This window comes from Myxocyprinus asiaticus, chromosome 15 (assembly GCF_019703515.2).
Source record: "Myxocyprinus asiaticus isolate MX2 ecotype Aquarium Trade chromosome 15, UBuf_Myxa_2, whole genome shotgun sequence".
NCBI lineage: Eukaryota > Metazoa > Chordata > Actinopteri > Cypriniformes > Catostomidae > Myxocyprinus > Myxocyprinus asiaticus.
The window spans coordinates 26,520,225-26,642,394 of NC_059358.1; the positions used below are offsets into that span (position 1 = coordinate 26,520,225).

Genomic DNA, 122,170 nt, shown 5'->3' on the forward strand with positions numbered 1-122,170 from the left:
TTAGATTCCAGTATCCAGACCAGGCGATCATTGACCATCCTCTCCATTGTTTTGCATAAACAACTGGTTAAAGCTATAGGGCAGTAGTTTATGGGGTCGTTATGGTCTTTTCCTGGCTTTGGAATAGGTATTATTTCTGCTTCATGCCAGGCAGATGGGATTTTTCCCGATATCCAGATGGAGTTAAACGTTCTAAGGAGCATTTTCAGGGAAAGGTGGGGTAGATTCTTTAAAAATTGACAGTGGATTTTATCCAGTCCACTTGTGTCTGTGAAATTCCGAATTAAATGAATGTGCACCTATTTGTACAGAGACATTTGTGAATACAAATGTTCCCTTTTGTATAAATGAAACACAATTTACATGTTTAACTAAATGAAGACATTCCAAATTAAACACAAAATGGCCTTGTGAAGCATTGAATGTGCATTTGTGGATCGAGTGACACGCATGCAAGCATTGACATGTTTTGTGTCTATTCTGTTTTATTTCTTTGAATTTTGAGACTTTTGTTTCGCTGTTTTCACCATTCACAAGGTCACTCGGCATGCACAGTTTACAAGGGCCACTTCAAGACAAACAGTGTCTGAGATCAGCAGGAAAAATCATGTAACTACTTAAGTTACAATGCTTTTGGGAAACAGCCTGTAATTCTAAAATGATTCAAATGGTCATTTCTATGATCTACTTAAGCTTACGATGCTTTTGGGAAACAAGGCCTAGGGCCATTTTTAGCTATAAGCTGTATAATAGGCCGCTTAGGGCCCCCCGAGCCACTAGGGGGTCCCACAAAGCAAGGTAGTTTTTTTTTTTTATAGGCTACTAAAAGCTACTTGTAAGACTCAGACAGCTGTTATGGTTCAATAAGACAGTAATGGGGGCCCCCTTGTGGCCTGAGAGAGGAAAGAGAACGTAACTGCATGGAGAAAGTTGTAGTTAAATGTGAAAGGCACACGCACACTCAAAGGGTTTTTCGTCCTCATGAAGTGCTACTACAAGTTGGGAGCTGAAAAAAAGGTTAAATAAGGAGAGATGTGTCACGCCTCCATCAGGCTCTCCACCTCCTTCCACGCTCCATTCACTCTCCCCTGACTTCTGATCAGCCACACCTGCAAACAATCACACAGTTAATCAAGGACTGCATATATACTCACTTCTCTCTCACATTCATTGTAAAATCTCACCAAGGACTATTCCTGACCGTGCTGCCTTCCCGCAATGTTCCTTCATCCTCCTTTCATGAGTTTATACTTACAGAACATCTTCCTGGATATTTCCATTCCAAGCCTCTTCTTCAGTGGTAACTTACCTGTTTATTGCTCATCCTGCTGCATCCTCTGCCCAGTGTCTCCTCATCAGCTGTGCTATTTATTATCCACCTGCTCTGTTGTTACTCACCTGTTGTCTGCCTCTAACCACAATAAAGATCCCTGCATCTGGGTTCAACCAACTCATCCGTGTGTTAACTGCCTGACAAAATGAATGTAAGCCAGCTACCCAGTTAGATGGTGTTCATTTGTCATGTATTAAATTTCAATAACATAGTAATACAAGGGATTCCTTGGACTCAAGATGGCGCCGAGTATGGCTGCTGCGTTGCGAGCTCTGACACAACATAGCAATGGTTTGTTTGTTTTGTTTACAATTCTTATGTTTTTTGTCTTGGATGTTGTCTGCCTTATTGTCTACGACAGACAAACACTTTTGGACATTGGTTCAGCGATCTCACACCGAAAACCGGACTTCACATTCCTCAATGCCGACCCGCTGTTTACAAACATGCAAGCAGAGCCCTTTGTCTGGGCAGCACGGCCGCGGAAACGCAGGAGGGAAAGGGGAAACAGAGCAGGCGTTCTCATCAGAGTAAGACGCCGCGCAAATCGACCCCCGCTACCCACTATTCTACTGGCAAATGTTCAGTCTCTGGATAACAAGCTCTGCGAGCTGAAAGCGCGGATCTCTTTCCAACGAGAGACGAGGGACTGCTGCATTATCTGCCTTACGGAAACTTGGATGTCTGCGGAGATTCCAGACTCAGCCATTGAACCCGTGGGGTTCTCCATGCTCCGAGCGGACAGAGCGAAAGACCTCTCAGGTAAAACTAGAGGAGGTGGTGTATGTTTTATGATCAACAAATCCTGGGGTGATCAGAGGAACGTACATTCCATCAAGTCTTTCTGTTCTCCTGATCTGGAATTTCTTATGCTTCTGTGTCGACCATTCTGGCTACCGAGGGAATTCACAGCGGTCATTATCACAGCTGTGTACATCCCGCCACAAGCCGACACAGACCGGGCACTCAAGGAACTGTATGGGAGTATAAGTGAGCAGGAAACCGCGCACCCTGAGGCCGCGTTCATTGTGACCGGGGACTTTAATAAAGCCAGTTTAAAATCAGTCGCACCAAAATATCACCAGCACATTAGTTTCAACACACAAGGGGACCGGGTTTTGGACCATTGCTACTCTCCGTTCCGGGATGGCTACAAATCCCTCCCCCGCCCACCATTTGGCAAATCGGACCACTCTTCCATTCTGCTTCTGCCCGCTTACAGGCAGAAATTGAAACAGGAAGCACCCACCCTCAGAACGATCCAGTGCTGGTCGGACCAATCAGACTCTACGCTACAAGACTGTTTTGATCGCACGGACTGGGAGATGTTCCGGTCCGCCTCTGATGACGACATCGAGCTTTACGCTGATAGCGTAATGTGTTTCATCAGAACGTGTGTAGAGGAAGTGATTCCGACCAGAACTGTGCGAATCTATCCGAATCAGAAGCCGTGGATCAATAGCGATGTTCGCGTGGCCCTTAATGTGCGGACCTCCGCTTTTAATTCCGGGAACGCGGAGGAGCATAAACAAGCCAGTTATGCCCTCCGAAAACTATCAAAACAGCAAAACGCCAGTACAGGAGCAAGATTGAAGGACAGTTTAACACCACCAACTCTAGAAGCATGTGGCAGGGAATTAACATCATCACGGACTTTAAAGGGAATAAAAACTCCACCATGAACACCGCTGCCTCTCTACCGGATGAGCTAAATACTTTTTATGCTCGTTTCGAGGGAAATAACACCGCCCTCGCGGAGAGAGCTCTCGCAGCTGAAGCTACAGAGGTTAGTTCACTCTCCGTCTCTGTAGCGGATGTAACCCGATCCTTCCGACGGGTGAATATCCGCAAAGCCGCGGGTCCAGACGGCATTCCGGGCCGCGTCATCAGAGCGTGCGCGAACCAGCTGGCTGGTGTTTTTACGGACATTTTCAACCTTTCCCTCTCTTTGTCTGTAGTCCCCACATGCTTTAAAACATCCACCATTGTGCCTGTTCCAAAACAATCAAAAATAACGTGTTTAAATGACTGGCGTCCTGTTGCTCTGACCCCCATCATCAGCAAATGTTTTGAGAGACTAATCAGAGATTACATCTGCTCTGTATTACCACTCAATCTTGACCCGCTGCAGTTTGCATACCGCAACAACCGCTCCACTGATGATGCCATTGCATCTACAATACACACTGCTCTCTCCCACCTGGAAAAAAAGAACACTTATGTGAGAATGCTGTTTGTAGACTACAGCTCAGCATTCAACACCATAGTGCCCTCCAAGCTAGATGAGAAACTCCGGGCTCTGGGCTTAAACAGCTCGCTGTGCAGCTGGATCCTGGACTTCCTGTCAAGCAGACGCCAGGTGGTTAGAATAGGCAGCAACATCTCCTCATCACTGACCCTCAACACTGGAGCCCCACAGGGCTGTGTTCTCAGCCCACTACTGTATTCCCTGTACACACATGACTGTGTGGCAACACATAACTCCAATGCCATCATTAAGTTTGCTGATGACACGACGGTGGTAGGTCTGATCACTGACAATGATGAAACAGCCTACAGAGAGGAGGTGCACACTCTGACACACTGGTGTCAGGAGCACAACCTCTCCCTCAACGTCAGTAAGACAAAGGAGCTTGTGGTGGACTTCAGAAGAAAAGACAGAGAACACAGTCCAATCACCATCAATGGAGCACCAGTGGAGAGAGTCAGCAGCTTCAAGTTCCTGGGTGTCCACATCACTGAGGAACTCACATGGTCCGTCCACACTGAAGTCGTTGTGAAGAAGGCTCATCAGCGCCTCTTCTTCCTGAGACGGCTGAGGAAGTTTGGAATGAACCGCCACATCCTCACACGGTTCTACACCTGCACTGTGGAGAGCATCCTGACTGGCTGTATCTCCGCCTGGTACGGCAATAGCACCGCCCACAACCGCAAAGCACTGCAAAGGGTGGTGCGAACTGCCAAACACATCATCGGAGGTGAGCTTCCCTCCCTCCAGGAAATATATACAAGGCAGTGTGTGAAAAAAGCTCGCAGGATCATCAGAGACTCCAGCCACCCGAGCCATGGGCTGTTCTCACTGCTACCATCAGGTAGGCGGTATCGCAGCATCAGGACCCGCACCAGCCGACTCCATGACAGCTTCTTCCCCCAAGCAATCAGACTTCTGAACTCTTGATCTCCCACGATCAAAATACATCAGCCCTGCACTTTATTACTCTTTTATCTCACACCGGACTGTCATAAATTATATTACTGTTATTATATTATGTCTCTCTTAACAACTGACTATCAACCGACAGCCTGAATGTCAATACAGTACAATACTGTACATTCTATATATATATATATATATATATATATATATATATATATATATATATATATATATATATATATATACTCTTTTTATATATATTTTAATTTTTAATTTTTATTGAATAATGTGTATCTATATAGTATCTATATAGTAAAAAACAAAAAAAAAAACTAAAACAGCATATTGTATACTGTACAGTGTATGTTATTATTTGTATATTGTTGAGTGTAATTATGTGTATAACAGATGTTTAAATTGTGTTGTGTTAATTTGATGTTTTAAGTTGTGTAATTATGTATAACAGATGTTTAAATTGTGTTGTGTTAATTTGATGTTTTAAGTTGAGTGTAATTATGTGTATAACAGATGCTTAAATTGTGTTGTGTTAATGTGATGTTTTAAGTTGAGTGTAATTATGTATAACAGATGTTTAAATTGTGTTGTGTTAATTTGATGTTATTGTAAATTGGTATATGTCTCATCACTGTCACGACTGCTATGTTGATCGGAACTGCACCCAAGAATTTCACACACCATTGCACTTGTGTATATGGCTGTGTGACAATAAATGTGATTTGATTTGATTTGATTTGATTAGTAAGAAAAAGTTACATGTTTTGCAGATTTTCAAAGGTAGGCCTACAGTATGTTTTCAGACATTTCTCCTTGCTATATAACTAAAGTGAAGACAATACATAGTGTAGCTAGCCAAGATTAGCTCACAGACTTGATATCTTCATTTCAGTATACAGCATTTGCAGCACTAGAGATGATTCAATCACCCAAATTTGTCTTGCCTGCATTATTTTCAGGTGCCATATTGAAATATTTCCGGTACACAAATTCCTTGTGCAAAATGGCCATTTACAGTATGTAATCATCAGTCAATTAGGCCTATACGTATCGTCATTCATTTTTAATTTATATAGTTATTTATTGCTAATTTATAATTTTTTTTGTTAGTTTATTGTTAGTTTTTTACATGACTTTTCTACATTTATGTACTATATAATTACAACAGCTACAGTAATTACTAGGTACTAACCCTAACCCATATTAAGTACGTGATGTAGTTACCTTATATTACTCTGTAAAGCTGGCTCTACACTAGCTGATTTTTCCAATGATTTTCTGGTGTTAGCTTAACAGAATCACTGGCCAGGCAGAGGGAGACAGAGCGCCCATTAGCACCTCTCAGCAGGAGGTGTTAATCACTTGACTGTCTGGACTCCCAGCTGAGTTAATGTCTCAATACACATCCGGTTTGCTTGAAACAATCACTGGCTGTGGGTGGGGCGGGAGCATGCCACCAAGGCAGTGACCAAAAGTTTTTTTGCCGGAGGACGGAAGCGTTTATTTTTTTATTTTTTTTACATAAAAGCATGAAAAAGCATCTTATTTTATTTTGCTTTTTTTACACACTTGTTAGGCCTTGCTCAAATGCTTGATCTGAGAAGACAAAAAGTGTAAAAAAAAAAACAAAAAACAAACATAAATAACAGTAACTGTCATACAAGTTGGTAACAGATTAAGGGGACAAGGTTTTTTTTTTTTTATTATTATTATTTATTTATTTATTTTTATAATTGTCAAATTTAAATATATATTTTAAAAAAAATTGTTTAAAAATATAGAGCCAACCCATTTAATTTTAATCAACAAAAGGTTAGGTTATATAATGATGCCTTTTAAATGGGCTTTTGACTATCTGAAATCTTTTTCGTGATTGAAAAGTAAAGGGACATGTTTGTCACCATATTTTGATAATCACCTGTCTATTTAATCAGTTATTCCATATAGATGTGCAACAAGTTAACAGTTGTTAGCAGACATTATCACAAAATTAACCCGTCCAAGGTGACAATACATTGCCTACGTCTATTAATATCGATATAAAAACATTCACAAGTATAAATAAAAGTGACTGTTATGGCCGCGTTCTTATCTCCAATTCCCGCTGAAGAACTGCCCAAGCCATATTGTCTGCGGTCACGAAAGTGTGGTCAGAGTCTTTCTAGAAATTTAGTCCACTGTCGGCCATTTTTGCAACATTCTTTAGAGGCTATTTCCAGTCATGCCAGTGCAACCGTTTTTGAGATTTTGGTCTGTAAAGATCAGTGTTGGGGGTAATGCAATAAAAGTAATGCATGTTACATAATCAGATACTTTTTTGAGTAACGAGTAAAGTAATGCAATATTTTTTTTATTTTAGACCATAATATCGGAGTTATTTTTTAAATAAAGCAACATGTTGCTTTTGTACACCTCTACTGACCCTGCCAAAAATCAGTAGTACAATTGTGCAAACTTGGAGGAGGAGACATTGTGAGGCCAGAGACTATTTAGCAGAGACAGCTCACTTCTATTTAAATGAATGGGAAACATTGGAATGCCCAACCAAGAAGCTCTAGCAAAAAAAAAAAAAAAAGAAAAAAAAAAGAAGAAGCTCTAGTACCCAGCAGTCACTGGCTGTGTCTCGTTTGGAAGGATGCGTCCTCAGGAAGTCACATTTCTCGGCCGCATACGTCATCGAGGCTGTCTTCTTTCAGAAAAGCGAGTAAGACACTCTGAATGCAGCCTTCGAATGCGACCTTCTTTCACAGGAATTCAGAGGATGCATGAGGTGTATCCTTCGTGGGCACTCACAACCCACAATTACTTGCTTCAACGGAAATGTCTAAAAAAAATAAAAATTAAAAAAATATTAAAAAAATAAATAAAAAAAATGATGCCAAGTTGCCCGTAAATATGATGTTCAAAGGCAAGGAATGTTAATTCCCAAGTTGAAGTACCTCAGCAGATGGGTGCAGAGTATATAATATGTATAATTATATTAATATATAATTAAAATAAAGTATTAGACTAAAAGTACACCTGTAAAATCTATTTTCTTTTCTCTTTACATCATTATAACTCTCCTAAAATGTACCTCATACATTCCCTTCTAAAGGGACTTTGTTCCCATCTCACTCAAAGCTCTCACGCTTGTTAAAGAGTGGCGTGCTGTCATAGCAACCATGATATATTTCGTTTGTCCTACGAAGGCCGTCTCGTTTAAACGAGATTTGTTTAACCAGTTTAAAACCCATTTCATTGACCTCGTAGTTAATAAAAATGCATTTTATACCTGTAAATAAATAAACTGCCTCAGGACTCCCCCATAGTGCAATAATGTAAATACATATCTCATGTATCTATGTAAATTCACATATTTAATTAAATAACTTTGCATACCCCTACCTTGCACATTGTAACGGTGGTGGCCGCCCTAACACAAATTATTTTAAAGAAATCTTCGGGCGCCAGACAGGATTAATCCTTTCAAAATTTAAATTAACCCAGGATAGCAAGAAAAAGAAACCACCTGTTACACAATAAATCACACTGCACTGCCATAACATACATTACCACTTGCACATGTACATATGCCATTCTATGTTATATGTCCTATTATTTGTATGTCTATTTATACTCTTAATTTTTCTTATATTCTGTGTCTCACTGTAATGTTCTGTGCACTTGTTTCTCCTATCACCAAAAAAAAAAAAAAAATATATATATATATATATATATATATATATAAATTCCTTGTGTACGTGAGAACACTTGGCAAAAAAGCTAATTCTGATTCTTCTGATTCTGATTCTTCTGATTCTGATTCTTCTAATGACAGACAGGCTGTGATGAGTCTGCACCGCTAAGGAAAAGTGGAGTAGCCTATAAAGAGCATGCTTTGCCAGAGTTATTATTAAGGTTGTTTAACAATCTTATAAATGTTACCTCCTTTATTAAAAAGTAGGCTAGCTCATCTCCAGAAAGACGTCTTGTCAGAGAAGTACGACAACATAAACCTGAGGTTATGATGATGGATCTATACCGGTGGCAGTGACCCAACTCAGTCTTCCAAATTCTCTAACTTCCATTATTGCTAAACTGATACATTTCGTAACGTGATATCAGAACAGACCATTTCACACATGCGGAAGTAAACGTTTACAGGGTAAACTTCGACAAGAGTGAATGGGAGATCACGGAAAATATTATTTTCACTTATCCATTTGCTCCAAGAGCAAAAGAAAAAGTCCACTATTACATTTGAATAACTTTCCAGAAGAAAAAAAATAGAGAGCGATGGATTAAGACAGTCGCTGCTAAATAAGGCGGAAAAGCGTCATCACAGTCTGTGGAAAGGTCTATGACAAACGTTGACATCGTTGTCGTTCCGTGGTCAGAGCGTTTTAGAAGAGCTTTTGAGTGTTCCCATTTTGAATCATTAAATTGTATCATTTACAAAGAGCGGTTCGATCAAAGTAGGAATGCAGCTACTACAAGCCATGTGTTAAAAAAAATTCAACTGTTAATATAAGTAGGCTAATGCATTCAGAGGTTAAAATAAACCCTGCTGCATTACAATTTGTGCATTTTAAACGTGCAGGCCTATTGGGTGCCTGTTGTTACTCCAAAGTACGTTTAAAGCTGGAATGATGATAGGTTTAATTAAAATTACAGTTTTTGGTAATTAAAATGTAGGCCTAACCCCATTTTGCAATATTCAGTTATATTAAATATGGTCTGGAATATGTAGTTAACATTTTTTACTTCATCGGTGCAGCATGTGTTGGAATTCAACTTGGAGACAAGACGACAAATGTGATGCAGAGTGGACCGTGGATGTAAATATTAAAATGTGTTCATCTTAACTTTAATCGTAATTTCCTTGATTTTTATCCTTAATTTGAGCTATTGATTTTAATATGTTATCAGTTTAAATTGATAGCTTGTCTTAACTGATAAGGGAAACTTCACCACTTATTATAGATGTGCTTTGAGTATTTTGCTGTCCTCAGAAATGTGTAGCCTATTGGTAGCTGGCTGGCCATGCAAAAAATAATAAAAATAAATAAAAAAATAAAATAAAAAAATAAAAGTAAAATATAGCAAAAAATTCCAATATCTAATCTTCAATGTTTTACAATTGTCCTTCAGCAATTTTACCCAGCAATAACATTACACTCTATCTGACATCAAATTCTGTGTTAAATAGGTAACAAAACCACCAATGAAGATCCAGTTTCTAGCACATCCCTGCCACCTATAGGTCAATCAACATTGAATCATGCTGCAATGTAATCTCGCTACTCTGTTTAAAATGTTTACAGGTTATGCCACTTCCTGGAAATGACCACATCACTCTGTTCTCTCTGTCTCTGTTTCTCGATACACTCTAAATATATAACTGGGTTAAACATGACCCAACAGGCTCAATCCAGAAATAACCAATCGTGATTTAGAGTGTACAGTAAATGTAGGCTACTTGCTGTAAATGTAAATCACTTTGGTCAAGAATGAATCTGATAAATCCAGAAGATGGCGGTGGTGATACTGTACTGCAGGTGAAAATGTAACTGGGACCTTATGTAAAATCAAGTGCAGACATTTACCTTTTATCCTTAATTTTAATGGTTAGCCCAAACATGGACATGTGTGCATTACTACTAGTTACAAAGATACAAATTAGGTTGCAATGTCCTTGCCAAATTCCCCCCATTGGCACTTATCAATCATGGCTTCCTAATAATCCCCATCCATTAATTGGCTGTATCACTCCACTCTCTCCTCTCTGTTACCTCCATTTACTATCATTACAAAATTGTTTATAAACCAAAATTAAATGGTGATGCACAACACATTTAATGAAAAATTAAGTAAATCGTTTACAAACACACTGTTTCTTACCAGACTCCACTGTCTTTGATATAGTTGCAGCTTAGACATTCCACACATGGCAAATAAAACAAGTAGTAGTAAAAATGATTGCATTAATGATATACTGTTGGTTTAGGTCATTGAATGCCATAATACAAAAATAATGCATGTTCTCTCTAGAATTGCTGGAGCTTCTGCGTACTTAGCAGTTCCTGTTATGCAGGTTTTCAGAGAAATCAAAGACAATTTTTTTGTTTTTCATTTTATTTTTTTATTTTTTTTGATCATGTGCACAGCTCACACAGAGCTCACTGGACGTCGAAATGCTTATGACAGGGCATAGTTTTTACAGTACAGACAATTATTCACACAAACTAAAGCACAGAGTGTGGAAATAGACTGAGTATGTAAATGCATAGGTACATAACAACGAAGTAAATATATAAGTAAAGTGAATATAAAATATACATGTACAGTATGCATAAAGCATAGGATGTGGAATCTTTTATATATATATATATATATATATATATGTGTGTGTGTGTGTGTGTGTGTGTGTGTAAAAAAGAGCAGTATTCAGTTAGGGGCACTGAGGTAGAATAAAAACTGAAAAGGAATTGCGTTGCTTTAAATAGTTTCTTTAATGCAATATCCAATATCCAAAATATAAATCCAAAGATCAATTTCAGTGTCAAAATCCATAGAGCAATCAGAGATAGCAAACAAATCCAACACATAATCCATAACAATTATAACTGCTATATTAACAACTATAATGGGGTTTGCAAGTTATCATGTCACAGAGACCTCATGTAAAATCAAGTCCTCCACTGCCATCACTGCTGGTTTGTCAGTGAGAGAACACTGTAAATATCAAGTCTATAAAACATCTGACCTGATGAAAGGGTATTAAATCCTTAACTTTAGTGAGCATTTTTGTTGTTGTTTTTATTAACTGTTGTCAACATTAATTGTTGTTAACATTAATTATTTATAAATTGTTCAATATCAATTGTTCGGATCAAGTTTAGGTCTGATCTTCCTTTAACTGAATGTTGGATAGACAAAATGACACAATGTAAAGTGAAAATTTGTCTGATTATATATTTTCTTAGACTGCTTTTCACAGTTTTAAAATATTGTTTATTAATGCTTCTGAACAAAACCAACGTGTATCAGTTATTTTAGTTTAATCACCCAAAGGCATCTGCGATTGCACAAGGAAAACATTTTATTATCACAGACGTGGAGTCATATGAATGTATTGTATTATATATTATATTATATTATTGCACTGTGAGTGATTTAAACAAGGTTTCCAATGGAGTTTCACCATTCTATCTATTCCAGTTTTACAATATAAGGAAATGTGACTTCTAAGCAAGTTTGAATAATAATAAGAATAATAACTAGATTATAAAAATAAGAAAATGAAAAAATGTGAGTGTTGCTTGCCGTGACAATACTCATCACCACAATGTCTCACAAAATACTTTATAATAATAATCATCATAATAATAATCTAGTGTGTGATATAAAATGTATCAAAACTAAAAGTAGTTTTTCCTTCCAGTATCGATTATCAGATGCCCATACAAAATGTATAGTTTTGCTCAGTATGTTTTAGGAACTTAGATTACACTCATCACGTTGTGAATAAATGATTTTCTTACACAAAGCAAGATGGCATGAAGAAAATTGGGCTTCATTAGGGAAGTGTCGCCTCTTCGCCTGATCACAAGATTTCACTGTCTGCACACCTGTGTACACTGTTACATGTTACCGTTTGCTCATCTGTAAAGTGATCATTTGTTTGCTCATTGCATTTGTAAGGTCTTTTTAGTTGCTCTGTGCAGTTCTGGATCTTTTTGACGTTTTGTATTTCTGTGTTTTAGTTCTATTCCTCCTATTTACTTGTGACGTCTTGGGTTACTCTGCAATTTTGTAATTAAATGTAGCAAATTCCTCTTGATCAAGTGTCTGAATCTTTTGTGTCCCATCAGGTAAAAACATAATGCAATGTCAATACTTGCATTCGTGTTCGTGAGTGTGAAACAGAGATTCTTTTAAAATGCTAGTGTTCGTGTTAAAAGAGGCTATAGCTACATCTTTTAAGCGTCTCAGTTAAAGGAATATTCTAGGTACAACAGTTAAGCTCAATTGACAGCATTTGTAGCATAATATTGATTTCCAAAAAAAATGAAAAAAAAAAAAATAAAAAAATAAAAACAAATTATAATAATACAAATTACTTAGGCCTACAATGGAAGTGAATGGGGCCAACCTTAAAATACTCACTTTTTCAAAAGTATAGCTACAAGATGTAACTAATATGCGCGTTAACATGATTTTAGTGTGATAAAATCGCTTACTAATGTTTTTTGTTTAAAGTTATATTAAATTGTATAACTTTTCATAACAACGTAACGCCTAAATTATGCAATCCCACAAAAACGACAATTTAAACAACTACACACCTCAAATAACAGGCCCTACACGAGTTTTAACAGCAGACCTTCACTGTAACCGATTTTTTTTATTTGTTTATATATTTTTATTATTATTATTATTATTATTATTATTATTATTATTATTTATTTTCGTTTTTTAAAGAAAAGTAGGGACGAAACGAAATTAATTTTTCGATTATTAACATTTCGATATATGCATGTATTATTGAAGACGGAATATTCCTTTAAGAGATGCCTGAATAATGCCTTCAGGAAATCTGTGTTGTTTAGCAACAGTTCGTGACGCACGTCAACATCAGGTGCTTGGAGACAGTACACAGGTTATGGCGGAGAAACTGGATTTCGGCGCTTTAAGCCCCGATCAGCTGGAAAAACTGCATCAGTTCAAGGTATAATGTTTTGCAGCTGTATGTTATCTGAATCTGTAATTTCTATTCGTGCAGGCTACATTTCTATCCGCCTACCTCTCAATTCTAAACAAGCTTGTCCCTCAGTATCCACAGTTTTCCTGAGCAACCACTGAGCGACATGATGATTCTAAGCGAGCAATGAAAAAAACTACCAAAACGAGTGATTCATATTTAGAGAGAAAAAATAAATTAAAAAAAATTATATATATATATATATATATATATATATATATATATATATATATATATATATATATATATAATTTTTTATTTATTTTTTTTAGAAAAAAATAATTTCAGGCTTAAGTTGTGCAGTTATTGTCTGTCATAACAACTAACATAAGTAGTTAATGATATCAACGTAACTAACCTCGGACATCATTTCATGTCATCTACACACTCAGGTGAGGCACTGAAAATACGGTCATCTCGACTCTGTGAAGTATCTGCACTATAGAGCAACTATAAAGCAGTTTTTACAAATGTAATACTTCATCACATAACATCACGTAAACATTACATTACCCGCTATGAATATACACCGATGCGAGCGAAAAAACTGGAGACCGGATATTGAAAACAGTCGAATCGTGGAACACTTCCGCGTTCAAGAAAAAGGTGGATAGGCTACTTTAATAAATCAATTGAATAGAAAATTTTGAATCACAAATTGCGTGTGTTTTCACTTTGTTTTACTCTAGATCAAGACGAGGATAGCTAATGAAAAATATTTAAGATCTCATCCAGAGGTTGAAATGTTATTGAGTGACTTTTTAAGGTGAGTCTTTCTGCTTTGTTTACATAATAAAGATCACACAGCCTTTTAAGAAAAACTATTTTGCTACCTCTCTCTCTCTCTCTCTCTCTCTCTCTCTCTCTCTCTCTCTCTCTCTCTCTCTCTCTCACACACACCTCTTGACCTTTCTACCAGGGATGTGTTTCTGAAAAGGCCTACAAATATTCGTGAATTTGCAGCAGGTAAGTTTTGGTTTTAAGGCAAACTTGATTTTAGGCTTCACAACATAGCAACCTGTCCCATGTTTTAATTGCAGGTAACATGTTTACTGTCTGCTTACACAAACACGTATGAACTTTCTGAAAAAAAAGTCCTGCCAAGAATATAAATGTAAATATAGTCACAGTGACTCCCTGCTAAATAATTAACCAAAGCAATGGAGTCTGAAAGGAGCTCAAAGAGAAAACATCACTTGAAACTGAGACTGACTGTCATCAGATTAATCTATTATTTTTCCATTTTTAGTTGAGCTGATATTTAGCATAAATACAAATTTCTCCACCAGTAAATTGCTCTTTTAAAGACATTGTAATACATCTTAATAGTCTACAAAATAGACTATTGGATATACATTTGTACTATTATACTGTATAATTAGCTTATTACTATTTTCTACATTTTAAAAGTAGTAAAGTCATCACTACGTCAAACAATGAAATAAAACAAATGTTAGTATTGTAATTATATATAGGGAGCAAAAGATGTTAAACAAATCAAAACTATGTTTCTTTTTCTTTTTTCTTATTTTTGATCTTAGATATATTCCTTTAAATTAGTTTCTCTTGCCTAAATTGCATCTCTGTATCTTGGCATTCTCTCAGACAACTTCATGAGGTGTGAAACTTAGATGCTTTTTAAACCATATTGAAGGAGTGCTGAGAACTTGTTGGCTGGTTTTCCTGCTCCTGTGAAAAAAAGAATTTAGATTAACAATTTGCACATTTTAATTCCATAACAAAATTCCATCAAATTTAATTGAGTAATCTTTCATTTTTTATATATATATATATATATATATATATATATATATATATATATATATATATATATATATATATATATATATAAACTAAGTATTTAATTTTAATTTTGTGTAGCATTTCACAATTTAATTTGATAATTTTATGAAACTAATGCATAAATCTTAAAAATAGGCTAAATTATTTTTTTAGTGTGTAAAATCCAGTCCAACTCATCTATTTGATAAAAATGATAAGTAATGTTAGGCATTTGAGCACAAGCCTTTAGATTAAAAGGTTTCTAAGAACACCAAAAACAAAGATTCAGCCGAGTCTGTCCAAACTTTTGACAGGTGGTGTGTATGTTAACATTTTATATTCTTAAATTAATTTAAACATCTCTGTTTTATTTTTAGGTTATTTCTGCAATCCAGGACTGTCAAAGGAAATTAAAGCCCAAGTGAAAATCAATGATATGTGAAAATACCAAATTGTGGATGCTTACATTTCTCTTTTAATAAAAGAGAAAAAAATCAGAAATGTGTGTAGGTCACAATCCTTCCAACTGTATTTTGAAGTATCTTTACTGTACCTCTTTATTATCAGGAATAATTAGTGCATTGAATGTCAGGGGAGAGGGCAGTTCAGGCTTGTTTGTACAATAATTCCACAGGGATAAAAGATGAAATGAACTAAATTGATCAGGTCTTGCTGTTTTTAATGTACACTGGAAAAAATGTATTTTGTGGTGAAGTAAATATAGCAGAAAAGATTAAATACTTTTTACATTGAATATGTTAAAGCGCAAACTAAATTAAATAAAACTGAAGTAAATTAAAATGGTCTAGCATAAGTAGGGTACAACGGGGCTAAAGGCTCCCCTGGGTATACGGCTCCTTTGATTTAATGTTCTCCCAAATGCTAAACAGCAAAAACTACCACATGACTTTCCTAAACACCTGTTTGTCACACTATACATGGTCATTTGATCTAATATTTAATTATTTAAAATGTTTTGTAAATTTATATAGCTCATTAAAATCCCTGAAATTATCACTTTTCTTTGAGACAAAATACTAATTTTCAATTTTTTTCAAGGTGATTATATAAAAACTATTTAATAACTGTCCAGTAGGTGAAAGGATAGTATCTCTTGGTTCTTCTAGTAGCTCTTCCCGAGTCTGCACAACATAACAGGCCATTAGCTGGAAATCGAGCGAGCTCACAGAGTCCCGGCTCGGAGATCTGCTAAGGGAGACAGGCCCCGATCAATTCTGGCCAAATATCTGAGATCATCCGATAAAGATCTTGTGTTACAAGAGGCGAGGAGTAAAGGAAGGCTTTCTTTGAAGAACTATAGCATTTTCTTGTTCCCAGACTTTGCAAATTCGACAAGAGAGAAACGTGATCGATTCAAGGAATGCAAGAAACTCTTACATCAGGTTGCTTTTGCACTGATGTTCCTGGCAAAAAATCTGGGAAGATATGGGTTGGACATGTTTTCTTTAGTGCTGGCTCAAGTAAGAGCAGAGGAGTCATCACACTGATAAGTAAGCATCTACAATTCAAATGTCTCAAACAGATTAAAGGTAAATTAGGAAGAGTCATTGTTGTTATAGCAGAAATTTAAGGGCAAAGGTTGAGGTTGATTTCGCTGATGATCAGGGCTTTTTTATAGATCTTGAAAAGATGTTTCAAGCCGCTGGCACCCCTCATGATATAATATTTAGAGGAGACTTTAATCTTTTGATGGCTCAGTCCTTGATCATAGTGAAGCAAAAGTGTGTAAGCCCCCTAGAGCAACATTGACACTTCACAGGATGTATAAATCTTGGTCTTACAGATATTTGGAGACTTTTGAACCCATCTGGTAGGGACTATACATTTTTTTCATCAGTCCATAAGATTTATTCTAGAATAGATTTTTTTTTATTATATCTAAGTCCCTCATTTCATCTGTTATTGATTGCTCAATTGGAAACATCTTAGTCTCAGATAACGCCCTGGTGAGTTTAGAGATGTTGCCACATACGGAGAAAAAGAAATCATATAGTTGGTGCTTTAATGTATCCCTTTTGCAAAATCCTGAATTCCAACAAATGTTAAAGGCTGAAATCAATGTTTATATGGAGACCCACTGGTCCTCAGTATCCTCTGTGGGCATGGCTTGGGAGGCACTTAAGGCAGTTCTTAGGGGCCGGATCATACAGTATGCCTCATTCACCAAAAAATTCAAAGCACGAGAACTCGTTGAGTTGGAAGGGAATATTAAAAGTGCCGAGGCAGAGCTGAAGTGCCAAATGTCATCTGATGGCATCAGAGAACTGACCCGATCGAAATACAGATATAATACTATTTTGTCAAGGAAGATGGAGTTTTGGCTATTCAGGGCAAACAGTCATACTTTGAGACGGGAGACGAAGCAGGGAAGCTTTTGGCTAGATATATAAAGCAGAGAGAGTCTTTTTCTACTATTCCCTCAGTGAAATCTGCTGGTGGTAAAATATTTACCTCAGCCATTGATATTAATAATGCTTTTAAAGAATTCTATCTTGATCTCTATAGTTCCACATCTTCGTCTACTGATGAAGATATTAGAAACTTTGTGGAACCATTATAACTCCCTAAACTGACGACTGAGCAAAAAAATTCTCTTGATTCTGAGATAGCCTTGGAGGAGCTTGGCGAGGTAATTAAGGTCTTGCCTACAGGCAAGGCTCTGGGGCCAGACGGCTTTGCTGCTGAATTTTTTAGATCTTATGCTACAGAACTGGCTCCACTTTTGTTAGAAGTTTATATGGAATCATTAAAGAATGGAAAGCTTCCGCCAATCATGACACAAGCCCAGATCAGTCTGATTCTTAAAAAGGACAAAGATCCAAGCGAGTGTAAGAGTCACCGTCCAATTTCCCTGATCCAGCTAGACATAAAAATACTGACAAAAATTCTGGCTAACAGATTAAATAAAGTTATGACATCTCTTATACATATAGATCAGGAGGGGTTTATTCGGGGCTGCAGCTCTTCTGATAACATTAGGCATTTCATCAATATCATGTGGTCAGTGGCGAATGATCAGGCTCTGGTCACTGCCATCTCACTTGATGCCATAAAGGTGTTTGATATTGTAAAATGGGATTATCTTTTTAAGAGTTTGGGAATACTTTTAATGGATGGATTAAGTTACTTTAGAGACACCTGGTAGCGGCGGTACAAACAAATGGATTAATTTTAGATTATTTTACTCTGGATAGGGGCACCCGGCAGGGTTGCCCTCTTTCCCCATTATTGTACTGTCTTGACCTGGAACCATTAGCAACTGCGGTAAGAAAGGAAGATGATTTTCCAGGGGTGGTGGTGGGAGGTATGGTGCATAAGCTTTTGCTTTATGCAGATGATAATTTATTATTCGTCTCCGACCCTACTAGATCTATGCCTTGCCTCCAATGAATTATTAATTCCTTTTCTAAGTTCTCAGGATACAGAGTTAATTGGTCTAAATCCAAAGCTTTGGCTCTGACAGCGTACTGCCCAGTGATGGCTTTTCAGCTGGGCATCTTCCAGTGGCCCAAACAGGGCATTAAGTATTTTATTCCCAGCAAATTTGTGTGATTTAGTTAGTTAAAAGGTTTTCGAACGATGTGGGCAGGTGGGCTTCATTACATTTATCTATGATTGGGAAGGTTAATGTTATTAAAATAAATTGTATTCCAAAATTCAACTACCTGCTACAATCTCTCCCTGTAGATGTCCCCCTCTCTTATTTCAAGCAATTTGAAACATAGCGAAGTCCTTCATTTGGAATAGTAACTGTCCCAGATTACATTTCAATAAGTTACATAGGTCGACTGGCAAAGGTGGGCTAGGCCTACCCAAGATTTTGTTTTATTATTATGCATTTGGTGTCAGACACTTAGCTCATTGGTCGCTTCCACCTGAGAGAGCCCCTCGCTGGAGGTACTCTCTCCATTTTCATTATTTTTGTTGAATGTTGAAAGTAAATGAAATTTGAGATTTCAAGTGACCAGCACCTCTAAAATGTTTGTTTTCAACATGCATTTTTACCGAAGAATGTCTAATTATGGACAAAACTAAACGTGCCTAAAGCTGTTTTTACCCTCTTTAACATCCAGTCTGACTTAAGCAGATGACTCAGTATACTCAGATAAATTCACTCCACAGCTGTATCTTCCAGCATATCCAGCATTCAGCTCTTTAAAGAACACCATCAAGATTCCTCCACTGTTGTCATCATATAAAGAAACATCTCCATTTCCCACCCATTTATTCTCAGCTCCTGGATACTACTTGCTCAGAACATCCATCTGGATCATTTAAAACACTGCTACTCATATTTTTAATAGAACATCAAAACAAACTATTACAAATAAAAATTCAATTGTACATATTTCAGGCTCTTTTACTATTTAGGAGCATTATCAGTAAATTATGTGCTAGCCATTGCCGTTGGCTGATTTACAATATAATAAAAATGTAATAATGTTATTAATAAAAAGTAACTGTAATCTGATAATGCACATTTTAAAATACAATGTAATTTAATTACAAATACTTTATTTTATAATCTGATTATGTAATCTAGATTACATGTAATCCATTGCTACCCAACACTGTCTATTCATTTGGACCATACAACCATCATTGACATAGACATGTCCCCTTCCCACACCCCAATATTAAAATCAGTGTTTGATCTATATCGTTTTTTCAATGTCATATTCTTAAACTTTTATATTACAGCCATGATATTCATTGCAATAAGATTAATTCATCGCAATTTACTAATCCATATTGTACCTCTGTAGAGCGTCTTTTGGAGAGTGTGCAACATTATGTCTTTATACAGCAGGATTTTGATCCTGTCACTTCTAGCCCACTGGGCTACAGGTAAAAAAGACAACATTGCTTAAAAATCCTGCCAAAAAACTATTGATACACAGGTCTGATGGTATTGCACTAGATTTCACCATTTCACATTTTACAACTTCGATAAAAAGGTTTTGTCAGTTTGTGGGAGTAATAACAAAAATCTTAATAACAACTAATAACAAAAATCTTAACTAAACTTCAGGTGCACTTATTTCATTATAAATGTTCTGTATGTACTGTGTTCTTATCTTTTACAGCAATGGGTATGATGGCAACAGAGGTGCCAGACTGTAACCAGTCAACAATAAGCTTCCCGAGACTGCCGCCAGATTTCAAGGACATGGCCAGGAAACTGGTAACTTAACACCAATTGTTGGTTAAACCTTCTACTGACATTTTTTATGACGTACAATAAGAATCACGGATGAGTATGATGTAAATTCAAGAAAACAGCTATCACTACTGTATTTATTTATGTTTTATAATTCTATAATGCTTTACATTGAAGTTCTATTAGTTAACATTAGTAAATGCATTATAGGTGTCATGAACCAACAATGAAAAATATATTTTTTGCAGCATTTATTAATCTTAGTTAATGATAATTTCTAAATTTGCAATTGTTCATTGTAATTCATGTCACTTCAAAATGCATTAACTAATGTAACTTTTATTTAAAAAAAAAAAATTTTTTTTTTGTTTATGTTGTAATTAACATTAACCAAGATTAATAAGTGCTGAAAAAGTATTAATTATTGTTCTTTCATGTAAACTAATGAATTTAACTAATGACAGTGAATACAACCTTATTGTAAAGTGTTACTAATAATTCTAGTATATGAATGAACTCCTTGCTAACTAGTTGATTTTAACGTTGTTCACAAGTCATAAATCAACCATGTGTGTGTGTGTGTGTCAGCCGGCTAGGGCTTCGGGTCAACTGGGAAAAGAGCAAGCTCTCCCCGATTCAGAGCATCTCTTTTCTCGACATGGAGTTAGACTCAGTCTTGATGATAGCGCGCCTCACAAGCGAGCGCGTGCAGTCGGTGCTGAACTGCCTGAAGTCGTTCAAGCAGAAAACAGTGGTTCCACTGAAACACTTTCAGAGGCTCCTGGGGCATATGGCATCCTCGGCGCCGGTCACGCCACTAGGGTTGATGCATATGAGACCGCTCCAGCACTGGCTTCAGACTCGAGTCCCGAGATTGGCATGGTGCCACGGCACACGTCTCGGTGCTCACTTCCCCCCAGTGAGCCTACTTGTACAGACCCTGTGCAAGGTCAGGGAGGACGAGGAGCAGGTCACCCTCGTGGCGTATTGGCCCACCCAGACTTGGTTCTCAGACCTCAAGCTCCTCATGACAGCCCCTCCCTGGCGAATTCCCCTGAGGAAGGACCTTCTTTCTCAGGGACGGGGCACCATCTGGCACCCGCTCCCAGACCTCTGGAACCTCCACATCTGGCCCTTGGATGGGATGTGGAAGACCTAAGTGGCCTACCACCAGCAGTGGTAGACACGATCACTCAGGCCAGAGCTCCCTACACGAGGCAGCTTTATACCCTGAAGTGGCTTCAGTTCACGAATTGGTGTTCTTCCCGAGCTGAAGACCCTCAGAGATGTGCAGTCGGGTCAGTGCTTTCCTTCCTGCAGGAGAGGCTGGAGGAACGGCTGTCCCCCTCCACCTTGAAGGTGTATGTGGCTGCCATAGCGGCACACCACGATACAGTGGATGGTAAGTCCTTAGGGAAGCACGACCGTATCATCAGGTTCCTGAGAGGAGCCCAGAGGCTGAATCCTTCTAGGCCACGCCTGTTCCCCTCATGGGATCTTCATGGAGCTCCCTTTGAGTCGCTAGAGTCAGTCGAGTTCAAAGCCCTCTCCTTGAAGACAGCCCTCCTGATTGCGCTCAACTCCATCAAGAGGGTTGGGGACCTTCAAGCGTTCTCTGTCAGCGATACCTGCCTGGAGTTCGGTCCAGGTGACTCTCACATAATCCTGAGACCCCAGCCGGGCTATGTGCCCAAGGTTCCCACAACTCCCTTCAGGGATCAGGTGGTGAACCTGCAAGCACTACCCCAGGAGGAGGTAGACCCAACCCTGTTGTTACTGTGTCCGGTGCATACTTTGCGCATCTACTTGGATTGCACACAGAGCTTTAGACACTCTGAGCAGATCTTTGTCTGCATTGGCGGACAGCGGAAAGGGAATGCTGTCTCCAAACAGAGGCTTGCTCACTGGATCGTGAATGCCATCACTATGGCTGGATGACACCCAATACCTTCGCGAGATTTTACAATCTCGGGGTTGAGTCGGTTTCGTCCCGTGTTCTGTCAGGTACGAACAGGTAAGTTCGGGAATACGGACAGTTGGTCGGGTGTATCGCTTGCGTATAGCGCCTTTCCCCTCCAAAGAGGCGAAGATGTGCACTTCTTTTCCCATGCAAGTTCACGAACCCTTGAACCCTGGATGTCCTTCCTCCCTAGCCCTGTGGCTCGCGAATTCAGTGGAGGAATTCACAGCCGGAACCAGTATGTGTGCTAATATGCTTTAGATGCTCTGAGCAGCTCTTTGTCTGCTTTGGCGGACAGGGAACACTGTCTCCAAACAGAGGCTTGCTCACTGGATCGTGGATGCCATCACTATGGCATACCAGGCCCAGGCCGTGCCCGCCCCTTCGGGAATACGAACACACTCCACAAGGAGTCCGGCATCCTCGTGGGCACTGGCCCATGGCACCTCTCTAGCAGGCATCTGCAGGGGCAGCGGGCTGGACGACACCCAATACCTTCAAGATTTTACAATCTCGGGTTTGAGCCAGTTTCGTCCCGTGTTCTGTCAGGTATGAACAGGTAAGTTCGGGAACACGGACAGCTGGTCGGGTGTATCACTTGCGTATAGTGCCTTTCCCTTCCAAAGAGGTGAAGATGTGCACTTCTTTTCCCATGCAAGTTCACAAACCCGTGAACCCTGGATGTCCTTCCTCCCTAGCCCTGTGGCTCGTGAATTCAGCGGAGGAATTCACAGCCAGAACCAGTATGTGTGCTAATATGCCCTTACTGAGGTAGGTGCTCCACAGATGCCGGTTACTCCGGTAACCCCCTGTGATGTATTTCCCGCAGTACAGTCTCCCTGTTGGCAGACCTGCGTCTTCCTGCGACAGAGCCTCTGTCCCGGTCACCTTGTTTGTAGAGCTCCTCCCCTTTCAGGCAGGACCTACCATGTGCCTCTTCCATGTGCGGCTCTGAGCCCACATGACGTGCCTGCCACGTTACCTCCCCTCCGGGCAGGATGTGGTCTCCGTGGGGCCTTTTCCCCTTGAAAGAATAGGATAGGAAAAGAACACCTTCACTGGCATATATATTGAGCGTTAAAATGGCTCCAGCCAAATAAATGAATACTCTGTGGAGAGAAAACATAGAAAGAAAAGGCCGCAGCTGGTGCGGCCTGCTCCCATACTAGATACATCTCTTCCCCCCTAGGGATTGTGGGGAACTATACGACGTTTTTTGGGGCGTTGGGGGAGACTACGTGCAGACTGGTGCACCTGCTACTATGCACGCAGCAGCTTTCTTGCACCTGCACTGGCAGTCCACGTAACACGGTTCAGCTAGTTGTGGCATTTCGTATAGGGACCCCTAGTGTCACTACATCGACACAATGTCGAGTGAGTGACAGAAGGGGAAAGTCTCGGTTGCTGTCGTAACCTCCATTCCCTGATGGAGGGAACGAGACGTTGTTTCCCCCCTGCCACAACGCTGTACTACATGCTGAAATGGCCGGGACCCTGTCTCGGTTCCTCAGCACAAAACCTGAATGAGTGGTTGCGAACCAGCTCCTTTTATACCCGTATGTCCGGGGTAGTGGCATGCAAATTCCACTCGCCAATTCTCACTGGCCTTTTCTCAAAGATCTGAGGTGTTTGGGGCTCCCAAGGGCGACCCCTAGTGTCACTACATCGACACAACGTCTCGTTCCCTCCATTAGGGAACGGAGGTTACGACAGTAACCGAGACGTTCTCAGCCATGTATGGTGTATTTTGTTGAGCGATGTGGTCGTATTGTTTCAGGTTACCAAGTGCCTGTTGTAATGGAAAATTCACTGAACAGGTAGAGCGCAATTGTACTAATGTTATTAAAGCAACTATATGCCAGGTATATTTTTGAACATTAATCACATTTCTTTATATGGAACATTTTTTTTCTCTCTCTTTTGATCCCCCAGCTCTTATATGATGGAGAACCCTATCTCTGTTTTTCCCGAGCTTCTCTCTTCAATCTCCCAGCCCTTTCTCTCTCGATCCATCCTGCAATCCAATGAAACAGCAGATGAACAGGACCCAATTTGGGTAACTCTCGCTCTCTCTCTTTCATTGATTTCTATTGCTTTTATATTGACCCACCAATATTTCTAAAAGCCTAATCCTAACCCTACAATATAAATGTAATAAATAGTGTGAAAGAAGTGAATAAACACATGGTATAGTAAGAAGTGTTTAAACACATGGTATAGGCCCTTTATAAACTATAAAATTTTACCTCCCCATTGTAGAACATCCACAAAAGAAGGTATTTTCCCCCCTTCTTCAGCAAATGCATATGTACAACAGTGATACAAAAGAAGATGGGCACAGAACTCCCAAATATCCTAATCCATTTTCTACTTTTCTTTTATGTTCTTCTTCTGATGGGAAATCTACAACAAATTCAGAATATTACAGAGAAGATGTGGAACTGCACCAACATGGGCCATTTGATAGAGCTCACAAAGAATATTTCGGTTAGTATCGGGCTACTAGTTAAAAAATTATGATAATTATTATTTATTTAATTTTTTTACCTGAATTGAATGTTCAGAGTTAGGTAACCCTTATTTAGTGCTCAATGCCTCATGTAAACCCAAACATTTTTAATGGAAGGTTAATAGTATGTTCGTACAGTTTGTGCAAAGGTTCATAGAAATGCAGTTGTTTACAGTTCATGAACATAAACTGCTCTCTGTCTGTCTCTTTCTGTTTGTCTTACTCCTTTTCTTTTTACATGCAAACACTATCAGGACAGCCATCGTTGTTTCATGAGGGCATTCGTGGCTCCTCTCTCCTGGATAGCTATCATGCAAAGTGGCACAGACATCAGTAAGGGCAACAAAGCTGTTATGGGCAGCTAAACCCTTTCTAGAAACAATGCCTTCATCTAAATTCACATTGCCACCGATATCCCAGAGCTCTCACCTGGCTGAAATGTGAGTTTAATGTTTACTCAATTGTTTACTTCACACAATTTTTCCATATTTCAAATGACTTTTTCCATATTCTTTATTTTCAAGTAAATGTTTGTTTGTTTCTGATGTCCTTACTCCATCATTGTGTTCCAGGATGAAGATGTTTAGTGAGGTGTTCAGTGTCCTGTCTGAGGAACAGAGGAATGCGATTATTGGGTGGGTCAAAGAGAGAGTTGCAGAGAATGAATTTGCCTGCCTTCTTAAACCACCTGTTTCCAGCACCCAGCCTCCTAAATCACAGAGTGGCAATCCCACTGTCCGTATAAGTTTTTAGCAGCCAATATGCTTTTATCATCAAAACAGATCTGAATCAGGTTTGAATGTTGTGTCCTTCTAATATAATATAATATAATACAATATAATATAATATAATAAATTATAAATATTATACATATATATGATATACATATATGATATACATATATATATATATATATATACCTGTATATTATAATATATGATATCACACCACATCATCACATCATTAAAAATCTTCTGAGGGGGCATCTAAAAATTATTTCATTGGAGTATTTTTATTCACTGTATTTATTTTTTTGACTGACTAATGAAATCTTTCTCCACCTAATTTTTTTTTTTTTTAATGTATCTGACGTAAGAGATTCAAGATCTTTTTGGTGTTTATTTTGCAGTAATGACTGGGCTACTGCACATTATTCCTTATTGATTAGCTTATTGTTTGCATTACTATGTTATTTATTTATTTATTTATGCCAATTATTTTTCATGATGCCCTGGCCAATTTACGTGATTTTGGATACATTCAAATCTTGTTACGTATGCTATCATAAACCTTTTATAGTGTTTTAACATGTTTTATTACTCTTTGTTTTTACACCCTTTTCACACACTGCCATAAAGTAAGTTAGTATGATGTAATTACAAAGTCTCTTACTGTGAAAAACCATGTGCACATTACATGCACAAATTCTGTACCTCCGTTGCATGTGTAATTAACCTGCCTTCCTTATTTATGTTGGAATGACAAAGCCAACATATTGACATTGAATTTTAATTTAATATTATTCCAATAATATTATTATTAAACTGTAACTCCTCTTAGAGCAGGGGTTTTCAAACATTGGGATTGCCAAGGACCTGAAATATAAAAATATGAAGGCAGCTGCAGTATAAAATGAGGCTTTTATATTGTCATTTTAATTAAGCCCAAAAAAGATGAAAATACAGGTGCATCTCAAAAAATTAGAATGTCGTGGAAAAGTTCATTTATTTCAGTAATTCAACTCAAATTGTGAAACTCGTGTATTAAATAAATTCAATGCACACAGACTGAAGTAGTTTAAGTCTTTGGTTCTTTTAATTGTGATGATTTTGGCTCACATTTAACAAAAACCCACCAATTCACTATCTCAACAAATTAGAATACATCATAAGACCAATAAAAAAAACATTTTTAGTGAATTGTTGGCCTTCTGGAAAGTATGTTCATTTACTGTATATGTACTCAATACTTGGTAGGGGCTCCTTTTGCTTTAATTACTGCCTCAATTCGACGTGGCATGGAGGTGATCAGTTTGTGGCACTGCTGAGGTGGTATGGAAGCCCAGGTTTCTTTGACAGTGGCCTTCAGCTCATCTGCATTTTTTGGTCTCTTGTTTCTCATTTTCCTCTTGACAATACCCCATAGATTCTCTATGGGGTTCAGGTCTGGTGAGTTTGCTGGCCAGTCAAGCACACCAACACCATGGTCATTTAACCAACTTTTGGTGCTTTTTGGCAGTGTGGGCAGGTGCCAAATCCTGCTGGAAAATGAAATCAGCATTTTTAAAAAGCTGGTCAGCAGAAGGAAGCATGAAGTGCTCCAAAATTTCTTGGTAAACGGGTGCAGTGACTTTGGTTTTCAAAAAACACAATGGACCAACACCAGCAGATGACACTGCACCCCAAATCATCACAGACTGTGGAAACTTAACACTGGACTTCAAGCAACTTGGGCTATGAGCTTCTCCACCCTTCCTCCAGACTCTAGGACCTTGGTTTCCAAATGAAATACAAAACTTGCTCTTATCTGAAAAGAGGACTTTGGAACACTGGGCAACAGTCCAGTTCTTCTTCTCCTTAGCCCAGGTAAGACGCCTCTGACGTTGTCTGTGGTTCAAGAGTGGCTTAACAAGAGGAATATGACAACTGTAGCCAAATTCCTTGACATGTCTGTGTGTGGTGGCTCTTGATGCCTTGACCCCAGCCTCAGTCCATTCCTTGTGAAGTTCACCCAAATTCTTGAATCGATTTTGCTTGACAATCCTCATAAGGCTGCGGTTCTCTCGGTTGGTTGTGCATCTTTTTCTGCCACACTTTTTCCTTCCACTCAACTTTCTGTTAACATGCTTGGATACAGCACTCTGTGAACAGCCAGCTTCTTTGGCAATGAATGTTTGTGGCTTACCCTCCTTGTGAAGGGTGTCAATGATTGTCTTCTGGACAACTGTCAGATCAGCAGTCTTCCCCATGATTGTGTAGCCTAGTGAACCAAACTGAGAGACCATTTTGAAGGCTCAGGAAACCTTTGCAGGTGTTTTGAGTTGATTAGCTGATTGGCCTGTCACCATATTCTAATTTTTTGAGATAGTGAATTGGTGGGTTTTTGTTAAATGTGAGCCAAAATCATCACAATTAAAAGAACAAAAGACTTAGACTACTTCAGTCTGTGTGCATTGAATTTATTTAATACACGAGTTTCACAATTTGAGTTGAATTACTGAAATAAATGAACTTTTCCACGACATTCTAATTTATTGAGATGCACCTGTATATTTACTTTGTATGAAGTTGTCAGTGTATCTTTTTACATGTATAAACCTGCAGAAAAACATTTTTAATTCATATAAAATATATTTGTTGTCTTTAGAAAGCAGAATGAAACAATAATGTCAAATGTGGTAATTGTTTACTTTTTTAAATTTTTTTACATATTCTTTCCTCTTAAATTTTCTGCTGACTCTCTAGCAGCCCCTCAGGGTTCCTGGACCACAGTTTGGAAACCCTCTTTTAGAGAGCTTTTAAGTTATATCCCCCAAACTCTGCTGAATAGAAGTATTCAACCTACATACGGCCTGCAATAATATTTTACAGAAGGCTTTGTCAAGTAAACATCCAAAGTTTGTCTGTACAAGCTTTGATTCTCTAGTTCTACATTCTATCTATTTTTAGCTTCAGTACCTTTCAAAATATGTCCTCCCAGTATACCTTGGCTGAAGGCTAAGACGTTAACAATGATGGGACCTTTCTTGTCTCAGTTGCCTTTAGAGGATGTTAAGACCATCCCTAAAGAAGAGGTCAGTTTCTGTGACATGAAATGCAAACTAATAGCCTACCTTGACACTGATGTGTTGTGTTCCTAGGCCTTTGTGTCTCAGAACCACTCCAAACCATTCCATTCTAACATTTTCCAAATATTACCTAATGCTACAATTCTATCACTAATCTCGCTCGCTCTCTCTCTCTCTCTCTCTCTCTCTCTCTCTCTCTCTCTCTCTCTCTCTCTCTCTCTCTCTCAGCTGTGTGAGTTTTTTAGTTCCCAAGATTTCGCTCCATCATTTCGTGATGTTGGTGGAATGCAGCCCGCCCTGGGCCGAACACTTTTTCAATGCTTGAGACAAGAGTGTTCCAGTGGAGACAATTTCATCCAAAACATGGACAGGTTTAGATCACCATGATTAATGTGTTTTGGGCATGCATCTATGTGTTTGCATGTTAATGTCTTTCAAATATCATTTTCAATTTAACATCCGATGATGAAGGCTGATCTTCCTTAATTCAACCTTCACATCTCTCAGAAATTTTACAAGACTTGTTCACTCCTGTTTTATAAACTTCTTTGTTTACTCAGGCTGGGATATCTGGTCTGTTTCTATGATGGTGCCCAGTCTTTGAATGTTACTCTCAGTAAAAAACAACTGTCTCAGCTTGATACCTGTGACAACTCTGAAATAGACAAGGTCAGAATTGCCTCTTATAGAGATTGTTCACCCAAAAATAAAAATTCTGTCAACATATACTCACTCTCATGTTGTTCCAAACCTGTATGACTTTCTGTCTTCCGTGAAACACAAAAGAAGATGTTAGGCAGCTTTGGCAGGGCGGAGGGCGGGGCCGGGTCGTGATTCCGCACACCCGGCCCCTAATTAGGCTGATTAAGCCCAAGAGGGATAAAGGCGACCGGAGACGGCAGTGTGACAGAGAGAGAGAGTTACGGGCAGCTGTCTGACACCTTTGTGTGTTTGTCCTTTTGGTTCAGTTTCTTATTAAACTATTATTTATATTATCAAGCCGGTTCTCGCCTCCTCCTTTCCATTGAATGTGTTACAGCAGCATGTTAGGTCGGGCATACACTGTGAGAGTTACAAGTCAGTTTCTCTGATAACTGTACAGATGCAATGGTACACGACAAAATTTTACGACCTGAAAAATTCTGAAGCAATCGCATTCATATTTTACGCTATTTATAAAACATAAAACCAGAGGAAGAGATTTTAATTCCTTGCTTCAGTAATACAGTAGTTTAAGATTTAGAAATAAAAAAGAAGACTAGCACGGCCAGGGGTTGCATTAACTGAAGACTCTCCATCATTTACCAATTTTTTTAAACACTGACAGATAATTACAGTAAAATTCCAAATGCTGTCCGACATTTGACAGATTCGTATTTCGAGTGGAGGCTGTCTGATTTCATGAGTGCATAAATCAATCATTACGTCAGTATATTACTCTCAGTTACTGCATGATAAAGTGCACAAAAAGTACAAGATAAAAGAAAAGGTGCAAAATCGGCAAGAGATAAAGTTTTTTTTTTCTAGCGCAATCTCTAGGTGTGGAAAAGGATTTGTTTGAAGAGTAGAGAACAGTATAACCTTTTTGTCAAATATCCTTCAGTGATGTAGTCATGAATGATATGGGAAAAGCACAGTTGTAACACACCTATTTTTTCCAAATGTGTAAAAGCTTCATAGAATGTGCAAGTTGTAACACCTTCTCCTGATTGGTCAACTTCAGGTAGATTGTCAAATCGGCTCCTTCAACCACACACACCTCACGAATTCAAGCTGACAGTGGGCACATTTTTACGACATGTTTAAAAATTATTGGGAGGGACGCAGGCTACCACCCCTGGAGTTCACTAGTTCGCTAGTTCGAATCCCAGGGCGTGCTGAGTGACTCCAGCCAGGTTTCCAAAGCAACCAAATTGGCCCGGTTGCTAGGGAAGTTAGAGTCACATGGGGTAACCTCCTCGTGGTCGCTATAATGTGGTTCGTTCTCGGTGGGGCGCTGGTGAGTTGAGCGTGGATGCCGCAATGGATGGCGTGAGGCCTCCACACACGCTATGTCTCTGTGGCAACGTGCCCAACAAGCCACGTGATAAGATGCGCGGGTTGGCGGTCTCAGACGCGGATGCAGCTGGGATTCGTCCTCCGCCACCCGGATTGAGGCTAATCAATACGCGACCACGAGGACTTAAAAGCGCATTGGGAATTGGGCATTCTAAATTGGGTGAAAGAAAAAAAAAAACGATTGGGAGCTCAAAAGCTGATCAGAAGCCGCTCTGTGCTGTTCATAATTCCTCTCACATGATGCGAGCCGCGACCACAAGAGCACCAATGATTTCCATGCAGTTTCCCTCAACTGGAAACAATAGATCGAAGCTTACACTAATTAGACCGTGTATGCTCAGCCTTAGCCTCAGTCACCATTCACTTTCATTCCATATTTTTCCATAAAATAAAAGTAAATGGTGAAATACTGCCCAACAACACATTTTGTGTTCCATGAAAGAAAGAAAGTCATATGGGTTTGAAACAATATAAGGGTACATGATGACTACATTTTCATTTGTGGGGTGAACTTTTCCTTTTATTTTATCAACGCTGCTTCTAAATATTCTTTGTGTACCTAAAACCATCTTATCTTTATTCCACTTGATTGTCTTTAATTCTCACTTTTCTACATTTACACTCCTTATTTGTACTGTCCCAGGTGAAGAGACAGTTAGTACAGAAGATACTGGAGAGTAACAATGGTTCACCCACTTATGAATTGTTGCAGTCTCTGGGCTCTGCAGTGTCTGTACTTCCAGTTTCCAAGCTGTCCCGCTTCACTCCCGAGGACCTGAACAACATCCTCACCAGTTTGAGTCAGGCCAAATGGAACCCGGCTCAAGCTAAAACTCTGGCAAAGAAACTTTTGGAAGAAGCTAAGGTTTGCTCTTCTGTAGTCTGCATTTTAGCCTTCATAGTATCCTTTCCTTAATTTAATTGGTAGTTTTAATGTTAATGTTGTCTGGCTATATTATCTGATTTTTTATTCTTGTTTTACACCATGCTCTCTTTCTATAGATTATAACTGGTGAGAAGCTGTTGTCTTTGGGCTCAGTGGTGAGAGGGGTGGGTAGTGACCTTCTCAAGAAGGTGAAAGCAGAAGGTCTGCTGGGAAATGTAGCCCTGGAAACTATGAGTGAGAAGATGTCCTCCCTGCAGAAAAAAGCACTACTGGAAGCAGTAAGAGTAAATGAATTTATTTAGAAAGAAATAAAGTAAAATTTCCACAAATAAGAAAATAACAGTGTGGGGAAATAAAGGGAAATTAACCCAAAAATGTATGCTTTGTCATAATTTACTCACCCTCATGTTGTTCGTATCTTTTTTCTGTGGAAAACAAATAGAGACATTTTAAAGTATGTAGTGGTAGAGTTTTTGTCCATGCAGCTACAATGAATGGAGACTGAGGCTATCGAGATTCAGAAAAGGATGCAAAAGCACCATAAAAGTATAATAAAAGTAGTCATCCATCTATCCATCCCTTTTCTTATGCTTATCTGGGTCCGGTTTGCGGTGACAGCAGACTCAGCAGGACAGACCATATGTCCTTTTCTCTGTCACATCCTCCAGATCTTCCTGGGGCATCCCAAGGCGTTCCAAGGCCAGCAGAGAGATATAATCTCTCCAGGGTGTTCTGGGTCTGCCCTGGGGTCTCTTGCCTGTTGGACATGCCTGGAACACCTCCCACGAAGGCGCCCAGGAGACATCCTGACCAGATGCCCGAACCACCTCATCTGACTTCTTTCAATGTGGAGGAGAAGTGGTTCTACTCCGAGCCTGTCCCAGATGTCTGAGCTTTGCAGCCACCCTGCGTAGAAAGCTAATTTTGGCCGCTTGTATCTGCGATCTTATTCTTTTGGTCACTACCCAAAGCTCATGACCGTAGGTTAGGGCAGGAACATAGATCGACTGGTAAAATGAAATCTTCGCCCACAGACTCAGCTCCCTCTTCACCACCACGGTCCAATACAACGACCGAATTACTGCCGCCGCTGCACCGATCCACCTATCAGTCTCATGCTCCAGTTTACCATCACTCGTGAACAAGACCATGAGATACTTAAACTTGTGTCCATGCTTTGCTTTCACTTTCTTCTAAAGCCCCATTAACTACATGCATTGCCTGCTCTAAATATTGGATAATTTGATTAATGTGCTGTGTGCACATTTTGCACTCTTTTGAACTCATAAATGAATAACATTTAAAGATATCCAAATCAGATTTGTAAGGCTCTCCTCTGACCGCCCGCTCCCTCACACCACCTCATTGGACCTACCACCTGCTTCTGCCTTCAACTCTGAAATTTAATCCCACGGCATATGTAATCTAATCAGGTCCCGAGGGTCCTGCCGGAGTTCCGTGGGAATGCAGACCTCTACAATGTTGTTCTTTCCGGCTGACCCCGGCTGGACCCCATGGGTCAAAGCCAGGGCTCCAGGTGCTCATCTACTATGAGCTCCTCTCCCAAGAGAGAGCCCCGGTCTCCTTAATCCATGCGAGGTGACTCTGCTGCTGCTTGATTTCACTCTGTTCCTCATATTTTATGGCTTCAGAAGACTTGGAATATAATGTACTAGTCATATGAACCATGTGTAATGACACTTTTATGGTGCCTTTGTTTTGTCATTGTGGAGCATGACAGGCCCAGACCTCATTCAATGTCATTTTATGGAGAAAAAATCCAGAATATCCTTAAAAAATTAACCTTTTGTGTTCCATGGAAGGAAGAAAGTAAAACAGGTATGGAATGACATGAGGGTGAGAAATAATGATTTGATTTTCATTTTTGGTTAACTTTTCTTTTAAAATGTAAAGAGACTCTTACTATTTTTAGTATCTATGGAGTTTCTTCTCTCTTGATCTTGATTTTGTGCATTCTTTTGCTCTCAGTTCCGTCGTGATGTAAATGCATCTGAGCTGGTAAAGGGAGTGCCAAATTCTCTCCTGCATTCTCTGTCTCTCTCCACGCTGGAGAAGGCAGACCTCAGCTCTGTTAACCAGCTGGAAGGACGCGGCTGGACACGTGCTCAAGTACACACACAAGACAACAAATACAAAAATTAAATTTCATCACCATTACTTCGATTTTTCTCTAATTTGCTTTTTTTCTCTCTGTAGTCTGCTTTTCTTTTGAAGAAGATTGTGGGTAATAATATCAGCCTTAATGAATTATGGTGAGTCTTTTTATGATTGGAACTTGCTGTGATAAATGTAATAAAATAATTGACACTTCTGATAATATCCTATAATAAAATAAATTGTGATCTCACTCTTGTCAACAGGAAGCTGGGTCAGGCTGTACAGGGTGTCACCTGTGAAATGATTGAAAGATTCAATCGAAGCAATGCCTTGGAAATGGCACAGACACTTACCAAATCCTCTGATTGGCTCTCCAGGGATCAGGCAAACCATTACATATTGACACATACTGTTTCAGCGCTCCAACTAATCCATTCCAATCCTACAAAAACAGAGTTTGTGGTTGTCCTGTTATATTTCCTGATCTCTTTTTAATGTCTCATATGCACTGTGCAGCTCAAAAACTCTTTGCAAGTCTGGATGAGCAGAGACTGGGATATTTCAGTGACATCAGGAACTCTGAGCTCCAGGACATCCCTGCTGTGCTGCTCATCCATCTACCATAAGACCAGAACAGTGCTAATAGACAGATTTTGAAGATATTGAGTTTTAATTATTTGGATTGTAATATTTTAAACTTGTTTCACATAATAAAGTTTAAGGTTTAGTTAAGCTTAAATTATATGCTAAGACAGGTGACATATTATTTTTGTCTCTTCTCTCCTACTATAATTACCCTTTCATGACACATTCAGAGTGGAGAAGATTCAAAACCTGTCAGATGCAGTATGTTCTGCTTTCATGGAGAAGATGAACCAAGTGAAACTATCCTATCTACCAAACAGTTCTCCAGCACACTACGCACTTACAAGAAGAACTCTAAGCTGCCTAGTAACATGAGCACACACACACACACAAATACTTATTAAAGGGGTCATGACTTGAGGAATCAAATATTCCTTGATCTTTTAACATATAAGAGGTCATTGTACTATAAAGACATACTGTACGTTTCAGAACTCAAAACTTCCTCTTCACTGCAAAAAGAGCATTTGTTGAAACCAAGCTGCCTAAACTCCTCTTTCTCTACTTCCTCCACATTGTGATGTCACACTGTGGTAGATATTTACATCTGACTACCTCCACAACAAATCAATGGCTGTGGCCGAAACCAAAGGTAGCTGTCTTGTTGCCTCACTGCCCTATCAGTCAATAATCTTTTCAAGTCTATTCAAAATATAAATTAAACCTGGAAATATAGTTTTAGGATTTTGCAGGTGCGATTCACTGAAAAGGGCTAAAAGTTGATCAGCTTGTGATGTGCGAATGGCTTGCACGTGCAGCGCGAGTCTTGTCACACTTTAATAGTGTTTAGTCTCCCATTCAGCGGATGAAAACATGCTGCGATCATGAGGAAGGATTACAACAAGATGTAGTTGGAATGCAGGTGCGAAAAACTTAAAAATAAAATTGCCTGCTCCACTCTAGCTGTTGCTTGCGTGCTAGTGATTATATGATTACAATGACATAATATAAGAAATATTTAAGATTCCACACAATTTTGTGATCAGTAATCAAATAAGCAAATTTGTGACATTAACCATGTTAACTCATTTTGTACAAAGAACAGGTTTTCTTTCATTAAAACACTTAAAATAATTTGTGAAAATTCACATACAGGATCATGATTATATCATAATCATCGGTTTTGCAACAAAAATTTCACTCAAACGGTTATGCTGATAATGTAATTTGTAATGAAAAATAAACAATTAAATTAGAAAAATGCAAAATAGAAACATTTTCACAAGTGAACTCATACTTCGGAAAATCGCATACATTTGCACAGCTATTGACCAGGAAAAAAAATGGCACTCCATGTCAAAAAGGTTGCCGACCCCTGTTCTAGAACAAAATCAAGAGAGTTTTGGCGATAACCGAGTGTATATTTCATAACTACAATACTAATTTCTCATTAGAAATGAACTCAAAAGGTGGAAAAAATGGGAAAAAACGTACATTATACACAAATTGGCTGTCAACTGCCTCTTCCGTCGCCTTTTTTTATTCTTCAGCTCAACCACCGTGGATCTACGTGCACAGGATTGTGGGATTTCATAGGCAGTGAAGGATACATCTGTGCTGCCTTCAAAAATCAATCACATGAAGGTATCTCAGTAGAAAGTATGTGACATGAACATTGGCTTCGGACGTGCTCTGATCCCTACCTAGCTCCGTATACAGCCTCTGGAGGCAGCATTTTCCTGGTTTCGGATGCAGCCAATATCTAATTTATCTTATCACTTCCGTAGCCCCGCCCAGTAGTGGTGAGCAGTGAGATGGCAAGAGAAGAGAGCAGGTCAGTCAAGAGGAGAGAGGAAATCATAACAGTGGGCGTTTACTGTCAAGTTTTAAAGGAGAAGCAGCACCAAAACCGAGTGTTTCTGACAGAGGGTCAGAATGAGGGTGGAAAATGATCGTTTTACTAATAATGACAGCTTTTTCTTTTTTTTTTGCAAAAAACTTTATTAATATTATAAGTGAACCTCATGGAACATATTAAAATAATAAAAAAGGCATGTCATGACCCCTTTAAAGAAGCATCTTAGAATATACCTTGACGCAGGGACAGTATGCCCAGTGATTTAATTTGAAACCTTGATACACATTCACAGATGCTGATATACATGCTAACACAATGCAAAAAATCCTGCTAGCAATGCTAGATCCTGCCATTTAAGGTTGTCAAGTTTTTTTCTTTTTTTTTTTTTTCTTTTTTTTTTTTTTTTAAGTTTAAAGTGGTCTACCAGGTCAAAACCAGGTCCACCAAATTGGACCTTTTTAGCTTCTTTTGTCCTGAGAAATACACTACCGGTCAAAAGTTTTGAAACACTTGACCGAATTGTTTCTCATGATCTTAAAAATCTTTTGATCTGAAGGCGTATGCTTAAATATTTGAAATTAGTTTTGTAGACAAAAATATAATTGTGCCACCATATTAATTTATTTCATTATAAATCTAAAATTTTATAAAAAAAAAAAAAGTTTTTGAAATTGATGACTTGGACCAAACAATAAAGAAAAGCAGCCAATAAGTGCCCAACATAGATGGGAACTCCTTCAGTACTGTTTAAAAAGCATCCCAGGGTGATACCTCAAGAAGTTGGTTGAGAAAATGTCAAGATTACATTTCTGCAAATTCTAGGCAAAGGGTGACTACTCTGAAGATGCTAAAATATAACACAGTTTTGAATTATTTTGGATTTTGTTTAGTCACAACATAATTCCCATAGTTCCATTTATGTTATCCCATAGTTTTAATGACTTTACTATTATTCTAAAATGTGAAGAAAAAAATTATAATAAAGAATGAGTAAGTGTTTCAAAACTTTTGACCGGTAGTGTAGATTATAAGCAAGACACTGAAAGTGATTAATTATAGGTTATTATATATATATATATATATATATATATATATATATATATATATATATTATATAACTTATATATAGGTTGGTGTTTTATATAGATGTTCCAGCTCGGAACTACTTCAGCACCATTATCACTGCCCTGATATTTACTCTGTATCTCTGGAGAGGGTGAATACATCTGATCTGTCTGCAACAGATGTCTTAACACTGGGTCCACTGGTGTGTGAGTTAAGCCCTGCCTGGATGTCGTCACTGAACCCTGCGGCTCTAAACTCCACCCTGCAGGCTATGGCTTCCTGTCAACATATCCCACAACAGTACAGAGAGCATCTGTTCAGACTGCTTACCAACACCTATGGGTAACCCAATATGCAAAATTACACACAACCCACTATAGGAATAAGACAATCACACACATCACCTCTCCTGACTTCAGATCCCAAATCACTGCTTTTCTCCTCCTTTTGTTCCATTGTTAAAGAGACTGTTAGGTGCTGTGTACTGTACTTTTCATGGTTATTTTCTCTCTAATGCAATTATTCAGAGATAACTCTAAATAAATCATTTGTAGGTTAATTTCCCAGAAATATGTAAACAATGTGGTGCTTTCAACGTTGCTCTGTTTGTCTGAGCATTCTAACCAGTCTGACATAGCAACATTAACTCATCACTGGCATGAGTTTAGGTGGGACCATTTGTTCTACCAGTAGAAGATGGGGGAAGTGTTCAGAAAACCTGTTCAAAAAATAATTTGATCAAAAGTATGTTTGAGCTCTTGGTGGTGCAGAAATTGCACACTTCACCTGTCAGAAATAAGCACATTTAAAACAATGTTTGAAACAACTTGCTTTGAAAAAAGATACTCATTCCTCACTATTGGAATAAGTGACAGAATTTTGATTTTTCTTTTCAGAATTTAACTAATTTATGCAAAACTAACTTTAACTAACTACATTAAACAAACTTTTTCCAACCTTGAGAATTGCAGATGTAAATGCCTATGCTGGAATCATTTTGTACTGCTGTTAATGATACAACATTTGCCATGTATTTGATCAAGAGACCCCTCTTATTGGTCAGAGGATGACATGAAGGCACTTGGGCCTCTTTTGTTACTCAATGACACTGCTGTAGCAAAGTTAACTTCCAAAGTAAGTTGACCAGTCAGAGATACAGTATGTTAGTTTTTCTCCACAATTGTTACACAATACATTTATTTTTGTTATCAGCCAAGTACTCCCTCACAATCCACCCCAGCATTCTTTCATTCATCTCATCCATCTGTCTTGCAGAGTTGGTTGAAGTCATATCTGTCAGATCTGATGGACAGTTTGCTCAGTCAGCCCGTGGTTTCTCCTCCAAAGGAATTCGGTTCTTGGCTTGATCTCTCGGCAATTCGACGCAAACATTTTGACCTCAAAACGGCTAACACAGTGCAAGGCCGCAGGAAGAGAGAAGGTATGTGTATCAGAGAGCAGGGGCGGAATATGACTTGCAAGTATGATTATTTTGAAGCCCACGGGGTAAATCGTGCAATCACATTTGGACAGACAACACTGCACTTTTTTCATACTACATGCATTGAAATGTCAGATGTGGAATGTTCTATTTTAATTTTAGGTCCAAACCTTGTGAATATTTTGGTTTAAAGTGTAGCTGATGTGAAATTTCAGTCATTATTATAAATACAATTTCATGACATCTTGACAATTGCTTGAATGTGGAATTTGTACAATATTTAAAAGCTAAAATGTGATAAAAAATAATTAGAAAATTACAAATTGTCTCCAATGTGTCCGTAGAGGGTTGCAATGCAATGTACACATTGGAATAACATTATTGTAACTATCCCAGCATCAACTAATTAGAAAGTACCTGCACTGAAAAAATGGAAAGCAGCTCAACTGAAAATACTAAACCAGTACACTTAAAATCAACTTAATATATTTATGTTTGAGATAAGAACATAATCATATTGTGTAACAGGGCTATACGTTCACTTTTTTTGCACATAGCACAGGTGCTACAGAGGTTGAAATTTTTGTAACACAGGCCACACAATTGTAGCACAAGTATAAAATGTCTGTTTCCATCTCTGAGTAGTGCAGTTCATCACTTAAACAGGCATGTGACTGGCAACATTACTGTTGCATACAGGACACACAAAATCCAAACCTTAACAACAAATGTTTTCAGACAAACACTTTATTTGCCCAAAATGCCAGTCTGAAGGAACATAACACATCTTGCTTAACATTGTCAATTTTGTTTATATAGCCCAATATTACTAATCACAATCCAAACAACATCCATATATTACACTTCAAATTAGCAGGACAAATCTGTGGGTCTGTGGGCAGACATCACTTAATAAAAGAACTCTTATTTGCAAACCAGCAAACTCACCCAAACTGTGACACTCCTCTACTGGACTCACACTGTCAACAGTTGCATCATTGCTTTAGTGCTTTAGTGCATTGTGTGTGTGTGTGCGTGCGTGCGTGTGTGTCACGGCTCTAGAATGTCTGCTGGCAACTCTTTCCTATTTGGTCTCCTGGCATGGCGTTGGGAAGTGCAGTGTTTTTTTTTTTTTTTTTTTTTAATGTTATCCCTTTTTTAAAACCTATTACATAAGGATTGTCTACTCTAATCTTTTCTGGAGCCTCCATGCACCAGCAACAGAACAAGAGCTGTTGTTTAACATCAAAAGTTAGCCAAAGAAAATCCTTCTTCCATTCTGCATTGTATCTATACATTTTCCCTTTTGTTTCTCCCTTAATTTCATTTGGCAGCGTTGCTTCTTTCATTTCTTCCTCGTGGGCTCGTTTGGGGTTTTGGTTGAGCACTTGAAAATACCACTTCATTTTCCTGTCATCATCTAACTCGCTCGACTAGCTTAGGAAATGGCAGAGAGGCAACTCCAAAAGAATTATGGGATTGTTCCCTAGGAATTGTGGGAATTGGTGTTGGATGTATGGACTCTTTGCAGCCGGGACATGATTTTTACTATAGACTACAACTACCAAGTAAAATAGCGATGCGCCATCGATTAACCTCACACACAAACAAGCACACAACAAACTCTCACTTCACACAAACAAGCGGCTCTGTCTCACACACGTGCAAAACTGTGTCGCACGGGTGCTACTGTGGTAAATTAATTCATCGCACAGGCCGATTTTTTCATAGCAGCTGTGACATATATGACACACTGTACAGCCCTGGGTAAAATCCAAGTAAAATTCAACACAGTCATTGAAAAGTGATATGATTACATTGGTATGAAATGATTAAATGGATTCAGACTTCTAACGGATAGTGTTCACTCAACATAATTTTTACTGCTTGCTCAATAAACTTGTTAATCCAACACATTTCCTTAGCATTTGGTCTTAATTTGATTGTGTACAATCCATCTATGTTTACTTAATGTAGTTGTTTTGGAACAATGTGAATACTATTTGTTGCATCAAAGTATTGCTGAATCTGGACAAGGAATTTGCATTACCCAGCATGCTTTGCATGGGACTGGATTGGGAGAGTACATTTTGAAATTAAGTGTTATGTTAATGTATTTCTACACAAAATGAAACAAGTAGGAGACTTGCTAGTGTTTAAAGTTCTGTTATGTTGGTATTAAAAGAAGTTTCTGTTGGTGGAATTTTTTTGGAGGTGACCATTGTGGAGAAGAGTGGAGCTAATGGCTAGATTGAGGATGGGTAATTAGCTTTGTTAAAAATAACAATGTGTTTTACTTTTGTTGTGAAGCAAAGCCTGAGAAATCATTAGCACAAAGGCTGACTGAGGATTAATATAAACTTTTAGCAGCACCATCTTCATTAAAGTAAACAAAAAAAAATTTAATTACGTAAAAACCAATATTTTTTTCAGTGTCATAACCACCATATCGTCATATGTTTCAAAATAGAAAACTACTAATAAAAGTATTTCTAATATACACCCTGCTTTATTGGCTATTTTTATATTTGACAGTGGATATTTTACATATTATTCAAACAAACTGTATAATACTAATTCAGTTATGTTCTCATTGTTCATTGCAAGAGTAACCAAGAGTGGAAATTTCAATGATCTCTCCATCAAAACACTAAACAATTGTCTTGATTTTCTATTTCCTTCTACTTTGTGACAGTGGCAGTGTCCCCCACAGTGGTACCCACTCTAGAGACAACGCTGCCAGTCATTGATGACTTAGCACAGGGGAATGTATTTTGGAGTCCCACCCAGTTGTATAAAATGTCTGTGCAGACATTTAAGGATGCTATGCAAACACTAGGAGAGATAACCTACTATAGTGCAGAACAGCTGGCTGCACTCAAATCAAAACATTTGGAGGTACACACACACACACACACACACACACACACTTTGAGGATCCCAAAGTTTATAATCTAGAAAAATAATCTCTGCACAACAGCATAATATAAGAAAACATTCATAACTAAAACTTTACAGTTCTTTAAAATAAATCAAATACAATAAACATTGTGTGTTTCAGGCATGGGGTAGTGTGTCTATGTTGAATGAGTCACAGATTGTTGAGCTGGGCTGCATCTCTCAGAGTTTCAATCCTGAAGAACTGCGTAACCTCAGCATCACCTCACTGGATACTCTAGAGCTACTGGCTACCTGCAACTTTACCCAGGCACAGGTAACACACATACACATACAAAAGCACAACAATACAGCACTTCATGCTTCCTTCTGCTGACCAGTTTTTTAAAGATGCTGATTTCATTTTCCAGCAGGATTTGGCACCTGCCCACACTGCCAAAAGCACCAAAAGTTGGTTAAATGACCATGGTGTTGGTGTGCTTGACTGGCCAGCAAACTCACCAGACCTGAACCCCATAGAGAATCTATGGGGTATTGTCAAGAGGAAAATGAGAAACAAGAGACCAAAAAATGCAGATGAGCTGAAGGCCACTGTCAAAGAAACCTGGGCTTCCATACCACCTCAGCAGTGCCACAAACTGATCGCCTCCATGCTACGCTGAATTGAGGCAGTAATTAAAGCAAATGGAGCCCCTATCAAGTATTGAGTACATATACAGTAAATGAACATACTTTCCAGAAGGCCAACAATTCACTAAAAATGTTTTTTTATTGGTCTTATGATGTATTCTAATTTTTTGAGATAGTGAATTGGTGGGTTTTTGTTAAATGTGAGCCAAAATCATCACAATTAAAAGAACCAAAGACTTAAACTACTTCAGTCTGTGTGCATTGAATTTATTTAATACACGAGTTTCACAATTTGAGTTGAATTACTGAAATAAATGAACTTTTCCACGACATTCTAATTTATTGAGATGCACCTTATGTCTAACCTGAACCAGGTAGAATTGAGCTGATCAACCTGGGTAAGTTGTAGACCACAGATAAACTGTCCAAGTCCAACCATTTCCAGATCACCTAGTCCAGCCACACGAGTTTCACAATTTGAGTTGAATTACTGAAATAAATGAACTTTTCCACGACATTCTAATTTATTGAGATGCACCTGTACTTCATATTTTCTTGAATATTCTTCCTGATCAATAAAGTATATCTGTCTATGTACACTACATCATAACTAAACTATCCTTAAGCATATGCTGCACAGAGAACTGCTCACTGTGATTTGAGATACCCTGTGATGCGTGTATATCAGGGAGGCAGCAGAGGCAGTGGGTCGGTCTCCTTGTCCTTTGAACATTACAGAGCACCTAAAGGAAAAAGCAGTGGCTTCATTTGGTAGGCCAGAAATCTGGAGCGAAGCTCAAGTTGCCGTTATGGGCAACATCATTGGTAAGTTATAAAAGGGGAAAAAACTAAGAGAAAACTAATATAAAGATGCCAGATAAAGGCATGTGAATTCCTGGATTTTCTTGGATTTTAGCATAAATTGGTCATAAAATTTGATCCGAATTTCCGAAAGTCACAAAAATAGACACATAATCTATTACAATATGTCTTCATATACAGTAATATGTTTTCATTGTCTTTGTTGAACACACTGTGTAAACATTCACAATGCAGGTGAAACATGTATGTTAATTCCTGGGCAAATTACTTCTCCAAAAGCTTTTCAAGTCAGTAGTCACATAACCCGCAGTCCAAACATTGAGATAAAGATTGAAAGGTGTTGATTAGAGCATCCCTACTCTATAAAAGCACACATTTTGAGTTTGCTATTCACAAGAAGCATTACCTGATGTGAAACAAGAGAGATCTCAGAACACCAAAGATTAAGAATCACTGGCTTGCATAAAGCTGGAAATGGTTGAAGATCATATAAAATTTGTATGACCAATTTATGCACAATTCTTTCTTTCAACTGTAGAATATTTACATGTAACTGTAGTTTAAAGGAATAGTTCACCCAAAAATGAATAATTTACAATAATTTACTCATTTAACAGACCGAAATTTAAGTCGTTATTCACTCTCAATTCAGTTCAATCTCAACTCATCCAGAGCCCAAATTTAACCTCAGAGAAGCTCAGATCAAACCTCACAGAACTAATCATGTTTGAGAAAGAAAGTCATATGGGTTTGGAACGATATGTGGTTGAGTAAATAATTACAGAATTTTCATTTTGGGGTGAACTATTCATTTAAGTATTAAAAGGTGGTAATTGTCCTCACTCTGTAATTGGTCAGTGTTTGAAAAGCATTTATCATTGATTCTCTCTTTAGCTGGTCTAAGTGCTGTTGAGTTGGGGCATCTAAATTCCACCATCATGCCGTTCATTCAGTCATCTACCATACCTCTCATACCTCCCGATCACTTAGCCGTGAGTTTTCTTATTCTTGCCCTCTCACTGTTTTTTGGCAAATATTTATCTGTTTCCTGGTTCAGTTATTATCACACATCTAATTTCTGGTCTTATTGTCTGATCAGTTTTTAACTGAGTTGCTCTGTAAATCAAGAAAAAGTTAAACTTGTAATTTGTGTTCAGGGGCTGTCACTCAACCAGTTGAAGGCTTTGGGTCCTGATAATGTTGCCATGGTAACAGAGGCTCAGTGGGCAGGGCTGAGGGTCGATCAAAGGGCTACACTGAATGAAGCCGTGGGAGTGAATACTTCACGTGCTGAAGTCTCCAGTGGAACCTCCACAGCTCCTCTGCCACTAAAAGGAGGCGAGTCACAAGTGAACTGAAAATGACAGTAATGAGGGACAATAAGAAATTACCATATTAAAGTTGCATGTGGAAAACACTGAGCAATTTAAAGCAACTAAAACAAAATTATTGTAATGAGTACACTTTACAGTAAGGTTCTATTTGTTAACATTAGTTAATGCATTAGGTATCATGAACAAACAATGAACAGTATTTTACAGCATTTACTAAAGGGATAGTTCACCCAAAAATTAAAAATCTCATCATTTGCTCACCCTCATGCCATCCCAGATGTGCATGACTTTTTTTCATATGCTGAACTCAAATGAAGATTTTTAGAAGAATATCTCAGCTCTGTAGGTACAAATATTAAATAAAGGCATCATAAAAGTAATCCATAAGACTCCAGTGGTTTAATCAGTGTCTGCTGAAGCAATCCAATCGGTTTTGGGTGAGAACAGACCAAAATATAACTCCTTTTTCACTGTAAATCTTGACAGCAGTCTCCTTTGTGATAATGATTTCAAGCTCGAGCTTAAAATAATGATCATTCCTAGAAACTGCAATGGCAAGCTGTACTGTGAAAAAGGAGTTATATTTTGGTCTGTTCTCACCCAAAACCGATTGGATTGCTTCAGAAGACACTGATTAAACCACTGGAGTCTTATGGATTACTTTTATTATTCCTTTGTGATATTTGGAGCTTCAGAGTTCTGGCCACCATTCACTTGCATTGTATGGACCTACAGAGCTGAAATATTCTTCTAAAAATCTTCATTTGAGTTCAGCAGATGAAAAAGTCATACACATCTGAGATGGAATGAGGGTGAGTAAATTATGAAAGAATTTTCTTTTTTGGGTGAACTATCCCTTTAATTTAGGTTGACGAATCCAACCTTATATTAATGTTTTACATTTAATGTAAATTATTATTAAAAAAAATAATAATAATAATTGAAATTACATGCAAAGATGTTTCTCTGTCTGCTCCAGGAGCACCACTACAGAGCATGTCACGATATGTAGTTCTTATGCAGGCCACCATGCTGATGTTGCTTGGATACATTCGCTAAGGAGATGATGGGTCAAAGGCCACCAGATGGCATGTCTGATGGCAACTATTGCAGATGGCAGATTTAGATATTGATTTAATGTATAATCAACTGGAAAACTATTAGATTAGTACTATGTTATAATTGCTATATTTAAAAATATTTAACACTTATTCACTGATTGCTCCTTTGAACTCAGTGATTAGACTAAGCCAAAGACAGTAAGGTGAGATGGTACTTTGTTTAAACGGGTGTAGCCAGTCTTTACCTTTATTTAACATCTATTTTTTGAGAGAAACTGTATTTGATAATATTGCAATGTAGATCTTTTCAAATACATGTTATTACTTTATTAAAATATTAAACACTGTGCATACTTCAATAAAATGTATCTCAAGGAGTAATTTTGATGTAGGATAAGACATCAATTTAAATTATGTTAAATTTATCAAGTCCTATTTAGCAGTTAAAAGTTTGTGGTAATTAAAGGTTTATTTGCTAATGTCATTCAAATAATTAAACAACAACAACACAAAACATTAAGTGAATAAAGATCTGTCTGTAGAGAGAGTGAAAGTGGGATCTTTGAATAGTCAAACTAGAGGGAAACTTTTACACCCTAAGGTGGTCTAACAACTGTCACCTGTTAGCCTGTTTTGCGTCAGATGTACTTTCGACATAATTGTGTACTTTGTTTAATCTATTGTTGTCACTTAAAGGTAATGTGAAATATTCATTCAAACCATTAAAAATATCAATTTTGGGCATTTTATACTTTATTGAGGGTTAATGAAATGGAAAATAGATTAACTGACATTTCAAAAATAAATATTTTTTAATATACATTATATAATTAACATACTTAGTTTCCCAGGTTAAGAGATTTATAGATTTGTCACTTAAGCTAATCATATATTATAGGGGACAGACTAATGGTTTAGTAATAACAGTTTTTCTTTATTTATCTCAAAAAATACATTTGAGACAGCAAAAAATAAACTGAGAATTCAGGCAAGAGGTTACAGTAAAATAAAGTTCTGTTAATCATCTTCAATAGAAAAACCAGGAGACTAGATTTATAAGGCACAAATAAAAACATAACTTCATCACAAACGTAAAAGTTGAACAATTTTTCATCGTCTAATGATCTCTCTCGCTCAATGCTCTTTCATACATCACACATACTGTACACACACACACAAATTCTCAAACACAGAGTGAGGAAACAATCTTTAAAATACAATTTTTACTATATGAAGAAGGCACTTTTCATTCTCATTTTGAAGCTCAATGTTACTATTTAGTCAGTCCTGATTTTATCATCTCTGTAGAAATGAGAAGAAACAAATGTCTAACATACAAAAATAATGATTCAAGCAAAAAGGAGTCACCTGATTCAGAAGCATTTTGGCTGTGCTAAACTTAATTATTACAGTATTTCATTTATAAGCTGCAATTTGTTTTTACAGAAAATTGACTGTACAATTATTCAGAATCAGTAGGCACAGGAATATTGCAGGGCTGGTAAATAAGTGTTTAACGACAGGCAAAAACATGAGTCATTTTTTTAATAAAAATAAATAAATAAAAAGACATTTTTTTTTTTTTTTAGGATCATTAGGCACATTTTTTTCCACAAAATCTCATCGTCTCATGTATCTGGACATTTGAATTTTTTTTTTTTTTAATTCACGTTATTCGCAATGGTGATTCTCATTATTGTACTACAGTCATTTTTGTACTGTATTGCAGAAAAAATCCTGTGATTCTATGACTTTTTTTTATTTAACTAAGCATAAAGGAACTATATAATTATATAACTACAACAGAACTATATAACTATATATAATTTCTTATATTTTCTTATTTTGGGGTGAAATATGATATGGACATGTTTTTGACAGGTTTCATGAGATTCACCCTCTCTGTTCATTCTTTCCTCTCGCCCAGTATTCTTCTCTATGCTGGTTTGTCTGATTTGTATGTTGTGATGAAGGCCATGCCATGAGTTCTAAAGTGTGTATTAAGATCAGCAGGTTTGTTAAAGTGACGTCCACACACCTTACAGATGTGCTTACCTTCCCCATCCTCCATCTGTGACCCCCCAATACTTGAAGGTGACCCCGGGGACCCTGCTACAACAGCAGGGTAAGAGTTCACATTCCCAGATGTGTAACCAGTGCCAATGGACACCTCTGCGTGCTCAGAGGGAACATCACGCACGCGATGGCTGATAAAGAGATGCCGGCTAAGGGAGGAGTTGGACGCGAAACACGCCCCGCACTGCTGACACTGAAAGGCACTGCCCCCATCACTGCGGTGACATGCAATATGCTGCAGAAACTCCTCCCTGTCTTCTGTGGCAAAACCACATGGCATGCAGTGGAATCCCTCAGCTGCAGCTCCTCTGCCACGGCTAGTCAGGCTGCTCTCAGCCAATCGACTCTCTGCTTTCATTAAAGCCCCGCCCAAAATACTAGATACACCATCCTGCCCAGAAGAGCTGCCAGCTGTATCAGCGATATGAGGAACTGCCTGTGAGCCAGAGAGAAAGAAAGAGACACTAAAGACATCATGGCCCTGGACATCTTATGTCGATCTGAGACATACAGCATGCATGTGAGTTCTTACCTGACCTTGTGTGGCTGCTCCGCTTTCAAATCCATGCTGAGCCTGAATGTGTTTCTCAAGAATGAGTTTACTACTGAAACTCTTCTTCCCACCTGTACAAAATCTTAACAAAAGTGCCACAATCACACATACAAAGACAACAATAAATTAATTCTAAGCAGTTCAAAGCTTTTAGTTTTTTTTTATGCCAAGATAAAAGGATAAAATGGTGCTCATTAACAAGAAATGAGACACTAAGGAATAGTTTACAGGTACAGTAACCCCAATAATTATTTTAACAGTTAAGTAACCCTTAAAAATTTATGAATTTCATTGCATACATAAACTATAAAACCAAGTGGCATCTGCAAAAAAATTATGTTAGACGATTTCTCAGTACATACAAATAAATATATATACTGTACCTACGCACGTACGTACATACATACATGTACACTCACTGGCCACTTCATTAGGTACACCTGTACATCTACTTATTCATGCAATTATGTAATCAGCCAATCGTGTGGCAGCAGTGTAATGTATAAAATCATGCAGATCTGGGTCAGGGCTTCAGTTAATTTTCACATCAACCATCAGAATGGGGGGGTGGGGGGGTGATTTCAGTGATTTAGACTGTGGCATGATTGTTGGTGCCAGACGGGCTGGTTTGAGTATTTCTGTAACTGCTGATCTCCTGGGATTTTCATGAACAACAGTCTCTAGAGTGTATAGAGAATGGTGCGAAAAACAAAAAAACATCCAGTAAGTGGCAGTTCTGTGGACAGAAACGCCTTGTTGATGAGGAAGAATGAACGGAGAATGGCCAGACTGGTTCGAGCAGACAGAAAGTCTACGGTAACTCGGATAACCACTCTGTACAATTGTAGTGAGCAGAATAGCATCTCAGAATGCACAACACATCGAACCTTGAGGCGGATGGGCTACAAAGGCAGAAAAATATGTCGGGTTCCACTTCTGTCAGCCAAGAACAGAAAGCTGAGGCTGCAGTGGGCCTACCATTTGTGTACCTCAGCAGAAATCCAGATTTGTCAGGCCAGGCAATGTTTTTCCAATTGTCCAGTTTTGGTGAGCTTGTGCCCACTCAGAATCAGTGTCCTGTTCTTAGCTGACAGTTGTGGTACCGGGAGGGGTCTTATGCTGCTGTAGCCCCTCCGTCTCAATGTTGGACGTGTTGTGTGTTCAGTAATGCTTTTCTAAGAACTGTTAGAAAACTTTTGCATAGAACTGTTGTGTTATTTGGGTTATTGTCACCTGCCTGTCTGGCCATCTCCTCTGACCTCTGTCAATAACAAGCCTTTTTCACCCACAGAACTGCTGCTCGCTGGATGTTTTTTTTCGGCACCATTCTTTTTGCACTCTAGAGACTGTAAAACAAGCAATGTGTCATGTCCTTGAGGCACTTCACTGAATTTGCACCTAGAAAAAAAAAAAATAATAAAAAGTGCACACTGTCTATAATTTTTTGTAATTAAATGTAAAGATTTATTTGTGTTCCTTCACTGAGAAAGATATTTTACACAAAAAAAAAATGTTTTATTTTTTTTTTTTTTTTTTTATAAAAAAACCAGGCTATAAAGGTTTGTCCCTCAGTCTGAACTCAACCCTGTCACACCAACCATTTTCAGCCCATAAACATTTTAGTTCCGCCCATATGGGGCATTATTAATCAGAAGTGACATCATTCAGCTGTCTTCAACAGCATGCTGCAGAAACAGGTAAGAAATATCATAATCTGTATTCATATTTTGAAGTGTATTATAGTAAGATGGGTATGCTCAAGCTCAACAACTCAACCCTACCACATGAAATTAAGATATTAAATCGGTACTTTTCAATGATATTTTAATCCATAAATATATATAGAATTTATTAATATCATGCATGCTATGTGGTCTTCTATCCTACATCACACGAAGAACAGTGGCCATTTTGAGCAAAAATCCACAACTCTGTCACACACAACTGTTACATTTCTTCACTGTAAACCTGTGACAGGGTTGAGTTATTCAATTCATTTATGAATATTGAAACAAAATATGGAATAGTCAATGTATTATATATTACAAATTCTATAAAATGACTTGAAGAAATTTGGGTGCAAGTCGCCTAGTGGTTGGAGAGTTGTGCCGGGGTTGAGACAAGAGTGATAATATTGATAATTAAAATGGGAACATATGGCATGTTAAGGGTTAGCTAAAGAAAGTTGGGGTTTTGGTTAAATATCTTATTTTATTTTATTTATTTATTTTTTATTTATTTTTTTTACAAAAAACAATGAGGACAGACACACAATTTGACTTTTTGTTGCTTTATCACATAAAAATAAGACAACTGTCATACATTTTATATTTGTAGTCATTAAATTTGTATGAGGGACACATAAGCAGCAGATAGATGCTTATTTTACAAGTATTGTGTAGAATAATTTTCAAACCACTTCCATTATGTCCGTGACAGGGTTGAGAAAAAAGGTGTCCAAATCAGAAAAAATAAATAAATAGGACTTAATAAAAGGGATTTGATGCCTGATGTGGGAAAATATGATTTGTTGGAGGTTTAATATGTGCATAATGTTTTGGAGTATTCAGACAATTAAATGTAGTCAGAAAAAAAAAAAAATGTCCAAGTTGAAATATTACAGAATCCCAGGAATGACCCAGTTACAGAAATACTCAAACCAGCCCAAGTGGCACCAACAATCATGCCACGGTCTAAATCACTAAGTTCACATTTTCCCCATTCTGATGGTTGATGTGAACATTAACTTAAGCTCCTGACCCATATCTGCATGATTTTATACACTACATTGCTGCCACACGATTGGCTGATTAGATAAATCGCATGAATAAGTAGATGTACATGTGTACCTAATAAAGTGGCCAGTGAGTATACTGTATATATACTGTAAAAATATGTATTTATTTAATTATTAAATTTGTCAAGGTAATTGTTAGCGACTGTATTAAGTCAGTTCCCCTCAAGTTGATACAAGTGTTCTAGTATAGGGACCACAAGTACATCTTGTGTACAAACTATGTACATCTTCCAGTAAGTCTGACATTTGACAATGTCCAAATACTTTATCTCGGGGCTCGATATTAAGCATTGTGATGTGCTTGTCCTTTGGACAAGTAAATTCACTTTTCTGAGTAAAAAAGCTACTTGTCCAGGGAGAAAAAAGGACATGTATTGGTTACATGCTCATGTAACATGTCAGAGTTTCTGTTGTGTGTTTTCTTAAATTACGACATGGTCAACCTAATAGTATTATACCTTTACAATCAACTAGATTCTCTGGGACAGAAATGTAAACTGCACTGGGAAGGGGAGGTTATTTTATGTTACATGTGCGCATGGTAGTGAGGCACGGTGGCTCAGTGGGTAGCACTGTCGCTTCAAAGCAAGAAGGTCAAGGTTCAAATCCTGGCTCAACTGGGCCTTTCTGCGTGGAGATTGTTCTCCCTGTGTTCGTGTGGGTTTCCTACGGGTGTTCTTTTCCTGCCTTCGGCCCGAGACTACCTGCAACCCTGCACAGGACAAGCGGCTATAGAAGATGGATATATGTACGGTAGCCAAATAAAGGAAAGCATCCATCACCATCATTTACAGCAGGGGTGCTCACACTTCTATGGAATAGGATCTACTTTTCCACCATGTAATTGCAGCAAGATCTACCATACTCAATATATACATTTATCACAATACCAAAATTTCAGTAGTCTTTATGATTTTTGATACCAGCTTCAACACCACAACAAATAATAGCCTAACACTAACTAATTTGTTAATTATAAAATAATTAAGTTCTCAAGTTATTATTCAAGAGTAGTAAACAGTCAGTATTAAAAGAAAAAAAGAAAAGCAATGAACAAAAAAAATAAAATAAAAAAATAAAAACTAGGAAGAAAAAAAATGCAAATTAAGCAAATAGTGTTTTTTTAAAAGCTTTTAAAAAGTAACACTATCAAGTATTTAATTAAACATGCAGAATGAACTTGATATAAAATTACTACTGGTCTTTCCTGTATTAATAATACTTTAAATTATCCAGCCAAGAGCAGTGAGTGGTTTTGTCATTTTCTTGTTATTGTTGTTTGATTAATATTAAGGATACACTAGATAGTGGCAGGCCTATTAGGTTACATTTAACTTTACAAGTTGTACATTTAATCCAAATCAGCTTTTCCCCAAATGTTTACATTCATTTTAGACGTAAGTCTCTGTGTTTACATTAACACCTCATAAAGAACACCGCCATTTTGGAGGAATTTTGAAATGTATTTGATCGTTTAGGCACGAACATTCTTGGAGCACACGCGCATGAAAAGCGTGCTGCACATACGCAAGCCGCCTGTCAGTCAAACAGCGCACAGCTACTTGATCGCTGGGAATGAAAAAATTAAGCACTCTTGATTTTTTTCAATGGCAGAATAAGAATATAAACTGTGTAATAAGTGACACGGGCCTATGCTATATTACAAATATAGCGGGTTATTTGTTTTCCGTTATTGATGTTTTAATCAGGCTACTTGTCCGGTCGGGTGAGTAAAAATCCCCTTTAAAAATCCACTTGTTGTGGACAAGCATTAATGTTGAGCCCTGTATCTTAAGTCCATTTACTGTATCATTTAAAACTTATCAAACATCTTTTTGTAAAATTCTTTGCTTGAAAACTGTGCTTGTGCTATCTTTCTTTATAATAAAGCCAAATGGCCAAACAATTTGTTGTCTAATGCAATGGCATAAATAAAAAAAAAAAATTAAGTACCTGTACAAAGACTATCGGTTCACTTTTAAGTTAAGACTATTAAGTGTGTCATACTTACTGGCAATAAAAAGCTCTTTTTATGCCTTTGTGTTTGACACGAATGTGTCGTCTCAAACTTGAGGATGAAGAGAAGGAGCCTTCACAAAGAGTGCAGGGAAACTTCTTCAGTTCCTTCAACCAAAAACCAGAACAAAATATCAATGTGATTTTGAGACATCACGGATACAGCCATTGTAGAGTTTAATAAAGCTGAGACTATGTTGCCTTTAGGTTAGGTTTTCTGCAGTAATCATCACATAGCACAACCGCTACCGCAACAAAGCCAAAATAACACCCCTCCGTGTACCACTGGTCGAAAAAACTGATTGTCCAGCCCCAAACATGCCAATGGTTGAGCCAAAGTTGCTATGTTAGGCTGCTCAGGATGCTAAAAAACAAGGCTGTTTTGATCATGTCACAATGTTTACACTAATTGGGGAAATCAACCAACCTTCATATTAAGATAGGATAGATTTTAACTGACAAAAATTACACACATCATCTTAAACAAAATACTAGTCATGAAGATGTCCTGACCTTGCCATGCTGCTCAGACATGTGGTTAATGTAGTTTTCTTTCTCTGCATAGCGTGTCTGACACTCTGAGCAGCTCCAGCTCTGGATATCTGGTGCAGCAGAATTCTCCTCTCTCAACCCTCCTCTTCCTCTGTCCTCCTCTTCATCCCTCCCCCACTCTTCGCCATCAGAGCTCTCCATCTTTACCAAGTTCTTATGTGCCGATATGTCATTCTGCTGAACACTGGAGTCCCTGTGAGAGTCCTAGAGACACGTTATGGTAAGGGCAAACATTCAAAATGGAACCAATCTTTGACCGAAATGAACAAACACCTAACCTTGACATGCTCAATGAGGGAATGTCTCTGTGTGAAGAGCTTGTTACAGTCAGGACACTTGAAGACATGCATCTTCTGCTTGACTAAATGAGTGTCAATGTGGACACTGAGCAATGCTTTCTGGGTAAAAACAGTCCGACACATCACGCATTTATAGATCTCCCTGTCATGAAAAAAGAATGGTTAATAACACCTTGAAAAAGTTAAGCAAACATTTAAAAAAGAATGTGAATTCACTTACACTCAAAAGCAGAGATAAGATAATACAGTATATTAGAAATATTGCGAACCAAAATAATGAAAATAATTCAATTCAGTATTTAAAAATTTGCTACATTGTTTCCTGTCCATGTGATCATAAATAAAATGACCCATAAAATGTATAAAAGTTTAGCATCATGTACACCAGACAGCTATCAGATGCATTTCTCAGCAAAATATGGATAAGAACAGCCCTTCAATAGCGTGACTGACAGACTTGCTAGATTTTTCTCAAAAAATTTTCAATAATAAAATTGGACTAAACTAGAAGAATCCAGACCAATTAAAATGAAAAACAAGGAATTTGGGGGAAACAATAAAAGATAATTTAGAAAAGAATAAAACTGACTTCTTGGGGCCCCACACTAGGGGTGGGAAAATGCCTCAGTGCATCGATCTATCAAAGAAATTTCAATGCATCGATTATGAAATTTAATCATTATATATTAATACCCAATGTCCATCTCATATTACACTATATGGCTAAAAGTTTGTGGACACCATATGTGCTTGATGAACATTTGATTTCAAAATCTTAGGCATCAATATCCCCCTTTGCTGTAATAACAGCTTCCACTCTTTTGGAAAGGCTTTCCACTATACTGTATGTAGTAACATGGCTGCAGGGATTTGCTCTCATTCAGACACAAGGCTATCAGTGAGGTCAGGAACTGATGTTGGTCGATGGGGCCTGACTTACAGTTGTTGTTCCAGTTCACCCCAAAAGTGATCAGTGGGGTTCAGGTCTGGGCTTTGTGCAGGCCAGTCAATTTCTTCCACGCCAGACACAGTAAACCATTTCTTTATGGACCTCACTTTGTTCACAGGGGCATTGTCCTGCTGGAACAGAAAAGGGCTATCCCCAAACAGTTGCCACAAATTTGGAGGCACACAAAGCCCAAGCCATTACATAAAGGAACATTAAGATTTTTCTTTACTGGATTTAATGGAGTAACCAAATTCTTTAATTAGAAGGGAGTGTCCACAAACTTTTGGCCATATAGTGTATATGAACCTTCTCGTAACAGACACGGAGCGCAGCGCGCAAGATTAAAAGGAAATAAAGCGCATTTTGAAATAAAGAAAGTTTATGCAGCTGAGTTCACCCCGCAAGCAAGCAAGGAAGGAAGGACGGATGGATGGATGGATGAGTTCGGCTTTCGGTGTCATTTTTCAAAACTGTTTGCATCCATTTGACCAACATAAGTTCATTGTTGTTGCCTTCTTCCCCCATTACGATATATATTATGTTAATATTGCTTTTGTATCTCCATAAAAAAGTAATTTCTCCATAAAACAGTTTAACCACTGTAGCACACACTCTTGTGGGTATAGGAAGGAGGAAGCGGGAGCCGGCTAAACAGTCTAACGTAATTTTATTCACACTTCTTTACAACTCAAATTTCACACATGGTTTGCTTTTCAGCAGTAGCACATACACAGGTTCGTCTCTCTCCCCCTCCGGGCTTCTCGTCTCCCATTTATTTCTCCAACACTGCTCACTGAAACACAGAACAGCTGTCAGAGAAATTACACAGGTGTGAGTCCTTACCATTCATTCCTCCTGGCCTCATTCTCCATTCACAAACCAGCGCTCGGCCACACCCCCCCCTTCCACAACTACAAACAGAACTTGGCTTAAATAAATGTGACAGGTGGGCAGACATTGAATTAACAAGTGTTTTCATCCACAGCCATTCTCTTTATAGTGAATGCTACAGAATACAGGGAATAGGGAGCGATTTCAGACTGTTCTGAAGGGAACTAACCAATTGTTATATTTACTTGTGATTGGTCAATGACACACGGCAGCCACGAAGAGATACGACATTTGCATCTTTCTCAGTGTGTGCGCCGCAAACAGTCCTGCATGAAAATGCAATTGAATTCTCGTAAATGGGCTTGACAAGTGGAGGCACCTCCGTTTAGCTGCCTGCGCCTCTTTCCCTATCCCAAAATGAATAGGGAACTCATGGTTACCACATCCCGTGTTTCTGCCTTTACATGCTACTAATATACAGCTTTTCATTCTATGACCCTGCTCGATTAAAACCTGGCTTGTATCTGCCTGCACATGATATTTCATCTGTAATTACTGGTTTTAGATTTCAGATTTCACGATGCATTAGGTAGAGAATTGTAATCAAATCGAATCGTTGTCAGAGCAAATCGCCACACCCCTACCCTACACAGTGGGGGTTTCATAAAAACAAAATTCAAACTAATTAAGCCTTTAACCTTTCAATTTTAGCTTTATTTTTATTCATATATGACATCAATGAGCACTTGATTAATTTTTAGTTCTCATTTATGTTTATGGTTTTTAGTATCATGTGCATTTGCTTCATCATCAAATGAAAAATGTCACTATTACGTTACCACAACTTTCAAAATGACGAAAAAATAGAGAGAGGATTATGACAGTGAGAGAGAAGATGGCAAATTTACCAGCACTCTCTCAGCATCTGTGGTAACTCATTTTTTTAAAACTAATTCCAGGGTGGGGGCCTGGGTAGCTCAGTGGTAAAGATGCTGGCTACCACCCCTGGAGTTCGCTAGTTCGGTCTCAGACGCGGAGGCAACTGGGATTCGTCCTCTGCCACCCGGACTGAGGTGAATCACTACGCGACCATGAAGACTTAAAAAGCACACTGGGAATTGGACATTCCAAAATAAAAAAAATAAAAAACGAATTCCAGGGTAATATAATGTTATATATTTACACTAAATAATTAAAAAATTGCAAATACATTTTTTGCTATATTTACACTGCTAAATAAGGCGGAACACACAGTCTGTGAAAAGGGTCCATTCCACTCAGCAGAGACACTGAATCAGAAACATCTGTATTTATGGGCCTGTAAAAGGACATCAATAGTATGTGTGGTGGGGTGAGCAAGAGACAGACACAGTGGGTGTGGCGTCGTCTCGGAGAGGAATTTATTGAAAATAATAATAAACATAAAATGTTCATAAATGGGGAAAATAGTGTCCAAGGGGGAAAGTGTCCAAATTAAAGGGGAATCTGGCATCCTCACAGTGAAAGGGGGCGTCATGTACGAAAGGGAGTGTCCAGGAGGAGGATCCAGGATGTGGGTGGGGTCCGGAGGCCAGCACGTGCTCCCCCTCATTAGTCCGTGTCACGTGAGGCTGAGGCTTCCTTGGACCATGGTGTATGTGAGGGGAAAGCGGCCTGGCATCCATGCCCGTCGGCCGTGATGCATGCTTCAATTCCCTGGTGTTGTATCTGATTTGTGCGGGGGGTCCGGGGTTGCAGGTCCGGCATACATCTAATTCGGCCGGAACCCTCCCTGCTCTGCTCCTGGATCTGTGAAGATGCCAGTGTGCACACAAGGAGAATAGAAGCTGGCTTCCGAGAAGAGGCGCGCTCTACGTTTTACAATCAGGTGTGCCTCGTTCCACCCCGCTGCCCAAACGAAGCTTATTAATTATGTGCCTCTTCTCTCTCCTGCCCACTCCCGTCGTGAGCCTGGCTAAAGGACAGCCCTCAGAGGCAGGGCAACGATGACGAGAGGGAGGGGTGGGGCGTTCCGCCACATTTGGTACTGTATAACACATTCTCAGTCGTCTTTGGGAGCATCATGTCGTGCAAAGTTATGTGCAATGAGAATGACTGAAGGTCTACGTTTTTGTACTATGTTTTTGTACACAAAGTTTATGCCAGTTTTGAGAAATTAAATTTGTCCAATTTACAAGTATTTATTTACACTGAATTTACATTCATTTGTATAACAAGCGCTAAAATGGTACTGTCTCTTGCAGAATGGCGGCAGTTCAACAAATGTCTCAAATGTCTGGTTGAGCACACATTAACGAGAGAAATCTGTAAAAATCTGCATCCATGCTATGTGTGATTAAAATGAATGTTTTTTTTCATCTACAAATGACTGTAAAGAACAGAAAGGACTTTAAAAGACACATTATTTAATGAAAATGGAGTGTGTGAACCATGTAAATAGTTTAGAAAAAGTGACAGAGATTTAGATGTTTGAAGGGTCATTTCATTTATGATCGCATGGATAGAGAACAATGCTGCACATACTGAAAAATTGAATTGTGCTTTGATATGGTTTGTCGTTTATTTTGGTAAGCGATATTTACACACAAGGTGTTTACACTTACTTGGATTGCCTAGACGTCTCAGGGAGTTCAGGATGCTGAGCGATACAGTGGGCTTCAGCACCAGAGGAAGATTTGAAGGCCATGGGGCAGGAGGGGCATTTATGGAACACCTCACAGTGAGCTGTCTGCATGTGAGACTTTACAGCATTTAGACTATTCACTCCTCCAAACACCAAATGACAGCAGCCACATCTGCAATTAATGAGAGAGAAATAATAGAGAAAATAGCTACTTCACCAAACCAACTGAATAAATATGTCTTTTTCCAAGTATTCTGTGCAGATATGTGTGCATACCTATATCCAAGGCGACGTGAGTAGTGCAGGCAGATTTGATTCAGGTGTGTGTTGAGGTTATGAAGCTGACAAATGACACCACACTCAGGACAGACCAGTGGAGAGAGCTGCTGATGTAACCTGCGGTGAGCAGCAGCACTGCACGAGTTCAACAGAGGCATTGGAGGAGAACACTGCATACAACACTAAAAGAGAGAGAGAAAATTAACACCAAGAAATACATTACACTGGTATAACTACTTATCCCACAGATCTTTAAAATATCACATATTCAGATCTGCCATTATATTAACTAAATAAAATTGCAAATATTTTTAAGGAACACTCTACCATAAACGGCCACTTAATAAATGCAATGGCCACTTAATAAATAAACAGAATATTCCATTACCTCTATTCCATGTCTGGATAACCACATATTTTGAGTATCAGACATGTTTCCAAGTTGTTTTTGAAGCAATTATGAAATGTTTACTGCAATTACAAATGCCCCTTTCTTTAACTTAAACATTTATATGCTTTGTAAGCATATGTTGCACCCCACCTTTCTTTTACAAAGCTATTTCTAACTGGATGATCCCTCTCTAATGTTTTGTGTGTAGTATAGTAGTGCTGGTTGATATTGCCTTGTTGGTATAGAAACAGACTTCTTACATATCAGACAAGTGCTTTCCCAAGAGTTATTTAAATTCCCAAGAGTCATTTAAATAAAAGATGGCCAGTATTAAACACTCTAGAATTTAACTTGTTCTAATTAATACACTGTGAAATTTGTAAAAGAAATTCAAAAGCAGGTCTTTGTGATCAACTGGCTGGACACCCCCGGATTATATATTAACATTTGAAATAAATAAATAAATAAATAAATAAAAAATAATACACATTCTCTCTAACTGACACATACCTATATATAGACCCACACACACTCACCGTTTCAATGCCACCAGCCTCAAGCTCTTGGAAGTGTGCTGCTATTTCCACCTTCCCTTTGAATGGACTCAAACACTCTGGACAGCTGAGAATATTTAACATACCAATCAGCATCTTGATCTCACAAAAACTCACAGTCTCCATTTCATTAGAACAACTGCATTTTTCTTCACATGGCATTCAACAACATAAAACAGAATTGAATGAAAATCCCTGTAGAAGAACTGATTGTGAGTTCAATTCTCTCTATTTGAAAGTTTGTGATTACCAGATGTCAGAAGATTGTGAAAGTTGGATGCTACTTTCTTTAACGCCAAGCAGAGCAGAGGATCCTGGAGCAGGTGGACAGAGTATACCTGTAACAGAGACAGAGTACTATAGAGGTTAACACTCTAAACACATATACTCAAAATAGGTCTGAATTGATACTCACAAAAGGGATATTTCAACCAAAAATGAAAATTTTGTCATCATAAAAAGCATGATTATGTTAAGCAGAATTACTATAAAGGGATGTCAAGGGATGTGTTGTGATTATATCTGCACAGCACTTCATCAATATATGCAGTGTATAATTTTATAAACATTTTAACAATGCTTTATTTATTGACCATGCACTCATAAACCTTTTTTGTTCATGTCTGGAAAACCTGACATTTTCAGTTTACAAAAAAAGGCAAATCAACTAGGAGTAATAGATAGAGACACCAACACACACACCTATAGGCACTGTATCCTGCTGGCCAATCATCTGCTCCACACTGACAGGACTCATGACGAGGTGAGAGCACTGCATAACCAGCCCCTTCTCCTTGTGCTCTCGTGCATGGAGCAGCAGGCTGCACTTATTAAAGAAGGCCACTCGTTTGGAGCAGTGATTACAGGTCACTTCAATCCTCATAGAGCGCCGATCATAGTGCCTTGCCAGGCTGAGCTCTAGGGCGAAAGCATCCCCACACTCCAGGCAACGATACCCAGTGGAGGGCAACTGAAGACCCCATTCTGGAGGAGGGAAGGTGGAGAGGTCTGGCTGATAACTGGGCAATGGATTCTTACTGTTTAGGATTTTGTTGAAGGCCTCAACGAGGCTAGACTGGCTGCGTGAGATCACAGCTCCTGGACTGTTCACAATGGATGCTGGTTTGGCTGTACCTGGGTTCCCATTCATTTTCTTCTGTCCTAAAGAACAAATGTTCATTCCTGTCATGGATGAGGTGGAGACAGCAGGGAGGGTTGACGTTCTGGTGATGTTGACTGCTGTGGCAGACAGAGTGGTAGTCATTTTATTCTGTGCCCTGCTGGCTGCAAATAACATAGCTGTGCTGGCATCTTGGAGGGTGGACACGGGCAACATCGCCACCTGAGGGTGACCTTGAGGAACAGCACCAGATCTTTGGATCTGTTGGATTGACTTACGGGCCCCTTTTGGAACTTTGGAGCCATCAGGACCCTTGGAGGCCCCAGCTGCTGCTCGTTTGGGAGCCACTCTAGATACAGTACGTGTGATGTTCCCAGTCGAGGTTTGGATGGTTTTGATTCTGACTTTGAGAGGCTTGGAAGAGGTTGTGGAGGAGTTTGTGATGCCTTCAGATACAGAATTAGCCAAACTAGGCTCAGTGGATTTCCTTGTTACTTTCACTTCTGTTTTCTCAACTCCATCATTCTCTGTTTTTACGTGAAGTCCGCTCTTCTCCTGCTCTTTCACACCTAGACTCATGTCTATGACTTGATCTTCAAGCGCAGTGTCTCCTCTCTTCAATCCAGGCTCATTTACTCCTTGCTGATTTAAGGGCAGAGACGTACAAGTCTGAGGTGGAGGAGGGCTCTTCTTGAGAACCTCTGAAACTGAGCTCATCTGAGTGCAGGTAGGGATTTCTGGCTCCGGACTTTCTGGAGAATCTCTCTCCTCAAAAATGTGCTCCAGATTTTTTTCTTCAACAGGTAGTTCATTTTTGGAGGTCATAGATGTGTTTGTGTTTAGATTGACAGTGTTTTGTAGAAGTACTGGATGGTGGACAGAGGGTGCTGACTCCTCAATTTGAGTGTTACTAACTGGTAAGGACGGGGAGGAGGGAGAGGGGGGCTGAAACACACTTGAAGGGGGCTGGTGCCTGCGTGGGACCTTGGGAGCTGAGCAGAGCTGAGAATCAGGGCTCTCCTGTATGACGAGTGGAGGGCTTCCAAGATCTGGTTCAGATTCTTCATCTTCAGAGAAGTGCCGACGAACACTCACCCTCAAAATGCCATTTAATTGTTGTGCTTCTTCACCATCAAATTTTGAGGGAGGAAAGATTGGACCAATTAAATATGAGGATGAGTTGGGAGGAGTGGAAGGGGGTAAAGTCTGAGGAGGAGAGAAAGTGCTAGCAGAGTGTTTAGAGGAAATGCCATCCTGGTTGTCATCACTACACTCACTTGTAAGTCCAGAGGCTGAGACAGACCAGAGTTGCCTGTTAGGCTGTGTCTGGGTTAGAAAGGGCAGGGGAGAGGGTTCTGTAACCCCACCTGAGATAGTCCTGAGTCCATTATAGATAAATGGATCAGTAAGCACCAGGCCATCTTCACTGGGACCCTGCTGAGGAGATACCTGTGATCCATCAACACATCTTTTAGTCGCAGCAAAGTTTTCAGCTATATTCATATCCATCTTGTCATCATCGTCATTTGCTTCCATGTATGCATCTGACCGTACACTGTTCTTTACAATCACACTGACCACAGATGGATCATTATGGGGAGCTAAAGGAATAGTCTCAGGGTTTTCTGAGTGCCCAGTGGGTCTTGGACTACCCCTTCTTTCTTTTCCAACAAAACCACTGGGTTCATTATGATTACCATCAGTCTCCACAGTGTCAGACTGAATTGCTTCTTTGGCATCAATGTCTGGAATGTCAAACGCTGCCAGCAGGTCATCAAAATCTGGTGTCTTCATGTCCCCCATTCCCATGTGGATGACAAATACCTGTTATAGATGATATCACATTAGAATAGATTTATCCAGTTTTTCAAACTGCTTTATGTGTTGCTAAATATCAACATGTGAAACAATAATGAGAGAATAAGCATGTCATTCTCTTGTAATATATATCCACCTCGTATTATGAATCCACATTCAGCTAAAGATATGTAATAACTTAAGAGGGTATATAAAAGTCAGGGGTTATTGCTACAGGAAGTAGGCTATCAAAGTTTAGCCTTAGTTACTTAAATATTACAGCCGACCTTATCAATAAGACCTTTTACATTCATAGCACCCTTTGTCCCGTTGATGTTTAATATGTTAAGTAGTTCACTCAATTTAACTTCATCTACCATCAGAAAGTTTAAGGGTAAACTTTTCATAGGCTAGCTGGATCAAAAGTATATTACATGCATTTTGGCATGGCAGACACCTATTTTCACAGTTCACGAAAGACAAGAAACTGCATTCTGAATTAAACCTGCAGGCTGCCATTATAAAACAACAGTAATCTGCCATTTACAGTTGTTTTGCTAAAGTGTCTAGCAAAGCAGCTAGATTGGCCTAATACGCCAAACTGCAACGTATAACGTTGATAATAAAACGAACAAGGCGTTCATAATTTCATAACATTAGTCCGCATATATTTATAATGACATTAAGGCGACATATGTGTTTATTGTTGGTCTACGAGCTCAAGTGTAAAACTTTTATTTACCTGGACAAATATTTTCGTCTACTCCTGGAGTGACCCACGGCGCACAACATTTGCGTCACCTCTCATGAAAAACGAGTCTTACCAGCAACCATGCGCATAGTATACAAAATTCATTGTCGATACTGTCAGGACTGAAAGACTGCCGTTGATTTCTTATTTTGCGTTCTATCTGCTGCATCAAACAGTTTGGCATTCGCAAACGGAACGTTGCTGTCGTGAATCTATGACGCAGCTGTTTTTTTGTTGTTGTTTTTTATCCGTACCTGTTGCATGTGACAGACAGGAGTGAGATCTCGATGACTTACTGTTCATGATAACCACACACCACCCCAAGGCTGAAGATGGTACTCTAATTATAGGCAAAATAGTGTGATTTATTCAGTGTGTTTTTATAAATAGGGTGACCATGCGTCCGGCCGGGATTTCTAAATTTGCGAAAATGTCCGGGATTCGGCTTTAGTTGCATTATGATGTGCATCTGGTCTAATACTTCATTGTGTGCGCGCGCATATTTGCATTGCTTTAACCCCTCTTTGTAAGTCCCGCCTTCTCGCATACCAATTGGTCAGATTATAAGAGGCTTGCAGCAACTATTGGCCAAATTCCTGCCTGTCAATCTCTCCGCGAACGCGCGAAGCGCTGTTGTGTTCGGCATCAAACAGTTGCTTGACAGTAGCAGCAAATGCCAGCTGAGTGGAAACAATGCCCAAACGAAAGTGCAAATTTACAGAAGATTTGCACAAAAAATTCCCATGCTTTCGTCCAGGTCGAGATCCGTGAGAAGCAGAATGTATGACATGTAAAGCTGGCACTTATGTGTCAGTTGCTAATTAGCTCTGCAAAGCATAAAGGGTCAGCAAAAGGTGAAAGTTCATCAGGTAAATTAACGGACTACTTTTTGCGACCAGGTAAAATTGTTATCACATTGCTTCATTTTCCATGGCCATTCAAAATAATAGTAATAGTAAATGAAGGTACACTCAAAAATAAAATATTTAGTACATGGACATTCAAAAGAATGTTGGAAATTTTTTATTTATTTATATATATTTATGTTATGCTAATAAAGTGTCTTTTTCACTGTATTAAAGTTTGCATTCATAGTAACACTGTTTTTAACCCTATTATTCCACCACCACCCAAATTGTGCCCTATATTTATTGCTCCATATCTACACGTTATCACTTTAAACCATAGGCCTAGGGGCCTTTTACCCTTTAAGTGAGGGGGTCCTTTTTTATTATTATTTAATTTTAATTGAAACAACCTTCCGTTGTTATTTCTTTTCACACAAATTATGTTGCTCCATCAATAGGCTATTCAATAAAAATACATTAATTTTTTTTTACCTTGATACATTTTGTGACCAGAAACTGTTCTGCGTGAAAATCCCAGGAGATCAGCAGTTACAGAAATACTCAAAACAGCCCATCAGGCACCAACAATCATCAGTCCAAATCACTGAGATCACATGTTTTCTCCATTCTGATGGTTGATGTGAACAGTAACTGAAGCTCCTGTCCCGCATTTGTATGATTTGATGCACTACACTGCTGATTAGATAATCACATAGATGATTGTTGGTGCCAGACGGGCTGGTTTGAGTATTTCTGTAACTGCGTATTTTCATGCACAACAGTCTCTAGAGTTTACTCAGAATGGTGCCAAAAACAAAAAACATCCAGTGAGCGGCAGTTCTGTGGATGGAAATGCCTTGTTGATGAGAGAGTTCAACAGAGACTGGCCAGACTGGTTCAAACTGATGAAGTCTACGGTAACTCAGATAACCGCTCTGTATAATTGTGGTGAGAAGAATAGCATCTCAGAACGCCATTCTGAGATGCGGGTTGGCGCTGTTTTGGCGGCATGAGGGGGGCCTACACAATATTAGGCAGGTGGTTTTAATGTTGTGGCTGATCAGTGTATATGTGATTAGAATAGGATGTAATCTATCATGCTATGCTGTCCGGTTGAAGAGAATTTTTGAAATGTCCAAGTAACTGGCTTTGAAAATAATGCAAATATCTTTTATGTTATCTCTGAATAGCAAAGCTCTGGTCCTCACATTTAAAACATGAAAACATTTGTCAATGTCAAATTTATTTATAAAGCACAATTACAAACAAGAATTATTGACCATTGTGCTGTACAACCATATATACAAAAATAATACAAAGTTAATTTGACAATAAGATATTAAAATCAACATGAAGAAATAAAAAACACACACACAATTCAACTGCAATGTTGATTATAAGCCAGGGAAAAGAGTAAAGTCTTTAAATTAAATTTAAATTAATGTACTGTAGAAGCAGATCCAATGAACAACGTTAGACTGTTCCAAAGTTTTGGACAAGCTACTGCAAAAGCCCCTCAGCTTCAGTCTAGACCTGGGAACAGTAAACAGTCTATGATCAGATGACTTGAAAGATCTAACAGGATTGTGTATACACAATTGATCAGACAGAGGGAGATCTGTTTAAAGATCTGTTTTTTCAAATCAAATCTGTAGGGGATTGACAGCCAATGAAGAGAAACTAAAATCAGATTAATATGACCACGTTCACATACACCAGTCAAATGTCTAGCAGCAGCATTGATATGACATGATGGCTTTTTTTCATTCTTTTTGAGATGTCTTAGTCTGTACCTCAACAAATGTAATTTTAAGAACACTTGAAATAACAGTTATATGCTCATATTTCAATCATGAATTTGAATCAAAATACGACAAGATCACACATTAGTTCGTTTGTCTAATAACTTATGCTGCATGGCTAAGATTTGAGATTTTTGAGAATAATTTCTATTACACAAATATAAACTCATATTTGGAACCAACAATTTTCAGACACACACACACACCACAGATCTTTTCGTTTTTCTTTTAATTAGTAGTAAATAAAGTGAATATTCAATAAGAATTATAAAATAAATAGTTATAGGGTTATGTTTCCATCATAAAAACAAGTTAAGATGATGCCAGGTTTCATTTCGTATGAGCATGTGATATAAATAATCAGATTTGCTACGTTTGTCTAATGCCATAATTCCACTGACAACCTCATAGACATGAGTTTAAGCTCAAGACTGAGCTTAGACTGAAGACACGCACTTCTTTAGGTTGTATATTGCCAGAAGCGGTATTTAATTAACATTACATTAAACCATGGACATCGGATGAAGTCATTCTAATGGCGTACATGATACAGTTCATCTGCCATAAAACCGAGTCGTACTGTCCGTGCAGCGGTGCCTTTAAATGCAAAAGACCGGGAGGAGCAATCAAGAGCCTCGTGTCTCTTAAAGGAAGTATAGGTCCCTGCAGAACAATAATGGGGTGTTTTCAAATCTGTGAGCGTTTTCAAACCGGGATAGGCGTTTCTAAACTATCCAATGAAAGTAGGGAATCTCAGTGTAGAAATAAGTGGGCGTTTCCACACAGGATGGGCGTTTCTAATTTAACCAATGGAAGTAGGGAATCTCAGGGTAGAAATAAGTGGGCGTTTCCACACAGGATGGGCATTTCTAATTTAACCAATGAAAGTAGGGAATCTCAGTGGTTTGAAAACGCCCACTGATTGGGATAAGCCCATTTTTGTTCTGCAGAGCTATAAGTCTCTCTTAAAGGGGACAGAACATTTACGTGAGAAGGGTCATCCTTGTGTCTTGCCTCTGTACTTTAAAATATGTGTTTGAGATCTAGTGACTGAAAAGGCCATAGCATATGATTCCTTCTTTATTTTACTTGATGAGTTAATTATGCTAATTTGTCACACAAATTGCTCAAACATGCAGCTCTTAGCAACCAAGTTGAATTGCAAGAAAGAAAGTAGTATTTGGGTGTATGTAATAAACCTTTAAAATTATAAGTAGTTAGTATTTGGTGGAAATACTGCCTTGGTTGCACTTTTTATGCTCCTCCAAATCTTAGGTCCTAGAAATGCGGTCCTATAGGACTGCGGTGCTAAAATTACATTCGTTCAAGAGATAGATTATGATTTTACATCCCAAATATAATTTTTAAGAAAGTTGGAGGCATTGACTTTCTTCTTAATTGTAACTTTGATGTCAGTAGACTTCCCATTAAATTATCTAATTTCCATAAACAGGTCTTACTATTATGGATGATTATGTATAAGCACAACTTTTCCCCTCACAAATGTTTAATTTGGAACAATAAATACATTAAGCACAGAAATAAATATTTTTTTATTTTATTTTTTCTTTCTTTATTTATTTATTTATTTTGACAGTTGGTTTAAAAAATATATTTTATTGGTGTCACAGCTATTTAACAGCAATGGTAATTTACTTACACACTCTGAATTCTCTGGAAAATATACCTTCCCAGTATCTTTTAAGGAATTTATGACTGTGATTGATGCTATACCTTTTGAACTTATTGAATTATTAAAATATAACATTGTTTCAAAACCAAATATTGACTTTACTGTTAAATTGGAAGGTATAAGTATTACAGATTAAAAAAAATTAATAACAACTATTTTAGGAAAATCTGTCAAAATTGTGCAGCTCCATCAGCTAAAAGTTTTTGGAATGCACAATTTCAAAATATTAATTGGGAAGAAACCTTTAAAATTACAAGACGATATTGTGTGACCAATAAGATTCGTGAGGTCTCCTTTAAGATTATTCACAGGATTTACCCTGTTAAACAAATTATTGCAAGATTTAGGAAAGATATTGATTTAAAATGTGCTTTTTGTAACTTTGAAATTGAAAGCATTGTACACTTTTTTTATTTATTTATTTTTTTATTTTGTATTTTTTTTTTCACTGTATTTATACAAAAATGTTCTGGTGTGATTTAGAATATTTTATTAAGTTGAATACGGGTATTGATGTGCATTTAAGGAAAGAGGATGTTTTGTTTTATTTTGATAGTAAAATTGAACATAAAGCATGGTATATTATACATTTATTGTTGATTTATGGATTTTTTTTATTCATAAATGTAACTGGTCGTCACAGAAACCAAACTTCATACACTTCAAAATGGAAGTAAAGTATTACTATAATTTGTTAACAGGAGTAAAAAAAACAGTAAAGCGCTAAAGAGTATTAACTTTTATAAAGCCTTAAATATCCCCTTTTGAATCTTAATGTTATATTAATTGTATATTGTATAATTTATAGCCTTTTGAAATCTGGATATTGTCGATATACGATATTACCTTTTTGTAATTTTTTTTTTCTTTTAGTTTATTTCTTATGCTTTCAGTTGGTTTGACTTTAATGTTATATTGGTTAAAGCAATAATAAAAAAATAAATAAATAAAAAAGGACTGGGGTCCTGAAACTGCAGCATCCGGTATTGCAGGAACATAATATTGGAAAAGGAAGCTATCCAATGCCCCCTAGGCCCTGATACTGTAGTTCTTATCGCTGATGAAAAGCGAGCATTTTCCACAGCGTGTTTCAACATAGGGGGCGTGCTCTGTTTTTGTTCTACCACGCAATTGTTCCATTAAACTGCCAATCACTTGACACTAAAGCTGATTGGCCAGTATGTAATCTCATCATCCAAACACATTCATTGAGGTTTTTGTTGTGCTGGGTGTGCAGAGGACCGGGGATTTGATGTCAAAATAATAAGAAGAAGAACAATAAAAACAATTGAATTGAAACGCCCCTGCATAGGTAGAGGTACTAAATGTACTGCGGTTGGTCTGCTGATCAATTAAAGTACGCCAAAGAAGAAAAAATCACGGAAGAGCTAGGTGGTCACTAACATTAGTGAAGGTAAGCTAACTAGGTTAGCATCAACACAAGCCTGCCGCCGATGTCGAAGTCCATAAACCTCAGTCTATTATGTATATTACATATCTTCCTCTCTCAGTGTGTATACACATATATATTTATGATTTAAGTTTATGTGTCCTGACTTGCAGGATTTGTTGATTTTGTGGTGTTGTTCTTCACATGGACCGTTTTTAGTATTTGTGAATAATGCTTTGCTCCTTTTTTAAGAAAATGTAAAGTAACATGGCTTTTATAGCCTTTATATTTAAATATCCCTAACAGAATCATTAAAACTTGTGCCGAAAACCTAAATCAGCTCTGTGTGTGTGTGTGTGTGTGTGTGTGTGTGTGTGTGTGTGTGTGTGTGTGTGAGAGAGAGAGAGAGAGAGAGAGAGAGAGAGAGAGAGAGTGTGAGACAGGTGATAAATCAAATCAAATCAAATCACTTTATTGTCACACAGCCATATACACAAGTGCAATGGTGTGTGAAATTCTTGGGTGCAGTTCCGATCAACATAGCAGTCGTGACAGTGATGAGACATACGCCAATCTACAATAAACATCAAATTAACACAACACAATTTAAACATCTGTTATACATAATTAAACTCGACTTAAAACATCAAATTAACACAGCACAATTTAAACATCTGTTATACATAATTAAACTCGACTTAAAACATCAAATTAACACAGCACAATTTAAACATCTGTTATACATAATTACACAACTTAAAACATCAAATTAACACAACACAATTTAAACATCTGTTATACACAATTACACTCAACAATATACAATAATAACATACATTGCACAGTATACAATATGCTGTTTTTGTTTTTTGTTTTTTTTTTTTTTTTTTTTTACTATATAGATACTATATAGATACACATTATTCAATAAAAATTAAAATATATATGAAAAAAGTATATATATAGAATGTACAGTATTGTACTGTATTGACATTCAGGCTGTCGGTTGATAGTCAGTTGTTAAGAGAGACATAATATAATGACAGTAATATAATTTATGACAGTCCGGTGTGAGATAAAAGAGTAATAAAGTGCAGGGATGATGTATTTTGATCGTGGGAGATCAAGAGTTCAGAAGTCTGATTGCTTGGGGGAAGAAGCTATCATGGAGTCGGCTGGTGCGTGTCCTGATGCTGCGATACCGCCTACCTGATGGTAGCAGTGAGAACAGCCCATGGCTCGGGTGGCTGGAGTCTCTGATGATCCTCCGAGCTTTTTTCACACACCGCCTTGTATATATTTCCTGGAGGGAGGGAAGCTCACCTCCGATGATGTGTTTGGCAGTTCGCACCACCCTTTGCAGTGCTTTGCGGTTGTGGGCAGTGCTATTGCCGTACCAGGCGGAGATGCAGCCAGTCAGGATGCTCTCCACAGTGCAGGTGTAGAACCGTGTGAGGATGTGGCGGTTCATTCCAAACTTCCTCAGCCGTCTCAGGAAGAAAAGGCGCTGATGAGCCTTCTTCACAACGACTTCAGTGTGGACGGACCATGTGAGTTCCTCAGTGATGTGGACACCCAGGAACTTGAAGCTGCTGACTCTCTCCACTGGTGCCCCATTGATGGTGATGGGACTGTGTTCTCTGTCTTTTCTTCTGAAGTCCACCACAAGCTCCTTTGTCTTACTGACGTTGAGGGAGAGGTTGTGCTCCTGACACCAGTGTGTCAAAGTGTGCACCTCCTCTCTGTAGGCTGTTTCATCATTGTCAGTGATCAGACCTACCACCGTCGTGTCATCAGCAAACTTAATGATGGCATTGGAGTTATGTGTTGCCACACAGTCATGTGTGTACAGGGAATACAGTAGTGGGCTGAGAACACAGCCCTGCGGGGCTCCAGTGTTGAGGGTCAGTGATGAGGAGATGTTGCTGCCTATTCTAACCACCTGGCGTCTGCTTGACAGGAAGTCCAGGATCCAGCTGCACAGCGAGCTGTTTAAGCCCAGAGCCCGGAGTTTCTCATCTAGCTTGGAGGGCACTATGGTGTTGAATGCTGAGCTGTAGTCTACAAACAGCATTCTCACATAAGTGTTCTTTTTTTCCAGGTGGGAGAGAGCAGTGTGTATTGTAGATGCAATGGCATCATCAGTGGAGCGGTTGTTACGGTAAGCAAACTGCAGCGGGTCAAGATTGAGTGGTAATACAGAGCAGATGTAATCTCTGATTAGTCTCTCAAAACATTTGCTGATGATGGGGGTCAGAGCAACAGGACGCCAGTCATTTAAACAAGTTATTTTCGATTGTTTTGGAACAGGCACAATGGTGGATGTTTTAAAGCATGTGGGGACTACAGACAAAGAGAGGGAGAGGTTGAAAATGTCCGTAAAAACACCAGCCAGCTGGTTCGCGCACGCTCTGATGACGCGGCCCGGAATGCCGTCTGGACCCGCGGCTTTGCGGATATTCACCCGTCGGAATGATCGGGTTACATCCGCTACAGAGACGGAGAGTGAACTAACCTCTGTAGCTTCGGCCGTGAGAGCTCTCTCCGCGAGGGCGGTGTTATTTCCCTCGAAACGAGCATAAAAAGTATTTAGCTCATCTGGGAGAGAGGCATATACATCTGATAATATATAAAGTCTACGGTGAAATTGCAACTTAACGTCCTTTTTTAAACAGTGATTTCACAATGCTAGCCAATGTCAAATAAAACTACAGGTGCATCTCAATAAATCAGAATGTCGTGGAAAAGTTCATTTATTTCAGTAATTCAACTCAAATTGTGAAACTCGTGTATTAAATAAATTCAGTGCACACAGACTGAAGTAGTTTAAGTCTTTGGTTCTTTTAATTGTGATGATTTTGGCTCACATTTAACAAAAACCCACCAATTCACTATCTCAACAAATTAGAATATGGTGACATGCCAATCAGCTAATCAACTCAAAACACCTGCAAAGGTTTCCTGAGCCTTCAAAATGGTCTCTCAGTTTGGTTCACTAGGCTACACAATCATGGGAAAGACTGCTGATCTGACAGTTATCAAGAAGACAATCATTGACACTCTTCACAAGGAGGGTAAGCCACAAACATTCATTGCCAAAGAAGCTGGCTGTTCACAGAGTGCTGTATCCAAGCATGTTAACAGAAAGTTGAGTGGAAGGAAAAAGTGTGGAAGAAAAAGATGCACAACCAACCAAGAGAACTGCAGCCTTATGATTGTCAAGCAAAATCGATTCAAGAATTTGGGTGAACTTCACAAGGAATAGACTGAGGCTGGGGTCAAGGCATCAAGAGCCACCACACACAGACACTACAGTTGTCGTATTCCTCTTGTTAAGCCACTCCTGAACCACAGACAATGTCAGAGGCGTCTTACCTGGGCTAAGGAGAAGAACTGGACTGTTGCCCAGTGTTCCAAAGTCCTCTTTTCAGATGAGAGCAAGTTTTGTATTTCATTTGGAAACCAAGGTCCTAGAGTCTGGAGGAAGGGTGGAGAAGCTCATAGCCCAAGTTGCTTGAAGTCCAGTGTTAAGTTTCCACAGTCTGTGATGATTTGAGGTGCAATGTCATCTGCTGGTGTTGGTCCATTGTGTTTTTTGAAAACCAAAGTCACTGCACCTGTTTACCAAGAAATTTTGGAGCACTTCATGCTTCCTTCTGCTGACCAGCTTTTTAAAGATGCTGATTTCATTTTCCAGCAGGATTTGGCACCTGCCCACACTGCCAAAAGCACCAAAAGTTGGTTAAATGACCATGGTGTTGGTGTGCTTGACTGGCCAGCAAACTCGCCAGACCTGAACCCCATAGAGAATTTATGCGGTATTGTCAAGAGGAAAATGAGAAACAAGAGACCAAAAAATGTAGATGAGCTGAAGGCCACTGTCAAAGAAACCTGGGCTTCAATACCACCTCAGCAGTGCCACAAACTGATCACCTCCATGCCATGTCGAATTGAGGCAGTAATTAAAGCAAAAGGAGCCCCTACCAAGTATTGAGTACATATACAGTAAATGAACATACTTTCCAGAAGGCCAACAATTCACTAAAAATGTTTTTTTTATTGGTCTTATGATGTATTCTAATTTTTTGAGATAGTGAATTGGTGGGTTTTTGTTAAATGTGAGCCAAAATCATCACAATTAAAAGAACCAAAGACTTAAACTACTTCAGTCTGTGTGCATTGAATTTATTTAATAAACGAGTTTCACAATTTGAGTTGAATTACTGAAATAAATGAACTTTTCCACGACATTCTAATTTATTGAGATGCACCTGTATATCCCATTACTTTTTTATTATAGGTACTATTATCATTACAATTACAATACTATTTGTATTGAAGATTGCCATTTCAAAAATGCACACAGTATTTCTGCCTAATTAACTAGTTAGTTTTACTCCTAAAGAAATGAATTTTAATTTTGAATATGTACTGTATTAAAAGAGTATGGCGTTGGATGCAAGTTTGAGCGCAGGGATGGAGATGGAGTTGGATCCAGAGCTGGAGGAGGAGTTCGGGGTGTCTTTGGATGAGTTGCGCAAGTGGATTGAGGAGCAGGTGGATTGCAGCGAGGCTGTGCTGCAGAGGAAAGCTCAGCTGGCACAGCTGCAGGACTGGGTTGAGCAGAGAGAGAAAGAGGTTGCCGATATGGACTCTCTCTGTTCCAATGCCTCTGAGTAAGTTTTACATGTTTTAATGTATGTTGAGCACAACTGAACACTGATTACTGCTTACTGTAATGAAGTATTTATCATACCAACTATGAGACATCTCGCACCCAGTAAGCAAAAGAGAAAAGAAGATTTGCAGTATGAAATGACAACTTGCAGTGGCACCAAAAAGTATTTGGGCACGCTTCAAAATGTAAATATAGCTGCAAGCAGCGATGATGGGCCCAAGCACAACTGTTCCATTTCCACCCGTGGCTTTCGAAAAACAATGCAAAATGGACACATGCATTTGACATTAAACAATTTTGAAGCAATTTGAGTAAATATAAGAGGACTATTTTAAAGTCTGTTGTAAGAGCCACACTTCCTGCTGCCAGGTGGTGGCGCTATGACCGTGACCCAAAATATTAAAATCCATGTGATTAGCCCCCAAAACATACATCTCAGTTTTGATCTAAATCACACATTGCACACAGTAGATATAAGACACTTCCTGTTTCCAATTTTTCACCATTAATTTAATGCCACGCCATGGCAACACCATGCAGTGTATAAAAATCTGTTCGCAATTTAGCATCTTCAGTGTCTTGGCATAATGTTGTCTAAATGTGGTGACAGTATCATGAATCACCTAAGAGGAGTATTTAAAAGTATTAAAAATTAACTTGCTGTTGGGCAGACCTAATGACTATAATTATGAAAGTTGTCCAGCTTGACAAGAACTATATATATGTACCAATTTTGGTGACTGTAGGTGAAAATGGGGTTACTACAGAGGCCATCATACACACCCATTTTAAAGGGGGGGGTGCTAAAGAGCCCCCCCCCACACACACACCCACCCACCCATACGTGAACTTTTGCCCAGTTCTAATGGCCAACGACTCTGATGTGTGTGTGCAAAATTTAATTACATTTTAAGCATACCAAGTGCCTCTAAAACACCCAAATATAGGAAGAAGGAATAATAACAATTAATGCATTGCCATGGCAACAGAATTTAAGATATCAAATATCTCTTTACAAATTTACATCAGCAGTTTTGACATTATTCTAATTTTTTTTGAAGCAATTCATATAAGAGGGCTATTTCAGAGTCTGTTAAATGTGCCATACTTCCTGCTGCCAGTTGGTGGCCCTATGACCGTGACCCATAATAGCCGCATCAGTGTGATAAGCCCTCATTACCCTGCAAATACTTATTTCTTGATTTTAAATTATGTAGTGCAAATAATTATGACATTTTTAAGTGTGGCTAAAATGTCCAGCATTTTTGGTGCCACTGTGTGTATTAAGTTAAACAGGCTGTTTCTTAAAGGAATATTCTGGGTTCAATACAAGTTAAGCTCAATCAACAGCATTTGTGGCATAATATTGAATACCATAAAAAAATATTTTAACTTGTCCCCCACCCCCTTAAAAAAAAGCAAAAATCTTTATTCCATGGAGGCCCTTACAATGGAAGTGAATGGGGGCTAATTTTTGAACATTAAAATACAACTTTGTTACCATGACGATGTAATGTCAAAAAACCCTAAAATGACTGTAAAAATAACAATTTAAACAACATTACAGCTGAATAATACACAAGTTTTAACAGAAGAATTAATGCAAGTGCTTTTTTTATTTTTTATTATAAGCTTCAAATTTCTGTTTAAACCCTGAAAAAATTGGCCACATTCACATTGTAAGTGCCTCACTATAACCTCGATATTTGCTTTTTTTAAAGAAAAGGAGAGATGAGTCTAAATTAATTTTTGTGATAATCAACATTACGCCACAAATGCTGTCGATTCAGCTCAACTTGTATTGAACCCGGAACATTCCTTTAACATTTCCAGAGAAAAATATACTGTGCTTGCAATATACTAATTCCCAAAAATGTAGCCAAGAATATGACATGGTAAACAACTACAGCAACTATACATAATCTCGCAAATCTGACAAAAGTGAATCTGTGTTATTTTCTAGGTCTGTGGTTCAGTGTGAGGCTCTGGTAAAGGAGGTGTACAGTAACATGGGTCTAGTGTATCGCGAGAGCAGCTCGGAGGATGAAGAAGGAGGTCGGGCAAAAGCTTCTGAGGTCATTGAGATTGACGACGATGACGATGATGATGATGTCATTGCAGTAGGTTGTGGTAAGATACTGTGTGTGCCTCCTGAATATGTATTATGCTTCAAAGTGCAACATGTAGATGTGAAATATGCACAGTAACAGTGTGTTATCTTCCTCACAGTGGTTCCTCCTAAGAAAGTTATAAAACCAGCCAAGGACCCTAAGGTAAGAGACAAACTGACAAGAAGAGACCACTATAATCCTATACTAGTCTCACTTCAAAATGTTATTTGTTGAGCGTTGGTGTGATGTGTTTCCTTTTGATGTCTGTATATTTGTTGTCTGAACATACGTCTAGTTTATGGAAGCTTCAGCTGCCCTTCAGAAAACATCTCAGCAGGTGCAGAACCTGGCGCAGACTGTCAACAAAACCCCATCGGGTCTCACCACACCCACTAAGACAGTGCCCCCTCCCACGCAAGCACATGGTGCTCTGACTGTTCCAGCAGTATTCATGTCCTCAGCCCCAAAAAACACGCCCACTCAACCAAACCCCAATCTCAAACAGGATGACATGAAGATAGACATGACACTTTTGGGTAAAAAACGAACTAAGACGTGGCACCGTGGAACACTTATTGCCATCAAACAAATGGGTAAGTTCACAACTGCATGCATTTTCCTTCCTCCATTGCGTACCCATTTTTAAGAGACAGTAAATTTCACAATGTACCTGCCATGTGTATTTTCATCAGACTAAAATTGCATGTTAAAGCTTATGGTGCAGTCACACTACATTTCACGCTACATTCACTATCATTCATGCACATCCAAATGCGGGATACCAGCAATTACGCTGCACACAAACGTTAAAGTTTGGTGAATTCTAACCTGCAAATTCGCATGACAAGAAGATGTGTGACCATTAGAAAATCTAAACATCACACCTTAAACTCTTGGCTTAATTCAAAGAATACATATTTCAAAGATGCATCTTTTTATTGTTGCAGGAAAGTGAGTAGATGGTACGCTTTAACAATTTCAATGTAATATCATTTGTGATATATTAAAACCAGATGACCTTGAGCATGACATCATATCCTGTGAGTTGTGGTGTCTGAAATAATCCCACTTGAAAGCTTAAAATGCTCAAAGCTTAGTTTGACCGTGGTTTTGAGCCAAAGTATACTTCGGTTTTCTGCATTCTGGATTGCTCTGTGCACAATATGTGTGAAGCAGATTTCGTCATCAGCACAGTCTGCACGGACTCTCCTCGTCTGTGTGCCTTGTCAGCGCATGCACCTGCCATTGATCTATGAGATTATTGTTTTGAAAGTAACTTTTCAAGAAACAAATAAAAATATAAACTGAGAATGAAAAATATATAAATTCAAAGGCAAAATTTATATTTAGTCCTCAAATAAACTGCAGAATTTGTTAACGAAATTCTCTGCTTCATTCGCTGATCAGCACATACAAATGTGCTTCTCGTGTTTTCAGTCACAATTCCAAAGTTTTAATTTACGCTCCCGGAGTTTTCATTCGCAGTTCTGACGCAATACTTTTGTGTGGGCGGGGCTAACAAAGAGTTGTTCTCATTGGCTTGTGAGATTTTGAGTGACAATTCTTTGACCTGGAAGTAGAGATAACCTGGAAGGAGCTCTGGGTCAGGTTTTGCATGTAAAAGTGTGAGAATCTGTTAGCAGCTTCATAATTAGTGTTTAGTGATATATTTAGATGCTTGTTTTTGTGTTATCTGTATTCTTTCCCACAACAATTTTGTCGTGATAAGCTTTCGGGAGCAGCATGGATGAATGCCTTCGTCATGACTACCCCTTTGTTAGCGCATGCACTGCACTTTTTTTTCCCGTTAATTCTGAAAAATTGAAACAGATTATGAATATCTTAATCAAGCATGGAGCTTGTTTTCACAGGTTGTAGACCTTCAATGGTATTGCATTGCATGGGTATTCAATCCAAAGAATGTTTTTGTTGATAGATTTTTTTTTTTTAACACTGCTTCAAATGTGACTTCTACAAAACCAGCTGAATGATTGATTTTAAAGTTTGAATTAATTTAACTTGATTAAAATTGTTATGGAAATCAAATCACTTTATTAGTGCAGTTCCACCAACACTGCATTTCATAGTTAGAAGATAATATACAAGATTTACAGAATACACAACACTCACTGAATAATATGTACACATAATACACAATATCCATTTTACATAATACACACATTGTATACAATATACAGACAACAAAACACAATGTACATAAAATAATACACATATTGCTTTTTAATGCGTTACACCATTTAAAATTTAATATTCATGAGGACACTAACAAATTAGAGGCTTATTTCTTTTCATTTATTCAGTGTTCCTGTACTGTACATTTCACTGCCTAGTACAATTTAATTAATCGGGACTAACCATATATCATTTGAAATGTCTTAACCTCAATCATCAGTAATAGACCACTGTTTTACAACTGAAATCATATTGCTAAAAAAGTGCAAAATCAAGCTAGAGAATTACCATTCATGTTCATTTTCAGACATCAGTTGACAATCATAATTTATCCAGAAAACTCACCTGTGTCTGGTTTAGAGATTAAGTTCCATATACTTTCCATTAAAACAGCCGACAGATTAACAGATATTTACTTTTGTCTTTAAGTCAACAAATAAACTATTACGATTTTTCTGTCTCTTCAAGTGGTCTAAAGTATTTTTATAATCATAAAGGATGTTAATATAAGAAATGCCAAGCAACTGTAGCCTGAATTTGAAATGGAATGTGCCTGATGCAAGGGTCCTTGCTAGTGATGTACTGTATCTGTAACACAAGCAGTTTCCTTCCAAGTATGCATTCTCTAGTATGTGGTACTGAGTGCAATATCAGGCATTAACATTTATTTGACAGAATGCTAGTCAGAGACTAGCGTATTTAAAGAGTCCGGTGTAGACTAATAAATTCTAACTGCTTGTGTACTTGTTAATTGTGTTTGTTTGAATCTAGAACTCAAACCAAATTTAGTAGAACATAGTCTGCATAATATCAAAGTATAATAGTGTCTGGAGCTCCAGACCTTTCAAAGGTGATGTCAAGGGATTCATTAATCCATACAGAATAGCAAGATTATAGTCTGATAAGGGGCAATGGATCTCAGGTGCCACCACTCCATCCTCTGGGTCATCAGCATTTTGTTTGTGAAAAACTGTTACATGAAAAGGGAAAGAGGTTATAGTAAAACACTATGAATTGCTTTGAACAATTTTCTAGAATGTGGATGTGGCTACTCTAAAAAATTGTCAAAGAATTAGTTTATCCCTCCAAAATGAGAATTATGTCATTATTCATAGCCTCATTTTATTTCAAGCCCATATGTTTGACTTTCTTTCTTCCATGGAACACAAGGAAATGTTAGGCAGAATGTTTGAGACTAACAGTCTCAGTCCTCATTCACTTTCATTGTATGAAGAAAAATGTACAGAAACAAACATTCTGCCTTTTGTGTTCCATGGAAGAAAGAAAGTCGTACAGGGGCCTGGGTAGCTCAGCAAGTAAAGACGCTGACTACCACCCCTGGAGTCACGAGTTAGAATCCAAGGCGTGCTGAGTGACTCCAGCCAGGTCTCCTAAGCAACCAAATTGGCCCTGTTGCTAGGGAGGGTAGAGTCACATGGGGTAGCCTCCTGGTGGTCACTATAATGTGGTTCTCGCTCGGTGGGGCGTGTGGTGAGTTGTGCGTGGATGCCGCGGAGAATGGCGTGAAACCTCCACGTGCACTACGTCTCTGCAGTAACACACTCAACAAGCCACGTGATAAGATGTGTGGATTGACGGTCTCGGACGCGGAGGCAACTAAGATTCGTCCTCTGCTACCCGGATTGAGGCAAGTCACTACACCACCACGAGGACTTAGAGCGCATTGGGAATTGGGCATTCCATATTGGGGAGAAAAAAAGAAGTTGTACAAGTAAATAATGACAGAACTCTCATTTCATCTTTACATGTTCAATCCATACAAATATAATAATCCGGTTAAAATTATGTCCTGACAACTAATGAACAAGTAAACACAATATAATCAAAGAATGAAATAGTAAGGATTACCAGGTTAAGTACTGGGCTAAACCAAGTTCAAACTGCATTATCCAGTTCTGCTCTCTAAGGAACTCATAAGACAGGAAGGGATTTTTTTTTCTGAAATAGTTTTTTTTTTAACATGCAATAAATTAACTATGGTTTTACAACAGCAACCATAGTCGAACTTTGGTATTTGTAGTAAAACCATAATAACCACAACATTTACCATGGTTTTACTATCGTAAACAAGTTTTAACCATGATATTCAATGTCAAACCAAAGTAATAATATATGAAAAAACTGTATGGTAATAAAATTATAATTTTGTGGTTACTATGGTTTAACTACTAATACCATACTTCAACTATGGTTACTGTAGTAAAACCATGGTTAATTATATCTAAATTATGAAGAAAAAATATCTGTCATCTTAGTGATTCAGATTAGCTCACTAACTGAAAAGCAATAACTTTTATTTATTTATTAGATTGTCTTAATTATACAGACTTACCTCAGGCTGCCTCGATTGTCCTGCTGATGACGTTTAAGGCATTCATCTGTGTTTGCTCCTCAAAACTTATTGTGACAAAATAGTTGTAGGAAAAAATACTGATAAAATACAAAACCAAAAGCCTAAATATATCACTAAACACTAATTAATTATGAAGCCGCTAACAGATTCTCGCACTTTTACACGCAAATCCTGAACCAGAGCCCCTTCCAGGTTAACTCTACTTCCAGGTATCAAAATCTCACAAGCCAATGAAAGCTCCTCTTTGTTAATCCCCGCCCACATGAGAGCTTTGTGCCAGAACTGCGAATGAAAACTCCGGGAGTGTAAATGAAAACTTTGAAATTGTGACTGAAAACGGGAGAAGTGCATTCGTAAGTGCTGATCAGCGAACGCAAGCAGAGAATTCTGTTAACAAAGTAAGCAGTTTATTTGAAGACTGTGTAAATTTTGCCTTTTGAATTTATTTTTTTCATTTTCAGATTGTTTTTAGTCATTCTCAGTTTATATTTTCAGTTTCAGATAGTTTTTATTCAGTCTCAGTTTATATTTTTATTAGTTTCTAGAAAAGTCACACTGGAAGCTAAAAGTGTGAGAATAATGTACAGATTTTGCTCTTATGGAAAGAAATGTGTACTTTTATTCACTAAAGTGGCTTTCAACTGATCACAATGTATAGTCAGAACATTAATAATGTGAAAAATTACTATTGCAATTTGAAATTTTTTTTCAGAACTTCTTAAACTACTTCAAAGAGTTTTCATCAAAAATTCCTCCAGGTGCAGCAATGACAGCTTTGCAGATCCTTGGCATTCTAGCTGTCAGTTTGTCCAGATACTCAGGTGACATTTCACCCCACGCTTCCTGTAGCACTTGCCATAGATGTGGCTGTCTTGTTGGGCACTTCTCACGCACCTTACAGTCTAGCTGATCCCACAAAAGCTCAATGGAGTTAAGAACCATAACTCTCTTTTCCAATTATCTGTTGTCCAATGTCTGTGTTTCTTTGCCCACTCTAACCTTTTCTTTTTGTTTTTCTGTTTCAAAAGTGGCTTTTTCTTTGCAATTCTTCCCATAAGGCCTGCACACCTGAGTCTTCTCTTTACTGTTGTATATGAAACTGGTGTAGAATTCAATGACGCTGTCAGCTGAGGACATGTCAGGAGTCTATTTCTCAAACTAGAGACTCTGATTTTACTATGTAAATTTGTCACTTCCTGTTGCTGCTGTGTTTGTAGCCTGCTAGCTTTTTTAGCATTGCTTATCTATCTGTTCTCAGCTTTTAATTTTTAATACCTGCCATTTTTCAGCGTGCATCAGGTTTTCCTCTGCATTATTGTCTTGTCGCGTTTCAACTGTGTGCATTTTTCTGCATGCATCCTCCTCCTATTTTTATCGCGATTAAACTGCGTGCATTTTACAGCACGCACCCGTTTTCTCCTCTGTGTTACACGGATTATTGCATTGATCTCAAAGCACCATTTATCAAGAACAAGCATAACAACAAACAATTGCGTGAGGAATTCACATCGATCTCAAACCCTCGCCACTCAGGAACAATCAACAACAACAAACAATTGTGGTAAGTCATGGCAACAGCTCATGTTATTGCTTCCTGCATTACATGCCACATGTTTACTATAGCTTCTTCCGTCAGCAGTGAGGGATTCACATGTGATAAATGTATGGAAATAGTCAGGGTGACAGAGAAGGCTAATGAGTTAGAGACCCGCATCTGAACACTAGTGGAGGTCAGTGAGAAGCCATTAGATACTGTTTCAGATATGGGTAGTACAGCGAGCAGCACATTGGTTCTGGCTCTAGAGCCCCTGCAGCAGGGCGTTTGGGTGATGTCTCGGCGGCACACTCGCTCAGTAAATTGATACCACTCTCCCGTTCCTGTTAGGGTTTCCAATCAATTCTCCCCACTCAGTGATGCACCCACTGAGAATAATTTTGAAAGAGCCTTAATAATTGGTAATTCTATTGTAAGGAACATGGAAATAGAGATTCCAGCCACCATCATTAAATGCATTTCGGGTGCCAGAGCGTCTGAAATCAGATCAAATTTACAAGTGCTGGGTAATGCTAAACGTAGATTTTCTAAAATTGTTATTCATGTCCGGCTTCGCCAATCAGAGATCACTAGAGATAATGTTAAAGAGGTCTGTGAACTTGCAAAAACGATGTCAGACACTATAATTTGCTCTGGCCCCCTCCCTGCTCATCGTGGTGATGAGGTTTATAGTAGATTAGTGTCACTGAATGGCTGGTTGTCTTGAGTGGTGTCTGGAGAATAGCATAGGATTTTAGACAATCGGAAGAGTTTTTGGGGTTGACCTGACCTGCTAAGAGAGATGGACTCCATCCCTCCAGGGAAGGTGCCGCTCTCCTCTCTAGTAATTTGGCTCATAGTCTTAATTGTGATAGTATTTGACTAACTGGGGCCCAAGTCAGGAAGCAGACAAACTGGCTATTCCAAACATCTGCTAGCTGCCTTGAGACATCACACAGGTCACATAAACTACAACACATAGTGACTGTATCACTTAGATATCATATAGAGACTGTGCCTGTTCCCTGAACTACCAAACACAAACCCCTCACTAAATCATTTAGAAAAAAATTGATTAAGGGCAAACTTGATTTTTTTTTTTTTTTTTTTAAAGATAAACATCATATAAAGATACGGCTAATAAACATTAGATCTCTTCCAACCAAAGCACTACTTGTAAATGAAATTATTACAGATCATAGTTTGGATGTCCTCTGTTTGAATGAAACCTGGCTTAAACCAGATGAATCTCCAGGTTATTGTTATAAAAATGAGCCTCGTCTGAAGGGTCGAGGAGGAGGTGTTGCTGCAATTTACAGTGACATTTTTGGTGTTACTCAGAGGACAGGATATAAGTTTAAGTCTTTTGAATTTATAATGCTTAATGTAACACCGCCAGATATAAATAAAAATTATCTGTCGTCTTTGGCCTTATTCTGATTTCCTTGGTGAATTTGCAAATTTTCAGATCTAGTAGTTACTCTAGATAGAGCTTTAATTGTTGGTGACTTCAGCATTCATATAGATAATGAAAATGACACATTGGGATTAGCATTTATCGATATTCTCAACTCGCTTGGAGTCAGACAAAATGTGACAGGACCAACTCATCGCCATAACCATACACTAGATTTAATTCTGTCATATGGAGTTGATGTTGATACTATAGAAATTCTACCGCAGAGCGATGACATCTCAGATCATTACCTCGTCTCTTGTATGCTGCGATCAGCTAATGTTACTCAATCTACACCATGCTATCGTTCAGGTAGAACAATTCTTTCAACCACTAAAGATAGCTTCACTAATAATCTTCCAGATCTATCTCATACACTCAGTAAGCCCCAAAGTCTAGAAGAACTTGATGAAATAACAGAAAATATAAATACAGTCTTCACTAGCACTCTTGATAGTGTCGCCCTCCCCTTCGATTAAAAAAAAAAAGCCCCCTACCATGGTACAATGATCACACTTATGCTCTCAAGAGAGCAGCTCGGAAAATGGAGCGCAAGTGGAAGAATTCCAAATTAGAGGTATTTCGTGGTGCATGGAAGGATAGTGTCTTTAGCTACAGACGGGCACTAAAAGGTGCCAGGTCAGCGTATTTTTGCAAACTCATAGAAAATAACCACAACAATCATAGGTGTTTATTCAGTACTGTGAAGAAATTGGTTAGGAATAAAGCCTCAACTGAACCAGATATTCCGTTGCAGCACAATAGCAATGACTTCATGAATTTCTTTACTGATAAAATAAAAAAAAATCAGAAATAAAATTGAAATTATGCAATCATCTGTCACAGTACCTCTGAAACAGTGTCTCATAATTTTCCTCACATCCAACTTCAATCCTTCGCTGTCATAGGTCATGAAGAGCTAACAAAACTTATCGAAACATCAAAAGCCACAACATGTATGTTAGATCCAATACCAACTAAGCTCTTAAAAGAGGTATTCTTTTTAATCTCAGAACCTCTTCTTAATATTATTAACTCCTCGCTATCCTTAGGACATGTCCCAAGAAACTTCAAAATGGCAGTTATCAAACCGCTTATTTAGAAGCCACAACTTGATTCTGGAGAATTGGCTAATTATAGACTGATTTCAAATCTCCCATTTATGTCGAAAATACTAGAAAGGTTGTGTCCTCCCAATTATGTTCATTTCTACGGAGAAATAGTATATATGAACAATTTCAGTCAGGATTTAGGCCACACCACAGTACAGAGACTTCACTTATCAGAGTTACCAATGACTTGCTCTTATCATCTGATCGTGGCTGCATTTCTCTTCTAGTGCTTTTAGATCTTTGTGCTGCCTTCGACACGATAGATCATGATAGATCACGATATTCTCTTGAATAGGCTAGATAATTAAGATGGCATTTGTGGACTTGCATTAGCATGGTTTAGGTCCTATTAGCAGACCGCTACCACTTTGTATTTGTAAATGAGGAATTGTCAAATCAAACAAAAGTATGGAGTGCCACAGGGATCAGTTTAAGGGCCTCTGCTTTTCTCCTTATATTTGCTTCCCCTGGGAGATATTATCAGGAATCATGGAATAAGTTTCCACTGTTATGCCGACGATACCTGACGAAATTTCAAAATTCTCCAAATTAGCAGTGTATCAACGAAATCAAAGATTGGATGGCCAGAAATTTCCTTCTACTCAATTCTGACAAAACAGAGGTACTAGATATTGGACCAAAAACCTCTAAAAATAAGCCACTAAAATATAATTTGACTCTTGATGAATGTACTGTTACATCGCCTTCAACAGTGAAGAACTTAGGTGTTATATTTGATACCAATATGTCATTTGAAAATAAAATTTCCAATGTTTCTAGAACAGCATTCTTCCACATAAGAAATATTGCTAAATTACGACACATGCTCTGTTGCTGATGCCGAAAAACTAATTCATGCATTCATGACCTCAAGACTGGATTATTGTAATGCATTACTGGGAGGATGTCCAGCAAGTTCAATAAATAAACTTCAATTGGTTCAAAATGCAGCAGCCAGAGTGCTGACTAGAACCAAGAAATATGATCATATTAGCCCCATTTTATCATCATTACATTGGCTACCTGTTAAATTTCGTATTCATTTTAAAATTCTGTTAACTGCATATAAAGCTTTAAATGGTCTAGCTCCACAGTACTTAAGTGACCTTCTACCAAGCTATGTTCCATCACGTTCATTACGATCGCAAAACTCTGGCCTGTTAATAGTTCTTAGAATATCAAAATCCACAAAAGGAGGTAGGTCCTTTTCCTGTTTGCCTCCTAAACTATGGAACAGTCTCCCTAACACTGTTCAGGATGCAGACACACTCATCTATTTAGCTAGGCATACACCTAATTTATTCTTCACCACATAATTAGGCTGCTTTACTTAGGTCTGCCGGAACCTGAAACATTGATTATGCAAAATATTTAATGGCATCTATGCTAATATTATTCTGTTTGTTTCCATGTCTCAACCTCGGGACTCCTATCCCGAGGTCACCAGAACTGGCTGGATCCAGCTTCATTCCTGCTTGGTATCGGACTCTTGAGTGATGATGACAAAATGCAGCCGGTGCCAGCCAGACATCACTTCAGTCTATTACGATGGACCTCAGAGGATGAACTGATGCCAACTCCAACCATGGGATAAGACATGGGATACTTCATATGCCATTGCCTGAACCTTGGACTTAAGATAGACCTCACAGAAATGACCAGCCGGTTAAACTGCGAAGCGCCTTACTGATCATGGTCTGCATCACCTTGGTCTAATGATGGATTACACTCTTAAAATGGAATACATAGACTATCAATAAATTGCCAACAAAAGCCTTAATCAGCCAACTAACAAAGGACAATGCATCTATTTGTACTTCTGCAGTTAATCCAGGATGAACTTCAAAGACATTAGTCATTAATCTTACAGTTCTTACTAAATCTTTAAGCACTGGCCCTTATCACTTACTTAGTTTGATCATTTTAAACCATGACTTGCACTGCACATAAATGAATAATATTGGCATTATGTTCATGCTGTTAGCCTTGCAACAGTCGCCTTCAGCTTACTCACTGGGTTTCTAAATACAATTATTATTTAATTATTTTTATACACACTTCATAATCATATTTAATTAAACTACACAATGATGACTTTATAGATTTAGGGTTTCATTTTCTGTTAATGCATGATTTTCTGTAAAGCTGCTTTGAAAAAATGTGTGTTGTGAAAGGCGCTATACAAATAAAACTGACTTGACTTTAGTTGTACATCTGGCCTTCCACATCTCTTTCTGGCCTTGTTAGAGCCAGTTGTCCTTTGTCTTTGAAGACTGTAGTGTACACCTTTGTATGAAATCTTCAGTTTTTTGGCAATTTCAAGCATTGTATAGACTTCAGTCCTCAAAATAATGATTGACTGATGAGTTTCTAGAGAAAGCTGTTTCTTTTTTGCCATTTGTGACCTAATATTGACCTTAAGACATGCCAGTCTATTGCATACTGTGGCAACACAAAAACAAACACAAAGACAATGTTAAGCTTCATTTAATGAACCAAATAGCTTTCAACTGTGTTTGATATAATGGCAAGTGATTTTCTAGTACCAAATTAGCATGATTACTCAAGGATAAGGTGTTTGAGTGATGGCTGCTGGAAATGGAGTCTGCCTAGATTTGATCAAAAATGACTTTTCAAATAGTGATGGTGCTGTTTTTTACATCAGTAATGTCCTGACTATACTTTGTGATCAGTTGAATGCCACTTGGTGAATTAAAGTGCCAATTTCCTTCCAAAACAGCAAAATCTGTACATTATTCCAAACTTTTGGCCGCCAGTGTACGTTCAAAACAATTAGCACACAAGTGTTCCCATACTGACCATACTAAAAGAGTATAACAAAGCAGTCACAGTGTGTACGCATCGAACTTGTTCTTATTCGCTGGCTGACAAAAGAGTAAACTTTGAGAGGCTGTGCACCGTACCATGTGTGAGGTGATCCAGAATGCAGAAAAATGAAGTAAACTATACCCGAACCTTTAATCCATTCTTACAACTGTTACAATTCTTACAACATGGAATTCTATGAAGGTAATGACCTTTTTTTTATTTTTTTTTATACAACCCATAAGATTAGTCTTCAGTATTTTTGGTCAGTTATCATGGAAGAAAATTTTAAATATGTATATTTGCTAAAAATGTATTTTGTTAACTTGTAGGAATACACAAGCATATAGATGGCCTCGAAGGTAACAGGCACGAACTAAAAACCAAAAAACTCTCATTTTGATTTTATTTGGTCTTTAATTTTAAGTTCTGCTTTTTGTGTCAAAGGGAGCAATTTTAAGTACAAGGTGAAGTTTGAGAATAAGGGGAAGAGTCTTTTGTCTGGGAACCATGTGGCATATGACTACCACCCAACACTGGAGAGACTGTACGTTGGTGCCCGTGTTGTTGCCAAGTATAAGGACGGCAACCAAGTCTGGCTCTATGCAGGCGTAGTTGCTGAGATGCCCAACAGCAAGAACCGCATGAGGTAAGTTGATGGATGCATTGCAAACTCCCAAAAAAGACTTGGAATAAATAATGCCCAAGGAGAATGGTAGAAATGGAACATAAGAATAAAGGGAAAGGGTGATGGAGGAAAATAATGCTGGTTGGAATGATTGCACAGGTGTGATGGATTGATTTTATAGGCTTGTGCATAGAACAAAAGTGTAATACGAACTTAAGATAGACAGAGGTACTTTGTTGTGAATTCTTGAGCTTCTTGATGTTTTGCAGCTCTTGTCATGTTACTTTCTTTCTTTGCTTTTGTGGTGTTCCTCATTTGTATTTTGTGTAGATAAAAGCTTCTTCTAAATTAAAGGGATGGTTCACCCAAAAATGAAAATTCTCTTATCATTTACTCACCCTCATGCCATCTCAGATGTGTACGACTTTCATTCTTCTGCTGAACACAAAGGAAGATTTTTAGAATAATATTTCAGCTCTGTAGGTCCACACAATGCAAGTGAATGGTGGCCAGAACTCTGAAGATCCAAATGTCACATATAGGCATCATAAAAGTAATCCATAAGACTCAAGTGGTTTAATCACTGTCTTCTGAAGCGATCCAATTGGTTTTGGTAGAGAACAGACCAAAGTTTAAATCCTTTTTCACTATAAATCTTGACAGCAGTCTCCTTGGCTATCGTGATTTCAAGCTCGATTACACTTCTAGTGCTCTGCAGATGCGTCAAGCACTAGGAAGTGTAATCGAGCTTGAAATCATGATCATGCCTAGAGACTTTAGTGGCAAGATGGACAGTGAAGTAGTAGTTATATATTGATCTGTTCTCACCCAAAACCAATCTGATTGCTTCAGAACACATAATTTAAACCACTGGAGTCATATGGATTACTTATATGATGCCTTTATGTGATTTTTGAACCTTCAGAGTTCTGGCCACCATTCACTTGCATTGTATGGACCAACAACTGAAATATTCTTTTTAAAATCTTCATTTGTGTTCTGCAGAAGAAAGTCATACATCTGGGATGGCATGAGGGTGAGTAAATGATGTGAGAATTTTCACTTTTGGGTGAAATAAACCTTTAATAAATGCAGTGTAAATGTACTGCATGTTGTTTGGACAGTCAAACTGAAATGCTGTCTAAATGTTGATGCAGGTTCCTGATCTTTTTTGATGACGGTTATGCCTCGTATGTGGGCCTGCCTGAGCTCTACCCTATCTGCAGACCATGTAAGAGCCTTTTTACCAGCTTGTCGCAATTTGTTTTAGCCACCTTCTTGATTGTGATGTTTAAACACACAGTTATTATACTGATGTTTTATTTGTGATTTTCTTTGAATAATTTTTTAAAGGAATAGTTAACCCCAAGATGAAAATTCTGTCATCACTTACTCACCCTCATGTCTTTCCAAAGTGTAGACTTTCTTTCTTCCACTAAACACAAAAAGAGATGTTAGGCTGAATATTAACCTTGGTCACTATTTAATTTCATTGTACGGAAAAAAGATGCAAGTAAATGGTTACTAGACTAATACGCTGCCTAACATCTCCTTTTGCGTTCCAAGGAGAAAAGAAAGTCATATGGATTTGGAACAACATGAGGGGTGAGTAAATAGTGACAGAATTTTCATTTTTGGGTGAACTATCCCTTTAATTAAAGGACAGTTCAACTGAATAATTTGTTGTATTAGATATCTCTATTTCTACCTGTCTTCAGTGAAAAAGAGCTGGGAGGATATTGAGGATCAATCATGCAGAGATTTCATCGAAGAGTATATCACATCGTACCCAAACAGACCCATGGTTTTGCTGAAGCCAGGGCAAATTATAAAGACAGAATGGGAAGGGACGTGGTGGAAAAGCCGTGTGGAAGAAGTGGATGGCAGTCTTGTCAAAATGCTCTTCCTGGTCAGCAAGGCATCACTTCCTGCTTCTTAATAAAGCTACAGTAGATGTGTTCATTTGTTTTATATACTGTTTATATGTATACAGTACATATTGAAAAACATCTTACATTTGTTGCTTGAGTTCAAGGTTAGATTTCTTTGATTTGTCCCTCTACAATCATGTTCATATGCACAGCTGAAGTAAGTTAGATGACATTTGAACATGCATTCACTATGAGAAATCAACCCAAGCCTAAAATGAGAGGTGGTTTCCTATTGTGGTACCAAATTAAATGTTATTTGGACATTATATAGAATTTTTCAATGTTGTTTGCAGGATGATAAGCGCAGTGAGTGGATCTATCGCGGCTCTACAAGACTGGAGCCCATGTTTAATCTGAAAATGAACACTGCTAACAGTCAAGAGAAGAAGATGGCTGGTCAACAAAGACAGCGCCCTAATATGGGTAACGCATTGTCTTGTGTTTTGTCCAAATGTGTTTAATATGCAAGGCTACACTTTTACAAATCAGCTTCAGAATTTACAGTAAATATTATTTTCAAGTGTGTCGTAGTGTTTCTGATTCTCTCATTTTGATTATGCGATTGTACAGTGCTGTGAAGTATTTGCCCTCATCCTGATTTCTTCTGTTTTTGTGTATATCTCATACTAATTTGTTTCAAAAATTCAAACAAAATCTAACATAAAACAAAGACAATCTGAGTAAATACAAATATAAAGTTTTTAAATGATAATGTTATTTATTGAAGCAAAAAAGTTATCCAATACCAACTAGGCCTGTGTGAAAAGTATTTTCCCCCTTAGTTACTAAATCCCCAAATCTGTGAAACTGCATTCATAATGGGGTTCAGCTGGACTAGACACACCCAGGCCTGATTACTGCCAGCCCTGTTCAATCAAATCAGCACCTAAATAGAACTTTTTCAGCAGCATGAAGTTGGCTAAAAGGTCTCACTCAGTAGCACATTATGCTAAGGTCGAAAGGAATTCCAGAAATAATGAGAAAAAAGGTGATTGGATTACATCAGTCTGGGAAGGGTTACAAAGCTATTTCAAAGGCTCGGGGACTCCAAAGAATCACAGTGAGAGCCATTATCTCCAAATGCAGAAAACTTGACATGGTAGTGAACCTTCCCAGAAGTGGCCAACCTTCCAAAATTCCTCCAAGAGCACAGCGACGACTCATCCAGGAAGTCACAAAAAAGCCAAAGACAGCATCCAAGGAACTGCAGGCCTCTCTCGCATCAATAAAGGTCACCGTTCATGACTCCTCTATCAGAAAGACACTGGGCAAAAATGCCTTCCATGGAAGTGTGGCGAGGCAAAAACCACTGCTAACCCAGAAGAACATTAAGGCTCATCTGAATTTTGCCAAAACACACCTTGATGATCCTCAAACCTTTTGGGAGAATGTTCTGTGGACTGTGGAGTCAAAAGTGGAACTGTTTGGAAGACTGGGGTCCTGTTACATCTGGCATAAATCAAACACAGAATTCCAAAAGAACATCATTCCTACAGTCAAGCATGGTGGTGGTAGTGTGATGGTGTGGGGATGCTTTGTTGCTTCAGGGCCAGGGTGACTTGCAGTAATTTAGGGAAACATGAATTCTGCTCTCCACCAGAAAATACTAAAGGAGAACATCCTGTCATCAGTCCGAGAGTTGAAGCTCAAACACAACTGGATTATGCAGGAAGATAATGATCCAAATCATAGGAGTAAGTCCACCCCTGAATGGCTCAAAAGAAGCACAATTAACGTTTTGGAGTGGCCTAGTCAAAGTCCTGACTTGAACCCAATTAAGATGCTGTGGCAGGACTTTATACGGGCAGTTCATGCTCGAAAACCCTCCATTGTGGCTGAATTAAAGCAGTTCTACAAAGAAGAGTGGGCCAAAATTCCACCACAGTGTTGTGAAAGACTGATCTCCAGTTATCGGAAGCGTTTGGTTGCAGTTGTTGCTGCTAAAGGTGGCACAACCAGCTATTAAGTTTAAAGGGGCAGTTAGTTTTTCACATGGGTTATATAGGTGTTGGATAACTTTTTTGCTTCAATAAAAAATATATATAAACTCAGCAAAAAAAAGAAACGTCCCTTTTTCAGGACACTGTATTTTAAAGATAATTTTGTAAAAATCCAAATAACTTTACAGATCTTTATTGTAAAGGGTTTAAACAATGTTTCCCATGCTTGTTCAATAAACCATAAATAATTAATGAACATGCACCTGTGGAACGGTCGTTAGGACACTAACACCTTACAGACAGTAGGCAATTAAGGTCACAGTTATAAAAACTTAGTACACTAAAGGGACCTTTCTACTGACTCTGAAAAACACCAAAAGAAAGATGCCAGGGTCATCTGCGTGAACGTGCCTTAGGCATGCTGCATGGAGGCATGAGGACTGCAGATGTGGCCAGGGCAATAAATTGCAATGTATGTAATGTGAGGCACCTAAGACAGCACTACAGGGAGACAGGAAGGACAGCTGATCATCCTCACAGTGGCAGACCATGTGTAACAACACCTGCACAGGATCGGTACATCCGAATATCACACCTGCGGGACAGGTACAGGATGGCAACAACTGCCCGAGTTACACCAGGAACATACAATCCCTCCATCAGTGCTCAGACTTTCTGCAGTAGGCTGAGAGAGGCTGGACTGAGGGCTTGTAGGCCTGTTGTAAGGCAGGTCCTTACCAGACATCACCGGCAACAACGTCGCCGATGGGCACAAACCCACCTTCGCTGGACCAGACAGGTCTGGCAAAAAGTGCTCTTCACTGATGAGTTGCGGTTTTGTCTCACCAGGGGTGAAGGTTGGACTCACGTTTATCGTCGAAGGAATGAGCATTACACCAAGACCTGTACTCTGGAGCGGGATCGATTTGGAGGTGGAGGGTCCGTCATGGTCTGGGGCGGTGTGTCACAGCATCATCGGACTGAGCTTGTTGTCATTGCAAGCAATCTCAATGCTGTGCATTACAGGGAAGACATCCTCCTCCCTCATGTGGTACCCTTCCTGCAGGCTCATCCTGACATGACCCTCCAGCATGACAATGCCAACAGCCATACTGCTCGTTCTCTGCATGATTTCCTGCAAGACAGGAATTTCAGTGTTCTGCCATGGCCAGCGAAGTGCCCGGATCTCAATCCCATTGAGCACGTCTGGGACCTGTTGGATCGGAGGGTGAGGGCTAGGGCCATTCCCCCCAGAAATGTCTGGGAACTTGCAAGTGCCTTGGTGTGGGGTAACATCTCACAGCAAGAACTGGCAAATCTGGTGCAGTCCATGAGGAGGAGATGCACTGCAGTACTTAATGCAGCTGGTGGCAACACCAGATACTGACTGTTACTTTTGTCACATTTTTGTGACATTTGTTTTTTTTGCTGAGTTTATTTTTAAACTGTATTTTGTGTTTACTCAGGTTGCCTTTGTTTTATGTTATATCTCGTTTGAAGATCTAAAACAATTTAGTATGAAAAATACACAAAAAATAGAAAATATCAGGAAGAGGGCAAAAACTTTTTCACATCAATGTATGTATTAACCGGTCATGTAAATACCAGCATCTGAAGTATTCTCTGGTCTGTCCTTTCTCTGTACTTATTGCCCAATTCCCATCTCACTAATACTTTGTGTGTTTAGGAGCGTTAAGGACTAAGGGCCCTGTAGTACAGTACACTAGTGATAACAGTAGTTCCAATACCAGTCGACCTGTAGTCCCACAGCTCCCACCGCCTCGGACTCTACCTGCTGGACCTCCACAACCTTCCCGTACAGAGTGAGTGCTTAAGCTGTGTTACCCACAGTGCTTCTCTTTTTTTCATAATACTGCACTTAAATGTCCAGGTCAAGCATTAAACCATGTGTTGTTGTAATTTATCTTTCTCTGTCTGTCTCTCTCTCTTCATTTTCAGGAGTCCTGGCTTTAAGAGTCAAATGGCTAAGAAGAGCACTGGTGCAGTTGTAATGCAGCCTCGCCAGAGCATGACCTCTGACCTCCAGTCCAAAGCACTAATCAGCACTGTTGCCCAGGCCAATACCTCCAGGTCAGTGTGACACCCAAGCACTGGGTACTTGTCTCAATGTTTTTTGAAGGGTGACCTGCGTACATGTTAAACACATACCGCGTTTCCCTTTCTCATTTGTCTCGCTCTCACAAGTGAACAGCTCTAAATACAGGTGTAAATGAGGCTCCAAATTGTTTTGTGATCTCAGCACTTTAATCACAGAGAATTCTCATTTTTGTGTGAACTATCTCTTTAATGCCAGTCTGTCTTGACCTCTTGTGTCCGGATTACCTGAAAATGATAAATGAAAAGAATTAGATAAAGGAATATTTCATCCAAAAATGGAAATTCTGTCATCATTTACTTTCCCTCATGTTGTCTCAAACCCAAATTACTTTCTTTCTGTTTTGGAACACAAAAAGAGATGTTACGCTGAATGCTAACCTCACGTTCACTTTCATTGTATGGAAAAAAGATACAAGGAAAGTGAATGGTGACTACCATATTGCATAACTTCTTTTGTGTTCCATGGAAGTTGAAAAGTCATACAGGTTCAACATGTGACAACAACAACATGAGTAAATGGTGACAGAGTTTCCATTTTTTGTTAAAATATCCCTTTAATATGAGGATTTATGGTGTAAACAGAGCCTCTCACTCAACCTGTCCGCTCTTGTTCTCTCACTCTCGTATTTACTCTGTTTCGCAGGCTCTTTATTCTGCAGCCCGGCCCTGTGCATACGCTGACTCCAATCACTTCAGTCCAGCATTCTTTGCAATCAACAGTGTCGACATACTCAAGTGAGCGTATTCCTCAGGAACCGTCGTACCAGGCACCAAACGACCGACTCTTCTACCTTACACACACCTGTACCCCAGACTGTCTGAAGCGCATCCGACCCACCCGACCAAACCTGCACCGAGGACGCAACCCCCTTCTTACACCATTGCTCTACGAGTTTCGTCGCATGACTGGCCGTAGACGCCTTAACCGCAAGGTGTGTGTCTTAAGGCCAAAGTATACTTCAGTTGTCCACGTTAGTGATCACTCCGCACACAATATGCCTGACACAAATTTCATCATCAGCATAGTTTGCGCGTGGCCCAGATTTTCTCGACAAGGGGACATTCCCTGTTTGTGTGCATCATTGCCGCATATGCCTATCATTGACTGTACCGAAAGAATATCGCTAAGCAGTCGTGGTGTGCATATGTCAAACACGTTCGTATTCATTCGTGGTCAGAAGAGTATACTTTGAAAGACAACATGTTTGACCGGGCGCAATCCGATCCGGAACGCACAAAAACAAAGTATACCCGGAACTCTAGTGGTCAACCAGAGGATTTTTTGTAACACTTACAACTTTAAGGTTGAAAATGTTAACATCATGAATTAACAATAACCAAAACAATAATTTTATTCAGCATTTGTTAATTTTAATATTGATTTTTAAATATTATATTGTTCATTGTTTGTTCATGTTAGTTCATAATGCATTAACTAATATTATTCAACTTTTAATTAAATAAATTTTATATATTATATTATATATATATTATATAATAAAGTATTAAACAAAATGAATAGATGTTGCAAAAGTATTGTTCATTGTTAGTTCATGTTAAAGGTGCACTCAATAACTTTTTGTTTGTGTCATCTTGGACTTACAGTGACACCTAGTGGTGTGGATGCAACATCATTCGAAATCAGTAGTTTTCAGTTACAGATGCCATTGTAGAAATTCACTATTGGCAATCAGCCATGATTAATTTAATCCAAGAGTGAAAGTGTCCAATAACAAGATGGTTACTGAGATTAAACAAGTAGTATTCAGCTGGTCATGTGATTCTAAAATGACAGCCCCCATGAGGGTGCCCCTGCCCCATGTAGAAAATAACAGCCTTTTTAAGGTTACTGATATGACTTGAGTCCTCATCTCATGTGAGTGCTCATGATGTTATACATATGTTTTAAAATTACCATTAATTTCTTTAGGAGTAAAACTTTTTAATTGGGAAAAAACACTGAGTGCACCTTTAACTATTATAATAAAGGTTGACAATATCTTGAAAGCTGGGTGGTCAGTGGTGGAGATAGGATATATGGCAAAAAATATACAAACATTTTATATTTACTAAAGCAAAAATGTTTGAAAACAGATAATATACATCTAGTAGTTCTTCTGACTTCTGTTTATTGGCCAAGTTAGAAAATACATTGGTTCATAATTTTCAACAGTGCCTTTTATGTGACCATTTGTAATGACTTTTTTTTTTTCTCTTGCTCAGATGTCATTCCATGTCATCTACAAGTCCCCATGTGGCTTGAGTCTGAGGAATATGGCAGAGATCCAGCGCTACCTCTTCCAGACACTCTGTGACTTCATCTTCTTGGAAATGTTCTGTCTTGACCCCTACGTGCTGGTGGACCGCCGATTCCAACCTCAGAGGCCCTTCTACTTCATCCGTGACATCACAGGCGGCCGAGAGGACATTCCCCTATCCTGTGTGAATGAGATCGACAACACGCCTCCACCCAATGTGGCCTACAGTAAAGAGAGGATCCCAGCAGATGGAGTCTACATTAACACAAGTCCAGACTTCCTGGTGGGCTGTGACTGCACTGATGGCTGCAGAGACAAGTTAGTATCAGACATTTGCAGTACATCAATGGAGTCAGGTTTAGTTGCATCTGTTTATTTATCACACACAATCACCCACACACTCTAGATTTCAGACTTGCTAGTTTTGTGTTTTTGCACAGTAGATCAGAGGTTGCATTAATTGTCAATTTGCCACCGTTTACCAGAATTTTAAAAATATGGACGTTTAATTCAAAAGGCTTCAAGAACAGAATAGAAGGGATCCAATCCAATGCATATCCCTATTGTAAAACATTCCATAGTAAATGAAGTCATTAATTGGGATTAGAAGTGAAGAAAAGAGCAGAAAATAAATTAGGAAAATAGACATGACTGGGGATTTGGGGGAGAACCAAGAGATTTCAAGTGTAGTTCAGTGTAGTCCATATTGATCATTAAATCGGGTGATCTGATTGCAAAACCGCTGTATCTTTTGTGTTTCTCACATTGCAAGAGCATAATAAAAAAAGTGCCTGGTTAAACTATTGGAGATTCTACCACAGAAGTTTTTTGTAAGTTTTACTGAAAGTTGAGTGACGGATAATGATTATTTGTAGCTCAATGTCTGCAGTAGATTAATCTATGAAAACTTAATACATTTCCCCTAAAGCAATGAATCTGATTTCATTTGTTCTATACATTTGTTTGTTTGTAGATCAAAGTGTTCGTGTCATCAGCTAACTCTACAGGCTACAGGGTGTACTCCAGGAGGACAGATCAACACCAATGCTGGATACCATCACAAGAGACTGGAAGAGTGTCTCCCTACAGGGTCTGTGATATACACACAACCTTCCACATATAATGTTATATGTTACATTCCTCCAACAAGCTCCCCTTTATGTTAATTTAGAGAGAAACAACTAATTGCAAAATAGGGGGAATTCATAATTGCAATATACAATATAATATTCACTCTTTTTCACTCTCAGGATCTATGAATGTAACAAGAGGTGCCGCTGTAATCCTCAGATGTGTACTAATCGTCTGGTTCAGCACGGTTTGCAGGTCCGGCTGCAGCTCTTTAAGACCCAGAATAAGGGCTGGGGCATCCGTTGTCTTGATGACATTGCCAAGGGCTCCTTTGTTTGTATCTATGCAGGTAAAATGATTAAAATAAGATTTAAAATTTCGACTTTTATTTAAGAAAACAGTAACACTTTTCAATAAGGTTCCATTAGTTAACAACATTAACATGAACTATCAATGAACAATACTTTTGCAGCATTTCTTAATCTTGGTTAATGTTAATTAAAACATATACTAATAAAAAAATGTAATCAAAAGTTGCATATGTTAACATTATTCAATGCATTATGAACTAGCAATAAACAGTTGTATTTTTATTAACTAACATTAACAGAGGACAATAAATGCTGTAAAAATAGTTCTTTGTTAGTTCATGATACCTAATGCATTAGCTAATGTTAACGAATGGAACCTTGTTGTAAACTTTTACCAAGAAAACTACCCCATTGTTACACTTCTAGATAATGAACCAGCTTTTCCCCTTAGTGTAAAATAATATAATGATTAAGCTAATCTTTTTCCTGCTCTCTCAGGTAAAATCCTGACTGATGACTTTGCTGACAAGGAAGGTCTGGAGATGGGTGATGAATATTTTGCCAATCTAGACCACATTGAGAGTGTGGAGAACTTTAAGGAAGGCTATGAGAGTGAGGCTCACTGCTCTGACAGTGAGGGCAGCGGAGTGGACATGAGCAGGGTTAAACTTACTGCATCCTCCCACCATGGTAAATCCACCACCAAGACGGAGGAGCGGAACAGCAGCACTACCGGAAAAAGTGAGACCTATGTACACACATCTTATAATAATTCTGAAAATATTATTTAGTTGCTGTGGGAGTGTCAAATGTATTATATTTTCATAGCATTTTTACTATATTTTACAAAGTACCATATTTTGATAGCAAAATTGAAAACAAAAATTTCTGCAATGTACCAATGTCTGCAAACAGTTGTTCCTGTGATGCCAGAATTGGTGTGAAATTATCAACAATCCTCATATTTCACTGCTAGTGGTTTTCAGTACTGAAATGTTGCTGTATTGAGACCCCTAACCTGAATTGTGTTCATATGCATTTCTAGTTTTTATGCCATTGAAATGAAAGTGAATTGAAGTTTTTGTTGTTCACCAGTTTGTATCAAGTGGGAAGGAGTTGTATCCAGCAGGTAAAGATTGTAATCCTACTAAGTGAATTTAAATTTCTTCCCTTTTCCTCCACTCACTCACCAGGCCAAGACGATTCATCTGAAGACAGTGACGATGACAAAGACGATGACTCTAATGAGGACGAGAGCGACAGCTCAGACGACACATTTGTGAAAGACACATACTACTCTTCCAGCTCAGTGTGGAGGAGCTACACCACCCGCAGACAGGCCAAAGGAATGAAGGAGGGTGAGGAGACATGAGTTTGAGTCACATGTATGGAGTGAGACACTGAGAGGCCACTAGAGCAGAAGATGCAATCAAATGTTTGTTTATGTTAAATTATACATCAGGATGAGTCTCATGAAACCTGTCAAGAACATGTCCGGGTCTGTGTCCTGATGACGTTATGACCCCCATGTTGTTTTTAATGTGACCCCCCAATCCTCATACCAAGTCTTACATTCAGAATAATGAGAAAAAGAAAAAATTGAAAAAAAAATCCAACACAAAATAATAAAACATTTGAGGTGAAAATGAATGCCACAATAAATAAAAAAATAGGCAAAATATTTTTTTTTTTTTGTTTTTTAGATTTTTGTGGTGACATTTTTTATGGACATGTTTTTTTGAGATTCACACATATATTTTCTCTATAGAAAGTATCTTTTTATAAATCTGTAGTCAGCAATAAATCAAGATGCTCCAGACATTGCATATTTGTGCATTCATTCAGCATGGCTCACTTTATTCATCATTTTCTCTCTTTTTACTGTAGAGAGCCAGGACAGTAAGGATGGACTGAGCGTGTCAGCGGGAGAGGAGAGGAAACCACCTCCCATGCCAGAGGAGACCGGGAAGAGTAAAGTGGCATCTTGGCTCACCAGTCAGTCCCCCACCTCTGGCAATCAGAGTGTCAAGATGGAGGGAGGAGTGAAGGCAGAGAAGAAGGTTAGTTGGTGTGGGACGTCAAATGCATTGTTTCCTGCACTGCTATTCAGGAGTGGCACCATAAAATAACATATTGATGGCAAACTGTAAACACAATGAAACTCAAACCAGTCGAATTACTGATTGGTCATATGGCAAACGTTAATGAAACATATCTGCAAATGAAGTTTCTGTAGGGGAAAACTATGTTCAGTTTATCCATCTATTAATATCCATTTTTTATTTTTTTCATTCATGAAATATCTCATCTCTTTCCTGTTTCTTTGTTCCTTTTTTCTCACTCTCTCTGGCAACCTTTTTAATTTTACCTCACACTCTCTCTGATGACCTTTTTGTTGTACCTCATATCTTGATTTTTCTATGTATCTCTGTTTAGGATGTAATGACCCTCTCTGACAGTGACGATGTGCAAACTATCAGTTCAGGCTCAGATGACAACAAGGAGAGAGAGAAAAAGACTCAGGGTAAGAAAGAAAAATAAAGATGAAGATAAAGGTGAAATAACATTCTTGCAACAGTGTGTATTTCCTTATATTTTTGTTTCTGGTGACAAACCCAGAAGTTGGCTCTCACAGTCTGCTGTCAGATACTGAATGTATTAGTGGTGGGTGACCCAAAAATTACAGCCTCAGTCACCATTTACTTTCTTTGCATGGAAAAATGAGATACTAGTCGTTTTCACACATACAGCCTTTTCCTGAAAATTAACGGCAATTTTCAGTTTAGAGGGAATGTATGAACATGAGCTGTTTGAAAATACCAGTAAATCAGCTCTGGCAATTTCTCTGAATGAGAAGTTGTAACATTACCTGAAAAGGTAAGTTTTGATGCTATGTGTGAACAGAGCCGTAAGATTAACAAGTCAGGATGCACAGACATAAGAAGCCTGCTCTGGGCTAATCACAAAGTTCTGACAGAGAATATTAAGTTACTCAGGGGTCAAATTAATTTAATCAAATGGATGGATAGTGAAATCATTTCATTTAGTCAGAGGACATCAAACATATTTTATATTTTAGAGCCATTTATAGAGGAAATCTTGTAGTGTATGATGCTCCACGACTCAAACGTGAAGTCATATGGTGAGCAGCCAATGGGGCCACTAAACTTGACCACGAAGAAATGGAGATGGCGAACAAGCGCTCAAATTGGAGCTTAAATTTTAACTTCACTTCCAGCTCGCGTCACATTCTTTTTCCACCCAAAATCTCACCCAAGTGCACTTGGCCTATTTCTTTCATGAGAATCGTGACTCGGAAAAGAGTAGCAGCGACAACAATGCAGCTGTCGTACATCTTTGTTTATCTACATCTGCCTTGCGTCTCCTAGAACGGGGGTGTGCGATTCTGCATACGTTTTTGATCGGATCTACTTGGCAGCCAGAGTAATCCTCTGTCGTTTGTTGTTGATGCCCAGTTTTTGTCTGTAGCCATTTACTTAGTCGGTAAGTGTATGATGCAAAGTATTTTAGATTATGTTCATTTTAGAAGTTATGGAGTGTAATCCAGCCTTAAAGGGCTTTCCTTCGTCCGAGGAGATTAAAATATTTGTTGACTGGTAAAATAACTATCTCAGAGTTTAATGGCATTTTGGAGATGATGTGTGAATGGTAGCAAAATGAGGAAATAGACCGAATGATATTGCATGTGTGAATAGCAGAACATTTATCAGTAAAGGCAGTACAACAATTTTACTGCAATTTACCTGGTTTCATGTGTGAAAGTTGCTAATGAAAGTGAATGGTGACGAAGGCTAACATTCTGGCAATGTCTCCTTTTTTGCTTCACGGAAGAAAGTCACACTGGTTTGGAACAACATGAGGTTGAGTGAATGATGACAGTATTTTCATTATTGGGTGAACTATCCCTTTACATTCTCCACTTTTTGCGTGTATATTACACTTATTTTTAATACTAGGTGTAATTTTAACAATCACAAATATGGTAGTTAATCAGATAAAATTTAGGTAATTTTATATCTTTACTTTCCAAGCCCAGATTGTGAAAATTTCAATGTCACCATCACATCCCTATAATAACTCATTTAATAGTGCATGTTCGTATTTCTTTTTTCTCAGCTGTGGTGAAGAGGCAGGTGGCGGTGAAGTCCACACGTGGCATTGCTTTGAAGTCCTCCCACAGTCTGATGGTGAAATCAGGGGGAGCAGGTGCAGGAGGTGGGTCAGGCCCATCTCACGGACAGGGTGGTGGCAACAGTGGCCCTAAAAACACCCGGCAGTTCTTTGATGGGGAGGAATCTTGTTACATCATTGATGCCAAACTGGAGGGCAACCTGGGACGCTACCTCAATGTGAGTACAAGGACAGACCCAGTTATGTGTGACTTTACATTTACTTCAATTAAAAGTATTGTTCGCATTTTTTTGCCAATGTGTGAACGGCTTGTAATGCAACTTAAAAAATAAGCCCTTCCCGGACTTCCTAGATTGCCTATTAAAGCCTGTAAACTGATTTTCGTGCGAAGGGAGCGGGTCGCTTTTGCCGGGAAAATCCATAGGATGTGACGTTTTTGCGTGCTCCCGAGAGCCTTGCCTCAGTGCTTCTCCTCCGCCATTCAACAGCGACAACAAACTGCAACACTAGGTAACGTTATCTTAGAGATGGAATCCAGTTAACGTCCAGCTCCCAGCACAACACCGACTCCTACACAAACTCAGAGTAAGCCAAAAAAAACTAAAAACATTTATCTACTGAATCCCGCCAAAAAAAACTAAAAACATTTATCTACTGAATCTAATCTGGCTAAGCGGGAAAGTGATTGTGGTCGAGCGAAAACTAGAGTGAACATCTACAGGGCATTTGATTCCTGGAGGGACCTGCGTACAGTTTTGGGGATCAAAACTGACCCTTAATTGACATTCTTCTTATTGGACAGGTAAGCTTACATAACTGCAAAGCATGTGAAATATAGTGCCATAAGGATTGATCTATGTAATTTTAGCTAACTTGATCTTGCCTGCAAATGCTGACAAATTGCAAGCTACGTTGCTTCGTAACTTTCAAATAATTTCAATGATCATATCTTTATACTAAAAGTCAGGTATACAGGATAAATTTAAGCAAATACACTGGTTTCTTGATCATAGTACAACATATGACATGCAAAACATACAAGTGCAATATAACATTGCAGTGCAACAGTAAACAGTCTGGTATAGTTTGGTAGTATGTAGCTGTATGTGTGTTTCAGTATGCTATGTTAGCTGATAAATAGTTTTAGTTTAATATCAAAGTTTGTAATAAAACAATCATAACTGTGTAATTTTAATTATGCTACCTCATCTGTCAGCATGATGCTGGTGGATCACGTTCAGTCTCTTTGTACGTTACGTCATTGTTTTAGCCGATGCTCGCTCACTCACGTCCCTATGGAGTGTGTGCACGAGCACGAGCAACAGGTAGCTGGCTGCAGTTCACTTAACAGCCACAGGTGTCATTAATAACAAGGGTTTCTGAATCTTACATACTGCACCTTTAATTTGGCAGATGCTTTCGTACAAAACGATTTTTTCAGAGTGTATTTATGGTAAACCTTTTTCAGTAAGTGTGGTCTCTAGTTGTGCTGGGAAATTTAGAAAAAAAATCTCAAGATTTTTCAGTTTAAATAAACTTAGGTTGAAGTCATTAAAACTCATTTTAACCACTCCACAGATTTCATATTAGCAAACTATAGTTTTGGCAAGTCATTTAGGACATCTGCTTTGTGCATGACATGAGTAATTTTTCCAACAATTGTTTACGGACAGATTGTTTCACTTTTAATTGACTATATCACAATTCCAGTGGTTCAGAAGTTTACATACACTAAGTTAACTTTGCCTTTTAAGCTGCTTGGAAAATTCCAGAAAATGATGTCAAGCCTTTAAGCAATTAGACAATTAGCTTCTGATAGGCTAACTGGGGTCAATTGGAGGTGTACCTGTGGATGTATTTTAAGGCCTACCTTCAAACTCAGTGCCTCTTTGCTTGACATCATGGGAAAATCAAAAGAAATCAGCCAAGACATCAGAAAAAAATTGTGGACCTCCACAAGACTCGTTCATCCTTGGGAGCAATTTCCAAAACAGCTGAATGTACCACATTCATCTGTATAAACAATAGTACACAAGTATAAACACCATGGGACCACGCAGCCATCATACCACTCGGGAAAGAGACGTATTCTGTCTCCTAGAGATGAACGTAGTTTGATGCGAAAAGTGCAAAACAATCCCAGAACAACAGCAGAATAACTTGTGAAGATGCTGAAGGAAACAGGTAGACAAGTATCTATATCCATAGTAAAACGAGTCCTATATCGACATAACCTGAAAGGCTGCTCAGCAAGAAGAAGCCACTGCTCCAAAACCGCTATAAAAAGCCAGACTATAGTTTGCAAGTGCACATGGGAACAAAGATCTTACTTTTTGGAGAAATGTCCGCTGATGAAACAAAAATTGAAACATTTGGGCGTAATGACCATCGTTATGTTTGGAGGAAAAAGGGTGAGGCTTGCAAGCCGAAGAACACCATCCCAACCGTGAAGCATGGGGGTGGCAGCATCATGTTGTGGGGGTGCTTTATTGCAGGAGGGACTAGTGCATTTCACAAAATAGATGGCATCATGAGGAAGGAAAATTATGTGGATATATTGAAACAACATCTCAAGACATCAGCCAGGAAGTTAAAGCTCGGTCGCAAATGGGTCTTCCAAATGGACAATGACCTCAAGCATACCTCCCAAGTTGTGGCAAAATGGCTTAAGGACAACAAAGTCAAGGTATTAGAGTGGCCATCACAAAGCCCTGACCTCAATCTGATAGAAAATTTGTGGGCAGAACTGAAAAAGCATGTGCGAGCAAGGAGGCCTTCAAACCTGACTCAGTTACACCAGTTCTGTCTGGAGGAATGGGCCAAAATTCCAACAGCAAAGCTTGTGGAAGGCTACCCAAAACGTCTGACCCAAGTCAAACAATTTAAAGGCAATGCTACCAAATACTAGCAAAGTATATGTAAACTTCTGACCCACTGGGAATGTGATGAAAGAAATAAAAGCTGAAATAAATAATTCTCTCTGCTATTATTCTGACATTTCACATTCTTAAAATAAAGTAGTGATCCTAACTGACCTAAGACAGGGAATATTTTCTACGATTAAATGTCAGGAATTGTGAAAAACTGAGTTTAAATGTATTTGGCTAAGGTGTATGTAAACTCCTGACTTCAACTGTAGCTTGATATATAGTACTGTGCAGAAGTTTTAGGCACTTGTGAAAAATGTTGTCAGAAAGTTAGCCCTCGACACCATTCACTTTCATTAGTAACTTTGACACATGAAACCAGGTCAGTTGCAGTAAAATTGTTGTACTGCCTTTACCGATAAATGCTCTGCTGTTCACACATGCAATGTCTTTCGGTCTATTTCCCCATTTTGCTACCATTCACACATCATCTCCAAAATGCCATTAAACTCCTAGAAAGTTATTTTACCAGTCGACAAACGTTTTCATATTCTCGAATGAAGGGAAGCCCTTTAAAGCTGGATTACACTCCACAACTTCTAAAATTAACATAATCTAAAATACTTTGCATCATACACTTACCGACTAAGTAAATGGCTACAGACAAAAACTGGGCATCAACAACAAACGACAGAGGATTACTCTGGCTGTCAAGTAGATCCGATCAAAAACGTATGCAGGGGGCCTGGGTAGCTCAGCGAGTATTGACGCTGACTATCACCCCTGGAGTCGCGAGTTCGAATCCAGGGCGTGCTGAGTGACTCCAGCCAGGTCTCCTAAGCAACCAAATTGGCCCAGTTGCTAGGGAGGGTAGAGTCACATGGGGTAACCTCCTCATGGTCACTATAATGTGTGGTTCTCGCTCTCGGTGGGGCGAGTGGTAAGTTGTGCATGGATGTCGCGGAGAATAGCGTGAAGCCTCCACAGGCTTCTCCGCGGTAACGCGCACAACAAGCCACGTGATGCGCGGATTGACGGTCTCGGATGCAGAGGCAACTGAGATTCGTACTCCGCCACCCAGATTGAGGCGAGTCACTACGCCACCACGAGCACTGGGAATTGGGCATTCCAAATTGGGAAGAAAAAAGAAAATAAATAAAATGTATGCAGAATTACACACCCCAGTTCTAGGAGACGCAAGGCAGATGTAAATGTTAATTCATGGAATTGATCAAACTTACCAACTCTAATGCTGTTTTTGCTACTCAGCTTTAAAACCACAGACATTTAAAGAAGTTTTGAAAATATCTGTAGCTTATATATTTTTCTATGGCTATACTCTGCTCTAAAATACATCATACATCACAAACTCATATGTTTTTAAAAATCCTCATCCTTTACTCACTAACAACTGGATAATTTATGAATAAATCATGGAAATTCTTTGGTCAAAAGGTGTAGGAACCCTGTTGATTATGTTTAATTTTATGGCAGGTCTGTACTGCTGTGTTTACATCCTCCAATCTGCTCTTTTTGTCCCACAGCATAGCTGCAGCCCTAATCTGTTTGTCCAGAATGTGTTTGTGGACACTCATGATCTACGATTCCCCTGGGTGGCCTTCTTCGCTAGCAAGTGAGCATGGCACCAACAATGTTATGTGTTTGTGCATTTGTGATGAGTGCATTTAAGTATATGCTAATACTTTCCATGTTTTTGAGTGTGTCAGTGTCTAAATTGACTTCCAAGTAGGTGTCTTCATATAGACACATTTGTTAGTGTACATCAATGTTTGTGTCTCTTACAGTCTTTGTATTAATCTGTGTCTGTGTATTTCTGCAGGCGAATTCGGGCAGGGACAGAGCTGACGTGGGATTATAATTATGAAGTTGGCAGTGTGGAAGGCAAGGAGCTTCTGTGCTGCTGTGGATCAACAGAATGTAGAGGACGATTGCTCTAACACACAAACACACACACAAATAGTACCTCCTATTATAGATGCCCCAGTGAATACTTGCTTAGAGCTCATGCAAGTTGATATTGCCAGTTAAGTTGTGTACTACTTACGAGAACTGGAGGACACTGAACGAAAAGGAATTGGTTTAGAACTCATTAAAACTGTAAAAAGTACATGATCATATGCCCTCAACTGTGCTCTCTTAGTTAAAGTCCGAAACAGGGACATGTCATCTATCGATCCATTTATAGATTACACAGTCCTTCCCCTACAAAGCTGTTTCTTTTTACATACATCTGTCAATTTCTTCTTCCTGATGAATTGCTTAGTCACCCTTTGCCTGCTCTTTTATACATTGTTTTCATATTGAGGATAAAAAAATAAATAAAAACATATATATATATATTATTTTTTATTTTTTTTGGTACTCCTGGTTTTGTGTTTTTGTCTTTGTATGCTACTGTTAAGATGTGTAGCAGTTGCTCAACAAGTATATGAACACAGAACAAATTGTACTTTTGTCTCAATTTGAATTAAAGTTCTCCATATAAAGACCAAAAAGCTCATGCACTGTTTTTATAAACTTTAAAGATGAACAAAGATCAGTCATCTCTTTTTTTGAAAAGATTCTTGTCAGTTACCCACAAGCTTCTGTCTCTCAAGTGCTAGTTTCACAAGTTCCCTTTTTGCAGAATTATCAGGACATACATTTAGAATGCTGATTACCAAATATCCTAAAAGACAAATGCTGAGGAGACTCAGAGACCTGCTTTCAGGTCAAATTCACCATCAGAAAAGTGGCTTATATATGCTCTGCTTTAGACTAAGGAAGAATTTGTATAACGTATATTTCATGAGACTTTTTAATATATTTTTGTTAATGTATTTTCTCAGAGATGGCTAGAACACTTTTTAAAATCATAAACATACATGGAGGTGCTGGTGTCATAGAACACTGCTAATGTCTTTCTTTAGAGACTTTCAGGTTTGACCAAACACTGTCAGTCACATTTGGTGAAATCTCACTTTTGCATTGGTTCGTTAAATTATGTAAAAGGTAGTTCATTTAAAAATACTTTCAAAAGTCTGTTTTACTAAAATTAATTTTCTGCTAGTGTGACATGGGCACTTGCCAATGGATACATTTTGTCACCGAGCTGTTTATAATTTTATCAATTGAATAATTTATTTAATACTTTATTAAAATTTAATGGCATGCAGCAACCTGCTAAAAGATAGAAGTGAAACTCACACAGTAATTCTTTTTCTGCCCAACAGTCTAAAAAGGGTTCAGAGTTGACCACTTTTCTATGTAGGTTGAGCCAGTGTAGTTCGACTCAGTGATTCTCACAGCTCTCTTGAAGAGGGAACCATCATTTTGCCCTTACTTAACCTCACTTTGGTCCAGGGGACTGTTCCTGTAATTGGTGTACTATATGCTACTTTTTATCAACAGCATTTTTTGAATGTGTTGCCTTGGACTCACAATGACATCTATTGGTGTGGATGCAGCTTCATTCGAACGCAATAGTTTTAGTTCCTGATGCCATTGTTAAAAATCACTTTTTAATGAAAGTGTCTAATAACAGGGCAGTTACTAAGATTATGTGAGTAGTATTCGGCCTTTCATGTGATTCTAACATGGCAGCCCCCATGAGCAGACCCCCTCCATGTAAAATAAAACTGCTTTTATAAGGTAACTGATATAACTGGAGTTTTCATCTTTAAAAATTACACTTCCTTTCTTTAGAAGGATAGTAAAAAGTAAAACTTTTAAAGTAAGGAAACTACTTGACTTCTTGCAAACATTTACATGAAAAATGTGAAGTAATAATTCATTATGCACTGGTATAGTGCGCTGAATCGCAACTGTAGCATTGTTTCAAAATAAAACTGTAGGTCAGATCAGAGGAGGTTACCAACCACAGGAAGGGCTGATGATAAGATAAGTATATATTTTTTGTCTGCTGGGACTGATAATTCTCTGTCCAATTAAAACTCACCATCATACACTTCTTAGATGCAATTCTGGATTTGAATACATTTTTTTTTTTTTTTTTTCACATTCTGTGACATTGACTTATGCTTCTGTTAGAGGAGTAAATCCATAATATGCACAATAGCAGTAAACAGCATGTCAGCATCCTCGTCTAACTCAACATAAGCAAAATCTCAAAACAATTCATGAAATGTCACTACCAGTAACAGCCTCTTTGCACAACTGCGTGAGGATGACATGCACCAAATTTACAGAATTTTCCTTCTAACGCTGGCATGGACAAGTGCTTGTGGGTTTCTTTATCTTGGACCTAAAACATCATAACCACGCACTGCAACACTGCAAAGACTTCTTAAAATGTATACCTTGTTGATGCTTTATAACTAGACCATCAAGCAGATTCATGGCTCTCCGTCAATGTGTGCTAGAAATGTATCAAGTATCATGTCTATCGCGGTTATGCAAAATCCATGGCAATGCGCATTCCAGAAATCATTGTGTTATAATCATCATTTTGCATTTCTCATGGCCATCGATGATAGTGCTCTCTGGCGCGCGCACAGGAGCAAACACATAGCGCGGTGAGAGAGAGCACGCATCCATGGCAGTAATATACTGTATGTGTAGACTTATATGTTGAGGAGGCTTCAGTGTAAAAAGGTTGGGCACCACTGGTCTGGTGCATATTTTCATAGAAAAATAATAATAATAATAATAATAATAAAAACAGCATATACAGACACAGAATTCTTCTTTGTGGTAGTTTATGCATGTCATATAAAATATATTAACATTTTATAACTTTCATGAATAACCTATTAAACATTATTGCATTATACAATGCTTAATAGACAGTTAAAACTGAAAATACATTAATGTTGTAATGAATGCCATGAAAGTTTGGTTTGAAAGATTTAAGTGTTGATGAACTAGCTACTAATCTGTTAATACCATCAAAAAAGGAAAAAAAAGAAAAAAAGTTAACTGAACATAATTAAATTGAGGAAAACTTTTCCATGCAGTTAAACTAACATTTTCCAACATAAAATAATCGGTTTGAACTGACTCGTTCTAGTTCAAGTTGTACAAACTTAAATTCATTTTGTCAGACCAATTAGATAACATCTCATTAACTGTCTTAAGTTGGGCCAACAAAACGTATTTTGTTAATCATTAGTATATGGTGACAAATGTAATGACAGTGAAACTGTTGCATTGTCAGTTTGATAGCAACTGCTTATAGAGATAAGCAGCATTCAAACCAAATTTCACTTAAAGAGGTCATCCTCAACCTAAGAACAAGCGTCAGTCTTCACCACAATGGTAACTCCAAAAACTCCAGCCTAACAAACAATCCTTTTAAATGCCAATATAACACAGCATTAAACATGAACAAATCTCCTCCTATTCTTATCTTACTCTTAAATGCATAAAATAACACTTAGTTTCAAAATTTGTTCACCCCATCCAGTCACCTGCAAAGCATGCTGGGAAACAGAAATCCCCTGCCCAGTGTCATCAATGCTACAAAAAGTATTGAATTAGGCCTAACTCAAATTGATTAAGTAAACTTCAGTTTTATAAACTGAATGTGTAGAACGTAATGAAATCTAGTTAAGACAAAATGTTCTAGAATTGTCTTGCTTTTGTTTATTTTAGTTAAGTAAACTGAACAATCTGCAAAAATCCTTTTTGTGTGTGTGTGTGTGTGTGTGTGTAATTAGTCATATCTTTTGGTAATGGCAAATGGAAGTACAAAGTGTCATCAATATATTATTTGTTTATTAGTGGCTTAAGGAGATCTGTCAGGACTGGTGTAGTTTGGTGCGGCCTGTAAAGTTAATTTAAAAAAGAATAATTTAAAAAAGGTTTCATGTATTAAATGTCATGTATTAAGAATCTTTTGTTAATAAATCTTTTGTGTGTAGTAATTTTTAATGCATGCATGCTCTGTTGTGACACATTACCAGTTGTATCAACATGAACTCCCCCCCCCCAAAAAAAATCCTCCAGGTGCAGCAATGACAGCTTTGCAGATCCTTAGCATTCTAGCTGTCAGTTTGTCCAGATACTCAGGTGACATTTCACCCCACACTTCCTGTAGCACTTGCCATAGATGTGGCTGTCTTGTCGGGCACTTCTCATGCACCTCACAGCCTAGCAGATCCCACAAAAGCTCAATGGGGTTAAGATCCATAACACTCTTTTCCAATTATCTGTTGTCCAATGTCTGTGTTTCTTTGCCCACTCTAACCTTTTCTTTTTGTATTTCTGTTTCAAAAGTGGCTTTTTCTTTGCAATTCTTCCCATAAGGCCTGCACCCCTGAGTCTTCTCTTTACTGTTGTACATGAAACTGGTGTTGAGCGGGTAGAATTCAATGAAGCTGTCAGCTGAGGACATGTGAGGCATCTATTTCTCAAACTAGAGACTCTGATCTTATCCTCTTGTTTAGTTGTACATCTGGGCCTTCCACATCTCTTTCTGTCCTTGTTAGAGCCTGTTGACCTTTTTTTTTTTTTGAAGACTCTAGTGTACACCTTTGTATGAAATCTTCAGTTTTTTGGCAATTTCAAGCATTGTATAGCCTTCATTCCTCAAAACAATTATTGACTGATGAGTTTTTAGAGAAAGCTGTTTCTTTTTTGCCATGTTTGACCTAATATTGACCTTAAGACATGCCAGTCTATTGCATACTGTGGCAAATCAAAAACAAACACAAAGACAATGGGCATGTTCAGCCCTGACAAAACATAGAAAAATGTTTATTTAAATGGAAATGGTGGTGCGTTGAACACCCTGTTGTGTTACGCAAGCGTTGCAACAATGGCAGCTGAGAAGGCCATTCTTTGCGTTCTTTTCGAAGAATTTTCGGAGCCTGATGAAATCGGTTTAAATATGTGTTTAATACTACAAAATACGCTCGATGTTACAGGCACTACCCTTGCCGTCCAGAATAGCAGTGAGCATCCCAATCGAGTGAAGGGATATGTGGAAACTGTGGTTCCTAATTATGGTGATCCAACATTTGCCTCGCATTTCAGGATGACATGGCAAACATTTCTTCTGTCTTCAATTGTTGCATACACCAAGCTGCAGTGGACACATTTGTAAAGGACTTTAGTTGGATTAATTGTGCGCACTGCCTTTTTAATACGGCGGGGTTTATATACACGTCGCTGCTAAATTGGGTAACACCTCTGACACACCCACCAACAAGGAGAAAACGTACCTCAAAGCCCGTTGCACACCGTTTCACACCGTTTCAAGGAAACATGTCGTTCAACCCGAAAACCGTAGCAAAACAATGCACACCGTTTTGAGATTGAATGTGCCCAATGTTAAGCTTCATTTAATGAACCTGTGTTTGATATAATGGCAAGTGATTTTCTAGTACCAAATTAGCAATTTAGCATGATTACTCAAGGATAAAGTGTTGGAGTGATGGCTGCTGGAAATGGGGCCTGTCTAGATTTGATCAAAAATGACTTTTTTCAAATAGTGATGGTGCTGTTTTTTACATCAGTAATATCCTGACTATACTTTGTGATCAGTTGAATGCCATTTTGGTGAATTAAAATTTCCTCCAGAAACAGCCAAATCTGTACATTATTCCAAACTTTTGGCCACCAGTATATACTGTAAATATATATATATATATATATATATATATATATATATATATATATATATATATATATATATATATATATAAAATATCATTACCCTGAGGTTCATTTATTAAGTCAGTGAAGTGTTTTATTTGTGCCAACAACAATCAGCTTTTTATGGCCTTTTTCCACCCTCCCCACTGCTGCATCCTTGCAAAGATTGTATAACATTGTGACAGGTTTATTGTGACTTGGTTATAATAAAATTAAGCCACTCTTTCTTAATTTAGGGATCCTGCCAAAGGATGAATAGAGTGGCAGAGTCGCAACATTTGGCGCATTTTCCCAAAATTTACTTTTATTTAGTTCTTCTGGTGTTTTGAAACAATACCTCTCCTGCTTTCTCGTTACTTCACAGTGACTGAGCAGGCAAACATATTCAAAACTGAATGGGCGTTGTTGACATAAATGTGGGCAGTCATGTTTATGTGTTCAATAAGCATACCATGGTGTTAGGACTAATCACTGTTAGTCAGATAAGAGGAATTGAACAACCAAAGGAAGGGCTGATGATGTTTAAGGAAAGAACTGCAACTATATAATGAAGTGAAAGACAGATAGAAGCAGCATGAACAACTGTCATGTGTCTGCTAGGACTGATAATTCTCTCCACACTTCTCACAGGTAAAATATAAGTTAATGTTAGAAGATCTGTATAATGTGAACATCCATATATTAAAAATTATTGAATTAATTTTAGAGAAATTACTCTGGCAAAGAGTCTGACAATGAGTTATCTTGAACATGCTAGTTTAATCTAGCTGATATTGATGTTGATCTCAGTCTTTTGAAGTTTGTTACATACAGTATTTTTCCTGTACACTAAAATTTGGCATTCTTTCTCATTCTCAAAGTTCTCTCATGTTAACAGTACAGAATGTTATAAGATCATTTATCTGTGATATTTACAATGTTGAAAACCAATTTAGTCTGCCAGTTTAGTTTATTTTCTGCCTAACAAAAAAGTGTGTATCATTCAAGTCTTCTACATTGTGTATTTACAGACTGATTTTAGAAGATTAATTTCCTGTTGTCATTTTAAACAGGAAAATGCTAACAAATAACTAATAACTATTAAATTGAAAAGCAATTTTCTAAAAAGCCATTGGTAATTCCAGACAGAACACATTGCGTAAAAATGCTCATTCTCTTCCAGGATTAAGGAATCCAAACTGAAAAGCAACATATAGGCTTTTATAATAGTTTACAAAATACTGCATTTACTTTAAGTGATTACTAATATTTTTTCTTAAAACTCTAAGCAAGTGAGAACATCAACAAAACAGAGAAATGAAATCAATAAAACAGATGTTACTGACCTAATGCATTAATGACCACACTCGAAGTAGTAAACATGATCACATACTGTTTGCTAATTTAATCTTGTAATAATTTAAAATTGTGAATAATTTGGTTGAATCAGTTAAAATATAACTTAAGCCTGTGTTAACTGTGAAGATACAGAATTTAACTGAATGTACCAATTTAGTAAAAGACAGAAGTACCACTGGAATGATTCAGAATTCTTGTCCAACAGTCTAAAAAAGGTTTATGACAACTGTCCTGTGTGGGTTGAACCAGTGTGGACAAATTACAGTAAGTGTTTTCTCACACTGAGCAATATCATGTTTCAAAATCTTAACAGTGAGCTCACAAATCTGAAAAATAAATACTGCAATAAAAAAGTTTATATTTCCACTGTGTGCTTTGTCGGGGAACCTGATACACCAGAGTAATTGATGTAGATACATTTTCAGGGTGAGAACTACACCCACAAAGAAGAGTGTACATTTCTCAAACCACTATTACATCTAAAATAATCATTTTTGGTCATTTAATATAACTGAAATAAAATTGCTTATCTGTACTTTTATAAACAGTGATAATCAGTCATTTCCAGCATAAATTTGGGATGAAGTTAGGTCAAATTGATCACTTTTTTGTAAATCATCTGGAGCAGTGTTAAAATGTTGATGTACATTTAATATAAATAAATATTATAAATATATATAAAATATTCATTTGTTCTGAGGATTTCGAGGAATTTAGTGATTTCAGCGTTAATTACTCTCCCATCAATGCTAAGGTGAGGTAGGTCTGCTTATGTTTAGAAACATATAGTATTGTTCTGCAGTGGTCATATTTTATTTAAAAAGATAACTCTAAATTTCTGATTCAGTTGCAATCAAAGTTAAAGAGGATTAGATACTCAGAGTTGAGGTGTCACATCAGATTGTGACATGAAAACAACTCCTCGCTTGGTGTGTGAACATACAGCTACTGTATACTAGTGTTTGCATTTCAGACATTTAGAAAACTCTTTTCCTGGGCAACATAAAAATGCTTTTTAGTTTTCACACAGTATTTGATAGCAAGCATGCAACTTCCTAATGGTTATCAGCTGGAAGTTGAGAATTACTAGCAATAAGGCAAGGGTAATGTTTTGTTTTGTGTAAAGATGCATTGCCCGATTACTAAGTATTGTTGAAAGAAGTCTTGACTATGAAAAGTTACAAGAAAACTTCAGTGAGAGGCTCCACACAGAGACTGAGGGTCCTGACTAAGGCTGTCATTTCAGATATGTTCAGAAAAGCACACATAACCATACTGTTACGGTACTGGGTCGAAACATTAGCAGTATGGTTATTTATTAAAGACACAAGTTTTTGAGCAGTAAGTAAGTGTGCAAGTTGTCATTTCAAATATGTCACAAAAGAGACATTTTGGTGGTGCAGGATAAACATCACTACTGAGTCTGACGTTTCCTTTTGAGAGTGTGTTGGTCCTGCCACATATGACTTCTGTTCCAGTGGTAATGTAGGTGTGGTGTTGTTTTGAATCCTATAAAGTTCATTTACTATGGGAATTTGATGTCTAATGTCGCCATTATGGACTCTGACAAGGTCTCAGTAAACGGCACAGCACGTTGTTGAACTTAATGGTGATTCCATAACTCTTGTGCATTATTCAGTGTTGTTTTTAGAGCCCCAGATTTATCATCTAAATGCAATAATAGAACAATCAACAATAACATTTTATGCTTAATCATATTAAGGCAATTATTTACTTTTCTTCTCCAGCTCTTTTATTTGTTCAGTTGCTGTTTCTATTGAGTCTCAGTGGGTCTTGCTAGATAAGATTCAGAATGAAGGAAAACAGTGTTATTACATAACAGAACAAAATATATATATCAACATTAAATTCATCATCACAGAATGGCGTAAGTTCAACCCTTCTCCATCACGCACTGGTGTAGTGTGTCTGGAAAAAATGTTGTGATGGTGTCAGGACTGAACAAACTGTTGGTCAGATCAGAGGAAGTTTCTAACCACAGGAAGAGATGATGGTGTTTAAAGGGAGAGCTTTAGCCTAACAATATAAGAAGAGAAAGACTGACACTGACAGAAAATGGCTAATAATTGTCATACAGTATGTCGGCTGGGACTGATAATTCTCTGCACATTTCTCACAGGTAAAAGAATATGCTGTATGGATATCTGAATATCCACTTATTACAAAAATAGTTAGACATAAAGTCAGGCAAAGAGTTAGCTTGAACATCAGATTATTTGTGGAGAAATCTATGTAACCTCCAGCGAATTCTGTGGTGTTTGGTGTATTGTTATATTATAAATATTATATTATTCTCGAATGCTCTGAAATTTGGCATAGTATGTTTCTCTTTCTCACCCAAAAGTCTGAAGCAAAGTTATCTTTGTGTAGGCCATCTGAAGTGCCATATACTGTATAGGATATTTGTTTCTGATGTTTACAGTTTAGACTGCATAGTTTGTTTTCTCTCTAAGAAAGCAGTGTATTATTCAAGTTTTCCAATTTGTATGTTCGTATGTACTGTATATTTGGTTAGCTGACCAAAAACATATCCATGAAGCTTTTCATGGTAATATTTGTATTGTGTTTTAGGGAAAGTTTTTATTTCAGGTGCTGCGACTGGTTGTCACCATTGATTATAAAAGAAAACTGTTATTTAAAGCAGGTTTAGATGAAGAAATCTGCTGTTACTGCTTAAATTTTCATCTCAACTGGCCATTTGTAGAGTGTATTTCATAAGAGAGAAAGTGTCTTGTTAAAGGTTAAATCATTTACCCTGAAAATGTTAAATTTCTGTTGTTGTCATTAATATTGAACAGAAATATACAGTACAATATGAACACACATATCTGATGTATGACAGGTACGAGTGCAGAAGAAGTGAGCCATGTGTTCTGCAGTGAAGGTGAAAATGTCATTCTGTCCTGTAGTGGCAGATTTTCTGACTGTGCCGTGACTACATGGTCCTATAATAGACAAATAAATTCAGGAGAAATTGATCTGTTCACTGGAGGGATGAAGAAGAATAACATAGAGAGACATGAGAGACTGAGTCTGGGGTCTGACTGCTCTCTGAACATCTATAAAACCTCAAAAGAAGATTATGGATCTTACACCTGTCAGCAATATGTGAATGGACATCAATATCCTGATAAACGTATTTATATCCATTTTCTCTATGGTCAGTGTTTCTGTTCATTATATGATCAATCTTAAAATGGGAATTGTTTTTTTTTATAAAAATTGTTTTTCTGTTTTAGTTTCTCCATCATCCACACAGACTGAGATAAGACGAGGCAGCTCTGTGACTCTCTCCTGTCAGTTGATTTTATATGATGGAGTTTTGTGTGATACTTTGGTCAGTTTTGAGAGAATTCAGCTGTTGTGGGTGAATCAGATTGGTGTTGATCTGCAGAAAGACTCCAGATATCATCAGGACACTGTATCAGCACTCTGACTACAACACTCCTGAATGAAGACAACAACAGAGAGTGGAGATGTCAAGTTAATAATGGAACTAAAGTGGAGACCTCAGCCAGCTATTCTGTCAAGTATTTGGGTAAGAAATAAAACTTTCTTTAATTTTAGAAGGCTCTCAGAAACAAAGAAAAGTCATTACGTCAGGGCATGTTAAGAACAAATAATTTGATAAAGTCAGTAAAAACTGAAGGTATGTGGGCTGCAGTTCACAGTTCAACTCTGACAGAAATGGGTAGGAAAACTAAATTTCCTAAATCTTGGAAGATTTAGAAAATAAAAGAAGAAAACTATAAAAGAAAATGAAATATAGAAGATTGTAAGATATAGTGACATAATGTCAGTGTCTATAATAGCTAATAATAGCATCCAGTCAGAACAAACTGAAGGTATATAGACAGAGGTTCACTGTTTCACCCTCTCAAAAGCATTCTGAACTCATTTGGTTAAATGGATTCTATTGAAGCACTTCATCCCAACAATGATAATGAAACACAAACTTGCAAAAAAAGAACAAATTTATCTTTGTATTTAAAGTGAAGATAAAGTATTAAAATATGATGTTGATGTACACTATGGAATGATGCATCTGAACTAACATTCAGCTCCAGCTGGTACAGCAACACGAATTCCAGTCACCACCTCAAACTCTCTCTTAAACACACCAGTCTCTCCTACACAACTAGGTATATAATCACTATTTCTCACATAATCAGTCTGTCTGATTTCAGTGGTATGCAGTGGCTCTCCCAAACTGGCTTTGGTATCACCACAAATGTATTGAGATTATAGAGTCTTTTGCCTTTTTAACCCTGAACTTTTAAAATCATTATATGTGGCCCTAATATGTTTTCTTCTTAAATCCAAAATAATCATGACTGTTTCCTGTGCACTTAGTAAACATATAAGTCACTACATGTTAGATAGTGTGTGTACGGATGGCTTCCAGAACTACAACTGATTGCTGCCCTGCTGAGTACAGCTGAAATAAATAAGACAAAGAAATTAAACACAATTTATAAAAGGAATGTCTATAACTTGATTTAGTGTCTGTGCATTAAATTATTAATTTTGTATTTCTACAATATGGCACATCTGTAAATCCATCCTCAGTTACTACCCTAAACTCTGCTGAGCAGACATCAAGGCCTGAAGGACCAATATCTCATAAACCTCAAGGTATATATAAACTATTTCAGTGGTTTGCAGTGGCTCTTGCATATTGGAGTACAACTGCATTTAAATGTAACTAATTCCTCTCTGGAGATGTTAAAAAAACAGTACTGAGACAGTAAAGAGACAGATGTGGAGCACAGCTGATCACACTTTTTAGTTTGTAATGTTTTTTTTTTTTTTACATGACTTTCTCATGTCACTTCCTCACCAACAATCACCAATCGCTCTCCTCATCAACAGTTAACATGACAGCAAATGATTTTATGTGAAAATTAAAGACTACTGTATAATCAGACATGACAACGAGACTGTAGTCATTTCCTTTTTTTTTTTACTCAGACTTTTAAAATGTTATAGTGTGATCATTCTCTGTTAGTGTGCAGGTGGCTTTCAGCACTACAACACTGCAACATTGCAGTATGACATGCAAAGTGGAAACAGTAGCTCAGAAGACCAAAAGTGTTGTATAAAGCCTGACAGAATTTTCCGCACAACGAATATTGATAATTATGCTACAGTATTTAGTGTGCCATTTATCATTTAATTTGTCTGTCAATAGTTGATACTGTAGTTTAACAGTTAATTGCTTTTACATCCATGACTAAAGAACAAGAAATGTTCTCCTGTTGAAAATACCTGTACCTTAATGTGTCTCTATGTCCTCTCTCCCCTAGTGATTCTTTCTGTGATTATTGTTGTGATTGCTGCATTAGCTGTTGTTCTTCTTCCAGCTGTTTTTTGGATGATGTGTAAAAAAAGAGCTGGTGAGTTTTCATAGTTTCAAATGCTTTGCAACAGTAGACAAACAGTCCAACATATCCTACTTCACAGATAACAGGTATATGCTAGTTCTATTGGGATTGCCGTTGCCTATTACTGTATATCTGGAGATTTATATGAGATTACACTTCCAACCTGCATATAAAGTTTGGTTTTGCCATGGCTAGATATGACAAGATCAGACAGTAGATTTACATGAGTTAATTCAATCATAATGCAAGTCATTAAGCAGATGCTTTTATCTAAAGCAACAGTGCAGTATTACAGGAATAACAGGGATGCACATAGGTCACAGTTCTGAACAGCAGAAGCTTCTCTGGCTCTTTCAACTCATGGCTACATAAATTTACTGCATGTTCTCAAGAGGTAAAAGTTTTGAAAAGCTCAGAAACAATTTTGTTTAATGTATATGGTCAGTCTTACATTTCTGTTACAATAAGATTAATTTGGAACTACTGCACCATTGATAGGCTATTATATTAACTTTAGACAGCCAATAAAATAAAATAAAACATTTGTAATTTTTTTTTTAATCAAAAGACTGAATTGCAATGAATATTGAACAAGAGGTGTTCACTAGATCTTACCTTTCTCATGTCACATGAAACCTCCGTGCGAAGATGCTGACCCAAATTTCATCAAGCATATCACAGGCAGAATTATTTATTTTAGAACTTAGCATGGCCCTTCCAGAAAACAGGACCCTTCCATTAATAGATTTTTCTAAAAGTTATGGTAATCTTATGTAAACTATGTTTGCTGTTACCTACTTGTAATAATCAAAATTATAAACAAATAACTGGATCTTTTTTTATTTAAATACTATCTAATATTTGAAGATTAAAATATCTCAATCAGCCTTATGTCAGGGCTATTTAGTAATGAGAAAAAATATCATACCAATGAGAATTTGCAAAAATCGCTGAACTGGACCAGCATGCTAGCATTTGCAACCCATATGCGCATACAGTTAGAGGGTCACTGTTCATTCCATCTAGATAAAGCCCTGGAACCAGACTGAGACAACAATGCTGCTTTGAGCTGTAGTTTCTTAGGGCCCACAGAGACATGTTGTCAGCATTATAGAATGACACCTGCTTTCTTTCACAGTCTAGATACAACCCTATTCTCCTTGGTTTGTCTCTAGTACTTAATGGAGTGTCCTTTCCATCACAAGACAGGACATATCCTTTATTGTGTTTAAGGTGGAGCTGGTTCTCATGCGCAGCAGACTTTGTTTTCTGCTTTTCTGTACCCACTATTTATTTATTTATTTATTTTTATTAACATTTTTATTGATTCATTAGTTAACACAAAGAAAAAAACACAACATATACAGTTGCAATCAAAATTATTCAACCCCCCTGACCAGCAATACATTCTGGTGATGTGAATTAAAGCACATCAACTAAAACCTCAGTAAACAGTCAAAGTAAGTTTTTAATACACATTTGAGTAATTTTGAGAACAAAGAGTTCAGTTTACCCAAATTTTAAAATAAAACATAACTAATTCTCTTCACAAATGTCATGTCAAAACTATTCAACCCCCAAAGTCAATCATATGTGGAGCATCCTTTATCCTTAATAACAGCAAATAAATGTTTCATGTAAGTGTTCTCAGGCTTCGGACACCTCTCTATTAGAATTTTTACACATTTCTCATGAGCAAAATCTTCCAGCTCATTGACATTCTTTGGTTTCTGTGCTGCCACTGCTTCCTTGAAATCCCAGCAAAGGTTTGTAATGGGATTTTAACCTGTTGATGTGCATTAGGGTTATGCATGACCTCCCCATCTCCCAAAATACAGAGTCTGGGGCAGAATGAGATTTGAGTGCTCAACACATCGCATACAAAACTTTGCACCTTCAACCAAAATTCTTGGATCTTACGACACCCCAAAAAACATGGGTTGTTTCTCCATCTTCTGAATGGCATTGCCAGCAGGTGGGTGTGTCTTTAAGACCAAGCCTATAGAATTTAAAATTCCAATAAAATCTATGTAAAATCTTAAATTGCACAAGGCATACCCTTGCATCTCTAGATGCAGACTTGACGTTTTTCAGAATCCTAGCCTACACTCCCTCCTCCAATAACAAGTTTAAATCTTCCTCCCATAATCTTTTGAGAGAATTTAAAGCTCCATCCCCAAGACTCTGAATTAGCAGGGAGTAATACACTAATGCCTCATGACCTTTCCCAAAAGCAGTAATCACCACTTCCAGAGTATCTGCCGCTTTAGGGGGGCGTATGCTACTCCCAAAAATAGTACAAAGCAGGTGGTGCAGATGTAAATATCTATATAATTGAGATCTGGGAATCCCACAATGTTGAACCAGGTTTTCAAAAGTTTAAATAAATATCAGAGTTAAACACTCTGGATACTTTTGTCCATATCGAGTGCAAATGCGAGATAACGGGGCGTAACTTAACTTCTCCAAGTAGTTTAATAGAAAGGCTTTGCAGTGGCGAGATAGGGGCAAGAACTTCCTTTTCAATGCAAAACCAGGTAGGGGCTCTCTCAGGTGGAAGCAACCAATGTGCCAAATATCTGAGACCGAATGCATAATAATAAAACAAAATCTTGGGTAGGCCTAGCCCACCTTTGTCAATCGGCCTATGTAACTTATTGAAATGTAATTTGGGACGTTTACCATTCCAAATAAAGGACTTCGTTATGCTATCAAATTGCTTGAAATAAGAGAGGGGGACATCTACAGGGAGATATTGTAATAGGTAGTTACATTTTGGAATACAATTTATTTTAATAACATTAACCTTCCCAATCATAGACGTAATAGATGTAATGAAGCCCACCTGTCCACATCACTTGAAAACCTTTTTATTAAGAGATCAAAATGAACTCAAATTTGCTGTGAATAAAATAACCAAATATGTAATGCCCTGTTTGGGCACTGGAAGACGCCCAGCTGAAAGGCCATTACTGGGCAGTATGCTGTCAGAGCCAAAGCTTCGGATTTAGACCAATTAACTCTGTATCCCGAAAACTTAGAAAATGAAATAATAATTCTGTGGAGACAAGGCATAGATCTAGTGGGGTCGGAGACAAATGATAAAATATCATCTGCGTAAAGCAAAAGCTAATGCAAACTGTCCAGTCTGGCTTTACCCCGACCTCTACTATTCAATAGTGCTGGCCAGCTTGGAAGCTTTCCACTGAAACAGTACAAGGGTTGAAGTCTTTATACAGAGCAGACATTCTGTCAGCTTGGCGGATTCTGGCGCCCCCTGGAGACACTTTAAGTATGAATCTCCAGGATCTTACAGCGTCAAACACTCTGAAACTACAGACACAGGTAAAAATAAATAAATAAATAAAACATTTTAGATGACTGCATGAGTTGTTGAACAATACTCACAGTGTACTATCAATTTATATTTTTATTTTATTCATATATTTCAACTGTTTTTCAACCATGCGTTAGACGGAGCTCTTTGACTATTGTGGTGCCTCTTGCTGTTTTTTGCTGTCTCGTGCTGGAGCAAGACCCTGTGGCAAGTAAAAAAAAAAAAAAGGAACAGTTAAAACGTCTTTTATGACACCTGTGTTCTGTTCCATTCATCTGTTGTAACTATTATATGCTACACGCCTTGTTCTGAAGGCAAGGTAAGGTAGGGTGAGAAACAAAAATAAATCTAATATATTCAAGGGT

At 38.1% G+C, this 122,170-nt stretch overlaps 3 protein-coding genes and 2 pseudogenes across 8 annotated transcripts; 4 read left to right on the top strand and 1 right to left on the bottom strand.

Moving 5' to 3' along the window:
- The first annotated feature begins 13,109 nt into the window (after positions 1-13,109).
- LOC127452920 (RIIa domain-containing protein 1-like) lies at positions 13,110-15,922 on the top strand. The gene is made up of 4 exons (XM_051718801.1): positions 13,110-13,218; positions 13,941-14,017; positions 14,171-14,217; positions 15,411-15,922. The coding sequence occupies exons 1-4, from the start codon at positions 13,153-13,155 to the stop codon at positions 15,473-15,475; spliced, it is 255 nt and encodes an 84-aa protein (XP_051574761.1). The 5' UTR covers positions 13,110-13,152; the 3' UTR covers positions 15,476-15,922.
- Positions 15,923-20,054: 4,132 nt separating this feature from the next.
- Positions 20,055-42,607, top strand: LOC127452667 (otoancorin-like; annotated as a pseudogene).
- A 3,533-nt stretch (positions 42,608-46,140) lies between these two features.
- LOC127452892 (zinc finger protein 687a-like) lies at positions 46,141-63,290 on the bottom strand. Of its 4 annotated transcripts, none has more exons than XM_051718740.1 (12): positions 63,112-63,290; positions 59,850-62,091; positions 59,398-59,485; positions 59,130-59,214; positions 58,200-58,384; positions 57,904-58,095; positions 53,500-53,662; positions 53,183-53,425; positions 52,665-52,777; positions 49,090-49,254; positions 47,836-47,938; positions 46,141-47,739 (listed from the first exon to the last, which is right to left on the bottom strand). In XM_051718740.1, the coding sequence occupies exons 2-12, from the start codon at positions 62,074-62,076 to the stop codon at positions 47,164-47,166; spliced, it is 4,140 nt and encodes a 1,379-aa protein (XP_051574700.1). In that variant the 5' UTR covers positions 62,077-62,091; positions 63,112-63,290; the 3' UTR covers positions 46,141-47,163. The 4 variants fall into 4 exon arrangements, with proteins under 4 accessions (XP_051574700.1, XP_051574697.1, XP_051574699.1 ...); XM_051718737.1 differs by having other exon boundaries at positions 63,070-63,290; XM_051718739.1 differs by having other exon boundaries at positions 62,807-63,290.
- Positions 63,291-68,376: 5,086 nt separating this feature from the next.
- On the top strand, positions 68,377-106,617 carry LOC127452895 (histone-lysine N-methyltransferase SETDB1-B-like). 3 transcript variants are annotated; one of them, XM_051718749.1, is made up of 22 exons: positions 68,377-68,572; positions 72,992-73,224; positions 75,190-75,356; positions 75,456-75,499; positions 75,633-75,930; positions 87,280-87,481; positions 88,618-88,691; positions 89,179-89,369; positions 89,685-89,814; positions 93,019-93,154; positions 93,291-93,422; positions 94,093-94,381; positions 95,673-96,025; positions 96,681-96,797; positions 96,958-97,127; positions 97,588-97,830; positions 98,283-98,447; positions 98,977-99,149; positions 99,526-99,613; positions 101,227-101,459; positions 105,653-105,741; positions 105,949-106,617. In XM_051718749.1, exons 2-22 carry the CDS (start codon positions 72,995-72,997, stop codon positions 106,064-106,066), a joined length of 3,642 nt encoding a protein of 1,213 aa, XP_051574709.1. In that variant the 5' UTR covers positions 68,377-68,572; positions 72,992-72,994; the 3' UTR covers positions 106,067-106,617. The 3 variants fall into 3 exon arrangements, with proteins under 3 accessions (XP_051574709.1, XP_051574710.1, XP_051574711.1); XM_051718750.1 differs by having other exon boundaries at positions 73,012-73,224; XM_051718751.1 differs by lacking the exons at positions 68,377-68,572; positions 72,992-73,224; positions 75,190-75,356; positions 75,456-75,499 and adding an exon at positions 80,617-80,725 and having other exon boundaries at positions 75,793-75,930.
- Positions 106,618-112,217: 5,600 nt separating this feature from the next.
- On the top strand, positions 112,218-118,365 carry LOC127453267 (uncharacterized; annotated as a pseudogene).
- The last annotated feature ends 3,805 nt before the right edge of the window (positions 118,366-122,170 follow it).

Coding starts and splice junctions, on each gene's coding strand:
- LOC127452920 (XM_051718801.1), top strand. CDS start 13,153: ATGGCGGAGAAACTGGATTTCGGCGCTTTAAGCCCCGATCAGCTGGAA. Junction 13,219..13,940: donor AAAAACTGCATCAGTTCAAG/GTATAATGTTTT, acceptor GTTTTACTCTAG/ATCAAGACGAGGATAGCTAA. Junction 14,218..15,410: donor TATTCGTGAATTTGCAGCAG/GTAAGTTTTGGT, acceptor TTTTATTTTTAG/GTTATTTCTGCAATCCAGGA.
- LOC127452892 (XM_051718737.1), bottom strand. Junction 53,426..53,499: donor CCCTCATTGAGCATGTCAAG/GTTAGGTGTTTG, acceptor ACGTGTCTCTAG/GACTCTCACAGGGACTCCAG. Junction 49,255..52,664: donor AAAAGAGCTTTTTATTGCCA/GTAAGTATGACA, acceptor TTTTTTTTCTAG/GTGCAAATTCAGTGAAGTGC.
- LOC127452895 (XM_051718749.1), top strand. CDS start 72,995: ATGGCGTTGGATGCAAGTTTGAGCGCAGGGATGGAGATGGAGTTGGAT. Junction 93,423..94,092: donor GCCCAGGCCAATACCTCCAG/GTCAGTGTGACA, acceptor TCTGTTTCGCAG/GCTCTTTATTCTGCAGCCCG. Junction 97,831..98,282: donor CAGCAGCACTACCGGAAAAA/GTGAGACCTATG, acceptor CTCACTCACCAG/GCCAAGACGATTCATCTGAA.